Consider the following 125,268-nt stretch of genomic DNA (forward strand, 5'->3'; position numbering starts at 1 on the left):
CTGCAGAGACTAGGATCTCTGTTGTTATTTCCCCAGATGAACGGCCAGGCAAGAGCATAAAGAGTTGTTATTCTTTCTGTGCCCTCTTCTTGCCTGGAAGAATCTGGACCTATACATGTTACGTTCCAGCTTCAGCAGAAGGTGTGGGTAGTATCCCACTCAGGCTAGTCTGTAACCTGATAATTAGAGTAATCTAAAAAGTGAGACGCTGGTTTGAATCCTGTGGGGAAGAAACTGAATTCAGGGCCTCCCGTTTTGTGAGACGGTGCTGGAAGTCTTAGGCTGTTGGATGAAAGGAGCGCAACATCACATTTTCTTTCAGGCACTTTCAAAGGAAGGAGCTGTACCTGCTTTTTGTGGGGGTTGCTATCCCGTTGCTGCGTTTTCTAGGGCAGCTGAAAGGATGCAGCCCAGGCTTCTTAGGGGGCTTAGGTGAAGTGGAGCCTAATTTCTGCACGTTGGTTGGGCTTGGGTGGGCTAGGCACCGAGCCTGCTGTACTGGAGTAGTTCTGTTCAAGTGCAGAGAAAAGGAGAGAGAAGCCAGGGAGGAGTCTGGTGAGTTAGGGAGCAGCTGAGAGGATATCTTTTGAGAACAGGACACAGAGGAGGTCGGGTCAAAGTTTTTGTTTGTGCCTACAGTTGCCATAACCCCTTTTTAGATACCCTGTTTAGATTTAGTTCTTGATACCTCTGCTATACACCACAGTAAGTCCTGAGTTTTCTATACGGGAGTTTTATCACAAGTCACTGCATTTACAAGAAGTTACATTTTGGGGATTAACTTACATTGCAGAGCGTGCTGGAAAAATATAGCATGTACAGTAACTGTGTGTCACTTCAGCATTCAGCACATGAAACTTAATGCAGCTTTTCCATACAGTATCCATACAGCTGGCTGCTTTCAGCGACAGGGTTATTTATTCCTTCTTGTTTACACCAACCTGGGCCTGAAAAGAGGGGATTTGAGAGCGATGGATTTTTTTTGTTCCTTTCCTTCCAAACCAGTGTGAATTATTTTGGCATGCTTTCCATGTATGGTATTTAGTGACAGACTGTTTTCTGGCAGTGTTTTGTATTTCCAAGTGGGAATTACGGGTTTGTAAGCAAATGAGGTTTCAGTGTGCTGCAGATGTGGCTTTCTCTGTCTCTTGGGGGAAGGACATTGACAGACTGGCAACCATGCTATGTAATGGTATTCTAGAGAGAGCACTGCCCTCATTAAAGCAGAGTTAGGTGTCAGAATGCTACTTAAAAAAAAATAAATCAGTAATTGACTTGTAAACCAAATGTTTTTAATACGAACTGACAACATATTCTGTATTGTAATCTAACTTTTATCCTGTTGACATTTTTCCTAGGACTGCTGTTTGATAGTATATCATCCTTATAGACCTTTGCTCCAATATGTGCAAGATATGGGTCAAGAAGATATGCTGCTACCTCTTGCATGGTAATGACGGCTGTGGTTAACAAGAGTGCCTCCTTTCAGCACGAAAGTGTGTATTGAACAGTTATGCTTCCAAAGTGGTTAAGCAAAAGTGGGCTTAGCCATATTTGAATACAAAGGGTGCCCTAGTTAACCTGTGCAGGTATACATCCCTGACTTAGCTTATTCTGTCTTTAACCCTGTAATGATTTTACTTTGCAGTGGTCAAATTTTTATTTTTAGACCAGCTCTAATAGCACAGTTTTTGTACTACTGAGTGGTGACTATGAGTAGAGGTAATCTTCTATCAGCTTCGGCTTTCTGCTGTATCTCGTCGTAGAGGCAGAAGCAGGATATAGGGTTTTTTAGGTGTGTTAGCAGAACCCTTATTCATGAACTGTTTCTCAAATACAGAAAGACAGTAAAATACTACTTTTATGCTTGCCCTTACTTATTTTTGAAACAGGGATAATTATTTTGTGGTATGCGTCAACACCCTCTGCAGAAGGACGTTTATGGTACTATAATAGCTCTTCCAAATAAACTTCTGCTGTGACTACAAGGAAAAACATGAAAGGCTTTTAAGAGATTTTTACTAGGGAAGAGATTTCTTCCCTTGCTGTTTTGCCCTGCAGCCTCACTGCTTCTCCTGTCTGGAAAACTGACAAAATACTTATAAGCCAACAGCAGGTTTTGAAGTCATACAGTCTAAAGGTGAATAGGATAATACTTACAAGTTCTTTTTTGCACAGGAGGATAGTGAATGACACATATAGAACTGATCTTTGTCTGCTGTACCCTCCTTTCATGATAGCTCTAGGTAAGTAACACAAGTAATGCCTCTTGTCATGTTTAAACAGATGTATTCTGTGCGCTGTCCATCAACGGCCATTGCTTAGAGTGCCCTCACAAGGTGCTTCGGTTTGCGTTTCACACAGTACTGGCAGTGTAACCTTGCAGCTTAAAAAGCCTGGAAGAAAAATCAGATGATTAATTCCGAATTTTCTCTGTTGAACTGTATAGTGTTTATAAAAATCAGAATATTTCTAACTGTATCACGAGGGGATCTTTGTTCAGTATCACCTGATCTTTGCAGCTTGCCTACACGTGGCCTGTGTTGTCCAGCAGAAGGATGCAAGGCAGTGGTTTGCTGAGCTATCAGTCGATATGGAAAAGGTACGCTGGCTTTAATTCCTGCCACCTGTTACGGGCTGACCAGAAACGGCAGTTGTGGTTATAAAACTGCTGTATTGCATGTCTGCATTACGGATTTGACCTTCATTCAGTGATCATATGTTAGGCGCTGTTGAAATTGGGTAGAGCTCTCGGAGAGGGAGACAGTGTCAGGTCGTTCGGTTATCACCCTGCTCTGAAAGTCAAGACAGAACCATTGCATAGCAGCAGAGTGTTGCTGGCATTGCCATTTTTCAGGTAGAGATGTAAACCCAATATTCTTTGCATTTTTTGCCAGAAAAAGAATTCCCAGTGTTTTTTCATCATTCAAGATCACCAGCACGAGTTTGACTTTTAAATTCTAGTGCATGTGATTTTCTGATTCACCTTTCAGCATCGTGCCTACATACTGTTCTCATTTTCTCTCTATAAATACATGTAGTATAGCAGAGTGTAAAACATTTTTGACACTTTCAGATGACCAGGACTGTGACTTCAGTCAGTGTTAAACAGGGGCACACCAAGATCAGTCAGTTGAGTTCCCTGCTATTGCAAATTCCGTGTCAAATAACCCCCTTTATATATTTATCAAGTTCCAAGGTGCATTTCTTCTCATACCAATAACGTTCTTCATCTTCACTAGTTCTTTTTACTTTTTAGGTTGACTTCTTTAACCTTTGTTAAGCTCCAGCAAGCAGGTCAAACTAGTACTTATACTCCTTACCACACTGTTTGACTCTGCATGTATTTTTTTAGTCCATCTTTTTTGAGACTGAATGTCTGGAATTAAATAGCATATTATGGATGAGACGTACCATTGCCCTCTGTGCCCTCAGTATTACCCTTTATCCCACTGATGATATCCTGGCATTGTATTTGTATTCCAGGATTTGTCTTCACATTCAAGCACAGTGTGAATGCTGTGCTCTGCGCAGCAAGAGCTCTGTGAATTATGCTGTCATGCATGTAAAAGCAGAGTGATAATAAATTGGCAGCAGAGGAGAACCAACCCATATTTGACAGATAAGCTTGACCATAAGCTTGGTACTGAACATATCTGAGGGTTTACGTGTCTTGGTTCTCATGCCGGTGATACAATCTAAGCTTGATTTTTTTTAATTTTTTTTTTTTTTTTACATTAACACCATGGACCTCTTAGCCAACTATGACTTTTGTTTCAAGGATGGATGTTGTGCTTGTACTTAATCAAAGTCCATGCATTAAAAAGAAGAAAGAAGTCTACTCTATTAATTTAGAGAATGATGAAACAAATTATGAACCAAACATCATCCACCTTTTATATAGAATATTGTACTAGAAATTTAATAGGAAATGAAGGTAGTTGAGGTGCAGTAGATAGAAAGTGTCCAGACTGGTAGAGAATGCTTACACTTCCAGAAGTGGAATATGAACGTTCAACAGTTCTTACTCTATGTATATAAGAATACATAAGAACAAAATAAAAAAATGAGAAGAATATAATAAGAATAAGAAGTATTTAGAAACTCCTTGGCTCTTTATTTCTTGGAAGGAAGGAATTCAGACCAATGTTGTGTGGTTTTGGGCTTTTTTTTTTTCCTACACTGTGCCTCTGATGTGTATAGAGCGTTGATAATCATCAGCTACTGTGTCAGTTATCCATGGTCATCTGGCTGCAGTCAGGCTGCCAGGTGTCCGTACTGTCCCAGTAGCGTAGTTTTAAGCTGTGGCAGTAGTTATAAATAAATAAAAAGCTGTTTGGCTTGCAGGGGAGGAGAAGTGGTATATGCAGTTGAATGGGAGGGAAAGTATTCTGTTCAGGTGTCCATTCACAATTAAATAAAAAAACTAATTGTAGAAATGGTTGATTGCCAGACCAGATTAAATGTGAGACAGCTCTGTTTATAACATGAAAATCATGCTGCGTAATTTCTGTTTGGTGCATGTTTAATTAGTTACATGCTTAAACTAACTATGACAAAGATAAAATCAGTATTGGGTCTGACCTTAGGATCTCTTTTCTTTCTAATCAGATTTTAGAAATAATCAGGGTTATTCTGAAGCTGTATGAGCAGTGGAAGAACTTTGATGAGAGGAAAGAGATGGCTACTATTCTTAGTAAAATGCCTAAACCAAAACCACCTCCAAACAGGTACTGTACTTCCTTAATATACCTTTCATATGGAAAAACAGGACTACTATTTTAAGAATAAGTAAATGTTTCATTTAAGGTATAGCTTATGTTTTTACAGTGCAGACCTTTCCAGTATAAACAGCCAGTCTGCTCAGGAGCTCGTTGTTTTATGGAGAGCATTAATGTAGTCAGAATATGATCAGTACAGCTCAGCAAACATAAAAAACCGCGGTGTGAGGCTCCGTGGCTGGGCCAGATTCATTGGAACTGGGCCTGCTTGATGTCGTATTTAATTACAGTGATTAAATATCACTGTTGGGAATCTGCACATGCAAATTCCTGTGCACATGCTCATGTAATGTGAACTTTGAAATGTTGACTTCAGAAATAGGTTCAGCAGGCAGCTGCATGGGGCTATGTTGAAATTATTATTCAAATAAATACAGTGAAGTTATTTATGCATGCTGAGAATAGTCTTTGCATTTTTTATGGAACCGAGCAGAGTATCTTCACCTATTTGTGTATATGTTGAAGTATTTTCCTTCAAAAGGTTTTTACTACTTTCAGAATAGTCTTTTTTAATGAAAAAAAAAAGAGAAAAATGCAATATGATGCTTCTTTTTGAAGACACGTGTTGTTTTTTTTTTCTTCCAAACAGTGAAGGAGAACAGGGTCCAAATGGTAGCCAGAACTCTAGTTATAGCCAATCTTAAGACATTCCAAAGAATTTCTTTATGGACCACTTTGACTCAAGACATCCTGGGATCTTTCCTGTGTTCATGAAATGGACAGAAGGTTTTAGTAACATCTGACAAAGAACTTGAAGAACAAGTAGCTTGCTTGTGTCAAGCATTTGGAAAGCTTTTTTTTCTCTAAAACTGCATCATTTTCTCTGACGCTGGAGCAAATGTACTAAGATTTTTTTCAGTGTAAGGAATCAAATGTTAAAACAAGCTGCGAAAGATTAACACTATCCACTCGAAATAAATAGTTCATTACTGGTTTTGTTTGCTTTGAGAAAATTGTAACTTGCCATTGACATGAACTATTTTTAAAGCAACAGTAACCTGAAGCCTAAGTGTAACTGTATTAATGACTTGTGTTGTCTTCATTTTGTTTGTGACTGAAGGAAGATAGTGCACTGTGTGTTAAATCTATTCATTACATTGAGTTTTGTTGATTTTTTTTTTTTTTTAATAAATATGGATTCTGTAACAAGGAACAGAGCAATCCTTCAGAAACAAAGCCCAGAAGAGCCTGAAAAGAACATTGTTACAGTTTTAATGAAAGCTGCAGGAACGAAATTCGGTTCCTTTTTTGGATTAGAAAAATGCTGTTTTACTCAGTAGGTGTACTTGGGTGTTTTTGCCATGAAGCGTAGTAGCCCAGCTTACCAGAGAAGTGCAATATGTATAGTGATTCTGCAGTTTTCTTAAACATTTCAAGTGTTAGGAATTAAAAAAACCCAACATACTATGATTTTTTGTTTTGCAAGTAAATGTACTGTATAGTACAATAGTTCACATCAAGTACAAATCTGGATATGATTGCTATTTTTTAAGGTGGATTTTTTTGTACAAAAGATATACACTGTTAGTCTGCCTCCACTGTTAGTGTGAATTTGTGTGGTTCATTAGAGAGTTTATTTAAGAGGCTCAAGCTTTCAGTGAGCTCCATACTGGCTAATTTAAATTGTGATGTTAGGAGCAACTGTTTAGAATAAATGAAATGGGATTCCTTGGTGAACTGTGTGCTGGAGAAAATGAGATTCCTTTAAACAGCAGGCCATATCCTGTGTTCCTTACTCAGGCAGATATCCCACTGAAGTCAGGAATTGGCCTAAATAGAATTTCTTGATTTTTAGATATCTTTGTTTCTAATTAAATTCTGTACAACATAATTTTGTATTGATAATACTGACTTGCCCAAGTATAAAAATTGAATGATAAAATAAAGTGCAGTAACATTGTTCTCTTTTTTTTTTTCCCTGAAGCAACACATTTCACTGTCTGAAATATTGGAGGGAAATTCTTGAAGACTCTTGCTCTCTGATGTGTCTTGGTTCAAAAAACCTGGCCCCTTAAAAAAGCCCCTGTTTTTGCAAATGCCTGTCTTTGTAGTTGGCTGGTCATTCAGTCAAATGTAACTGCAGCGCGTTTGTATGTTGCCCATTAGGCTGCTGGCATTTATTTCTGTTCAGGTTATTTTCGTAAAACCTTAGGTAAACAAGCCCAAACCACTTTGGTGAGATAGACAATGTATACATTTTGGTCTTTGCAACTTTTGTTGCCATTTGATCCATACCTTTTATAGACACTTGATTGATGAAGTGGAATTTGGCTATTTGCCTTTGTTTCTTGAAGTCTGAAATGTGCTATTTGTAACGTGGACTTGGGGAGTAGAAATAAATCAATGCAACTTGACCACTGTGTGTAGTTCTTAAGCAGCAACTGCTCTTTAGGTAAACATCAGTCTTCTCACATAGACCACATTATCTGCTAAGAAAGCTAATGTTTTGAAATCAGGAATTTCACCCTGTTAATGAAGAATTCTGGCTGGAGTGAATGAAAGTTTTCCTGCTGCTCGGGAGCCTTTGCAGACTTTATTTCACACCTAAATTAGCTATCTGATCTAAACCTCAGAGCTAAAATATCAGGCACTTCTTGATGGTAAATAGAAGTATCTTAACTCATCTCCCTGCTGGGGAGGTGAGGATGGCTTTACCAGCTCCAATTCCATTGTAAATTAGTGAAAGGCAATAAAGTGCAGTCAAAGGAATTGGATTCACTGACGACAGTTATAAAAAGGAAGATGTAAATTGGAACAACAGGAAATGGAACATAAAGTGAATTCCACAGTTTTGATACCAACCAGATAGAAAAAAAAAATTACCTTTACTGTGCTTCATTTCAAAGGAGAGAAATGTGTAAAAATGAGGTATCTCATTAAAAGAGAGGTAGCGGAAAGTCTTCTCAGATGTGGTTACAGGTGACAGCAGAGTGTCAAAGCAAACACGGGCCATCTGTGCCAAAAGACTGAAGGAAAAATCTACAACGAAGCAAACTGAACTGGATCAGACGAGTTACTTAACTCGAAAAGCAAATTATGTCCACATAAGGAAGACACAGAGGAAGACACAGAAAGGATCATCAACTTTGACAGGCTACAAATAGTTCGAGAAACACCTTGCAAAAAACTACTAAGACTAATAAAAACTACTGAAAAATAAAAGTGAGGTATACAGTGGCTTTCCTATTTAAAAAAAAAGCAAAACCAAAAACTCTTCAACTCAAAAAAGACAGCAAAGGTCGAGAAAAATCCTGAGTGGTGTGAAGACTGATAGGTGACAACTGTTCATAATTTCTGACAGAAGAGCAGGAGCATCCAATGAAAACAGTACATGGCAAGTTGCAAAGCAGCAAAGGGCAAGACTTCTTGCGGTGCATTGTTAAACCCAGCGCAGCCTGCTGGGACTGTTGGGAGTTTGTGTTGGAGCTCTGCAAATACACCAAGGCATGCAAAGCCTGAAGGAAGTATCAAAGCACACTGAGTTGTAAATGAGAATCATCTGGGGGTTGTATCAGTACATACTTAGCTATCGCTACATACTTACCCTGTTTTATGCTCTTCCTCCGATGTTTATTACCAGTTGCTGCCAAACAGAAAATAATGGGCTAGACAGATTTTGTTGTGACCCAACATACCTGTTGTTCATTTTTTGTGGCTATGTAGCATTAGGTGTTCCCAGCAAACTTTAATGTAGCTACAAAAGGAAGCATTGGCCATGTGTGACTAAATTGTGACAAAGTTCAGTTGATTAGATCTCCTTGCTTTGTTCATCTATATACTGAAGTTCGGTGGCATGGTCGGTACAGCTAGGCGTGATTAATTACGTGTTTAGCTAAATATTTTCAGTGTGTCTCACATTTTCTATACAATCTGACCTTCATAATCTAGGTCAAAAGGCATCGTTAGCCCTGGTGAGGCCTCGCACAATGCAGCCAACAGCGGGCTTCAGTTCCCCCTCTGACTATGAGCCCACAGCACTGTGAAGCTGACGGTCTAGGGCATGTTAAACAGGCAGAATTAACAGGTCGTAGGATTTGGCTAAATCCAGCAGAACTGTTGGCATCTGTTACGCCTCTTCATCCAGTCTGAAAAAGACCTTTCAAGAGCAAGATGGTGAGAATTGCAGAGTAATTGACCACAACAAGATAACACCCATACTCATCTTGGCATTTTAATTTCATGTTACTCCTATTAATTCATCAGTTAAACTAAACTAGTATTTTGGAAAATAGTCTAAATTCTGGTTCTTAAGTTGGTTGGGGTTTTTTTTTATGGATTGGAAATGAAGCATAGCAATAAGACCGCTAAAAAGTCAATGATACTTTGAGGGAAAGTGCACTCATTACTCACTATTATGACAGCTACACTGCAGGGTCTGTCATTATTAGCAAAGACGAGAGGACAGAAGCGCCTGCAAGATACACGGTCAGGGCAGCACTGCTAACACAGCTGGCTGTGCCAGCTACCGGCGTTCTCTAGAAACAAACCGCTGCGGAGAGACTCTGGGACTTGCCAGAAATAAAATTCTAGTAAGATTAGTTACTCTTCTCTGTTCTCTAAATTTGAGAGGGCCTATTTTTTTAGGTCCTCTTCTCACCATGCAGACTGCACTGTCAGAATGGAAGAGCTGTCGGGTAAGTGCATGTTGCCTGCAATACCGATTAGAGCAGAACCAGAGATTTTAATTCCTTTTTCCAGACATTCTGCAGGGTCCTGAACTTCTGTGCTAGGACTTAAATTTTCTAGAGGTCAAAGCAGTTCACCTTTCCTAGCTCCCCTGAACTGCTAACAGCATTAAAAAACAAACAAACCAACCCTTAAAATGATGACTATGCAAACGTATAGGTGGGGATGGGATGGGTTGGTTTGTTTTTTTAAAGTTTAAGACACGCAAATTAACGTACATAAAAGAAGGGAGTTTATTTGGACACCTCAAATTTTCCAGCCTAAAAATAACATCTCTGTAATAATGACTTCAAATACAGGCAAGTTCTTACTTGATACTAAGCTGCTCAGCGAACAGAAGCTGCTGACTGAATGCTATCGCATTTTGTGCTCAGCAGCAGATCTGTGTATAAAAAAGGATGTACTTTTAAAATAAGGACTCGCACAGCAATTTGAACAGCGAGTATTCTAGCATCAGGTCAGATTCCCTTTGCATTTTCTGACCAGTAGTGAAGTTGTGGCCTTAGAATCACAGAGTACAAACCTAAAAATTTGTACTCTACTTGGACTCTTTCATAACACAGCAACTATTTTAAAACTCCAGCTACACATGAAGTATAATAAATCTGTGCCTAGGGCAGTTACCCCAATTCCACTAGAATATCTGCAGTTTAACTATTCTAAACAAACTACCCAACACAGTTATTTGGGAAAGGATAATTTTATTTCTCCCATAATCATTAGCTGAAACAGTCACAAACTACGCCATACAAAAATCTTAGTAAACATAATAAGCACTTAGTTTCTCTTCACATACTTTCACAAAAAAACAGCCCAAAGTAAAGGCTGAACAACTTTAACATCCTCTGTTCATGTCATACTCTTCAGATACAATTTAAACCAAGCTGTTGACATGTATGGCTATTTAAAGGTGAATGCCTGTTTACATGAGAAAACAGGACTGGACTGTATTCTGGAAGTGGAATGCACATAGTTTGAATGCTAAAACCTACAAATCATCCTGAAGCCTTGGTGGGGCAAGGGCTGGCGTAGTCATCTTCCTTTTTTCTCTGGAGGTTCATGTTTTACCCAATCCTCAAAGCCACCAGCATATTGCTGAACTCTGAAAATATGCAGAAGATACAATGTTAAGAACGACTCTCCTTGAAAAAGTTATCTAAGAGGGCATGGAAAAAAACAATGCAAAAAAAAACCTGAGAAAAAAACCATACAGAAATTCTCCGAAATAAAATACACTTGTACCTGGCTTCAATGAGCCAGATCGACGTTCCTTGTACTCTAATACTGCCTGCTTCCTTGCAGTGTGTTCTGTAACTCACTTCTTCCAAATGACACAATGCTGGAGGTCAGACATCACGGGAGCAGTAGCAGCCGGATCAATGAAAGTTTGCCACTTTCTTTTTTTAAAAAGATGGAACTGACTCACTGCAGTGGGAGATTCACACGTTGTTATGTCTGATACTTCAGATGTCATCAAATAAATGCAGCACACTGATCTTTACTTCCTTGCAAACCTATATGCTCTCTAGAGCTGACATAAGCCTGCACAAAACTAAACTCTGGAAAACAAGAACCCACCAACTCCTTCAATCAGGCAGCACGAAAAACAGGTAATGGAGGATATTTTGCACTTATTAAAACAATATATTTATAAAACAAGGACATGGTTCCATAGTTTTGACTAGAATTAGCAGGGATATTCTAGATAATGAATAGCAGTTCAGCGAAAACAACACCAAACCACCAATTTTTTAGATTCTATCTGCAGTCTTCAAGCCAGCGAGGCACCTTCTGGCACAGGCCTAACAAGTCTGCCAACCAAATGCTGCTTTTGTGTTCACTCTATTGATCTCATTGTCTTTTCAGCTATTGCCTTCTCTGCTTTACTCCTGGCAAACAATCTAATGCCTTATTGAAAGCCATGGCGTACTTTGTCAACAGAGAACTGTGCAGGTATAACTGCAGTTTAACAAGGGGTGTGGTTTCATAAACTGTTTGATCTAATTTAAGACTGTACTTCTACCACAGTGAGCAGTTCTCCCACCTTTCCAATCACCTTGTGCCTCAGGACTGGCGCTTACGAAGCTGTACAAGGAAGCAACGTCCCGGCAAGGGAGCCCTAAGAGGCGGCAGGACCCTTCAGTGGCAGCACGGCCTTGCCGCAGACGGTGTCACCTGCGGCACAGGCGCAGAGCTGCTGAGGGGTTGTTTCACAGGGCGACACACCTCACTTTACTGGAACACCCAAAGGTGTTTTTCAAGGTTCACTGGAGACACAGGATGTATCTAACTCAAATACCAGTCATTTTGTTCGTATTCCACGTTTAAATTTTTACCCTTGCCCACAAGAAGCCGCGTGAGAGTTCTGCTTCATGGTGGAAGGCTGCATTAATCCCACCCTTACGCACGCAAGTCGTACCTGCTGAAACCCAAGGATGTGGCAAAACCAAGCGCCTGTTTACTTCTTTTTCCCGCCAAACAGGAGAAAACCACAGGGTCCGACTTGGCCGGCATCTTTTGATTGTACCGCTCCTTGAACTCCGCCGGGTCCATCTGCAGAGCTTCCACCAACTCACCCACTGGGAAATACACACAAAAAAAGCCTCATTTATTCTCCATCCACAGACAGGCCAACACCGCCAGGCTTCCGTTTCCCCCGGGGGAACGGTTTAGCCCCCGACCATGCTAGCGGCTGCTCAGCACGGCTCCTCTTCGCCCGGTCACCGCCACTTGCCCCCAGACCTGGCCACCGAGCAGAGGGCAGCACCCAAGGTCTCCCCCGGAGCAGCGTCAGTCACTTACGGGGTATGTTGATGGACGCCGGGATTTTGCCGGAGCTCTCGACCTCCCACCTCTCCCGCACGTCTATGTGGAGGACGTCGGTCTTCTTCAGGTCTTTGAGCTCCTGGTAGGACAGGCCGGGCGCCCCCCCGCTGCACAGCCGGCGGCCGGCGGCACCCGCCGCTCCGGGGCCTGCCGCAGGGGCACAGCCCGTGAGCCCGCCGCCGGCCCCGGCCCTCCCGGCCTCCGGGGGGTGGCCATCGCTCCGGATGACGCCTAAAAGTCACTCGGGGCCCCCCCCGGGCGCCGGCAACCCTGCACCCCCCCCCCCCCCCCCGCCACCCCGACCCCCGCCTCACCGGGCGCCGCCGCCCGCCGCCAGCCGCCGCTCGCCGCCCGCAGCGCCAGCGCCGCCCGCCACCAGCCCGCGCCGCCGGCCCCCATCAGCCCGCCTCCGGAGACTGCGTCCGGTGTGCCGCGCCGAGCCGTGCCGCTCCCGCCGCCAGCCGCCCGCCCCGCCGGCAGGGGAGGAGACGGCTCCCCGGGCGGCACCGCCCTCCCCTCAGAGGCGGGGGTTCCCCTCAGAGGCGGCGGCCCGCGGGCCTTGGGCTGGGTTAAAAACGATCATTTTTTTTCTTGTTTTTTTGTTTTTTTTTTCCTCCTTGTGACTCCCCTCAGAGCAGTTCCGGAGAAGCCCCTCGGTGTCACCCCTGAGGAGAGACGGCAGTGTGAGCACCGGCCTGTGCCGCCGTCCCCTCACAGCTGGCCCCAGGGTCTCCACCGAGCACAGCCCGGGTCGGGACACGGTCTGCGCTTGAAAGCCGCCAGTCCGCGGCCCCGAGGGCTGACGGAGGGTCCCTGATCCAGTACGGCGTAGCTGCTGCAGGCACTATGGACACACGTCACGTACCAGCAGTCCAGGCTGGGTCTGCTCTCTTCGTGAAAGGCGCGTTCCGAGGAGCATCTAATTGATCTTTGCTAACGAGAGCGTTCCTTCTCGAAACGAGAACAAAACACTTCTCAGTCCCGTAAAGCGTGACAGATTGACCCTGGCGCACACAGCAGGTTCACTGGCTGCCCTCCCGCCAGCCCCCCACGGCCTCCTTGGCGGGCACTCGCAAGCCGTCCCTTCGAAGCAGTCCATCTGCACACGAGTCGAAGTCTTACGCGTTTTCCACTTTCAACAAGGTACGGGTGGAATGCGCTACATCTGGAAATTCTCTTTTGAAGTATAACTTGCTGTGCCTTCTACCCGTAGTAAAATTACCACCGCGCTCTCCATTCATTGTGTATATTGCTGTAAGGACCACCACGTGTGAGATGTGGAGCACCAGGATACTTGTCGCATGAAACGCATCTTCACATGACGCTGCGTTTTCATCAATTGCTTTACGGTTTTATTTTGACCCTGGATCATACATATATATACAGAGAGAGAGAGAACACGCTGGCTTGCTTGCAGAAACAGGAATGACCCACCAGCCATTTTGTGAAGGACCTGGAGTTCGAAGGCAGCGGAGATCAAGCCAGTTCTCCTCTCGCCTTCCTGGCACTCCCACCCAGCACTCACGCAACCCCTCCTCGGCAGCTTTCTTCACTTCACCTCTTGGGACTCTCTCTCCCTTTCACTTCTCTCCATTTCTGCGCAGCCTCCCACACTCGTCCCCGGCGGCGTCATTTCCCAGCCGACTGCCCAGCCGCATTCACCCTCGCACGTGCTTTATCCCTGTCTTCTCCTCTGACTGATGCCTTCGTCGATCGAAGAAACGGTTCACTGACCCGGGCTTTCATCGTCTTACCGCCTTTCTGATTTTTCTGTTATTGCATCTTCTTCTATCACGTGTTTTTTTTGAGCCCACAAACTTTTCAGCCTTCCCATAGTACTCTGCACCACGCTTTACTATTTGCTTTTGGCCTTCCCTCTCTGCTTTCTCTTTTCTTTCTGTCATGGCCTCTGATTGCTGATACTCTTCGTGCTTTTTTCTTCTTTGCCCTTGACCCTTTGTTTTCTCTCACTACCAAAACCCGGCCATGATTCAGTCTCTGCACTGGCTTTCTTTGCCTCTGCTTTTGCGCTGTTGAGTGCTTCTGGAAGAAAGCTGGGGACCTGGCTGATTTCTGTGACAAATCTGTTCTCCTAACATGCAACTCTAATTTATATCCCATTTTTCCCAACACAACAGGAACCTATGCATAAAGCCTGCTGTCTGCACTCTCTGCACAGAATTCAAACCACTTCCTTTGGGAAACATTTTCTCACCTCATCTTTTCCACCTCCTTCGCTTGCCTTCCCCTTCTGCCAGCGCCCCGATGTTTCACCTCTTCCAGGTATTTCTGTTCTCCTCTCCTGTGCTAGACGAGCACAGTCCCCTTCATGTCACACTATCCCCCTTTCACACACGTTCGCCTTTCCTTCCTTTTCTTTAACTCTTTAACCTAGTCATTGCTCTTATAGTACAAGAATTCTCTAATCTCGCCTGTGTGGAGGAGGAAGAACCCACTTCTCGATCCGATTTGTTTCCGATTGTTGTCCCATACTCCTTCTCCCTTCCACGTGTAGCCTCCACAAACCACGCCTGGGGCTCCTGCGTCACGCTACGCAGCCCGCAGGTCTTTGTGCTCAGCTGCCACTGCTGTCGTTGAAGTGCCTGAAGAATTCCCCCTACCTACATCAAATCACGCTTAATCCCTCAGCGTCTCCAACAATACTCTTCCTGACATCTTGGTCTTTCTTTGGACTTCCACGCGCTTCCCTAACCATCCTTTCAGCCTGATCCTCTACAGGTTCTCCACCCTCGGTTTTCGAGGGGTGCCCCAGCAACACCTTGCGCCCCAACCTCCCCCTCGTCCCTCCCGCGGCGGCTGCCTCGAAGACCTTCCTCGGGCGCAGACCCTTCCCCGCCACCCCTGCCCGCGGGCAGACCCAGGAGCACGAACGCCGGGCGGCACCTCCAGGCCTTTCGGCACGGCCTCTCCTCCGCCGCGCCCCTTCCCCTCGGGGGCGCCCCGCAGCCGGGCCTCCCAGCGGGCCCACCCACCCGGGACGCGCACTTCGCCCTCGAACCGGCCCCACCTGCCCCCGCCCCGGCCGGCTCGCACGGCACCCGCGGGGAGCCGCCCGGGCTGGGGCGGGGAGCGGCGCGGCGAGGCCGGGGGCGGGCCGCGCCGGGCGGAGCGGAGCGGCCCTGGCTGCGGCCCAGCTTCCTCCGCCGCTTCCTGCCGCCGCGCCTGCCCGCCCGTCCGCCTGCCGCCCGCCGCCGCTCCGTGAGTACGGGGCGGGGGGGGGCCGCGGTGGGCTTCTGCCAGGCCGGGTGCCGCGGAGCCCTGGAGCCGACGCGCGGCGGGAGGGCCGGGCCGGGCCGGGCCGGGCCGGGGCCGGGGCGAGCCGGGCCGATCCGCCCCGCCATGGCGGCAGGCGGGCCCGCGGCCTGAGGAGCCGCGTCCCGCGGGTCGCCGCGCCCCGCGGGTCGCCGCGCAGGTGCAGCCGGGCGGGGCGCGGGGAGGGGGCGCTGCCCCGCCGTGGGCCCGGGCCGGGCGGGCCGCCCTCCCCCCTGCCGGGCCGCCCTCCCCGCTCCTCCCGCCTGCGGCGAGTCCCTCGGCCTGTGGCGTCGGGGAGGGTCGGCGGCGTCGCCTTCGGGCACCGGCTCCGTTCACGTGGCCCTGGGCGAGGCAGCAAGCGAGCGCAGTCGCGACATGGTCGCCCTGTGTCGCCAGGCTGGCGCGGTGGTTGCTGGCGCGGCTCTGAGGGGGTCGTTAGGCCACAGCCTGGCGACGGCCCTCGCGATTAATCGCGATATCCGAGACCCGTGAGCACCGCGTGGTTTGAGTGGCTGTTTTGATTCCCCGATTCCTGGGTTATTTTTAGAACTTCGTCCTTCCCCGGCTCTGCTCGCGCCGTGACGCAGGGTGCGGGGGCAGCACTCCCCGAGCACAGCGAGGCGTCGAGAGGGTGGAAGCAGGTGGCGGTAACTCCAGGTGTGTTCTTGCGGCGCGTCGGCTGAAGCTGCAGCTGATTCCCAGTTCCATTAAACAACCCGCTTGTACAAGGTAGAAAGCGGAGTCATCTGTAAAGGATTCTTTCTGCTCTCGTTTTCCCGCTTTTTAAGCAGAAGCGTAGTAGTGCCGTGAGCATGGGCCAGACTGATGGCAGGGAGTTGTGAACTTGCCTTTGTGAAGTTGCTCTGCCGCTTACTACGGTCGTAAATATATTGGCAGGTTGCTTGGTGAAATACTGAAGAGCTGGTGCTCTGTGGTTTTGTTTCTGCGAGATTCACGGAGTGTCGAAGTGAGTGTCGCTGTGAGTGTCAGTCGTTGATCAAAGACGAGTTGTTCCGCTGTAGACGTGCCACCAAAACAAACTGGGGCAGTTGGCATGGAGGAAGAAAATGGAATGAAATTTTTTGCTCTCGGTGGCAAGACTTTGACTTTCAAAGAGCTCTAACTAGTCTTCTGTAGTCATTTACAGTTAGATCTGTTTTACCCCTGTTAATTAGGTGGCTCCCACAACAGAGCAGATGGAAAGTTACGCGTAGCCACTGTCTTCCTTCGTCTGCTCCGACTCAGCCCTGTAGGCAGGGGTACAGCGTGGCTCTCCCCTTAAGGTACTACCTCGTGTAGGCTTCAGCCTGCTGTCTCACACACTGTGCTGCAACCACTGCTCCTTTTCATTACTTGCTGTTACTTTACTATTTCTTCTTTTTTTTTTTTTAGACTTCACAGAATTAGTGTTTCTCTGAAGTTTGTCCTTTGCTCATATTACCCTTCATGTTCTTCTTATGACATCCTGAACCACTTTTTTCCCAGTTTTTGTCTGCATGGTTATCCTGCTGAGATACTGTGAGTTCACTGGTTGTTCTCCAGCTCTTCCAGTTGTTACGCCCTCAGATTTTATGTGATGGTGGCGCTGCTTACGTCGGTGTTCATGTCACGCAGGTCCATGGTCTGTTAGCTCTGTCATCTGACTGCCTTTTCATATACAGAGTTTTCACTTGCGGGCCAACATCTTTAGTTGCAAGCCATGGCTCTTCTTACGGTGCTTACGTGTTTTGCTTTTTAAAGGATATCCATGAATATGTAGGAAAACCCATGTCAGACCATCCACCCAGATGTATTTGCCTCTTGGCTTGTTCATATTTTTTCAAATGCATTTAAAGTGGAATAGAGAGCCTAAGGAAAAGTTACCATTTGCTTTGTGAGTTTGGATATTGACCAGGATCCCTGAAATTTTCCGTAAGACACACATAAGATACCACCAAAAATATGTCATCAAAATACTTCTCTTTTACCCACGCAGTCCTTTTATTTACTTTAGTCATAAACCCAGTTACAAGGTCTTTTCATTCTTGTTTCTGGACATACCAGGTTGCTGTTCATCCTTAAAGGTAGGTTTTTTGTGGTGGGTAGGTATCAATGGGAAATCCGAGGGGGATTGTGCAGGAAGCAAACACGAATGATGACAGACCATGTTTAGTAGGGCCGGCTGGACAAAAAGGATTAATAAAAGTGAGAAATGCTGTGGGATTTTTGCTGTCACTTGGAAAGTTGTATCTAGTGGTCCGAAGGCTCTGTCTCGCTCCTTGCACAAACAGTACGTCAGCGTCTCGCCCTTTTAGGGCTGTGGTATAATGTCAGGATTTGTGTTTGAGCTCCAATGATGGTGTAGGATGTGTGATGTGCCTTTGGGCTAGGAAATCTTGGAGATGACACTTCCAGAATTTCAGCTGACATTTTCCAGGGGAAGAAGTGTTGCTGCCACTACCAGTCAGCAGTTCTGGTCCTTTTACTGCTCTAGCAGGCGTCGCGGGCTTGTTTGCTGCGAAGGTTTTTGTGGCTGTCAGAGCGCTGAGCCTCCTGGCCCGCTGATGAGTGACCCTGCCCGGTTGCTAACCATGATGGATGTGGTTCTTGCTCTGATTGGGTGACATTTGATCTAGCGGCAAGCAAGCCAAAATGCCACAGGTAACGCTCAGAACAGGCATCCAAAATATATCAACTTGCAGCTTACATCAAAACATGTAGCAATTCTGCAGATCTGGCATAACTGACCCGTACAAGGCCCTTCTTTCTGTACTGACAGTTACGTGGAAGCTCGTGAAGCCCCTTCACAGATGTGCTATGGAGCATCTCGGCCTTTGGACTTAATTTGCTTATCTGTGCTGTTCCTCCGCCCCTTGCTTTGGTGCTAGGCTGCTGTTGACAGCTGCGCAGTTCTGTTAAGTTACGTGAAAGTGCTAATTTTTCACTGTGTTCAGTGCATGCTATGCCTTTTCAGTGTGATCACAGAACGGCAGGGGTTGGAAGGGACCTCTGGGGATCATCTAGTCCAACCCCTCTGCCAAAGCAGGTTCACCCAGAGCAGGCTGCACAGGACCATGTCCAGGCAGGTTTTGAGTATCTCCAGAGAAGGAGACTCCACAAACCCACTGGGCAGCCTGTTCCAGTGCTCTGTCACCCTCAAAGTAAAGAAGTTCTTCCTCATGTTCAGCTGGAACTTGCTATGCTTCAGTTTGTGCCCATTGCCCCTTGTCCTATTGCTGGGCACCACTGAAAAGAGTCTGGCCCCATCCTCCTGACACCCACCCTTCAGATATTTGTAAGCATTTATTAGGTCCCCTCACAGCCTTCTCTTCTTCAGGCTGAACAAGCCCAGCTCCCTCAGCCTTTTCTCATAGGACAGATGCCCCAGTCCCCTCATCATTCTCATAGCCTTCCGCTGGACTCTATCCAGAAGCTCCTCATAATGGTGATACAGGGTTTTTTTTTTGCATTAGCAACGTAAAATGGTATTATTTTAACTTGAAAGTTTGACAAGCGGTGAGAAAGCTGGAATTTAGGATACCTCAGATGAATTAAGGGATTGAGGTGAATGTATTTGCCCCTGCTTCTTTGAATTCAGATGCTCACTTATGAAATAATTAACAGTGCAGGTTTTACAGTTAATGGGCAGTCCTGCGGGGAGAGTCTTACCCATATCCGAAATAGTACCTGTAGACTCACTTGGCTATATTTCGTAGGGTAAGTATGCTTAGATGAGCTGGTGGTTATTACACCATTTTCATCTCATTGTTTGCATTTTGGTAATGCAAGTGTAATCCTCCTAGTTAATCAAGAAGCAGGAAAAATGTTGTGATAGGTGTCACACAGATAAGGACAAAAGTGTGGCGCTTACGTGAAAGAGTTGGCACCCTAATTCAAGAGGAGGGGAAAGTGGATCTTGGAAGATGGAGTGGAAGCAGCGATGTGGTAGTAGGCGGCGCAGCAGGTTGTTCCTTTAACATACTGGTGATCTGGTTCAGGTTTCTTACAAGCATCGTAGTGAAGGTACAGCATGGGAACACTCAGTAAGGTGGCACGTTTCAAAATTTAGCAAGTGAGCTGTAGATGTTGTAGGAGGAGGGACTCAACCTCTAAGTAAGGAGTGCAAGCTGGTAAGATGGGCATCGGTTTTGGGAAGTCTCGACAGTGAAGACGGAGTTTGCTTCTCTACCTCTCTTGCATAAAGATGCTGTGAAGAGGAGCGACCTGTTTGGGTTTCGGGTCATTCTCTGCCCCTCCCTCTGCCCCAGAAAAGTGAATTTTGGTTCACACTAGCCTTCGGTCTTTTCTTGGTCCTAGTTCTGCTGAGTTCCAGTAAAATATAAAACTTTAAAAAGTAACAGTTATTTATTTTAGGAACTACATCCAGCTCTGTTTAATTTCTAAATACATACTTTATGAAGAGGGTGCATTTCTAAATATAGAAACATTAATGCTGTTAAATGTAGACTGTTTCAGGCATACCTTACATTTAAAATAGTCTAGGCATACCTTAGATTTAACTTAACAAATTTAGCACTTAGATTTTTGGCACTTTGTCAAATTTGAAGCTTTAAAATTAGGTAGGCAGATCATTCTGCTGCTTTTGAAGTGGTTTGTTCTTTCTAGAAAGGTGGAAACGAGCAGTTGCAGTGAGGAGCTTTTGATCTTAATGAGCTTTTTGTAGGCAGACTGCCATTAGGAGTCTTTTAAGAAGTAAAAAGTACACCAGGAATAGCAAGTGATGATGATTACACTTCAAACTCTTGTACGCTGAGCTCAAAGAATCTGAACATGTTTGGCAAGGGCTAGTTCTTAGTTTTGTGTGAAATGATTGCTTAAAAAGAAAGAGATTTAGCTCTTTCTATTTTTAGTTTCTTCCCCTTGAAACTGCATAATTTCTACTTAAGATTTTTACTGTGTGCCAAATAGAGATCAGGGTGGAGCCAACATACCCTCTGAAATCAGCTTTTTCTAACACAAAATTCAGGAGGTTTTCATTTGTCAGATTTATTAGTCAAATGTAATTTGCACTGTGACTTTATTTTATGTACACAAAATGAAAAACTTACCCTATTTTTTTCTGTCACACAAAGGGACTTCCAGGCAAGGATTCATGGAGAATTCCTTCTGCATAGGGAAAGAGAGAGAGTCTGTCTCCTTTAGGCCACTCCACAGCTGATGGCTGTAGCCACAAATTACTCGTTGAACATATTAAAAAAAATAGGAGAATAGGTTGGAAAGAGGCAGATCATGGGAATACTGCCGAGGTTTTTAGTCTTCATTGCATCAAGTTCATTTTGTGCAAATTGTTCAGTTTTCGGTCTCCAAATATACTGGAAAAGGGCAGAGAGAACTGCGTATACACTGTGCTGCTTGCATCGTGGGTGCTTGCTGAATAGTTTGTTGCTCTTACCCTTTTATCCCGCTTACATGCTTTTTGAAATCAAGCACAAACCCCGGCTGGTGAGGTCCTTGATATGCTGTGGCTTTTCCAAGAGCTCACAGGTCAGTAAACATTGTCTGATGGATGCCTGTCTATATGTGTGTTCATGAAAACTGATGAATCTAATGGTCCGTGTTATTTTTTGTTCTGCATGCTCTTACTGAAAGAAGACTGAAAAGTCTCCGGATTGCTCGGTGGGTTCCCTAACCTGCAGTGCGAACGCAGGCTTCCTTGATGCTGCATTGACTGTGTTGGGCTAGAAAGGCCGCGCATTCAGTCGCTGCGGGTACCAGCTGACACTCTGTCTTTTCCACGTGTCGTGAAGGACCCCAGAGAGGGGGTTGAGCGGTGGGCTGTGCATGCCCCGATCCGGGCCGTGTCACCTGGCCTGCTGGCCATGGGATTTCACGGGTGGTAAAGACTTGCTTGCATTTCAGCTGATTGAGTCCATAATTGCTCTTTTATGAAGTTATCTGAGCTCTCCAGATGTACTGATATGAACATGACTTTTGTTTGGATGAACTCGGTGATTTGGACAGTCTTACATAATCTGTCCAAAGAGATAAAAATTGTTACCCTGAAATGAACTCGTAGATCATTTATGTCAATGCTGAGTAACCTAAACACAACTGCGTTCCTTTAGGGAGGACATTTTTGCTGTCTTTGCTATTGACTCTTTACATAATTTAGTGTAAAATATTGGGTTTTCTAACAGTAGCTGTACTGGCCTTACTGTTCCGTGAATGTCTCAAGGAATCTTGTGCTCTGTTAAGTGGCAGGGCGACAAGCGGTGATGGGTAGTTTCGTATGAACCTCGGATATGTATGATAAGATGCCAAGGCAGAAATACACAGTTAGAAGTTGTTTGGGTCTGAAGCACCTTTTCCTGTTCTAGGGGTGCTGTGATGTGTGACTGTTGATGTACGTTAGGCAAGCTAAAATCTGTTGAATATAAATAGTCAAGAGATGGACTATTCAGATCTTTCTTACTGTATGAATATGAATTATGAACCTAGAAAATCAGAAAAGATGAATTCAGTGGCATTGTTCACTTGCATGTCTAAGCACTTGAAGCTTTATACACTTAAGGAAGTTTTGAAATCTGTAATTTAAGAACATCATGGTATTTAGTATAGTATAAACTGATTGCTGTGTAAGTGTAGCATTCTGAAAGAAATTAAGTGCATCTCAAAAGGCTGAGGAGACATGAAGCCGGTGGTGCAAGGAAGCAGAGAGTAAAGGTTTCTTTCCTACTCTGCAGAAATTTGACTTGTCCGCAGTAAATCTCTGATTGATACATTCATGCAGAAAACCTCTGGCACTAACAGTACGCGTGGCAGATGCAGACGTCTGTCCAAATCCATAGGAACCCGGGACGGCAGCTCTGAGGTACGGGTTGCCTGCCTCGCGTCAGTGAGGGCTGTTAGGGTACCAGCAGTGGTGGCGCTCTGGATCGATACGGGTGGCTGTTCTGCCGCTCGGCTTCGTGGATAATGGAAGGAGAGGGAATACTGGGTTCAATGTACAGGTCAATTCCTGCGTCCCTATGAGCTTCAGTAGTACAAAGGTCTGAATGCATATACAGAGAAGATTTAAAAACTGAAGTAGACAAGCTGTTTAAACTTTGTCAGACTTATCTGCTTGATCTGTAGCAGGAATATATCTTTTGCTGTTCCCAAATGTAGGGCGTTTTAGAGGTTTCGTGTACATAAATGAGGTAGCACACTTGAAAATGTTCGGTACTGGTGCTCAGGTGACATTATTGACTTGCACGTGGTATGCAACAAGATGTCATTCTTTTTCTAAACAGAATGGCTCACAGGTTTGCAATGTATGAATATTTTACTATCTTAGATTCATATGCTTTGTATATGAAAACATGAATTTATTATTATGAAGCACAACATTAAAAGACAACGTGTAGAGTAAGCCTCAGAAGCTGTTGGCGTGATGTGCAGCTGCAGTCCTTCAGTGAATTCACATTTGGATTTTGATTAAAATGACCGGTGTGCTTAAATCTCAGAGGATTTTTTTTTGAAGTTTAGTGGCAAATATTTATCCTTTAATTCTGTTCCTCACAGGTCTCCTTGATTAATGACCCAGATTTCCTGTGAGAGGCTTCATACATATGGATTCTCTGATGTTTAATGGAGGGGTCAGCTTGCACTCCAGTCTGTTCTCACTCATAGGAGAGGACGCTTGCATGAGATTTGGAATACTTTTATATTTTATTAAAATGTTTGGAATTGCTCAAATGCTTTTAGGGAATGTGCAGGGGTAAATGGTGGCAGAAACCTTTCCTAAGGGAGATGTGTTAAGGAGGAGAAGCTTTTATTTTAATGAAGTTTTTCTGCTAAGGTATGGCTGGAGCTCTGTAGTAGTTTACAGTAACAGAAGTAAAGAAAATCTTGGTATCTCAAATGTTTAACACCGCTGCCTGGCAGTGTGTGTCCCTTGTAGCTACAGATACGATTTATAATGTCGTGTAGTATAACAAATCGATCCTAAGGGTTCATCCCTGACGCTTTCGTACTGCTTGTTAGACAAAGGCTGACATTAGTCGAAGCCTAAAAATGTGTTCGTGGGGTTTGAATGCGTGATTTGGTCTCATGCTTTTAGTGTTGAAACTCGCTACATTTGATGAAGTGTTCAGATATTAAAGCAACCTGTGTTTCTATTTCCCAGTCAGTAACAGATGCGGGTGAAAGACCCATCGAGAGCCAACCCTGAGAAGCCAAAGAGAAGCAAGAGGCCTAACAGGCCGCAGGATGAGGACTCTTCAGATGATATTTCAGGTAAGCACATTATGTGATGTCTGGCCCTGAAGTTGAGGGCTTATGACTTCTGTGTTGACTGATGAATACCACAAAATACTTTTCTTGTTTGAATTTATAGCAGAAATATCCCCAGTTAGGTGTTTGCAACGGGACTGGCTGTTACACCATGTGACTGCCCTGAAGGGCTGGAGAGCTGGTTGATGGTCAGTGACAACCCCTTCGAAGCAGGAGAACGGTCCTTCCCAGTGCGTGGAAGGTCAAGGACGCGTGACAGGAGGCTGCTTGGCTGAGCGGGGAGCTGCTGACTGAGCTCAAGAGGTGAAAGCAAGGGCAGAGAGGGCTGGGGCAGGTTTGGGCTGCCCTTGCAGCAGCCCTGAGTGCGCAGGGATGGCATTAGATAAGCCAGCCTTGGTTAGAGTTGAATCTGTGAGGGGTGTGAAGAGTAAGATGGGCTTGTGTGGATGCTGTGACAGTGAAGTGAAGGCTAAGGCAAGTGTAGCCTCCTGCTGCTTGAGGGGGCAGGAGACGTGGGAAAAATCCGAGGAGCTCAATGCTGCCTTTGCCTCTGTCTTCATGAACAAGCTCTGCCCTCGGTCCTCTCTTGTCCCTAAGCCTGGTGGCAGGCTCTGGGGTTAAACGTTGTCCAGAGTAGAAGAAGATTGAGAGCTGTTAAGCAAACTGGAAGTGCGCAAGTCCATGCGATCAGATGGGATGCATCTGCAGGTGCTGAGAGCTGATTGATGTTGTCATGAGGCTATGCTCTGTCGTCTTCATGACAACAGATTGAGGAGAGCAGTTGATACGCTGGAGGGTAGGTCTGCCGTTCAGAGTGACCCAGACCGGCTGGAGAAATGGGCTGGCAGGAACTTCACAGAGTTCAGCAAATGCGAGCAGAGGGTTCGGCACCTAGGCCAAAATAACCATGTGCAGTTACATGATGGGAATCAGTGGCTTGAAAGCAGCTTGGCAGAAGAGGTTCTGGGGGGTCCCAGTGCACACGCTGCATAAAAGCAAGCTTGTTGGAATGGGTCCAGCAGTGGGTCGTGCCTTCCACATGGTTGAGGAGATGGAGAGCATGATGTGTGCACAGGGTCCGAAGGGGATGTATTTCTTTAGCCGAAGGAGTGGCGGTGTAGTTTCTTTCATTGACTACCTGATGGGTGGTTATAGAGAAGGCAGAGCCAGACTCTTGTAGGAGGTTTGGAATGAAAGGACTAAAGGCGACAAAGGGCAAGGAAAATGTGGCTAGGTACCAGGAAATTTATTTTATTTTCACCATGAAGATGGTCAAACAGAAAGCTGATTTTCTAGTGAGGTGGTGAAACCTCTGTCCTTGAAGATATTCAACGCTCAGCTGAACAAAGCGATCAGCAACCAGATGTAAAGTTGTATTTGATCCTGCTTTGAATGAGGGCTTGGACAAGATGGCCTTCAGAGGTCCCTTCAAACCTAGATTATTCTGTGATATTGCAGTGGACTTTGTACAAATAATATGACAGAGAAGAACAGTGATGGGGTGATTAGTGTTCATGTTCAGAATGGGCAGTTGTTTTAAGGACGCATGGGTATTTGGAAATCTGTCTTTATAGATGGGAAAGGAGGTCAGCTGCCTGTGTTGTTACATGCAAAAAATAGATTCATGTAGTATTTTCTGTTGACAAACACTCCCCTTCAAAAAGAAAACAGAAGAATGAATTGTGTACAACAGTAATCCTTGTACTTTTGTACAAAATAATTTATCTGTTTTTAAGAGGTAGTGTTTATTCACTTGAAAAGGATTTTCATTATAGAAAGACTGAAATAGATCATCATAAAATTCAGTATATGGGGAGCAGCTGGCTGATTTTTCCTGTTTCAGTTCTTTGCCCCTTTTTTTTCCTAATGGTGAATTCGTTGAAGACTCTGCTCCTTTAGTGTACACATGCTCTCTTTCATAGATATTATTTTTAAAGGGCGAAAGTGAATATGTGTAATTTTCTCTAGGCTTAACCTGCCAGCACGTGAGCCAAGCAGTGGATGTGCACCATGTGAAGAGGGCAGTAGCTCAGAGCATTTGGTCCATATGTGCAGAATGTCTGAAGGAGAGGCGGATGAGTGATGGTGAGCCCGTGGCACCTTCGGACATATGGCTGTGTCTCAAATGTGGCTTTCAGGTAAGCATACTTTGGAAATCTACGGAGGTGAATAGGCCCTCGTGTTCTAAAGGATATGATTGGTAGAGATCCTTATCTGTATGACATCTCATTGCCTGCATTGAAGCAGTGTAACATAAGTGCTTAGTTGTGAGAGTCCCTGCTTCATCTTCTTCAGTGCAGTGGGGCATGGCCCTGTGTTCTTCTTGTCTGGTTTTTGACAGTGTTTTGGGTTAGCCTTAGGTGTTATGGTGTGGTTCAACATCGCAAATAGTAAGTGACGGTCCTGCCTGTTCTCTGTTGCTCATCTGCATGCTCTTGCCACTTATGGAGAATTGGCTCCAGGAACTGTGGTTGCAAAATGCATCTGTTCATCTGGCTTATCTGGCAGAAGATGCTGCAAATACAAATGAATGAAAAAATGGATATGTATATTGCTGAATCGACTTATATTATGGACACTCAATTGCTAGATTTAATTGAAACTGGGGAGAAAGGACTGTGCAGGAGTGAGAATGCCGCTTTTTGTGGCAGCTAGCCATTAGATTGGGTTGGTTATAATGTCAGATCGTGGCCTCGGAGTTTAAAATGGCAGGTCCTAACCTGAAGGTTTTTGTCCTGTGAGTGAGGTAAAGCCTGATACAGAAAAATTCAGTTTACAGGCAATGCCATGCTTAGTTCAGCTAATAGTTGCCTGAACAGAGCATTTCACACTTTTCTTAGACTTTTGGTAGGTCTTGCTATAGTAAGGACAGAAGCCAGCTCCTACCAGTATTATCTGAACAGATTTAATTTTGCAAAGGAACATGCTATTAGCAGGCTTCAGAAGATAGTTAACTGGACCTGAGGAGGACTTATATAGCTTGTCTCTGAAAATTTGTAGTTAAGGTGGGCTTTTAAAAGGACTTAAATCTATGTGCTTTTTCATGTTTGTGCTATTAATAGCCTTCAAAACTCATGCCTCATTCAGAGAGCGGTCCTGAATCTTCTAAGTCCCACTCTGTAGATACTTGAAAAATTGCATATGCTTTCTTTCGAAGTTACTGTACATAAATAGTGAGTTATGAGTGGCTTTTTAGTACAAAACCAATTTATGTGCCTTTTGTATTTGCTGTCTGGAATGCATTTGGCATTCTTGAGCAGTGAGGTTTATTTTTGGCATTCTTGAACAGTGATGCTGTCCTTTCCTTAATATTCTGTGGACTAAATATGCTATATAGTAATTTAATTCACTTTTTAAAAAGAAAATTCTTACTTTTGTGAATGGCATAATTTGCCATTTGTTGATACTTATTCAATACTTATTCAAAAGCTAGGAATTATTTCTATTAAGTTAAAACAAACTTAATAATTTTTTATACTTCTGATTTTTCCAAGTAGAAAAGATGAGATTTTGGGTTTGTGTTGTCATTGATTTTCCTTTACTAGTAAAAAGAAAATGTGTTCTTTTTTTTTTTTTTTTAAAGTTAATTGGTATCTTTATAATGCTGGATTGTAAAGAATGTTAAACCCGCTCAATCCTTGAGAATGCTAAATGAGTATTTAGGGCACTATGACTTTCTATCTAATTTTGAGAAGTAAAGTTTTTGCAGTTTAGATACTACTAACACAGTCTTTTTCTACTTCCTTTTTTTCCCCTTACTGTGTTGATGGTTCCATTTTAGGGATGTAGTAAGAACTCGGAAGGCCAGCATTCTCTGAAACACTTCCAGACAGCGCGCGGAGAACCTCATTGCATTGTTATCAACCTCAGCACATGGATCATATGGTGAGAATGAGCATGCAGGTGTTCGTGTGTGCTTGCATATAAGGACCACTTAGAGCTTTGTCTTCTCATGATAGAGAATGATTCTTGCAGATAAAATGAATACTTTATACAGAGGAAAGGCAGGCTTTCTGGAGAGAAAAGGAGTTTGTCCTTAGACTCTCAAAGGGGTCACAAATCAATACTAAGATAGAAGTTTGAGTCCATTGTGTTCTGTAGAGAGTTGGCTGGTTACAGGAGTTTGTCCTTCCTGCTTGTTTCTATATGATTATTTGCAGGCCTGTAAACTGAGATTGTTTAAATCTGTAAGTATCACAGTGAATTGGGGCTGGTCTATAGAAAGGCATATATGGGATGAGAGAATTCAATTTTATTCCTCTTTTTAGAATGAAAAATTGTAACCTAGAGCTTTAGTAATTTGCATAAGGTTGTTAGAGGGGTTTGTTAGAGCTGGGAGGTGCATCCAGATATCCTGAATTCCAGTTCATTTCTTCTTTTGTTTAGGTGTTATGAATGTGATGAAGAGCTGTCAACACATTGCAACAAAAAGGTTTTGGCTCAGATAGTTGACTTTCTTCAGAAACATGGTTCCAGGGCTGAACCAAGTAAGTTTACACAAATAGTTTTATCTGGAGACATCTGTAATGTGCTGTCTCTAAAAATGAGTATTTCAGATTTTGAGTTGTTAAACATACAGTTGAGAAATTATATATGATGCAAGTATAATACAGTTTGTAATTGCACAATTACTTGTGCAAGTGATGCCTGTTGAAACATAATTTTTTTTTTTTTCTATGGTATGATTACAGTTTAAGAATATTTTGGGCACTGTAAGACAGTTTTTCCAAATTTTGTCTTCAGTGAAGAAAACTTGTTGTAGAGAAGATGTTACCTTAAATAAGATGCCACATAAATTTATGCACAAAAACTATATAGAAGCATAAATGAACTGAATTTTCCTGGTGTGGATGTGTCGCATCTTATTTTTTTTTCTGATTTAAATTTGTTTTCCACAGTTAAATTTGTTTAAGTGGATATTGTAGTACTCTGTTGTTGAGTGTAATGCTTTCTGTTCGTTTATGTTACTGGGTTTTAATTGATAGAACACTGATTTCTATTAATAGAAAATAGTATTAAATTGTTTTCTTATGTTAGGAGCCTACTATATCTTCTCAATATATGTAATAATTAGGTAGAACTTTGTATGTGTGGCACTCAGCTGTCTGCTCTTGATAATGTTGTTATTCATCCCTACGGTAACATTTCTGGCTTGTGGCTTAGAGAGTGCGTCGGATTCCAGATTTTCTTCACAAAAGCTAGCTTAAGTAAACTTTTAAAACAATTAGTTGCAGTTTTTAGCAGAGATAATCAACTGGTTAGAAGTAAGAATGGAAAAGAATTGCTTTACTGAATTAGACTAGGTATTCCTCTAGCTGCATGCTGCTTACTTTTCGAGGGGAACAACATGAAGAAAAGATGTTTCAGGTTTTGATCTAGTCACAAGCTGTATGTTAAATTATTCAGTTGTAATAAATTGATAAATTGCTACTTTTTGCATCTTTTCCCTTGGAGCAATGAAAATACAGTATGTGATTTCACTTTTGTTCACAGCTTCAGTTTCAAGTTCACGTGCAATAAATGGGTGTTGCAGCTTCCTTGCGGATGGAAGTGCTGTAGTGTTTGTTTCAGGTAGTTTAAAGGAAACGATTTCATTCTGGTTTTGCGCTGCTGGAGAAGACTTCCAGAGTGAGACGACTCTTGTGTGCTTCCTGGTTTAGATTCTTAATTTATGAATTTTCAAAATATCGAAAGTTTTCACAATGTGGTGCTGAGAAGCACCTTTGGGAGGTGCAGGACAGTCTGAAACCAACAGCAGACTGCGGAGCCTCGGGCCGTGTGTTGCCGGTCTGCGTGGTCGCGCCTTGTCCGTCAAGCTCATGCAGGTGCCTGGCTTTGAGCGTGCGAACAGTGATGCTGGCGTCCCCCAAAGCTGAGGCAGTCGTGTGCGAGCCGTGCAGGGTGGCCCTGTGGACAGCAAGAGGTCTGGGTGCGCGGAGGAGGTTGCCCCTGCCAGGCAAAGGTGCTCTGCACCGGCAAAGGGCGAAGGCTCACGCGCCAGCCTGTGCCCACGTAAAAACCAAGTGTGCGTGTGTGTGCTTCCAGGTTTTTTTTTTTAAAGGCAGAGGTCAGCGACCCTCTCTGCGAGGCCAAGGGTATGGCTGCGCTGAGCAGTTCGGGTCCTGTCCGTGGGAGCTCTGGGAGTGTTGGCCCAGAGACGGTTTGCTGGGTTTTCTTAAGTGACAAGGAAAAGAGGAAAAAGGTGTTTGCCTGGCGTGGTGTGTTGCTTTGGGCCAGGCTGCTGGCTGGAAGGGGCTGGGAGACAGCCGAGCGTTGGTGAGCAAGGGGTATGCCTGAGAGGCAGATTCCCGGGCAGAGCTGGCATGCTTGTTTCTCTTCAATAAATGTTAACAGCAGTGCGTTTTCTCTTTTGTATCAAGTACTGGGGCTGGTACACTTGGTACTTCCCCTAAAGAAATGTAACTTAAGTATGTTTTTTTCTTTTCTTGAAATTAGACTGCCTTTAAGGATTTTTAATAAATAAAATCTGAAATCAAAATGTAGTTCATACTGTTGTCCAGAACACAAAGGACACAAAGTGTAACAGTGAAAATTAACTCTACTATCGACAACCTATCTTTTGGGGTTTTTTTTAAGTGTAGTATTTTATTTCATGTTACAGTGATATTTGCAGTAGAACTGTCATCCTTTACTAGTTGGCTTACATTTTTAAAACTTATTTTGCATCTCCAGCCGTTATAAAAATAAACTGATTTTAAATAAATGAAAAATAACTTGTGAGGAAACAAGTAGTATAAAACTGACAATTAATAATTCATATTTCCCACTTAAAAATCAGTCTTGTGCTTTTCCCCATTGCTTTTCTGTGTCTTCCCAAAAAAGCAGCCAAAGTGAAGACAATTTTCATATCAGAATGTGGCACTGTAACCACAATTCATCTTATGTCTGGATTTCTTTCTGTTATAACAACTGGTTGGCATGGTGCATCATTAAAATTCAAATGGCATTGTGTAGAAATTTCTGCATAAATGCAGTATGAACATGGATATAAGTAACAGATGAGGGCTGCTAGGTTTTTTTTTTTTAGTTCTGGAAAGTGTAGGACTCATTTAAAGGTAAAATAATCAGCTTAAACATGTAAGGGAGGGTTATATAGATTTCCTAATTAATGCATCTTGGAAAATAAACAAAAGCAAAATGCTTGTCATTTGGTACTAATGTGGTGGAATAGTGTGGCAGCAGGATCCCTGCTTTTCACTCGGCCTCTCATAAAGATTCAACTTCACTTCAGCTGTAAAAATGTGCAAATTACATTACTACTACATGACTGACTTTTGTAATTACATTAAGCGATTGAGATAAATCCCAGTGCTGGGTTCCCAAAAGAATGCTTGCAGCTGTGTGATTTTCGCATCTGATCCTATGGTTTGTTGTACCCAGCAATGCCTGCCCTTTTTTTTTTTTTTTTTTTCCTTTTTTTTTTTTCCAGAGGAGTCTGTTTGGTTAAGAGGTCATGTTGGGCACAAGATAGAAGAATAAAGCAAGATTGGCTTGTAGGGTGTACCACCCAGAAATTTGTTTTGTGGACAAGGTTAGCAGGCCATGATGATTTTCACAGGAAGGCAGGTGCAGTATTGTCCGTGTGGCACACTTGTGAGCTTCACATGGACATAATGCACATGTAGTACACAGAAACCATGCTGAGACATTGCGAGCTGTGTGTCTGCTCATTTGCTGGAGAAAATAAATTGTTTTGCATTCTTAAAAGTGAATGTTACACGTATCTTCCTGTACAAAAGCCAAATTAGACATCAGTGGAGACATAAGATAACATACTCTTTTTTTTGATAGAACAGTTAATTAAATTTGTTTGTATGGCAATAGAATGTGAAGGAAGAATATTTATTCTCAACTTTTGTAGTTACATTTATTGTTGGGACGGTCAAGCAGAGGAAGGAGATTTTGCTAGTAAGTTCAGCTGCAAAAGTTAGACTTGGTTTCTTTTTTAATGGATGTAACTGATGTAAAACAAAGATTAAAAAATACATAATTTTACAGTACAAGTAACTGGTGTTAACTTGTATGGAAAAATAAATAGTATGTTGAATAACTTTTCAGATTTGCATTAGTCTGGGTATTAGCAGTTGACAAAGGATCGCACTGAAAAAAAATAGTTGTGTTCTTTCATAACTGATTTTTACTGTGTGCAGTTTGGAGCTTGCAGTCATGTAAGCCCATTCTATCTACTTAAAAAGAAAATTGACTAGCAAAATAAAGCAGAATACGTTGATTCTCTAAATCTGAGATACACTTCAGCAAGAAGATATTTCTGTTGTCAGTCATAAATTTGTCTTTCAGGTTTGCTTCCTTGTTAGGGGCTACTGTTAATTATACACATTGCAAAGAAATGAAAACTGAAGCATTGGCAAAAAAATTTTTAGACATCCTGTCATTTTTATCCACAGATTCTTCCCTTTCCTATCCATGTACTTCTTTATTTGTGAGGTGTAGCACAAGTTATCTGAGCATAGAAGATCAAAATTGGTCCCAGAACAGCTTGCTCTTTCACCCTGGGCCGAGGTGTTTTTTGGTTTGTAACATTCTGGCAGAACAGAAGGAAGAATTTATTCCATTCTATTCTAAAGGAATAAAATTGTGGTTGTAATCTTTAATTTGGTAGGATTTTAACACTGCAAGAGAAACTGGGCTTTTAAAACGTAAGCTAGTGGCCATTTCAGGAGAGAACTGTGCTGTTTTGCTAAGGTTAGATTCTCATTGTTCTGCAGTGTTGAAAAAAAAAATTTAATTTTTTTAAATAAAAAAGGAGTGCCAGACAGTTTAGTAGCATTTCATAATACAGCACGATGAGAACTTGGTAAAAGAAAGGCCATCTATTATCTTGTGTTTACTGTGAAGACCTTCAACTGAAGTACCAGAGTCGTATTCAATAGAGAAGGCTTGACCTTGGAATAAAAGTGCATATTCCTGGAACCCTCATTTTTAATTAAAAAAAAAAAAAGTTGCATTGAAAAGATGAGCAAAAATGCTTACTCCCCCGTCTGAAAGAAAAATTGGATGTCATTTATCTTTTTGCTTGCATACCATCTGCACCCCCGGGCACAGCTCAGTTTCAGCAAGGGTGGTACAGAAGTCCATGTGCGCTGCAAATGTTTGAAAGACTGGCAAAACAAAGGGCTAGGGAACACGCAGTAAGTTTTCTGAGCATCTTTTGCAAGTCAGTGCGTAGGCACTGTGTGTGTTCGTACACGTGGTCCGGTGGCTTGCTCTCATTCAAGGGCCAAATCATAGCCGATGTTAACGATGGGCTTAGAAACCTCAGTCTCGTACCCATGAGGTCAGTGCTGTGCAGCTGTGGGACAAAACGATGTTCCCTGCCTCTGGAGAGCTTACAAGACAAAATGGCCTCAAGTTGTGTCAGGGGAGGTTTAGATTGGATATTGGGAAAAATTTCTTTACTGAAAGAGTGGTCAGGTGCTGGAACAGGCTGCCCAGGGAAGTGGTGGAGTCACCATCCCTGGAGGTGTTCAAAAACCATGTAGATGTGGCACTTCAGGACATGGTTTAGCAGGCATGGTGGTGTTGGGTTGGCGGTTGGCCTTGATGATCTTAGAGGTCTTTTCCAACCTTAATGATTCTATGATTCTAAGACTACAGGCGAGCAGAAGCAGGTTAAAAAGAAAGCTGGAGAAAAGAGTGGCAAGACAAGAGTGCATTGCAAGCGAGAGCTGTGGCAGAAGAGCAGTCTCTGACCGCTGTCCTCCTTCCTCTGGGTCTGGTGGAAAGGGGCTTGCCAGCATGGGGGAGAGCAGGGTGGCGTCGGGAGGCTTTGCTGACCACAAAGGCTGTGCCCAAGCACAAAGGCCACTGTCAGAGAGCCGAAGGAGCAAGGGCTGGGGTGAACTTCGTGGTGGGACCAGAGGCATGCTGACCCAGTGTCAGGGGCTGGATGGAGAGCTGGGGTGGATGTCATGGTGGGACTGGAGGCACACTGACCCAGTGTGCTGGGCAGTGGGCCTTGGCAGGGCATCGCTGTGGCCAGGCATGCTTTGCTGAGGGAAAAGGAGGTGGTGGCCATCATGGCACAACCTGGATGGGAGTTTTCCCTGGGTGACTGGATGAGGAAAGGCCACCTCTGCAGCGGAGCCGCAGCAGGAGCCTGGCAGAGAGGCGTAGTCTGGCTGTGTGAGCCCTGAAACCATTGCGGCCGGGTGCCCGGTCCCTGCTGCGGGGGACAGCCCTGCCTGGCGCTGATGTCCATCCGCCCTGCCTGAGGAGGGCAGAGAGGCCGAGGGGCACCGCCTCAGCTCTCTAAAGGGTGTAATAGTGAACTACGGACAGAAATCAATCTGTGAATTTAATTACTTTTGTGCTTTTCATCTGCCTTGCTCTGGTTAACGTTAACGAGGCCCTTCACAACAGGTACGGCTGCAGGCAGCCGGATAGCTTGGAGTACTTCTTTTCTCCAAACGCTGTTTGGCCAGGAGCTGGAGGCCCTTGTGGGCAGCAGCGGACGACAGCTGTGTTGATGGAATCCTTATGCTGGGGTCCTTGTTGTGACTGTACTGGTGTAAAAGTCACTTTTCATATCCAGAAGGATGCCTGTTAAAACATTACAGAATTGCAAGATTGTGTCAGCGAGAGTCTGTGGAACAGTTCAGTGCAAATTCACTTTAAAAAAATTATGTATTACGCTTTTGATTAATAACATGCTTGTAGCCTTGGGTTAATCTTGCAGAAGGCCCCTGCAGCCCCGATCTGTAGAAGTATTAGCTATCACAGTCATTACCAGCGTCTTCTATTAAGACTGACCAACTCTTCACATGTCAGCTAAACATTGAGCTTCAGGCCTGTCTGTCATTTATCGCTGAGCTGGGGACACTGAGCAGAGTTAAATTAAAAACTGCTGTCCCTCCCCTGGCTCTGTGTATGTCCTTAGAAATATCTGCATGGAATAAGCGAGGCGGCAGATAATGTTTGTAATGGCAAAGCAATGCTTTTCTGTCAAGACTTTTTCACAGATACAAAAAACTAGTACAATGTGATGTGGATTGTGTTTGTAAAATGTATTAAAAAATCAAGAGGCAGTGATTAAAACCTTCTGAAGGAGAGGAGGTTCCTAGACTTCAGTAACAACATACAGGCTTTTTCTTAATTTACTACTACTTCTCCTTATCCCTATACTAATTATCCAGCTTTGTGGCAATTGGATGTCTGGTTCTTATTTATTGTGTTTTATAATTGCGTATTCATCCAGCTCCTATTGCAAAGCTGGATGCTTCGGCTTTGTTTTCCCCCTTAAATAATTTATATGTAAGGTTCAGCAAATGGAACCTTGCTACTTGTGTGAAGCTGCCATTTAACCATGAAGTGAAATGCTTTTATCGAGTTTGCCCTGCAGATATGGTCCGCTGTGGCAATGCTGTCCATATTTGGTGGCTGTGCAAGGAGAGCCAGGTGGTGCTGCAAAGCATAGCACAGTGAAGCGTGGACAGATCTAGGTTTGACATTTGTCATCCTGTACTGCTAAAGGGAAGAGAAAAATCTGCTTTTCCATATGCTTATGCTTTAATTTTTGCCTGCAGTTTTGTCCAGATGGCCTTGTGAACATTGTTTACTTTAAGATGCTGTCCCAGATGTTTTCGAATGCCGATGGATAAATGCAACAACTGTGGTATACTAATACACAAATTATTTACACAATTTTGGCTTTTTTTTTCCCCTCCTTTTTTTTTTTTTTTTAACCATCTCTTCTCCCCAGCACTTTTCTGTATGGCACACTTTTCTGAGGGGAAAAAGTCTCCGCTTACATTCTGAAATTTCTGAGAGTGAGCAGTGCCTTCGAGCTGCAGACGCGTGGAGTGCTCATTCTCCTGCTGCGATTATTTTGAAGCTCTGTGTGGGTGGACAAGTCTCAGACACTGTAGCATGCCCCTTTTAAGCATGTCAATTAAAAGGCGCTGCTGCGTGTGGCCCATCAAACAGTGACTGTTTCAGGGTGTGAGCAGCTCCCAAGCCGTTTGTCATTCGTTGTATTCAAAAACACTTTGTCTGCTTTTTCGAGGAGAATTTGGTGCCTTGCTTTGCCCTTCTACTGTCTTAATTTTCCACATGAGTGGAAAGGAGAATACTTTAAAGCTGTGTAAGCAGTATTACCAAGAACATTTAAAAATGTTTTTAAACAGCAAAGCACATCTGACTGCGTTTTGACAAATTGGGATACAGTTTGAAAAAAAAATTATGCCTCGATGGCACTATAGGGTGCAGACAAACTGTGTCGGAAGCTTGTTGCCAGATACAATAGATACTTTAAGGACTTATTTTTTTACTGAATTATGTTTTCTCATCTTCTAAGCAAGAAACTACCTAGGAGTGTACAAAAAATAACCTTTTGGCATGAGCATTTCATTAACGTAAATGGGCCTGTTAGTTATTTCTCAAGAACACTTTAATGAGACTTCAATGTGAAACTCATTAGAACAAATATATGAATTCATATGTCAAGACAGAGATTGCAGCATCACGGCTCTTGGCATCTATTAAGTCCATAACTCGTTTACATTGACATGCATTGTTAATCAATATTTAAGACACTGCAAATGTCAGTAATGTTCATATTTAGTCCTGCAACCACGACAATATGAAAGTTGCTAGTAGAATTTGAGGCTAAATATCATTATCTCGAGTCCTTTCCATTACCTCTAGGCTACAAGTTAATGACTGTCTAACTTTACTGCCTCTCCTGTGTTTAAATAATAAGGAAAATAGGGAAATACATGGACGTAATACTGGTAGCATATTCCATTGCAGTTTTATCAAATTTTTGTTGTTTAAAATTAAAACAGCAGCACTGTATGCATTAGGGTTGTATTAGCCAGTCCTCAGGCTGTGAGAAAGGGGGGCGGGTGGAGGAGCAAATGTAGTGTTTGGGGAAACTGTTAGCAACTCTGGTTTGGCTGTTGGCCGAGTCCTACAAGGCAACTCAACCAGAGCGCAATAATTGATGAAGACTGGCAGCATTCAGGTGGTAACTTTTGGTTACCTCTCTTCAAATGCACCGAAAAGCAGCCTTTGTGTTTAGTGTGTCTAATGAGCGTACATCTTAACTGCCTATTGTTAATAAACTAACAGAGCCCATTTTACTTTGTTGCTTGGGTAGTTGAAGAAGTTACAGTCTTACAGGACAGTATAGTTCTTGTGGAAGGTTTTGTTGGATATATGTAGTTGTTGGGGGGGTTATGTTTTCCTAGGCATTTAACTGCTGATGTATCTTTTTTTTTTCTAAAGATTACGTAAAGCAGCTTCGAGTACCATCAAGGTATCTTTCAGCATATGTTAAAAATTATAAATGTAATCCATGGAAGGACTGACTTGATTAAACTATGCAATTATATAGTGATATTAATCTATAGTTTAATTATAGGTTCATCAAAAATCATACGACTCCGTGAAGAAAACAGTGAAACAAGTGAAATATTGAAAGGAAAAAGTTCTGGTAATGGTGCATCTGTTCCCATCAAAGGAATAAATAATTTAGGAAATACATGCTTTTTTAACGCTGTCATGCAGGTAAGATGGAAAGATCATACAGCTTTCTCTTAATACATTTAAGAAATAATTAGTCTGTACAAACTGTGGACTTCAGAAAAGGTTCTGGCTGTTATCAGTCTTCATTCTGCTTTCTGAAGGTCCTTTTCCAATTCTTTTTACTCTGCTATCCAAGCAAGATTTCCTGTTACAACAAAAAAAGAATTCCCAAATCAGTAGCATTTTTCAGAGTAATGAGACAAATGAAAATGTCAAGTGTTTTACACACTGCATATGTGTGTGGGTTGTACTGTAGCGTATGGTTTTATTTGTAGTTCAGCATTAGGCAGTCGTGAGTAATGCACAGTATTTACCATACTGGTGGGTGTGAAAAGTGGTACTTTATGCATAATGTAAATGTCTGCACAGTGCATTGTGATGATTTTAAGCCCCTACAATGGATGCAGTTATAAAAGTACTTAAAAGTACTTTTGTTGATTAGGGTTTTTTTCTGACCGGAAGAGGAGGAATGAGCTATACTAATACACTTTCATTGATGTTGAGCATACAGCTACTCCAACATCCTCAAAAAAGCAGCAGGCTTAGCGGGTTTTATATTGGACCATCCTATTGCTTGTCAGTTGAGCGGAGACGTCTGTATATCTGCAGACAGGAGTGAACAAATGAGAGAAAACTGCTACAGAGATGTTCTGAACTGGCACTCTTTACCTTGCGTTTATGGTGGTGATTACAGAACTCAATAAACAAATAGTAAATTTGTAAGGAGCAGAATTACTGGAAATTGTTCTTGGTCCATACTTTGAGCATTTTAGAAACCTAAGTGATCTGTAGTCAAAGTTAACCAAAAATAAAGAAACAGGGCTGAGATATGTTGGGTTGGGTTGGTTTCTCTCTTAAATTCAGGGAGGTAATGCTTTTCAGTGTGCCAAAGCCTTCACGCTTCTTGGGGCACGATGAAGGGGACTCTAGATTTTAAAAGAAATAAATGATTTCTGATACTAATGTCCTCACCATAAAAACAAGAAAAAAAGAAAATAATCTTGTTCTTCAACAAAAAATAAAAAAAAATATTACTAGGAAACTATTTTGTAATTACAGAAACAGAAGTTGGTACAATTCTAAAACCAGTTGGAAATCAATGATCTTGGCTCTTATAAGGGTGATAGCCAGACCACTAGAAAAAGTGGTTTAAACCTCGGTTGTGCATTATGAAATATATCTGGTTTTGTCTATCCCTGAAGCTAGAATTTATAACTAAAGAAAAATGTGTAGTTGAAAGTTAAGTGTATGTTTCTTGGGTTTATATTTTTTTTCTTTAAGAACTTGGCACAGACTCACATACTAAATGAACTGATGTATGAGATGAAGGAAAAAGGAACAAAGTTAAAAATCTGTCATACTTCAGACTCCCAATTGGTAAGTACGCAGTGAGAAACGCAAATTTAGGGAAATATGGGAAGAAGCTGGAGGATGGGAAATCACATCTCCGTTAAAGATACAGTCTTACTCTCCCGTTTCTTTTGCCTTTTAATTGTTTAGCTGGTTTATGGTATTTGTGAACTGCTTTTACAAAATTAATTATTCAACCCTGGAGGAGGAGGAATAATTAATTCCTTTCACGTTTTGTGACACTGAAGTAGCAAATAATGCCTGACCTTAAGAAAGAGTGGCTGGCTTATTTTTGTTTCCCCATTGAATTTCTACAGGAGGAATGTATGATACAGGAAATAGTATATTTGGCTGTAAAAGTGCTCATGGAATATTTTATTCCAGTCTGTCCCAGCCCTTCATTGATAAGGCTTGTAAAATTTATGATGTGCTTCACGGACCAGAGGATTAAACTGGGAGAACCAAAATTTGAGTGAGGACCAAATTTCTTGTCCTCAAGCTCATTGCAGGCATATGGGAAAGAGACTCCTGTGGTTATAATGAAAAGAGTATGCTGCTGTTCCTGGCCGTGTCTTAGAGAGACTTGGGTTTTCATAGTATGTTGTTGGCAATAAAGGTATTAACCCTTTCCCTCTGCTAGCTAAAGAAAGCAATTTACAGAGGATTTTTTCTTTTTTTCTTTTTTTTCCTTTTCTTTTTCTGCTGTTTGCTGGGAGCTCACTGGTGGCAGGGAGGGTTGAAGGGTGGGATTCTGTTTCAGATACCTCTGATACGATGGAGATTTCTGTATGTTGCTGTCGGTGACGTTCATAGCTTCTCCAGGCAAGAACAGTGTGAAATCAGTGCATGGCTGTCTGCGTTACCTCCAGTGGCAATTCTGAGCAGCAACACGTTTCACTAAGTTATCCTGAGCCATGGTGGAGGCCTGGAGCTTGTTTGTGCCCGGAGGCTTAGAAAGCCAGTGGTACCCTGGCTTATGCTTGATGTGAAACTTGCACAGCCGTAAGGTTGAAAGATTTATTTTTTGTTTAATGGCAATGCTCACAATGTGAAATAAGATCTTCAGAGCAAAGACTGTGTTTTCTGGTCTTTGTATGTCAACACAGGATTAGAAGGCTGCAGTAGTGTAACTAATAGTAATGTAGAAACTCCCAACTTCCCACTTGGTAAAGGGTATTTTTCTGCCTTTTGACAGTGTGTATAATGCAAATACTTTATCTTTGTGTGTATCCATAGTGCTTATGTTTTTTGTAGATCTGCTTTCTGGACAAGGCAGCCTCTCTAGTTGTTTGTCCGGGAGTTGTACTCTCTTTTTGTGAGTCTGGCGAGCTGGCAGGAAGCATTGTGGTCACGTATGGTGAACCTGGGAGCGCATTAGGGAGAGCTGGCCATCTGTGGCCATTGAGGTGCCTGTGGCACGCAGGCAGCGCCGGCTGGCTCGGGTGGCTGCTGGCCGGCTTCTTCCAGCCCTGGGACCAGCCGGCTGGGGTGAGCCTCGCACCAGGAGGGGCTGTGCGGGGTGCACCCTGTGCCTGGGGGTGCCTTCGGGATGCCGGGTTCCTGGAGGAACGCGGTGTGTTTCTATGGCTCTTGGACATGCGGAAATTCCAGTGTGGGGCTCACGCGTCAGAGAAGCTGGCCACCCTGTCCCTAAGGTTGTGCAGACAGAGTGCTGCTGAGCTCCGTCTTACGCTGGCTGACGGAGGAGTACGCCCGTGCTGTCGCTCCAACAGACTTTTAGTGCGCGTGGGCGTAAGAGTGAAGCAGGTCATACAGGAGGCCGTCTGTTTGTGTGAGAATCAGACTGGCTCGTTGACATGCCTGTTTCCAACACTGTTGGTTACCAACCAATTTGCTCGATGAGAATTGTTTGGTTTTGCAGCTATTACTGCTTAAATAATAAGCTTTCTCTTAACTATTTCAGTCATGTAGGTGACATCAGCATTTTTTAAAAAAACCCAAAACACTCTCAGACTGAAAGTTACATTGTTCTTTGTCATAAATGTACTGACTTGAGTTAAGTCTTGCATGTCATTGACTTTGAAATCTGATGTGCAATTTACCTTTGCTTTGAAGGATCCTTTGGTGGTAAACCTCTCCAGCCCCGGACCCTTGACTTCAGCGATGTTCTTGTTCCTTCACAGCATGAGGGAGGCTGGAAAAGGTCCTCTTTCTCCCAAAGTGCTGTTCAGCCAGCTTTGTCAAAAGTACGTGTTGTCAGTATCTTTTACTGATTCATTTATTTGTAGTTTCCAGTAATACGTTTCTAAGCATACCGTGTCTGTTGTCCTTTCTAAGGTGCCATTAGAGTTTTACTGGGCAGTCCAGAGAATGTTTTCATTGCGTTTTAAAGTTGCAGGGCTCCTTGTTGTGCTCCAGGGTTGTACCTGCTCTTTGTGAAATGTGTGACCCGGTCCGTAACCGGTAACTTTCAATGGGCTTTGAACTGCCTGTGAGGGGGCAGAAGAGAGCATGGTGAAAATGAAAAAAATAGAATTACATTTCAGGTTTTGTTGTATGTTAGCATAAAACTGTGCTAATACTGCAGAGAGTATGGAAGTATTTTGAAAAAAAGGGTAAGCTTTTAAATGGGAAACCTCTGCTATGATGTCTGACCTTGGCATCAATTCAAAATTAAAAACAGTCTAACGAGTAAGGACTTGAAGCAGCACTGAAATGGCATATGGCTCCAGATTGCAAAGAGCTCACAAGCCCTAAAGAAACTCCTGTTTCTTGGCATGGAAAATGTTTACAGTCTTGCTTTGTAGGTGCCTTCGATTATGCCTTGCTTTTTAAAGCACCTGTAGAAGACTTGTTTAAAAGTTGATACAAATATTTAAATATTGACTTTACAAGTAAAAGAAGCTGTAGAAGCAGAATAACTGGAGGATGATACAGCTGAATCTCACAATTAAAAATATAAATTATGCATGGTAATTTATTTGCTGTAGTATTATTGTATGGAATTTTAAGCGTTCTGTAGCTAGAGAGTTAGGAGGAAAGTTGCACCCTCCTACCATGGCATTCCAGCGCAACCTCGCTGTGCAAACATGGGTTTAAAATATGATATAAAGAAATAAAAGCTTTTAAACTAAAGTAGGGACAATTTGATTTTGATAAAGAAATCAGTTATTGCTTTTTCTTTATCCTCAAAATTCAACTTCAGAAACTTACTATTATATTTTTCCTATTGTACTTGATTTCCTTTTCATTCTTTTGAGCTGTAAAAGGAAATGTGTATACAGTGTCCTTATAGTGATTTTGAGTCAAACAGCAGTGTTCTCTGTTTATCATTATCTACCTGGAAGAAAAATATATAGGAAAGAAAAATATGTCGTTTCCTCACTCCTCCTCCTGTTTCGCAGCTGAATCAAAAAAGTGATTATAAGAACGAAGTTGGGTTGAGCAAAGGAAGGTAAATGATTAAATAGGAATAGTAGTTTTTTTCTCTGTAAGTATCAAGGATAGAAGGGAAAAGAGGATGTAAGACATGTTTTGAGGCCCACCTTAGCAAACTAAAAAAAAAATTGTAAAATAATCACGATGCAGTGCACTTCAGATGGCATTATATTTTTGAAGTGATAGCTGTTTTGTATCTGCTCAGTGTGTGTGTGTGTGTTTGTGCAGTCATCAAGTGATGGCTACACAATATACCAGTGTGAAATCTCAGATAGCTAGTTGTTCTTTTTCTTGTGGTTGTTTTTTGATCTTTAAGATGGGCTTATACTTTTAACTGCTAGCTAAAATTGAAACTTATTTTAATGTGGGCTGCAGACTTCTGCTGTTTAGACATGTATCTGTCAGCTTCTGCCATTTCTTGCCTTCATCCCTACTTCTTAACTTTTGTCAGCCTTGCAGAACACAACTTAGAAGTCCCTCACTAGCTCTAGTATCAGTAACAGAAGTGTCAGCCACATCCTATTAGCAAGAAATTAGTTGTTCAAGGGCACTAAGTAGCTGCATAGGTATGACAGAAGGTTTTGGTCTTTTGATTATTTTGTCATTGATGGTGACATAAGCAAGAAAGAAGAAAGGGAGGATTTCATAAATTCAGAGGTCTGCAGTGGTGGAAGTAGGAGAACGGGAAATCTTTATATTTACAAACAGAATACGTTTACTATATATTACCTTAAACAGTATGAATGCAGTGTTCTGTCATGCCATTTTTACAAAGCCTTTTTTCGCCTTTTAAAGTTGGCTTTCCGCTCCTTAGCAAAGCTGAAATGAAAGAGGGACCATGGCAAGACTGCAGGAGTCCTAGCTAGGAAGAAGTCTGTGTGTCTGCCGCATTCTCTGTAAACTGCTTTTTGAATCCTGCCAAGAAGTTGTGTTAATAAAGTAATCTTAAAAGGCATGCACTGCCTGTGGTCCTTCACATGCATTAGCATAGTCTCTTTTAATTTAACAAGTAAAGTGCAAACAGCGTCTTTCCTAATGACATGACAGGATGAATGTGTAAAAGAAAGAACTACAATGAGAAAAAATGTTTGTATTTCAGAGAGATACGTCAGAGAAAGATAAGTTGGTTAACTGCTGGCGGAGAAGGGCATGGGGAGGGACTTATAATAATAAAGTTTTGGTTTTGTATATTTTATGTAAAAGTTTGTTGACTCCAGCTAAAACCTCTTTTTTTTTTTTTTAATTTATTGTTTCCCCATTACAGATCTTGCTGTCTTAGTCCCAGTCTACAGTATATGACCATACCTTTCTTCAGTGAAGAATGTGTGATGCAGGTGGTACAGATAGGATAGGATGTACTTGTCTGTGATACCGAGAGTTGGACTCAGTGGTCCAGGCATTGTCTTCCCAGTCTTTACCATAACATTATTTTGAGTAGCTGCTTGTAGCTTGCGAAACAGGGACATGCACACTGAGTGGCTGTGCAGATTATAGATGTTTTACTTAGCATACTGACTCCCAAATCCTGCTAGGCTTCTTGAATGATTGAAACGCTGAAGCTGTGAGCATGTGATGGTATGCTGATGTTCTTTATATAGTTGGATTTACTTACTTGTCTGGACTGTTACAGTATGCTATCCAGTCAAAAAGTAACACAACAATTTCGTAATAATGTTTTTCTCGTGTAGTAGAAGGCTGATCCTTTAAAAATGGTTACTTCTCCCTGATGACACAATTGGCTTATATGTATAAAAATACACATAAATTTTGATTAAATTTATATTGATGAGTTTGGGTGTTTTTTTTAATGTCCTAGCTGAAGGTGACATATTTTCATGTTGGATAAGTTGATGCAAGATATAGTAAAGGTATAATTTAACACCTGACACTTGCCCTCATTTCCAGTTCAGTGCTGGAATAACACTTATGATGTCTGGAGTTGCTTTTTTTGATGTCCTTGTAGGAGTTCAGGACTCCACCTGCTTCAGCATGAGTTTGAATGCTCACGTTTGAACTGGGCATCCTTCCTCAAAAATGGAAAAGTGCTCATTGGAAGAAGACCTGAGAAGGCAGGCAGGAAGGCAGGAAGGGCTAAAAAGGAGTGGGCGAAGGCACGTAGGAATGCGGTTAGGTGTGGGCAGAGAGCCTGTGAAGGAGGGGAGCCAGCGCTGCCTTGTTCAGCTGCAGCTCTGTCTGGGCAGTGGGTGGGATCCCAAAACCTGCAAGCAAGAAACTCTGCAAGCGGATGCACGTTTGCTGCTCAAAAGCAGTGAGAGAACTGGGACAGTCCTTTCAACTGCGAGCTGCGTCTTTAAGAGTCGAGGGAGATCACGGCGTGAAGTTCATCGTCTTGTGTGTGAAAGGGTATTTGTGGTGCTTCTTTTATTAAATAACAAAAGAAAAAAATGATACTGAGTGTTAATTTTATCAAGTGGTGGGGTAGCCAGGTTGAAGAAGGGGAGAACAAGAAAAGAAATGGATGAGTCTTTCTATAGCAACTGTTTAGCGTCTGGTACTAATTCATCCACTGTTAATTTTGTTAGTGTTGCAGCTGTCAGATGTTTTGCGAGGACAGATTGCAAGCATAGCTAAGGGGCCCTTCTGTTGGTTTTCCACTATGCTGAATATCAGGACTGTAGACTTCTGACTTATCTGGAGACTTAGTGACTAATTCAACACTGATGTATTAAGAGGACATAAATTTTATTTGTTATGATTGAATAATTTTATTGGCGGAAGAAAGCTTAGATTTGTGTAGCAAGTAAATGTTGCAACATAGAAGTGATGAGTCCAGAAAGTAGTTACAGAACTTAGCTGCTTCAAACCTCCACTAAATAATTATTTGTGGGGGTGCTACATTGCTACATTACCACGCAGGAAAAAATACTTGCCTAACAAAGATTTTATTGGTGGTCACAAAATATACATAGGTCTTCCCTCCCCAGGAAGTACTCATCCTTCCTCCTCAGGTGCCGAAAGCAGAACTCGAAACAGAGGTGGGACTGACAGAACCGAGGCCGTGCACAGTTCAGGCTGTTGATTAGTTTTGGAGAGAAACCTTGACAATGCTTGGAGCATTCTGCATTTATCACTTCTGAGAGGAAATGCTAAGGGAAACTGAGGTAACAGTTGTACGAGATTTAAGGGGTGAAGGAAACAGGATTTTTCTCATTAATTGGAAGTTTGAGCCTTTTCTTTTTAAATAATATTGCTGTAGAGAAAAGTCTCTTCTTTGAAAAGGTTTCCATCTTGCTTATTTTTCCCATTTGACTTTTACTATTTAAAGATAGTAGCAGCAGAACACACAGTTGATGTTTCTTTGACCAGTTGTGAAGAATTATTCTGGGTCCCTGTCGTGCCTTGCTGACGGTGCTGTGTCATGGTCAGGAGCTCTCTAACGGAGGAGATGGAGTCGTCTTCTCCGTGCAGCAGCAGCTGAGTGATTGCACGTCTCTATTTCGGTTGACTTTGTCAGAGTTTTCTTAATTTGGGGAACAAGTTAACAAAGCTCAATAGATGAGGTTTATGAATGCAAAGGAGATTAATTGCACGTGTAAGTAGTGTGCATTGGCAGGAATCATCTGCACTTGTTCCTGAGTTTTGTGTTCACTTCTTCCACTCAGGAGGAAGACCTGTGCAGCGTTTTGGACAACACAAGTATTTGCAATGTGTGTGGTATTGGTGAGCTACATAAGCAATGCTTGTAGATACAATGAAGGAGAAAACCAATAATATCATTAGGTACGTTGAAGGTCCATCCTCAGTAGCAATGTTTGTGTTAACCAGAATAGTGTTACAAGATAAAGCCAGTTTAGAGCTTTAGGGAGAAGTAACAAAAATAGGAAGCCTTCACATCATGAGTGACTTGAATATTGGGAGTATAGGCAGGAGAGGATGTGAAAAGGAGGCATGACAGCAAGAGAAGACAATAAATGATAGAAGATACATCAGCTGTGCTTGTTTAACTGCCCTCGGAAGAGTTGAAGGAGCTGTCTGTGAAACTGAAAGGCAACAGATTTAGAGCCAGGGGACAAAAAAATGTTTTTTTAAAACGTTTTATAGAGCTAACCTGTGGAACTTGCTGTCCCAGAGCACTGCTGAAAATCTTAGCAGGACTTAAAGGAAGACAGAATTAGTTGTCCATATAAAGAGAAGACTTTTTTTGATAGGGATGCCAGACATCATGAATAAAGGCCTTCACTTGGCTACCAGCTGGTAGGAAGAAATTTCCCCAGACAGGTATTTCCATTACTCGGTACAAAGAGCTGTATGTTCCCTCTGATGGTCAAGTGGGAATTGGCTCTGTTGTACCAAATCAACTATTAGTCCATTCAGAGCTACTTATAACAAGTGCTTTTTGCTCAGGTGCCAGAGATCTGGTGCGTCGCAAGAAAGTGATGGTGCCTCATTTTTTCTTTTGGGGGAAGGTGAGAGAAAAAGATGAGAGAGAAAGATGAAAGAAATCAGCCAGCACATCCAAAGGAGCACTAAGTGCTGCCTGTCCATGTCATCGAGATAGGGCAGGCATGTCTGGTGTTATTTGTTAGTTACCTGTGGGGGCAAGCCCGTGTTTGGTTGGGTTCTTTCCTACCAAGCACCTTGTGGTAGCAAAACTCTTATGTCTGTGGGGAAGGTTTGAGATAAGATTAATCGTGGGGTTTAATCATGCTGTAGGATTCTGCTCTTTTCTGTCATAGTGTTTGCATATAATTTGGGTTCACTAATGAGAAAGATTGCTTTACGTTATTTTTCATACTAGCTATTCTGTAAGGACAGTGAATAGGTACTCGATGGTGTTACTGGGAAAGGTAAGTCCTGTGAATTGTAACTTTTATAAACTGGCCCTTGGCGTGCTTTTTTCGTAACTTTCATTGGTAACCGATCAGTCTTGAAAGATGAACATCTTCATCTGCAGATAAGCAATATTTCTTCTCTCAGGCTAACAGGAAGTAAACATTTTACTTTGTTTTTCTATAATGTACTGCAGTACTAAAGGGGTTTCTCTGCATTTTGCAGTACTGGAAAAAAAATCAGATAGTATGTTCTGTTTTGTTTCCAAGCATTTATTATGGTTTCTAAAGCTTTCCAAAGCATTAGGCTAGCTTCTGCTCAAATACAATAATTATTGAAAGGATGATTTTAGAGAGAGGATTTTTATTAGGGACAGTAAAGGTATGGCAGTTCTGTGCGATATGGTTGAATGTAATTGTATCCCAATTTTGCTTTTGAAGCATAGCTTAATTTCCCTCAATGTAAAATAGGAATTAAAAGTATTTTCCTTTTAAGAATTATGATATTATGTAGTTTTTGTTACTAAAAGATTTGAAGTAGATCATCATGAAAAGTATTTCTTTAACTGACAGTCGAGCAATTATAACTGGTCTGCAGATGAGTAACGAGAGGCTAGAGAAGTAGTACGCATGTAGATGTCACAGTTGTCCTTCACCACTTCTGGCCATTAGCAGGAGTTCAACCTGTTCTGTCATTATCCTGCTGACACTGTACAACAGGTTGTATCGCATTGGCACTGGCTTCCATATGTCAGCACATCTGTGAGCGGTCAACTCAACCAACCATCTTCACGTCCCCCACTTTTGCCACGGATCTTGCTTGGAGCATATTTTCAAGGAGACGAGACCGCACATCTTTTAGTTGTCAGATTTCTGTGTGATCAGCATGGATTAATTCCTTTTTTTTTTCTTCCCCTAGTACTGGTTTATAAGCATAGGAAGTTTCCAGTAAATGCATTGTGTGGTGTGAAATTCCCTCCCTCCCTCTTCTTTTTCTATTGTTGTGTTTTGGTTTTCTTTTGTGTCTTCCCCCCCCCACCCCAGAAAACAAATGCACTAATCTGAAATGTTTTTCCACAGAACACTAGGTATTTAGAGTTATATACAACATTACATAGCATGCTGTGTACGTGAGTGGCAGATTAACTACACATTGAGCAGTGTTAACTGACATCACTTGTCAGTCCAAGTAAATGACTCAGACCTTACATAGCATCTTCACAAGTCACTTTCCCTGCCACTTCACTTTTAAAGTGGTAGCTGTTACGTTCCTATCATCCTTGTTACCATTTAAATTCAAGCATTTAGATATATGTGAGGTTTGAAGAGCATTTATGACAAGCCTAATCTTGTCCTCGTAGATGCACTATGTGCTAGTAAAATGAAAGACTAAGGGAAATGAAAAACTGCCACGGCTGAGTTAATTTTTCCCCCCCTTTCATTTAAGCTAATAAAGCTGTGTGGAACATACGGGTAAACTATTTCCCCTTGAAATATCATTTAGTAAATTAATGTTCATCTGAAATTGTTATTGTTCATCAGTGGGAGGTTACACTGCAAACCGTAAACAGTAATGAAAGGTATGCGTGGGGCTGTTTTCTGGATTGCGTTGAAGATCTAGCTCTGTGAGCTGTGCATACAACGAAGAAACCCTCCTGCAAGTGACAGAGTTGTTGCTTGCTTCTTTGTCAAGTAATGATTCATTTTTCTTCCTTTTTACTATAATGTCTCTTGCAGTGGCCCTGCTTCTGTGGCCAAACAACAACAAAAAAATTCCTGTTAGTACCAGGCTCCAGGCTGTGTAATGCAAGATTTCGCTTTCTCGCTATACTCTGGAGCTATTAATTTGTGTATATTGGAGGAGATAGGCTGAATATACCCATTGATTCTCACTGTCTCAGGAAAACAAGAAATTTCTCATAAATTAACGATACCACTGTGGCTACCTAACTAGGTTTCTCAGATTTGAACTGATTTTGGCATCTGGATTTAAAAAAAAAAAAAGATTCTTTCAGATTCCTGGCCATTCAGTGAAAGAAACAAGGAGAAAACTGGTTTAGCAAATTGAAAAGTGAAACTGTGCATGCATGTAAACGTGTGCATGCAGGTACATATGTTTTCTATTATTTTTAATGTATATTGAGTGTTTTATTGGATCCAAAGTAAAAGTTCAGTGCTTTTCAGAATGTATTTGAGTTTTATGTTCAAATTAATTGGAAATAAAATGTTTTATTTTAATAGAAGGAAAAAACTGTATTTTAATAATATTAAACCAAAATATTTGATTTTTAAGAGAAGTATTTCAAGTTTGAATTAATAGATTTTTTTTTTTTTTAATTGGAAATTTTTTTTTTAGGTTGTCCTGCACGTGCGAAAAAAAACCACTTTGAAAAGAATGTGTAAAAAAATCACCCACTCTGCTGATTACAGATTTTATAGGAAGCCTCGTAGCAGAGCAGCATCATGAAATCATTAAATTAAAAAGTAGATATGAAGTACAAATGTGAAAGTCTCATATTTGTAAATATGAACGTGTTGTTTTCCATATCCAGGTCCAGATTTATTCCACTTAATTTTAGGCACTGACCTTAGCTGCCTTGTCACCTTAGATCCTTCTCCAGTTACACCCCAGAGTGCCTCCAGTGAGGAGTTCAAAGCCGAGACCCTGGTGTCACTGCCCTGCCTGTAGCCCAGGGCTGCTGTGCCCCGACCTGGTGTCTCGACATCTTTCCCGGCTTGAAGCTGTGCTGTTGTAGCCACGTTGCACCTCCGGTGCATTTTCTGATCGCCTTTAATTTCTCCTATCAGTGAGCACAAATTTCTGAAGCGAACCTGAGCAGCTTTAGTGTATGGGTGGGAAAGAAACCTCACCTTGAGGAACCCTAGAACGGCTGAAGAGCCTGTCTGGGCAAGTAAGATCGTTGTGCCTTGAGAAAATACTGATCAGTGTTTACAGCTCCATGCACCGGTTAGCCAGAGCATGCAGTCCGAGGCTGAAAATGAAAACTGGCTCAACATGCGCTTAATAAAATTGAGTGACCGTGTAAGTGGTTGGTTCTTCTGGCTGCTCTGACTGTTTGACAAAATTCCTGTTTGAGCCCTGCTCAGTCAGGCGTCTCCTGTGCTAGATTTTGGAAGGGGTGCACATGGTTATGCCTGCGTCTGCTCTTCCCAGTGTGCAGCGAGAGCCACAGCTGCCGTGTGGTGGCGTTGCTGGAAATGCAAAAAACCTACCCTTTCAAATCCCATTTTAGATTAATTGGTCCAAGAATGTAAAGATCTAAAGGGTAACTTGCCTGGAAAGACAGGTATGGTTTGGTATCGTATAGTTAATGTGAACAGAGAGATGTTAATAGTGAATATTTATGCAGTCTCATTTGGGATTGCAAGAAGCTGGAGACCCAAACTGTTTATGAGAAACCTTCTAGCTATGATTATCTTAGTAAGACGAATGCCTTAAGGATCTGTCCACGTATTCATAAATGTATTTTGTAATTTCTGTGTAATGTATGCCTGCAAAATGTGATATTTAGAGTATATTTAGATGCTGTGAGTAGTAAAAAAAGGAATCTACAGTTTTTGAACAGCAGTGGATGACACTACTGAATGGCTGTCTTATGAACAGAATGCAGTGTTACCCCTGTACAGGTGGCTAAAACACCACTGGTGTGAGTGGTCGCGTAGCCTGAAACAGAGGGTTTTCCTCTTTTGGTTTGTGAGGCTCGTGTGGGTGCTGCTGGTGGCCTTCTGACAAGAATTGCCATTCCTGTGGTGCCTTTGGTTTTTGTTTGCCCTGCCTAGTAAAGCGTTAACGGTACCAACTCAGCCCGTACCGGCGTCCCTGCTGCGTCGTGGGTCTGCCTGGCAGGCTGGCTCTTCTCTGCTGGGGCTGTGGCCAGACACCGCGCAGAAGGACAGCTTGGACGGTGCAGTGGGAGGGGGGGACAAGGGCAGCACCAGGTGTGTATTTTCCAAGGCAGGTAGACCCTTTCCTTCAAGACTTTGAGTTTCCAGAGATGAAAAGTTGGAAGTACGCAGATTTCTTCTTTTAAGAAACGGTTGCAGTCTTTGGTGACTTAGATCTCTGTTTAACCAGAGTAGCCAGTATATATTATTCTAGAAGGCGGGTTTGCAATTTGGGGATTTGACAGTCATTTGATATCACACATCCAAAAGGCAGTGATGTAATTATTTATGCCAAAGCAGTATCTTTCTCACTTGCCATTCTAATGCTGTTTGGCTCATGAGGATCTCAAAAAAAACCCCACATACCCCCCTCCCCCTTCATCCCTTCATTCAACTTTGTTGTAAAAAGGAGGGCTGTGGCACACGGTTCTACAAGAAGTGCTGATCACTCGCCTCAGGAACAAAATCAGAGGAGAGCCGGAGAGCTGCAGCCCCGTGGCTTTCTGCTGCAGGCCGCCTCGCATGCTCAGCTTGAGGTGCTGCTCGCAGCCGGTTTGGGGACGCCCAGGGAAATCCCCACGGGGGGCTGCCGTGCAGGAGCTGGTGCTGGTGGGCTGGGGGCTGGCGTATCTGCCACCTGGGCTTATGGGTGTGGCATGGAAATGATGCTTTGAAAGATTCACCAAGGGTTATAAAGCTCTGGTGAGATGGACCATGCTATCCCTCGTCTTCTAAACTCAGACAGCATGAGAAGAGAGTATTGGATCAGGATTTTCTTTTCAGTGCTGGCTGTCCAGATTAGTAAAGTACGCTAATGGTGACAGGAAATGTAGCGATATTAAGTCATAGTGACAGTGTGGACACTTTATGATCTTCATGGGTGGTCCCGATAACTTGTTTTGATGCACTCAGAAACTGCAAAAAAAGAGCTAAAATTTGTAATGGTTTTGTATTCAATATGCAGTGGGAGCAAAATACTTGATATACTTGGCTGTTATGATGAGTGAGTGAGTCAGGAAGGTTTCTCTGAATTAGTGCAGAAGACTTGTGAAATTTCAGCCTCTGTCCTCTCAGATTTTGTGGTGGTGTTTTGTTTTTGTTTTTTATTTCTCTCAGGACCAGTTGGGTATACAATTCCCATAGCCAGCTTCGGGTGAAAAAAAATCAGATCATATGTAGCAAATTTATTACCTGCTTTTGCAGACCTGATAGTTTTTTGGAAAATCTGGATTCAGACGTATTATCTGAATCAAAATAACTGTGAAGAGATTGTCTGATCAGTTTTGGACTCGTTCCATTTTAGATATGAAGCTGCGTTTCGTTTGCTTCTGGTAATACTACATGATTTATTATGAATTTCAGATGTGAAGTATTGCAGTTTATATTAGAGTGTAGAACAGGAGGTTGGATGTGGATGTGGTGTAAGTTGATAATTCACAATGCTAAAAGGTCCTTTTAAAACTTCTGTGAAGCGAGTACAGGAGTAACTCTTACCTGGTAACGAAGCCTACTAAAAAAACCCACCTCCAAACCCTGGCGTTTCTCATTAGCATTAGTTTTAGAATGGAAATCCTACATGTAGAGCATTTAAATCCAATATCTGTAATACTAATTGAAGAAATTTAGCATAAATAAAAGACTAATTGACTACAGTGTAAATTACATATATCCGGATATCATATTATTGCATTTTTTTCTTATGTTTTCCTAATAGCATTTGAAATTCATATGCTTATGTGATGCTACTTATTTTTAGCGTATTTACCATCTTACTCATTGGCTGTTCACTCAGTTCTGTAAGCTGCAGATTACTGAATTGATTGACTGTGGAGCCATTTGGAAGAGATGGTTTTACATAATTTTGTTTAAGAAGTTAAATTCTCATTTGGATTAAGACCCTCAGTTTTTGTTTGTTTGATGCACAACCTTGTGACTTCCCTTCGTTTCAAGATCATCTTCTTCCAGTTGAGACTATAGTGCTGTTTCTGTTTGACTATGTACAGACTGTTTTGTGCACATTTGAGATTCTTCCTTTGTAGAGAGAAGGGTGAGTTAGCAGGGCAGGTTAAGCACTTTGAAAATGTTCTTTCTGTCTCCTCCATGACATTGGCAGTGTTTGGTGAGACAGAGGTATTGGTGTAGTCTGTCAGCAAAGTGCTGCTAGCATGGATGAAACCCCACTGGTAAAGCTGTATTTTAGTCAAGTCATCCACAATAGGGTCAAAATGCTACCTAGATGGAAGTGCAGCCTTGTTGGTGTGATTACAGCCACGCCAGGAGCTTCCCAAAGCCCCATTATGTCCAGCAGGAATTGCACCGAACTTACCCCTGGCATCCAACACGAGTCTGATGTAGACCCTGTCTCAGTAAGAACCTCCCAAGGTACATTTAATTTCCTAAAGTACATTTAAATTCCTTACCGCTTCTTTTGTAGGGCTCCCCGGTTTAAGGGGTTCCAGCAGCAGGACAGCCAGGAGCTTCTGCACTATCTGTTAGATGCAATGAGGATTGAAGAAACAAAGGTAACATCTTTGTGTGTGTTTTTGAAGAACTTTGTTTGTTTGACTGTATGGTAAACTACTACTCATTGCTTCAATGTTCTTCACGTTCCCAGTGTTTTAAAGATGCACTTAATGGAGTAGGAGTGGCTATTTCTGTTATCTTGAGAAGAATAATGACTTTTTTTGAAAGAAGATTTAATTATGTTCATGTTGATATGTTAAAATTGCTAATTGGAATAGAAGTTTCAGTCAGCAGTCAAAAGAGTATGGCAAGTAGATTATGATAACTTTAGGAATCTGAATTGTTAAAATAAAAGGGAAAAAAAAGGGCTTCTGAGGAGTCAGGAAAGTAAAAGCAGAACCTTTGATCTAGCTGGCAAAGTGAACTTTAAAGCTTTGGGACAGAAATTAGCAGCTCCTAGCTGTGGGCCTGCCCATAATTTTTGCAGAAATCTAGTTAAATGAAAAAAAAAAAAGGACAACCCCAAAATCTTGCAGTTTCTTGTGTCTCTTGAAAGTGTGAAGAACTACTTGTTTTATCAGTAAGGTGCTGCTTTTCATTATTTAAAATCTACATTGAAGTATGCTAACTATTTAACCAATTACATTGTATTAGAAATATCCCTGTGTGGTTTTTTGTTGTGTTTCTTCTCCTTTGTTATTTCTGCCTCCTGCATTGTTGAATACAGGACAGTGTGCGTTGGCTTGCTCAAACTATTTTGACCCTACCTGATTTCATCTGCCTGACTTAGTCTTGGAACCTTCTTTTCAGATGATATGTTGGTAAATAGCCTTTTCTGAGTCTTGTTTTGTCAAAAGGACATCCCTAAATCTCGCACTGACCAGTGTACTTCCGCTTCCTCTCATTTAGTAAGCTGATGACTGTCATGATCCTGAGCTGAATTATCTTGGAGACGAGAATTGTCCTGGAGATGAGATAGAAAGCTGTCTCTGACCCCAGTTCCTGGCACTAGAGTAGCGCTGAACGAATCCCCATCCTACCAGAATATTAATTTATATTGGTCTTGTCAGCAGTACACTTGATCATAAGTAGAACTGAACAACAGAAGCAGCTAAACCTTGACTTTGTCACGCTGACAAAATTAGGTGTTGAACAGGGCACGCTGCCCTTGGTTAAAAAACAGTTGTCATGTTTTTTAGTAGAGGGAAACTTTATTTTGTTGTTTGCTGATTTTGATGTAGTAAAACGTGGAAACTATATTTGCTTCACAAATGAGGATTCACCAAAAGCAGGATTATTACAGCAACAAAGCAGCTTCTCCAGTGGGTGACAGCAGTTGCCCTGCAAGTCAGTCTCCTGTTCCACCAGTGAACGTGCCATCATTACCGTAACCTGTGCCTGTGTTTGCGTTTTGAATTGTTTGTTATTAGAGAGGGGTGACGGCTACAGCAGCTACCACAAAAGAGCAATGGGAGATGGTGGGAATTTCAGGTGACCTTTCGGGCAGCGGCGTGTTTCTGCGGCCCCATCACCAGGCAGCAGAGGTTGGTCCCCCCTGCCCTGCAGTTACACCCCTCCGCTGCCCACGTGGCGTCTTGACCGCCTTAGGCTGCTCTGCCAGCGACAGTGCTGATAAAAGCACTCTCTTTGGTTTTTAACTCATTTTATTTTATTTAATTACACTGTGTTTCGAGTCTGTAGATGGCGTGACAAACAGAGAACGTCAGCTGCGCGGTGGCCTCCCCAGCACGTGGGCTGCGGCTGGGTCAGCCTGCCTGCAGCAGCTCCCCACCACCAGCGCCCCGCTGCTTTGCCATCCACCTGCAGGAGGGCCGAACACTGCTGTCCCTGCTTCCATATCCCTACCGGGATTAGTTTTTTTGAAACCCTAATTTTGATGATAAATACATATGATACACGACATGGCACTGGTTATAGGAACTAACAAAAAAAACGCATTCCACTTTTGCCTCTTCTCCGTGGTTCTGTATCTCGTAAAAAGGCTTTCCAGCACCAGCGTTGAACTTCTTCCTATTCACGTTAAAAAAAGTTAGACAGTGCGTATGTAGACAAGTGGATTTTTTTAAGATAAAAGCTTGTCGATACTGGAATACAGATGACATACTGTCTGCACTTTCCAGCAATGTGGGCCGGAGATGGTTTCACACCAGGGCCTGAAGTGGCTGAGCCCTGCTGCTAATTGATTAATGTCTGCTGCCATTGTCGGCAGCACCCTGCCCATTCAAAGACTGTGTCTTTCTTTGACCTAAATAAATGGTTCAACGCGCTAATCCCGACAAAAGGGTTGCTTATGGCCCTAAACCCATTTATGGTGCTCAACTTCATGAATTACCTATTGATTAGTCCTTTTAGTATATTGTTGGCTTTAAGATGAACAAAGCTGAGCTCGGGGCAGCGGGAGTTAATTCACAAGCCAGGTCACATACTCACAAGGTAGGAGTATGACGTGGTCTGATGGGTGCCTGAGCTGGAAACCGAACCTCTGATGCTGTCTGTCGTCCTAACGCTTTTGTAATATGTGGCTTGACAGTGTTATTTGCTGCCTGCAAGCAAGAGTTACTTATTCTTTTCCTGTTAGGACGTGGGGTTGGAGTTACTTGCAGAAGGTTTCGTATTGCCATTTGTCTCTAGAATGGTGCTTTGCTTTGAGCGTGAGTTCAGTGACACATGTAATTATAAATGTCGTTTGCACACCGACATGGGAGACTCTTCCCTGTGACTAGAGTTGGTGGATTAGGGAGCCCATACCTTTGCCAGGAAAAAAGGAAACACAGGTCATGCACACTGCAGCGTTCTCTCGCCACAGACCTGCTGCAGCCTCCGGCTTCCCTCTCCGCGGGTGTCGGAGCCGGGGCTGAGCCCCGTGCAGTTCTGCTGCCCGGGTACGGCTCTCAGGAGCACGACGTCTCCTTATCCCGGGCAGCTGAGAAATACGGGGGGAAGCAGCTGCAGCTCACCTGTCTGAATTTGCTTCTTTCTGAGTCTTCTTTCAAAAATGGAATTTTTAGGATTGTTTGAGCAAATATTGGTGACGTTTATATGGGTTCATAAAAAGTTTTGTATCTCTCCTAAGGTTTTTGAAAATGACTTTGAAATGTGCAGTGTTTTTTAGAAAGTAAACAGAAGTAATAAAAAGCCTGCCCAACACAGTCATTGAAGCCTGGCTATTGAAAGATACTTAGCTGCCTTCAAGTATTTTGTAGCCTTGTCAATCAGTAATAATCCATTTTTCTTCAGCATTTCCGCACCTCCCCCGCCCCCCGCAGTGGAAGAAACGGAAAGTATTTGTTTATTTGTTCACTGAAAATCTTACAGTTTCTTCATGACCTCTCAAGTGCTCTACAGCAGCTCCCTTTTTAAGGGGTGGAAATTTTTGGATGATTACCTACTAAAGTTAAGCCCATGTAACTTTGACGCTGTTAGTGAATAACAACAGTAATTTTAAAATATTCAATTATGCTTGTTTTATAGAAATAAGAGCAGATAAAATCTATCATACTAATAGTTTTTTAGAATGTCTACACTTAAAATACTTGCTAAATGTTTTGTTGGTTTGTTTTTTACTTATAGCGTATACAAACTGGTATCTTAAAAGCATTTAATAATCCAACTACTAAGACGGCAGATGAAGAAACTAGAAGAAAAGTCAAAGGTATGCAACTCTTTATTGAATGCTTTTAAAAATGCACAAGTTTTAAATACCATTTTCTTCAACACTGACAATTGCAAACAGCAATCCTGAAGTACTGTAACTTTTATTATGTATTCTAGTGCCACCTAGTGCGTATCTTAAGGATAGAGAGCTTAGTATGTGCTGACTTGCATCTTTGTAGCCAGGATAAAGTCTTCCCTGTATTAATAATGCCTCTTGTTACGATAAGTAGAATTTAATTTTATTTTCTAAAGTAGTTTGCTGCATCTTCAGGTTTGCTATATAGCCACAATTATTGTATCACTCAGGCCACTGTCCGTAAATAAAACTGATTTCTGTCAGCTGACTGATACCGCAAGCACTCTAAATATGATTACAAAGCCAAGATAGGGAGCTGTTTCAAGAGAAGACATGTTTTTTCAAAACAAGAGTTTTGAAATTGATTTTTGTGTCTGTGTGTTTACGCAAAAGTTCTAATTTGGGGGATTTTGTTTTAATTAAAGTCTTAATAATGATTAAGCTCTTTTGAAAGTCACCCTTCCCAAATCTGCAACAGTTAGGGCACAGAGGCATGTACTGGAACGGGCTTTTGTCTCATTTCTCAGTTTTATACTTTCAAAAACCATTTAGAAAGGGTGACAACCTATCTGCTACCCTAGTCACTATACCAAGGCAATACAATATTATGTATTCAAAAGAAAACTGAAATTTCATTTAAAAGGCTTCTTCCTGAGAGATACAGTGTTATTACTCTGTTACAGTAGGTGGGGAAGGGAGGGATAAAAGGGAATTGTATCACTAAAATATTTCTAAATGCTGAGAGAATACAGTATATGATGTATTAGTTATTGTGTTCAAAACATTTTTGAATATGTTTAAAATTGTGCTTTCACAATAAATCTTAGAATTATGTTGTACTTATAGTGTGGCATTGGATCTGTTATTTTTCACATTTAAAAAAGGCAATGTTTTTTCAGCATATGGAAGAGAGGGTGTGAAGATGAACTTCATAGATAGGATCTTTGTTGGTGAATTGACTAGCACTGTCATGTGTGAGGAATGTGAAAATGTAGGTATTCTGGAATTTGGTTTGATGTGGAATAGATCACATACTGGTTTGATTAAATTGTCTTGAAAGTATAAAATTGTATTACCAATTTTATACTTGTTCGTTTGTAGAAACAAGACTTGATTGAAAGTTTCTCATTTAAAATGATTTATTCCTTCTTTTAAAGCATTATCCTCCCAAACCTAAGAAGATGGGTTCTTTGAATTCAAAAAGGATTCAAGTACTGGGCTTGATTTTACATCTGACTTAAGGCTGGAGGTTCCAAATTGTACAATCATCCGTGTTACACTCCAATTTTATGTGATATTTTAAAAACATCTAACTATCTTAAAATGTAAATCCTCCTGCCTACTCTTCTGGGATATACCTGAAAATTGGGAATTACTTATTTTGAATTAGTATGAGTGGGGAAATGCTAAAATTGCTTTTTTTTTTTCCCTTGAAGTATTTTTGATAATTAATGTAATAACTCTAATAAACAGCATATTCCTTTCATAATTAATATTACTGACATTTCATCATAAATGCTCTCCATGATCCTTGTAATTTTCTTTAACTTTGGAAGAGAAAAATCTCATTTGCATGGCTTTTCTAATTGAATGTGACATTCGTGTTTGCTTTAAAACATTATATTTCGTATTATAGAGATTAAGTAAATCAGTCAGTCTGAATAATTAAGCACAGCCCTGCAGTGCCAGGTAAACTTCCCTCTGTGTGATGTGCAGCTTCCACTTCAGTGTGCTACTGGTATCAATGAAGAACTTTGAGTTTTTATATATTTTGTGTGTCTCATTAATTTTTGCTGGATTCTTACATTCTGCCTGCTGAGGACTCAGGAATTTGCCAGCTGTAGCTCTCTGAGGAAGTGTTTAGCGTTTGCTTTCCTTTGCCTGCATTGGCAAAGATACTTTTGACTAATGTTTGTTCATGCAAACTCACTCTTTAGAGGAACCCCTGTTTGAACATCGCTCATCAGGCAGTCAGTCGTCGTAGTTAACAGTAGTTGTGATCTCATTGATTGCTTTACTGGAACCTAAACCCTGCCGAGTCCCTCACACAACAGGTAAAAATAAGCCTTCAGTCTGTACCTAATGTCGCAGGTGGAAGATAGGGTCACAAATGTAAGAGAAGGGCAATGACGACAGCAGTTGAGGGCATGAGTGTGTTCAGTAACTTACAGGTACGATGTGATTTTTATTTTTTTTTTAAGGCCTTGTTTTTCACAGTCTTTCCAGAGATAAGACAAGACAGTTTTGGAAGGAAATGGGTAACGGTAAGGGAGAGAGCTTAAGGAACAGGCTTGGATGAGATGTTCTCGTCATAAAGGCAGATGAAAGGTGGTGAGAGAGAATGTGTTTAGGTATGATTTGCTGGATATTTGAGTTTCATCTTAGATTTTTATGTGGCTTATAGATGGCAAAATAAAACTTCAGGACAGAAAAGAAGGTTGGGTTTTTTTCAGTCTCCTTTTCCCCAGGAATTGGATTTATTTTAACAATTACTAGTCTATGTTATGGTGTGAAATTTTCTAATAAAGCTTTTGGCTGTAACCAGTAAGCCTGACTTAATCTTTTCTGAGAGCGTCAGGTTAGAGCCTGTCATTTAACTGTCATTAACCAGTCCTTGTTGCTTAACAGTGTACGAGGTCAAACGCCTGCACAGAAGTGTCCAGGCTCAGGAAACTCTACGAGTTAGCTTTCTGCAGAATTGTACCATCTCGATGGCCCACATGACTTGAAAATCTGTCTGGAGCTCAGGGAAACTGAGCACCGCACTGCTTCTGGGTCCAGTTCATGCCCAGATGGGTGGCCTCGCCCTTCATGTCTGAAGGCTGAAATTTTGTGCAGTGTTAGAAAGAAAATGAGAGCTAACTTAAAATAAAAAAAAAAGTTTGTGGGAAGTTCTTCATTGTAGTTTGATACATCTTGTAACTAACTAGCTTTTTGTATAGTTTCTGGTAATAATTTGATTTAAAAAGGGGAGCTATGTGCTAAACCCGCATGTTGTTGTTTGCATTTAATATGCATTTTCTCTTTTTCTTCAAGATTTCAACAGTAAAAGAACCTTTCATTGATCTTTCACTTCCTATAATAGAGGAGAGGGTAAGAAACAGAATATGTAATAACTATTACTTCCAGCGCATATTTTTATATACCTTTATGAAGACGTTTATGGATATACACAGTTTTGATTTCAAGGCAAGAAATGTATGCTTGTCCATAAATACATGTACTGTCATATGTCTGTTCATTATATGATTGTATATATATACACATACAATCTCATAAGTGCATATATTTTTAAATTAGTCCAAACTTGGAACCAATGACCATTTTAATTCACAATACATGTAGGTCTGAGATTAGCTTAAGTTAGTAGCATTTTTAGTATATACTTCTACGAATAGAATGATTATCAACTTTTTTTTTTTTTTGAAGGTCCAGAAAGTTAGATTCTAGCTATTGGTTTGCTTTTGGAGACCCTGCGTCCCTTGGGCTGAAGTGTACCTATGGGATGAGACAGTGTAAAAATGGATAGACTTTGAATATATTTATTCTGGTGTTTTTGGCATTTCACAGAACGCCTCCATTCATTCTGTGATCTCCATCCAGCTGCGGAGGAACTGTGTTCCCTTGAAGGCATATGCTCTGGTTTTGCAGGGCTTGGGGTTTTCATCTGAGAGTAGCAGGGGTGGGTCGGGATCGGTTCTTCCCCCATCATGCATATATTCATCTGTATTTAAGGGAGAGTATTTAATGTAATATTTAATCCTGTATAAAACATACTTGTCTCCAAACACCAGTTTTGCTCGTAATAAATTCTTCGTCGTCGTTGCTGCGTGGAGTGCAGATGTCTGTGGGAGTTAAAGTTTTAAGAACATTTTGAGTATCTGGGCCCCTGTGCTTTCTGGCTCCTGTGTCTAACGTGGGAACTACATGGGTTCTGTTTGGGAGAGAGATCTGCTGCCTTTTAGCAATCGCTGCAGTTACCTGAGGACACGCATTACTTGATGGTGGTCCCTTTCCTTTATAGTTTGGATACGCTGCTGCCATTAATGTGACGGCAGCAGCTCCTTCGTCACGCCATGAGGTGGTAGGCTGCACCAGAGACTGACTTGTGGGGACCTGTGTCCCCTTTGATAAATCGGTATCTCACACAGCTACGCATGTGCTTACACAGTACTAGATTATTTGGTATGTATTCTGCGCAGGAATTTTCCGTCATTCCTGTTTCTTGTGGCTCTCAGTTGATCCTTCAACGATGTTGGCAATGTGTCTACGATAAATAAAATCAGAAAGTAGCCTTAAACCAAATTTCATGGGCCAGTTAACTGGATTTATGTAGGTTATTATTTTGTGAAGTAAGGGAAAAAAACCCCACCTAAATTAATCTTTTCTGTAGGTTGCGAAGGAATACAAAATTGGCGTATTTCCTTTCCTGATTTCCTGTCTAATTTCTTAGGTTGCAAAACCTGTGCCTTTGGGAAGAACAGGTAAAGGTAAAAGTGTACAAGAGGCCGATCTTAGTCAGTATAACTGTTCTTCTATAACTACGCTGAATAATCAACCCAAAATGGTCAAGAAACACGCTTTAACAAAAGATAAGGTAAGAACTTACTCGCACGCACCAATCTTCTTGAGTTTCTTCGGAAGTTTCTAGGGCTACAGGGGTGGGAATTTTGGCACCTGTCAGTGGGGGTGTTTTGGTATACAGATAGCTGGCGGACTTGTTATAAAATATTTAGGTCATTATTAGAAGTGTGAGAAATGACGGTCGTTGGGAACCATTCAGTTTTCAGTTACAGGGTTTTGTTTGTAAGGAGAAAAATAATCTGCAGGTTACTTTCAACTCATGTTGCCTTTGGTCTTGTTGAGTGCTTTTTTTTTGGTGTGCTTGTCATTTGTTTCTGGTCATAGTCCCAAGCACTGTAATGCTGGGTCGGAGAGCGGGCAGGTCTGCGTTAGTGCCATCCGAGGGATGAGTTGGCAGCGGGTCCAACAAAAACAGCACAGCCAGCCGAGGCTCTGGGAGACTGTGAGCCCAGCTTCCCTGATCCCCCTGGCCTTCAGCAGCCCGAGGGCTGGGGGGCTCGGTTCAGACCATCGCCAGCGCAGCTCCGGATGCCGTTCTTTCTGATGGTAGCAATAAGGGTTCTGCGAATACATCAGCCTAACAGAACTGGTTATTTATATGTATTAGTGTTGACAGATTAAAAGAAATATGTAATAACTGCTGTGCACATATATTATTGTTAATGAAATGTGCCAAAGGCTCTCATTGTCATTATTCTCATATAAGGTCATTATATGTCATCTACTGCCATTATTAACATTCCTTTTTTTATATAAGCCTTGTCATCCTTATAGGGCCATGTGGCCAATTAGAATCTTAATAATAGTGTTAATACTGATAGATAAAACAGGATTACTGAAACGTTTTCAAAATAAAGAAAATAAAACATAGCATGGATTCAGTAAACTAGACAGACTAAAATAAAGGAAGCAACAACTCTGCTTTCAGTAAGAATGGATGAAGTGACCTATGAAGTATGTCTGTCTCACTGGGAAGGCTTTGTGATTCTCTACTCCCCCTCCATCTTTTCAGATGTGTATTTATTGTTATTTTAGTCTTTTTTAAAAATATATTTTCAGTGTAACGCACCTGTTCTGCAGTAAAACTTCTAATCCAGAACAAACAGTTATTGAACTGAGTCAGTGTTTGTTGATGTTCTGACTTCAGTTCATCAGTTTGTAAGTTTGCTGAACATGGGGGGTGTTGCGTGGGGGGGTTTGTAGGCAGCAGAGTACCTGAACACTCCCTGTTAGGCTGTTCTTCTGAATCGGGGAGCTTCACAATTTTAAGAGTTTTTTGACTGCTGTTTGCATAATACCCCTGATTTCAGACAAATTCCTCTCCCTCTTCTCTATTTATAAGGTAAAAAGCTTAACAAAGACAAGAAACGGTCCTAACGGAAAACAGTGTTTGGGTTTCTAATGTGTTTTATTGGGATTTTATTCTTTTTTTTTGCTAAACTGTTCATTTGGTTGTAAGTTTAAGGACTTGAATTATGAAGTTGTACATTTAGTGTAAATTTAAACCCTGTTTAAGAAAATATTCAGGAATATTTTTTTGTCTTTCACATGAACTTCATTTGGACTTAAAGTTCTTGCTTGAAGTTTAAAACTATGCATTTGAGGATTGAATTGAGTCTATGGTGTACATTTAAGGAGCAGACAGAACAAAGTTCAGTGCCTGCAAGTTAGGCAGTTACCTGTAGTGCCCACCATTTTGGTACCCATGACCTGGAGTGGGATCCAGAACAAAAACTGTCCAGAAACCCTCTCTACCAAATGAGAAGCTACCTAACGATAGTCAGTAGGAAATACTAAATCCACAGCCATGTGTAAAGTCACACCCTCGCTGCAGCTTAGGCACATGATCAGGTGTGCAGAAGGGTATTTCCCTCCACTTACATTCCCTGTGACGGCAGCAACCCATGAGAGTTGGCTTCTGGAGCTTGTTCTGTGAAAGCAGTGGTGTGAGCGTAACTCATGCTCTGGGTCACTTTGTTTACAGGTACTTTAGTAATGCTGGGAAGTGGAAGATGCAAGCACAGGGCTCCTGACGCTTAGAGGGAATGATGAGCCTTATTTTGGGAACATGCCTAGATTACGGGTTATGAGGTCATGGCAATTTTAGATTCTTGTACCTGGTATCTGAGTGCGTCCTACATAAGGGGTCTGTGCCCTGTCAGGGACCACAAAAACTCTCCTGAATCAGATCCTAACATACTAAATACACATGAAGAAAAAAAATAACAGAATAATCACATAAAAGACTGACAGGAGAAGAGAATGAGGCAGAAGTAGAAAAAGGACATACGGTAGAATCAAAGGAAAGGATGGTAAGGAGAAGGTGCAGACACTGATTGTTACGGGCCTAAAACTCAAACTGTTGAGGTGAATGGAAGGATTCCCACTGGTGTGACTGGAATTTGATCCAGCTCAGATAAAGGAAAAAGCAAAGGGAAAGGAAAGTTGCTCACTTCTTCTGGAAGGAAGCCAAATGAAAGAAAGAAAGAAAAGAATCATAAACATTTATAAATCACCTAAAATTATGGCAACTTTGGGTTTTTTTACATCTATAGTAGTTTTCTGTGGCAGCCAAGTTTTTTTTTTCTTCTTGCAAACTTGATTAAAAAAATCAACTTCAGATAACATACAAATTAGCAAACATACTACTAGGGATGCTTTACTTAATTCTAAGACAAGTGCCTACAAGGCAAGTTAAATTTTCTTCTGGAGCTGCTCATCAGCTGAGGCCTCTGATGGAGGCTAGGGGAGGGCTTAAACTTGAGAACCTTTTAGAAGCTTAAGTTAGATTAAGTGAATACCACTTCAGACGTGCCATCCGCAGCTGTCACAAAGTGAACGTAATTAGTTGTGGGAAGTATTGATCTCACAGTAAGTATAATGCTCTTAGCTGACTGGGGTGTAGCTTTCTAATCCTAAATTGGTTTAAAAAGATCTTAAGGAAATCAACTAGCTTAAACATGTGAGAGGTGGATAGTATAAAATAATTGGTTTAATTTGCTTTGAATTTTTCATGTTTCAAAAGCTATGTTAGATCACAGATCTGTTTTCTGTTTCTACCCCATATTACTGAAATAATAATGCCATAACTTACAGAATCAACTGAACCAGGAGAGACGGCTTGCCAGAAAAGCTTCCTCGAATGAAGAAGAAAGAAGTCCTGTTATCATGCAGGAAAAAACCAAAAAGCTTGAGCTGGAAGGCAGCTCTGGCATCCTGTACGCCAAAGACGCGAGTGCTGACTCCGCTGTAAATGGAAGTCAGACGGACGGCAGTGAGAAGGAAGCCAGCCGCTCTGAGAGCAGCTTTGATGCAGACAGTGAAGCCTCAGAAAGCGAAAGTGCATCTAAGCAAACAGCTTTCAGCCCGTCCAGCAACACGTCTGGTTTGCACGTCAACCACGTAGATGTTAGAATGCCGCCCAGCAAACCAAGCGGCAGTAATGATGAGATGATTTCCAGTGCTATGTCCAAACTCAGCTTCTGTGATACTATAAACGAAGATAAAAAATTGAGCCGCGGGGATCCAGCATTAGGTTTATCTAATAATTCCATGTTTTCAGTAGACAAATCCCTGCTATCCCAAAACCCTCAAAATGCCTTTCAGACACTTTCCCAAAGCTACATAACGAGCTCAAAGGAATGTTCTGTGCAGTCCTGCCTTTACCAGTTCACCTCTGTAGAGCTCCTCATGGGGAACAACAAGCTTTTATGCGAGAGCTGCACAGAAAGGAAACAGAAGTATCAGAAGAAAACCAACTCCACAGGTGAAGTGCTTGTATCTGCGTGGACACTACAAAACTGTCCCACAAAACCTGTGCGCTCGCTGCTGTCTCAGTGCTCCAGCATGGGCCTCCCTCTTGTGCTGAAATAGAAAATGTCTCCCCAAGCAGAACTCGCTTGTCACAACTTAAAACTTCATCCTGCAAAGGCAACAATGCTAAATTTTATATTAGAACGTAATCGTAGATGTAACTTAGAATTTACTTTGCATCTTTCCTTTATTTTATCCAAGATAAGTAATTTAAAGATGACCATAAACTGAATAGGCTCATCATTCGATATTAATCTTTGCTGCTGTTTCTCTTCTTTACAGTCCTAGAAGCTTTGAAATAAATGCTCTAATATTCAGCTTTAACAACTTATATACTCGGGGAAGTAATATAGAGGGGCACGAAAAGACACTTGTAATGAAGAGGGAAAAAAACCCTCAGAAAGCTTTGTAAGAATGGAGATGAGAACTACGTTCTTGTCCCACTGTTTTCCTCGAAGTTTGTGTAGCCCAAGCAGACCATTAGGGTTCACTGAGTAAGAAAAACAATTTAATGAAAAATAAACTTTCAAAAAGGACGGGGATTTTTTTCATGTATAGATATTCAGGATGATAAAAAAATTAAGCTCTTCTGATTATTTGTAAATAAAACATAAAGGGAGATCTTACAGTAAAAAAGAAATTTCCTGTTTCCTGTGCATTTATAGATTTCTGGAAACGTACAAGTTAAGCATGAGTAAATTCTGAAAAAAATAAAATAGTATTTTATAATCATTCATTTATCATTATTGGACTGAGAGTAAGTGCTATATAAATAATATTTTGGTTCCATGGGCGCAGTGAAAAATGGAAAAGGAAAATCAGTTCACAACTGATCATTATTAATTGTTTTCCTTCTAAAACAAGATTTAAGAAGTCACCTGCTTTTACATTAAATGCTCCATTCTACCTCAAATGAAATATTTTCCTTTGGACGTGTGTAAAACCAGTAGTTAATTTTTTCAGAAAAAAAAATGCTGGTGGCGTGTTCCCTTTTGCTGTGTAGCTAACCACTGAGCTACTTTCGGTAAGAGCCCTGCGTTGAATTCCCTCTGCGCCGTACGGGGATTGGAGACCACATTTCCCAACCCTGTGTGCCCAGGCCAGCAGGTTATGGGGCATCCTGAAGCAGGCACCCCTCCTTAGACCCTTCTCTTTAATAAGCATAAAGTGTGTGCTCATTCAGAAAGAACTGAATAGTGGAAAATTAATCTCTGTCTTAGTGGTTAGGACATTAGCGTAGGTAAGGAGACCTGTGCCTTCCATTTCTTGTTCCAGTGATCATCCATTTATTTCCGATGAAATGGTTTTAACAGGAAAGTTGGGTGCTATGGTAACAGACAACATAGGTATCTCAGTGTGCAGGCTGACCTATGTGGTGTACATGCTTCCAACTTTTGATCTGATTTGTACAGGATGGGCTAAAATAATGCTCAGATTTGGCAGACTATTAAAAACCAGGAAAATGAGGAAAAAAAAAGTGAAACTCCACGAAGTTTCCCTTGCATTTTATATAACACGTACAAAATCATTGCAACATAGATCTATTCTGTCAGATGTTTAATACTTAAATTCTGTGTGACTGCCTTCACTTTACAAATTATTTTGATATCCATAAATACAGAAAAGAAAATGGAAGGTGTCTACACAAATGCTCGGAAACAGCTGCTGATTTCTTCAGTTCCTGCTATTCTTATTCTCCATCTGAAAAGATTCCACCAGGTAAAAGGCCAAAACCCTCCTGCGTATTCCTCTGCCTCACTGGTGGACAAGCAGGTCTTTAAATGTCGTTGTGCAGACTGATATTTGCTTTTTATATGGAGAACTGGTAGGACCACTATTTGAAATGTGCTTATGGTTTTTTGGCTGTCTAATACCTTCAGAGTGCGTTTAGCCACTCAGATGTATCCAGGGAAACCTCTTACGTGTCCATCATGCCTATATCTAGCAGGCACTGCACTGAAAACATAACAAAGAATGTCGAAATCGGTTACAATCTTATTCTTGGTTTTGGTTTATTTTGATAACGTAGTAATAAACCTTAGCTTTAAAAAGCTCCCTAGTAAAAATACTTTTTTTACAGTCTTTTTTTGTTCTTCTCTTTTGAAGGCTGGTTTGAGTCTACGGAAAGTAAATAGACATGTGGATTTCCCCCTCATTTTAGACTTAGCACCATTTTGTTCTGCAGCTTGCAAGGTACCCATTTCAAATCTTTATTTTTATTGTACTTCAACAGTTACTGTCCTGAGCACACGTTAAACTGGATTGATGATGATGACGATGTTTATTATTCCTTCCTTTCCTACAGAAATTATAGAATGAATGTTTTCAAATAGTGTCCCGAAATCAGAATTGTAACTAATCGAGATTACATTCATATCAAGAATATCATGGATGTTAACTAGTATTAGTTAAGCTGTGGTGCCCTGATGGTGTTAGCGTATCTAACAGCATTAAGGACAAGTATTGCTGCTTCCATGGTAACTAAATTCAGTGAATAGACTATTCAGTATTTTTGGTAGATGTATTTCACCACTGGAAATGCCGTAGATATCTGTTTGCTTCTTTTAAAGTAGTACCGTTGACAGCTCTTTAAGAGATCTGTAAAATTCATCGTGAAATAATTTGTCGTTGTTTCCTGTGTTTCTGGGAATGCAGAACGTGACGGATGGTGCAAGAGTGCTGTATAGTCTTTACGGAATAGTGGAGCACAGTGGGTCAATGCGAGGTGGTCATTACGCGGCCTATGTGAAAGTCAGGACACCTTCCAAGAAATTACTAGAGCATCTTTCTACCACTAAAAATGTTCTAGGTATGTACAAACAGAGCCTCCTTTCTCTGAGTAAACCCAAGAGCAACCACTGGCTACAGCTCCTTATCCTTAAGAGGATTTTTAGCAAATAATTGTTTTAGCTCAGAATATTCTGTTATTTTTAGGGCTACACAAATCAGTCGGAGTTTTTTGCTGTTACACCCAGTACATGACCTAATTCTGTATTAAGCCCACATAGAGCTGAGTGAATAATGGAATTTTGGTTCAGTTATTAAGCAGAATTGATGGAAAACTCTCCTCTCTTTCCTAGTCAAAATAGTATGTCCAGATTAATAGGTGTGCCTGGTAAAATGTAATTATTTGGCATATTTGGTATATGAAAATGTTCTAGTACAAGAGCCAAATCCATAGCAATTTAAATTAATTTTTCTCTGTATTTGAGCATTTTACCTGTTTTAGGATTGGAAATGTTTTAATGATTAAAAATCTTGAATACTCTGGTTTAATGTGAACAGCAAGAAACTTTTTCATGGAGGATATGAGGTTTGCTGTAGGCTTCTGCTAGTATTTGGAGAATAGCACACTAGTTCTTATTAATATGTTTTGGATATGCAGAATAAAATAAGATTCTAGGATAGAATCTGTTAGTGAACGATGGGTGGAGGCAAGAATGGTGAGCTGTCAGTGTAAGGTAAATATATTCACTGTTTCCCTTCATGGGGGTGAAGTGAGAACCAAGCGCTATCCTGTCTATCCTGTGTGGCGTCACTTTGCATTTGAAGCTCATTACCCAGAAAGACAATTTTTTATATTATTTTTGAAACGGAAGTCTCCCTCAGTCTTACACTTCCCTTGCAATGACTGTTAGAACAGATTAGGTCTTTTTCTGTTCTTAATTTCACACTGGCCAGCTTTTGAAATATGATTTTTTTCTATGTCAGAACTGGTTGTGTGCAAGTATAACTTACTGTTGGAACTCAGTAAGCTGTACTTGAACTGTCTGAGGCTTTTTGAAAAAAATACAGAAAAAGCAATGGCAGCGTACATTTGTAAGCATTGTCTTCCACCAGTTTCTCTTATAGTGCTCTTTGACATCTAAATTTAAAACTACAAATTCTGGACTGCATCTAAGTGATGAGTTATTCTTGTGGGTTAGAAGCTTCTCTTGCTTTTTTGAAATATCCATTGTATTTGCTTGATGATGATGTGAAAGACAAGAAACAACTTCTTTTGCTTTTGCATTTCAGGTTTAAAAGAAGCCATGGGTGCATCAGGAGGACAGTGGGTGTATGTTAGTGATGCCCACGTTCAGATGGTTCCAGAATCAAGAGTACTAAATGCACAAGCTTATCTACTTTTTTATGAAAGATTATTACTATAATTCTCAACAGTTTAATTTAAAAGATGGTAGGGGTTATTTAGTGTATCTTATTTAAAGCTGCAGTGGTAAGAGTACCTGTAAATATTGTGCCTTTATCTTGTAGAGAATTTATCATATGTTGATTCTGAAGTTCAGTCATGCTATTATAAATATCTGAATGGTTCTGTTAAAGTATGCACTTTGCCAAACATTTAAAATTCCTGGATTCATTAAAATACAGTACCGTTAGAATGTAAGATGATGTCCTGTCCTACTGAGGTCTACGGAAAGTTTGTTCTTGATTTGAATAAAGATAAGCTTTCCCCCATAGTTCTAGAACAGTTGAGAATAAAAATACTGATAGCATTAAGTGCCTGGATTTGCTGGTGTATAGAGTATTTCGACTTCTTGTGATCTAGTCCAGATCCTTCCCGTCATTGGGTTGGATGTCAGCTGTTCAGATTTCTGCAAACAAGAACCTGTCAAGTCGCGTTGCTTCCACGTGTAGTAATTGGAAGGCACAGTGCTTCCCGAACTGAGCAACGACAGCGGTCTCTGGGTGGTGCTGCAGTGCACCTTCCTGCTACAGCTGGGAATAGACTGGGAAAATACAGCTTCTGCAAAGTGACAGCGAACCCTCAGATACCCAGTACCCTTTCAGCTGTCTCCAGCTGGCACTGGTATAGCAATGTACTCCTGCTTTAATAGAAAATCTGTACTTGGTGTGCACGTGTATATCCTCCCATACATAGACACACATGTGTGTGTGTGTGTGTGTATATGCACACCATAAATCCATCAATATATATATTGTCATTTTACCTACTAGGAAAGAGAATTGGGAATACTTCTGTATTTAGTAAATTTTCAACTTCATATATGACAATGTACAGCATATAAGCTTGTGTATGAATGTGTATGGGGTTTAAGTGTAACTGGGTAATTCTGTTACTTTTGGTTCTAAACATGGATTTGTTTATCTGTTCCTGAATACTTTTCTCACAGGAGTAATAAACTATAAATTATTTTTGCACTGTGTGTGTGAGTTGGACAGTAAATGATGACTTTTGCCCTGATACACGTCTGGACTTCTTCCCTTTGTCAGCAGCGGCGGACAGCGGCTGTCCTAGTGGCAGAACTTGTTTCTCTATCCTGTTTGACTGCATGGGTTTGGATTGTTACTTCTTCCGGTAATTTCTCATTTCCAACCCAGAGAGTTATATAGATACATTTTAAGGTCAAAATCTGATGACTGCTTTGAAGCTATGTGGTCATTCATTTATTTAATAAGCAGTTGCTTAAATACAAATTAATACTGCTGTAACAGTTCCATCCTGTCGAACTTGCTCTTTGGTAGAGGAAAGACTATGTTGATTTCTGCTTCCTGTTTTCATTTATGGAAATGTTTTTTGGTGAAAAAACATGCTGTCCCTATTACTGTCTCTGCCATACCTACTTGCGCAACTTTCTATTCTCTAGTTCTGTTTCAGAGCTCCACCCCACCTGCATTCGCTTTCTTGTGTAGGAAAAACAGCAAAACCTGCCATAGTTGCATTTGCCCAAACCGCTGAGGTACAGTTTACAGCCACATCACTTGTACGTACTTGTACAGGCACTAAGAACTGTTACACCATACAACTGATTGTCATAAGAGTGAGCCCCTGGTCACACAGGATTTTATTTTCCAAAGGAAAACTCCTCTGTTTAGGTCAAAATTAGGCTATGCATTTTGGACAATGCAATCATTTTTTCCCTCCACAAATTAAAATTGGCTCAGTCAATCCAAAAGTAATAAAACTCAGAGAAACTGAGCAGTCAGCTTTAGCCATCTGTATTCCAACTAAACACATCTCCACTTGAGTCTACACTAAGAAAGGCTAGAGTTGGTTAAAATATGCTAATTCTCTTTTACCTCCTTATCTTCCCATACCCTTCATCTACCTACATGCAGCTTCCACCTCAAAACTCAGAATTAGTTCTGGGCAAGAATCACAGCAAATAACAACTCAGTTTCACTTTGGTGACACGAGACCACCGGTGGAGTCTATTTCATCCACCTTAAAGCAAAGAGACTGCCTCGATGAGGCCAGGCGTTCCTCACTTTGCTTTCTTCTTTGAAACTACAGAACTTTAATAACTGTATTGATCTCCTATTTTTTAGCCTAGGACTACCTCCCTAGAGTACATACCTAGAGGAGAAACTGAACAAGGTTCTTAACCTGTATTTTCTTAATTTTAATGCAATTTTCAGGAAACTCTTGAGGTGCTCTTCGCTTCTCTCTAACCGGAGTTCACACGCTGTTTGGACTGCTGAAATCTTTCCAAGTGGAGACTCTGACTGGGATGCCGTGAAAGATGCTAGCAGGGTTGTTTCCTCATTAACAGCCGGGCTATTTAGGTATTTTATAGAACATGGAGACAAAATAGCATGAAAAAAAGCTAACGCCTGCATCCGAGATAGCCATCACTGTTGCTCCTGGGTGGGGCTTCTCGAGTTGAAATAAAAAGCAGCGTTAGCAGCAACTCCAATAAGTTCAGAGTCGGGAACAGGCATGAAGATATTACAGAAGGAAACACGCTGTAAAAATGAGGGCAACAGGGGAAGTTATGGCTTTGGAATAAAGAACTGATGACTAAAGAGAGAATGTCATACACAGCCTTACTTGCAAGTCACACATCGTGTGTCCATCGAGACATCGGCTGGGGGATTTGTGGCAACATTTGGCTCCAAAGCAAGTGATTGTACATAAATATGCATACTGAAGACCTCTGTTATGCTTCCTTACCAGGAATTGCAAGAGAAAGTCGGAGTGTTCCAGGATAATAAGGGTGTACATCCTATATCTGCTAAAACATTAAACATGATTCTAGAGGCTGTTGGCAAAGTCTAAAAACTTGTCGTTTCCTGCAACTGCCAGATGCGTTCACACTATTGAAAAGCTTCGTGCTTTCAGAACTTAACTGCAGGGCTCTAAAGTTTAAGACTCTCCTTAAAATATCTTGTTGCCAGACCAAAAATCTTTTCAGACCTACAGCATCTACTCTTCACAGAGCTACACCGTAGCTTTGCGGTCCCACGCGCCCCGCGAAGTGCAGTAGCCTGCCTCTCCACATGGAAGCTCAGGAGCGTCTTTCTCTTTGTCCCACCCTCCTCACAAGGGCACCACTGTTCTCCTCATCAGCCTTGTATGTTCTTCATGTTTTCGGGGTCTCCATCAGCCTGTGTGTCTATGCCTTTTCTTTCATCAACCCTTAAGCTTAACATCATGCTTCCCAGTCCCCTCACGTGCGTTCCATGAACCGGCAGAACTCTTCCTGGGAGCGCTGCTGTAACTATGGTCTTGCCTCTCTCTCCCTGCCACCACACTGGCTCTGCCTGGAGATGGCAACACGGGGATCCGAGAAAAGCTGTGACTCCTGAGCAGCTCTCTGCTGACCAGTTGCAAGACAGCACCTTTAAAACAACGAGAAAGAAAGCAAAGTAAATAGTTCCTCACTTTTCACTAAGTAAACCTAATTTATGAGAAGTAGTTCATTTGCATATGGACAACTGGAACCCCTACAAAAGTTTCTCCAGAGCGGAAGAATCCGCAAAGACGGCTGTATCAGCTAAGGAGTTAGTCCAGGTTATAGAGTCTTTCTCCTCTGAAAGAATTTTGTTATCTTTGGATTTATATACCATTTATGCTTAATAAGGCAAAAAGCGATGGGGAAATTTATGGTACTAACCCATCTACACCAATACGTGCACAGACATCACTTTTGTGTGTCTGTTCTGCTGAGAGAGGGCTACAAATACTTAGTGGTGAAAGAAAAACAAACCAACCCGAAACTTCTCTGCCCAAAATGTATGCACTGTAATCCTCTTTGTTTAGAAAATGAAATCCATGCAGTCTGCCAAACCTGCCTCGCCTGTTCCCATCTGCACCCTCTGTGTGTATCGATGAAGTGCTCTTGCCCCTGGATTTCAAGTGGTAGCAGGTGAGAGTAGTTCATAAATTCATTAAAAGGCTGAAATGTCTTAACTTCACCATTTGCTGCTCTTTGGACTTATTGTTTATAGTAACACAAACTGAATCATAAAGGGACATGAAATTAATGCATCTATGTTCTCAACCCATTACAAAAATCTTCTTTGAACATACTAGTAACAAACTAAGATTTGGAAAGGAACAATCTCTTGAGGAGAAGCTTTAAGATGAAACTTTAAATGGGAAGAAAGAAATAATTTGAACACAATTCTGATGTTAGCAAAAATTATCAAATCCCATTTTAATTAAAAAGTGGTAGCATACTTCACAAAACAGCTTCACCTGATTAAACAAACATTTGATATTCCTCAGTTTTCATCAGCTGGAAACCATTTTGCTGTGCCCTGTGCACATTTATGCATTTGTACAACGATTTCTGTATCTATGTGAAAGAGATGTCACTAATTTTCAGTAGAACCATTTCAGTCTCATTATTTTAGAATGGATTATTTTTGCTTCTGTATCTATTTACTGTGTCTTAGGATGTCATTTTGCCAGCTGTTTGTACCTCTCCTGTTGGTGTATCAATAAACTGCAGAAACAGTGGGAAAGTGGTTATTAAAAAATGATTAGAAATTCATTTTTTTTTAACTGATATTACAAAATATATTTTCAGACAGAAGTCTGTTAGCGCAAGTCAAAACACTTCCTTTGCACAACATTATATAAAAAGTGAATTTATTTGTTATAATAAAACAATTGCAATGCATTGTGGCCACTTTAAAGCTACTTGGTATATATTCAACTTATATAAAGTTATAAATACTTCTGTCTTCACTGATACTAGTAGAAAAACTATTTTTTAATGTCAAGAATGTTTCTTACATCTGTTGCAGCTTCCAGTATTTTTCTAGTACAGAATATAAAGGTGCTGTACTACTTTTAAAAGAGAAAAGAAAAGCATTTACTTTGAGTAGTTTTATGACTTCTTAACACTTACTGCTTTGCTAGGTTAATTTTTTAGTTTTGAGCAGTATAACCTGGGGATCCACCATGAAACCACCATGTCAACAGCAGCAATTCCCTATTTAGTCATTTTACAAAGTTAGGTTCCGATTCTACTGTCATTTATGCACGGGGATAATCCCCAGTATGTTCACATGTCCTTGCACTTCTACAAAAGACAATCCAAGTAATCAAAAAAACTGTTGCTAAGTCCGAAATATTTGTAAGCAATAAATCAAGCATGTTAAAAGTTTCATCTTGTTTTCATTCATTTACTTCTTTCATCTGTTTGAACTCATAGTCTAACTCTTTACTCTGCAGGTATTTAAATAACAAATAATATTTTTAGAATTTTTCTACAGTGCTGATATATCGTACACTTTATTTGCAGATTTCTAATTCCAGAATTTACTCTGTAAACAGGGCCTTCAACACAGACTGTATTTAAAAACAAACAAAAGTCTAACTGGTTTTCCAATCTAGCCTAAGTGCTTTCACAAGTTTCTCAGAATAAAGCTGCCATTTGCCTTCTATTCATTTTGTCTTTACATTTATAGTATATATTATTTGACAAATGTATAAATAAAATATCTAACCATTTAGAAAGCTATATTGTTTAAATACAAACTGTACATTGTACAATCAAGTTCACAAAGCCTCTATTTCTTTCCAGCTGAGAGTATTTTTTCCTTTCATCTTGTGTCCCAACTTCACCGCAGTTGGAAGAGCTACCCTGAGGTGAGTCCATATCCTTGCACGCTTAAGTTACACCACTTGTTTCCCCCTGCCTTACCGTCTGTGGCACAGGCACAGATTAAGAGACAGAGTTTGTTCCCTTTACAAGAACAGAGTTTCGTAATGCCGCGATAAGACCAGGACCACGAGTGGGTCTCCCTCACATCCCCAGTTTCAGTAGCAGCTTAAAGCTTTCGCATCCAGAAGCACCTCTCCAGGGATCCAGCTGTGCATCAGTCCACACTGGACAGACTAAGAACTTCCAGAACACTTCTGCCCATGGAAAGCATTCTCTGCCCAGCCATTCCTTGTGACAGAAAAAGAGAAGTCTAGAACACTTTCAGCTAACAGTAACATGTCAGCAAGTGGCATCAACAAATCTTACAATGAAATCATTACATGGAATAAAGCACAAGTTTCTTGAAGCTTTCAGTTTTCTACAGATTTATAAAAGTTAATTTATTCTGTTATTCCATGTGGGTATTAACGTGACTTTATCCAGTGATCCAAGAGATGATGGATGCTTCAAGCATTTACATCAGATGAGGCTAAAGGAAGGCAAGGCAGTGATGCCAGCGGTAAGTAATGTGCTAGCTACGGAAAAATCTTTGTTCTGCAAAAAGCAGCACAACCACGAAGTGCTTGCCTATGGAATCCACCCCAGTGTCGTCACAAGAAGAGCTATTTACAAAGGGTGGGGTTCGGTTTATCTGCGCGCATGGAAATACGACGATGATTTCAAGGTAAATCTCTTGGTAACTTCAAAGCTCTTTGGATATTCTGCATAAGCTACTCAAAGAACTGCCCTGCTCCAGGAATGCTCCAGCCACGGACACACGGACCTGCCCGCCCGCCAGCGCCGACACCCTCCAGCCGCGCCGGTCGCGAGCTCCTCGTAGGGACCCAGCCACCCGCGCTCCCTGGCGCGCCGACGGCCCCCGGGGCCTCCTCACCCGAAGGCCCGCAGGCAGGAAGGGCGGGGCCGGGCTGAGCACCCGACGCGGGGCCGAGGGCGGTGGGGCGGCCGCCGGCCGCGGCCTCTCCCCCCGCGCAGGGAGCGCGGCCCCACCTCCCTCCCCCGCCGCGGCTGCCATGGAGAGCGGCGAGCGACAGGAACCGGTATGGCTGCCCACAGCAAAGATGGCGGCTGCGGGGCGCTGCCCGCGGCCGGCCGCTTCCCGCCGAGGGAGGGGGATGGGAGGCGCCTCCCGCCCGCCCGCCGGCCCTTAGCAAAGATGGCGGCGAGCGGCGCTGGCCTGTTGCAGGCAAGGGTCACCACTGTGACGCGTTTTACTTCCGGGTGAGCGTCAGCAGGCGCCATATTGTCTTGTTCGTGAAGACGAGGAGCGAAAGAGGGGAGAAAGCGGCCGCGGAGCGGTGGCGGCGGCAGCCCCTGCGGCGGGAGGCGGGGGAGAGTGTAAGTAGCGGAGCAGGCTGCGCTCACCAGCGCTCCCGGGGGCCGGCGGGGGTCGAGCTGGCCCGGTCTTCCCCTCCGCCGCTGCTCCTCCCCCAGCCGCTCCGCGCCGGGCCGGGCCGGGCCGGGCCGGGAGGCGTTGGAGGGTGGCGCGAGGAGCCGGCGCGAGGAGTCCCGAGCGGAAACCGCTGTCCTGCACGCGAAGGGAAGCCTCGAGCGCTTTCGCCCTCCCCCGCCGCCCCGGAGGCGCGCTGCGCATGCGCGGAGGGGGCGCGGGGCAGCCGGCACCGGGGGGCCCTGGGGACCCCGTCCCGCCCGGCGCGCATGCGCCGCCGCCCTGCCGGGGTAAGGGGGGGTTGTCCCGGCGGCCGACGGGGACGGTTCCCGTTACCCGCCAGTGCGCATGCCCCGTGGCCGCGCGCGGGGCGCGGCGCCGCCGCTGCCGGGGGTGAGCGGGAGGGGCCCGGGGGGAGCGCGCGTCACCTGGCCCTGGGGCTGCCGGCTGGGCGCCGGTGGAGGAGCGGCCTGGCAGCGCAGATCCTGCCCCGGCCGGTAGCCCGGTGAGGGAGCGGCGCCGCGGCTTGATGGCGGCCCGGCTCCCGCGGGTGAGGCGTCTTCGTGGCACATCAGTTGTCGTGAGCCCGTCCCACTATGAAGTCAGGCCGCGCTGAGAGCTGATGCCTCCGGCGGAGGTGACAGAGGCTGCAGCTCGCCCTGATCGTAGAGCACAGGAGGGACTGGGAGCAGCGGCGTTGTCCACGGGCAAGTTGCCGGTGTTGCTGGCAATTCAGTGACAAGTCAGAAGACAATCTAGGGGTTTTTATTTTGGCTGGGGCAGCAGCAAACCTTGTGTCATCTCTGCCGTTATGAGGCTTCCTGATTTGTCTTTGTCACATCTGACATGCAGAGTCCCGCTCTGAAAGAGCAGTGGCTCTACTTCTGGGCTCAGAGGTGTTGCAGGGCATAAGAGTCCACAAACTTAGCACAGTTCCACAATTTCTTAATGGACAACTCGCCATATAACCTGCACTGGTAGAGAGGAGTTGTAACCACATTTGGTTTTCAGTTAGGTGCAGGATCATGCAAAGGTGGTACGGAGACAGGAATGTCCAGTCTCCCTTCTTTTCATGACTGAGGTGCATAATGATCATAAGTCTGCCTTTGGCAACAAATAATACTGTATGGAGGTTTTATTAGATGTTCTTACTTTCCTCACTAGCTGATCTCTTTTCTTTAAGTGATATGTGTATTATCTTCGAGGGTAATATCTGCTCATGAGCAGTGAGGAATAGTTGTTTGTTTATTTAGTTATTGGTACTATTTTTTTTTTGCACAGGGTGTGTTCATCAAGGAAGAAGTCACAGATGGACAGTTCAGGGAAAAAAATAATGCTGTGTCACATGGCTCATTGAAAAACTAGATTGTGTCTTCTTGTGGAATGAGATGTGCAAAAAGTCATCAGATCAGACTTCCCTCCCAATAGAGTCTTGACTCAGACTAGTGAAGTTACTGTGATGTTTCTGTGATAGTGAATGTTTCAGCGGTGATTTTGGTGCTTTATGATAGTCAAAGCATGGGTTTATCCTTGTGTCTTCAAAATACAAAAAATAGCCGAGTTGCCAATATCTAGTCCTTTTGTCCTTTTAAAAGGGTTGGCTTCAGCTTGGTGGCTATGTGGATTTAAGTTTAAAATAACAGACCTTGGAAGCTGCACTGCTTGAATGACTCACTGAAGAAGTTTTTGTAGTACTTTTTTTTTGTAAATTTGGCCTTTGTTCAGCCTACTTCATCTTGGTAGCACTGTAAACATTAGTCAGACATGCTGACGTGTGAACCAGGTTCTGGAAAACTTTGTAGATACAACTGTGTAGAAACAAGCTGCTTTCTTTAGTTCTTTTTCTGGTTCTGTGTTTTAGATCTTGGTTATGCGTTTGGAAAGCCTCTGTTCTGCAATGTGAGAAAGAATAGTTCTGATGTTAAAAAAAATGGAGGAACTGAAGTTGACTTCCAGCTTTTTAGTGATAGACAACTGTAAATGGGCTGGAAGAATTTTTTTCCGTTTTTTGACTGGACATCTTGCTAACAGATCCTAGCAGGCACATTGTTGTAGCTTCTGGCTCTCAGGAGGAGGAAAGATGCATAGTATCTGGGCATTAAATACCTACAACAACTTAGGGTGATGGCCTAGGTGATGTAGAGAAGTCTTTGGCCAACTAAAGGTGGGATGGGTGAAACAGAGTACCAGTCCAGATAGTTATTTTAACTGTTTTTTCTGATTTATTGCAAACTTAACTCACCCCATGAATGTTTAATTTTCTAATCAGTACCTCAGTATAATATAGTAGTAAATATTTGTTTTCCCAGATAATATGGAAGCCAGCATGTTTTTTGCCTGAGCGCTGGTATGCATTTATTCTGACTCTGAGTGAATGTGTGTCTGCAGCCCTTCTGCAGTAACCCCTAGAGCTCGTTCCCACGCCGGTGCATAGGGTGCAGCGCTTTTCCATACTCCCAGCTCTTTTCAGCTGCAGAGGTGTTCTGGCTTACCTGGGTCTCCCACGTTAAGACCACCAGCTGATGCTTCTTGTGGTACCCTTTCTGCATTAGATTTTGCTTCTTGGTAGAGGGGCTCCTCCAGGTATGCAAGGCCATTTTTCCTTTGCATCTCTCTTTTAATTCACACCCGTTGTGTACAGATTCTTAAAGCATTCGGTATTCCAGTGGCGTGGTCATGGAAGAAGTACCCGATTTATGTTTCCTTCCAGTTTGGCACACATAGAGATAGATATTCTTGGAGTTTATACAGTCTGTGTTGTTTATTGACTTTGGACTCCAGCTTGGTTGGATGTTGATAATACCATGGATGAGCTGCTCTGTGTGATTCCTTGGGGGGAAACGTGAACTGTTGGGGTTGTATCTCTGGAGTATTTATGCATTAGTCCTTCCAGCCTCATCAGTGATGTCTATGCTGTCATGGCCCTGACGAAGCAATAGCGTAGTGGGGGGGGATGACACAGCTCTCAAGCAGCACTGTTCAGCTTGAACTCTTGGTGGCATTGGTCTGATTCCAGTCCTTCCAGTAACTGCTTTGCTCCAGCTGTTGTGAATGTATGGTTAGATTTATCCTGTTTGCAGCTGAACGGTTCCACAAAATTCATAATGCAAATTCACTGTAAACCTTTAGTCACTGTGCTAAAACTTCACAGAGTCAACATCAACTACCCTGAATGAAAGGAAAAGACCTTATATTAGGACAAGGCGCTCGCACGGAAGATCAAGAAATCAGGCTGTTGATTTCAAGGACCTCTGCTTCTGAGGCCTCTCCGTTTTCCTTCAGGTCCATCTCCAGAGCCTAAGCCTACATGGGACGGAGAAGCTCTGCCTGCAGAGCATGTGGTACTTTTGAGATCCTTCTCAAGGTGTGGATGACTCCCTGCAGTCCCCAAAGAGCATCAGAGACTGATGTACTTTTGCTGCTTGTGTTGTCTTGAGCTCATGCCAAAAGATTACCTAGATAACCACACTGATATAAAATAATATTGTTTCAAAAACAGTACGTGCAGTTTATTATAAACCAGGACTCCTACCTCTTGGGGTCCTTCCCTTCAGCTACTCTGTAGACCTAAAGGTAGTAAAACGATCATGGCTGCGATGGCAGGTTGTCTTAGAGGAGATAAAACATCTTGGTTTTTACCTAGACATCTGACTAACGAATGGAATATCAAAAAGAATGTGTTGCCTTTAAACCCTGGGGTCCAAAGACTAGCTACATAGGGGTTCTCAAAGTATGCATCACAGCCCGCGGTTTCGGCTTCTTTGTTCAGTTAGATAATGGATACTTCTTTGCTAAAATGCAATGCCTGTTTGGAAGGCCTGCAAGACAAGATCTTTAGTCACCAGAAGAACTTCTGCAAATATATATTAAAGCTCAAATTGCAAGTAAAACTTGTTAAGCCATCTCGCATTGCATATGGACCTGCCGTTCAAGGATGATGAGTAACATTATCAGAAAGGTGATGCAACAGCCTCTCTTGTGCATCAGAAAGCACTTGATTATTGTCTCTGGTTCTGTAGGCTCCAGAATCTTTGTCATTAGTCTGCCTGTCTACAGGGCTGAATAAACCAGACTGCCAGATAGTTTCCTGGAGATCTGGTCAAATGATGTTGATGCCTGGTGTAGGAGCTCCTAACCTTGATCTCTTCAGCTTGTGACACAGCAGAAGGTGCCTGCTACTTTCCACCTAGGGACAGCCTGAGTCCAAGGCTGTCTTCTGACTTCTTGAAGTTGAGGTAATCTTGCTTCTAACAAGTATCTTATTTAATTTCATCTTCTTAAGAGTACTTGTTTTTCACTGCCAAGATATTTCGCTTTCATGGATTTCCTGGGACAAGCTGTTAAGAATCTCCAGATCTCTTCTTTTGAAGAAGCTTCTGATGTGTAAGGTGTTCCATGTAGTTTTGTTGCTGTGTAACATTCATACTGGGGAGAAGCATGCTGTCAGAATGACGGGAGGTTCTTAGGAGGAGGAGGAAAGACTTTGCTAGATGTAGTCATCTGGCCAACTAGGTATGGTTAGTTTTCTTCCTGATGCTCTGCTGGAGCTGAGCTAACTTCGTAAGACTCTGTGCTTCTTGTCTTGGACTGTCTGCCTGAATTGGAGCAATTTGGATTATCCGTTAGCTTTATTGATTTTTATTTAGGGGCAGGTCTTGCTTATGTTTCCAGGCAAAATTTCATGATATTTTTCAGTTCTGCTGCAGCCAGTGTCTTAAGGCACATAAGGAAGATAGCATCTCCAGGGTGAAAAGTGGGCTTTGTCTTTTGACATTCGCAGGACGGAGCCTCACTCCCCAAGATTGCTCCTTTCTGTTGTTGAGAGGTCCGAGCATGGTTACCTCTGCACAGGCGCTGTTGAACTGGGTAACAGATTTTATGCACTTACACTATGAAACGGCTGAGCTACCTCCGAGGAAGCTGAGCGAGTCTGTTAGAGCTCAAGTTCTCACGGTGACCTTGTCTAAAAAATGGGCACATATTTGACATCAGTGGGCAGCTAACTATGGGGACCTTCACCAAGCACTGTGCCACTGGGAAATCATCAGGAAACCATGCTCTGCTTGCCAGGGTGGCATTCCCGTGGGTGTGAGTGTCTGTAATTTGCTTCAAGGTAACTGTGTTTTGTGGAGAGTGCTGGGGGAGTCTCCCAGAGTTAAAGGTGAACATATGAATTATCACTGAAAACTCTGGTTACTGGTAAGTAGCTTCTAATTGTGTACTTTTCACAGTGTGTGTGGTGTCTGAACACATGGTACAACTGCATCGGAAAATACCATATTTTGCAGAGAAATAGGCAGGTAGAAGGAGATGCCTTTTTTCTAAAAGAACAGATAAGCACTGAGATGTGATCTGTAGCCGAGATGTACATAACAATAGAGTAAAGGAGTGGAAAGGTGCCTTTTGAAATATCTCTTCTTTCTCTGCCTTAACCTAGCTTTTTGTTGGGTAGAATACTAAAGTATAGTAGAGATGTTGTCACCAACTTTGAATTTTTCTGGGTGCTGTTGACTCTTGGAGGTTGCTGTTTGCTGGGGATCAAGGTAAGTCCTGTCTATGCCACTATGTCAGCTTTTATTGCTAGCAGGGGAGTTTTTGCCAGCAGTCCTTTCAAAGGTGGCATGTTTTAGTACCAGTAATTTGCTATAATAAAACTTCAGCAGATCCTGCCTTTGAATAAAGTTCCAGTAGGTCCAGCCTTTGAATAGGAATATGTTTTTTTTTAAACATACAGCAGGACTTTTTTCAGAACATGTCTGCTCTTAAAAACTGTAGCAAAATTTTGAGATGTCACATTGACTTTTCATAATCTATTAAGTACATGTAACTGAAATTAGATGTGATTTGACGGGGATTTTTCCCCCATGTGATTGTGTTTCTGTATAAAATAAAAAGAATCCTGAATTGGCTTCTGTTTCCTCATTGGTAAACAGATTTTTAATAGATTCAGGATCCTGTTCTGTGATCTGACATAGGGGAATTACTCTTGAAGCACCGATAAATGTTCTTTTGTTTACTTGTGTTTGCTAGAGAGAGAGAAAGCAGAAAGGCGATATCCGATTGAATTGGAGGGTAGAACAGCTAAGTAAAATAAACCGTCATCATAAGGCAGGGTAGTATCTGCATTTGCCTTTACAAGTAGGTGCCTGTAAAATGGATCTTGAACCTGTTTGCTTTTCAAAACCTGTTGTACGCACTGGTGACATCAGAACCAGAGTGTCTTAATGACTTCTCAGTTAATGCACCCCTCTCTTAATCAGTAAATGTCTTGCTAATGTTTGAATTTAGTAGATTTTAGCCAGTATTCACCTTCCCCACTTTCAGTGGAAAATAAAGCTTGTTTCATAGTGATCTGGATGCTCTGCTGTGTAGTTGGCCTTGTGTCGCTAGTGTGGAAGCGGGCTTAGAGCTGCCCGTTGTGGTGAATGAAGCCTCTTTCTTTCAGTTAATGCTGATTTGGGAACTTTGTAAGAAATTAAAAACTTGTTTATAACTTGTGTGGCAGCATGCTAAGTTAGTTTTGGCCATGCAGATTTTAATTAGGTGGGAGAGGACTTTAGTTCTCTTTTCTCCATTACTACTATTCGATGTTTCTCAGGAAAGTAATGTTTGCTTCTTGTCACATACATTAGTACAAGAGGTTTCAGCTTTTTCAAGCCTCTCAGTTACTGGTTTGGTGAGGGAAAGGCCTTGTTTGTTGGTTTTGTTTTTTGGGGTTTTTTCCCCTCAGTATTTGGGGTGAATCCCTTGCAGTAAATTTAAAATTACTAAGAACAGGCTACATTTTCTTCACTGTGTTTTATGAGTTCTTTTAGAAGTAGTTTGTGCCCTTTCCAGTTTATGGCACTGAGGTTCAAAAGTGTTATTTTGGTAACTCTCACATCTGGTTTGTTCATTATGGTAAGACTTGCCTCAGTCTGCTTTCATTTTGGACACCTTTGAAACAGCGTCGCTAGCAAATAAAAATGTAGTGATGTCTGATGGGTCAATACTGAGCTTCTGTTGAAAAGTTGTTATAGTCTTCTCAGTAAAGTTTCACAAGCAGTATACAAAGTTGCATTTTATGTAAAAAGAGTAACATCAAATAGCCTACGTGCATATAATTTAATAGATGTGTGTGTATATAAGATTTATTTAGTTATCTTTTAGAATATGATAACTTAAAGAGCGAATGTTTGTAGTTTCCCTGTAATAAGCGAGAAGACTTTTCATCAAGTACCTTTTTCATGTTCACTGTATACTGATTAGTGAAAATGTGGAAAGGGAGTAAAAAAGCAGGGAAATCTTTTTCTTGGCAAGTGATGGTGTCCTGCTGTTGCAGGTCACCATATAGAAGGAGGCCTTAGAACAAACCTATTCTGTTCACTAGCTTTGAATAGTGCACATTAAAAGACATTGTTTAGTTTTCAGTACTAAAAGAATTTGAATACGTGTGGTCTTGTGTTTTAGCCAGTGTATCTTAATGTTAGTTTTATAAACATTTTAAGATGCTAATTTTGTTCCTTATTTATGCAGTTCCTGTTTCTGTCCAAAAAATAGACCAATGAAGATGTCGAAATAAATAGAAAATTTGAAATTGTTTTGGCCAGTGTTCAGATGCTATTTGAGAAAGGGCTGCTGTGTGTACATATACAAATGCATAAAGAAGGCGGTGTAATTGCTTAAGTATTTGTGTAGTACATATTTCTGATTAGTAAAGGAAGTTTTTACACTAAATTTGGTAATAAATCTGTGTACTTGAAAGCCAGCTTGTTTTATAGTTGCCAACCTATGAGCATCAACATTTCTTCAGGAAAACAGTGAAAGTACAAATGCAGTACAGAATTAAAAGCTTCCAAAAACAGTTCATGAACTAAAATTAGCAGTTTCAAATGGCAGTGATTTTAAATCAGTCTGCTATGGATAGCATAAATTGAATTAACCGAATGCTGAAGTTCTTCAGGGTTTTACACAGTTGTTGCTGTCTTGTCATGCTGTTGTGCATAGAAATAGAAATCAGCTCTGTGTCTTGACCTCTTGCTTTGCACTTCCCCACCTGATTTCTCTTCCCAAAATAGCAAGAATAAGGTGGAATAATCTCTCTGGGGAAAGTTGAAGGCTCTAGGCCATATTACATTGCAGAGTGATGGAGAAACAGATATGTATGCTAACAACTAAAACCCGTCTGGGTTTTTTTCTCTGGCCCTGAAGCCAGCTGGCACTGCACGAAAGCCTCTGACCTTCCAAAACAGAGCGGACACGTCCCAGCTGCCAGCTGGGTCCCAGGTCCTGCTGGCCCCTGAAACGTGCCTGGGAGCAGCCCAGAGGAGTGCTGGGTGGCCTGGGTCAGTGCTGCTTTCTCACAGGGAGATGCTGGAGTCCTTTGGCACCGCGAGCACAGGCTTGGCCTTGGCGGCCAAGGGCATGATGGCTTGCTGAGAGGGAAGTCAGGAGGGGAACGAATGCTGCTGCTGCCTTGAAGTCCCTGTCTGTCTTCTCTGTCTCTTGATCACCTTTTCAGATGCCAAAGGATAAAGCTGCAGTATAATTTTTCGCCCACAAAAAAAGCTGGATTAATTTCATTGAACACCTCGTAAAATAGTGAGGTAGTTGCTGTCTTGGGAGCAAGTTACGCAGAGGAGATCTGGAGGCATTTGTTACCTTAGACCTTCTTACGCTCCAAACTAGTGCTTCAGTTTGTCCATAGTGAGGATCAAGGCCTGAGAATAAAGAAAAAAAGGCTAGAATACTAAGCATGCTATTCAGCACGGAACCCATGAGAAACACATAACTGGTAAGCATTCTAACAGGTACAAAAGTTCATTACAAGCTAACTCCATTAGCTGGAGCATGCAAAAAAAAAATCTGGAACTTCCAGGATTTTAGGACAGAAACATAGCCAGTCCAGTAGAAATGAATCTCGTCTGATCATATCAAGTAGAAACCACGTGTAGGAGGTTCCAGTTCAGTTGAGTTTGTAAAGATTCTCTTAATACTGCTACACTTCGGTAAGACAAATTGATACTACTTTAACTGTTTGAAAATTTGATTTTTTTTGGCATTTGGTTATATGTAAACCTGCCTCTTACATTGTTGGTGGAACAATTTAGTGTTCTAAATCTTTTGCTGAGTTTATTTTGATGAAATTTCGCAAACTTTTTCCAAGGTATTATGTATTTAGGTAAAAAAGTGATACCAAAATTACTGAAATACATTTTTATTATTTCTAGTGTGATTTAACAGCTGGAACCAAAGGGAGCAGCACCGTGAGGCTGTGCAGTGCTTGGAAGGCTAGTGGTTGTCTTGAACCAAAGTTGTCACAACTTTAAGATGTAAACAAGTTTATTTCTAACAATTGAGAGAACGTAGAATCTGGATGGAAAGATGAATTGAGGGGAGAAAGAAACAGTTGTTTACTTTTTTCTTATCTTAGACTGAGAATAGTATGAGAAATTACTTTTTCATACTTTGTGTATGAAATATGTATATATGAGTACTCAGAGAGTGAGTGGTGGCAGTGCCAGCTTCAAAGTTGGATTAAGCGCGTATTAGCCAATTTTTCTCTCAACTGGTGTAAGAAAGTTGACTTCCTAGGTACAGATCAGAATGTTGAAGAAAACAAAAAAACCCCTCCCCAGAAAACCCACAAAAAAGGACACTGTCTTCACCCACTGAAAGTTTGAATATCAGAAAGATTTCGTGGAAAAGGAAAAAACCTAAATACTTAATTTGGCAAGAGAAGACTGTGAAAGTAGAAAAGTAGGTTTCACCCAGTACTCCCCTCCATTCCCAAAGTTGATCTGGGCTTGTTGAAAGCCCCAGAAATGCATTTGAAGATGAATTTTTCTGGGCCATACATGTGTAGTTTCTGTACTGGCTTGGATGTGATCTACAGTTTTTCGGATTAAAAATAAGTTTGACAGAAGTCTGTAAAATAGGAGCTTGCATTCATCTCTGCGCGACCCAACACCCCACAAAGTTACGTGCAGCTTTTTGTTGTGTCGCATTTTTGTAGCGTGACGCTCTGGTCCTCGCGGTCGCGCAGTTATTTCTGTGCACGTGTGAGCAGTGAGCACGCCGTCCCTGTGCAGGCAGGGGCTGTCCGGGTTGCTCCTCGCCTGCGCGCCGAGGGCCGGCTCCGGCTGCGGGGCTGCAGCTGGGGTTGCTTTCCGGGCTGGCCGCCCGCGTGCGTGGAGTCGCTTTCCTGGGGAGCAGGCCAGCCGTGTTCACCGCTTCTGTGTTGCGCTTGGCTGGGGCTTGTCTGCTGCTCCTCTGGCCTCAGGGAGAGAAATTCTCTCCTTTCCTTTGGAGGGTTTGGAACAGCCTGCATGGGTGATGCTTTTACAGCGTGGAATCAAGGACTGTGTGTTGAGCGGCGTGAGGACGTAATCGGTGAGAGTAGAAAGCCTGCTGAGAAGTTGTGGACAGACTGGGAAGGGCAGAGGGAGTGGCGCTTGGTGTGGTCTTGTCCATACTGGCACTGGGAGCAGTTCCTGGAGTGAAGCGTTCCCAGAACTGGGCCCAGGCTTTGCCTTTGGAGACGCTGTTGGGAGTGGTGTGGGTGGCCGCTCTGTCATCCTCTGCGTGTAGCAGGCTGGGTGTGCGCAGGCAGCACGAATGGCCGGGAGGAACTGCTGTGCCGTGGTCGACGTACCTGCCTGGTAGGCTGCTGTGCCTCGTCGAATTCCTGCAAAGCTGGTCCTGGAGCTTCACTTAAAGCAGGTTGTGGAGCTCCCGCACCAGCAGGTCCTCGGGCTGCTGCAGCCTGCTCTGTGAGGCTATACAGCACGGCACCAAAAAGTGTTTCTCGTGATTTGAAGGGACCGTGTGGTAAATGTGCAGTTATGCAGTGATTTTTTTTTATTTTTTTTTTTTTACTTCTCAGACTTGAAGGCATATTTTATTTAGAAATTATAATGAGCCTGTACAGTGCATAAAATGTGTGTGGACACCGTCTTGTACCTGTGCAGTTCTCCAGTGCAATTGTTAACAATGTGTTTTACCATTCGGTGACTCTCCTATGTCTCGCTTTACAGCCCTGCATGACACTTGTATAGAAAAACACACATCTTTTCCCTAAGAAACAGGCAAGGATATAATTTAAGTAATGTCTTTTGTATTTTGACTTACTTTAAATTGCATTTATTGTCAGATGAGTTCTTGTCTTACAAATGTGTCGTATCTCTCCTTGAACGTCATTTTGTAGTTAATTTCTTTGCGAAAATACTCAGAAAGCATATTAGGCTTCTGAAATCTTACAGTAATATTCTCAGATATTACTCTAAAGGATGAACCATTTCCTCCAGCTTAAAATATTAAGCCAGCATTGCTTCAGCTTGCTTTGCAAGGCTTAACTGTATCTGCAGTTATGTAAGTTTCAGTTATGTGATATTTCATGGGCATCTATTTAAACATACAACTATTATTTTTAGTTGAAATATAGACTATATAAAGACTTAAAAGATGTGGGATCAAGGTGGACAACCTTGGCAGCAATGGCCTTTGAACCAACAGCAGTGGATGCAGTCATTTCAGCACCAGCAAGATCCAAGTAAGTATATAGAAAGCTTTGTGGATTGATTTTTTTTTTTATTTTTTTTATTTTTAATCTGTTGTCATTTTTATTTTTGAATCTTTGTGACAGAGCATGACCACTAGTTGCTTTTTTGTAGCTGCTCTCAAGACAATACATTTATGATGCTTTTCTGAACAACTAGAAAAAACAGAAAACATATATCAATTCCAAATGTTTTGACATACTTAATATTTAATATGCAAAATACGTGCAAGCAACCTGAGTTACCAACATTTTACCAGGCAGATTACCATTTTATCATACAGATCAACATTTAGACCTCATGTGCTTTTACAGAATCTGTATCCCTGTCAGTTCTTTAGCCAAGCTGAATCATTTATTTGAGAAAATCTGCTTTTTATTCAGTACCTGTGTGGCAGAAGTACTAATGCAGATGTATACACAGAAGAACTCTTCCTGGAAGATTAGTGTGATATTTGTTTTAGGTTACAGCAGTGATGATCGTCATCTCTTGTTTGGATCTTTTTCCCCCCACCAAAAAAACCCACATTTTAGACAAAAGAACATAATATACCTTAAACTGAGAGTGAGGTGACAACAATTCAAAGCATCAAGAGAAATACAGAAATGGATAAGAGCGTGGAGGCGTGTTATTACTCGGGCAGAGTGATCAGGCACACTGTTTTTACATTGCTTTCTGTCACTTCAATTTCTGTAACTTCACTAGAGATATTTTTTGACTTGAGAATGAGCAGAAGACATACTAGTGTCCTTATCTTTTGCTTACTGGTAGGAACGGTAGTAAAGAAAAAAAGGAGGGAGAGAACTGTAACATACAATAGCATTCCAGAAATCAGGGGTCATACAAAGAGTATACATTGCAAAATGTAGTTTTCTAACTATGTATCTTTCTTACATTTGAATCTTGGTGAATTTAGAACTTACACTATATGTATTTTTTTTTGGATATCAGAAGTAGTTCACTTATGAAAAAAGTGTATTACTACCACCCATTCAGTGCTAATGTGAACCTAATATAATTTCCCTTATGGCATTTTGAAAATATTCAGAGAAACTCTACTTCAGCAACTATGTAGACTGACATTTGCTTTCAGTTTGTTTTACTGTACACTGTGAATAAGTTTTAATGGTGCTCGTGGTACTTGCTGAAGGTAAACGTTGCCTGTTTCTCTTGAGCAATGAGACATGTAGTTGAGAAACAGTGTTAAACTTCTGAGGTGAATGCTAACGTTTTAAATTTCCTCCATTTATTTTAGGCCAGATTGACTGGGCTGCATTAGCTCAAGCATGGATTGCTCAGCGAGAAGCCTCAGGGCAACAGAGTGTAGTGGAACAACAAGGAATGATGCCAAACGGACAGGATATTTCGGGAATAGAGTCTGGTCCAAACAACCATAATAATTTTCAGGGGGATCCCAACTTCAACAGAATGTGGCAGTCAGGTTTGTTTTTCTTCCTATTCATTCCCTTTTGTCATGTAATGAGATTTTATTTTTGTCAGACATTTTTGGATGTGATTATGCCCTGTCCCTCAGGTTTCAAGATGCAAAACTACAAGTAGCACCAACTAATTGAGTATCATAGCTGCTACTTCCCAGTCAGGTGTTCCACGAAATGGGTAACAGTACAGACACAAAGGTCTGATAACACAACTCAGTAGTCTCTATACAAAGTAAATAAATTGGTTTTATAATATGCATATGCGAAAGATCTGTCCCAGAATGTTGTAGAAAGATAAAGTGTGAATTACAGTTACATATTTATTTCCCTGGATCTTATTTTATGTGTTTTGATGCTTATCCCACTACACTAGGAACAGCAGCACTGAAGGCAACAGGATGCCTCAGAATTAAAGAATATCTGTCACCCTGTCCTGTAGTGTAATACCTGCTTCTGTCATGATGTTGACATGTAGAATGAGTTCATAATGTAACTGGCGGGTGCTGGCTTTAGGTGTCTTAAAATCTTGAAAAAGGAGATGAGCAAAATTCTGCGTGCAAAATGTTTTTATTACATGTTTCATGTACTTAGTATTTGCCCTTTTGACTTAAGTATCTGATTGTCACAATAATTATTTGTGCTGTTAAAATAATATGTAATGATATTACAATAATATAATAATAATCTGTAATAATAACATTTTTTGAGTTATTGTAAGTTAAAAGTTGGTTGAATGCTTCTGCTAGTATTGATTATTTTCAGTTCTTTGTAGCTTCCTCAAAACTTCAGTTTTGGCCAAAAATTCATTTTCTTTTTAAAACTTCATAAAATGACACTGGTAATAAGCATGGGGTAGAGATTGAGTATTTTCTGCTAAGAATTTTTCTGAAGTTGTTTTCTGGAAGGTTTGTTAGGTCACCACACTAAAATGCAATTTGAAATGTGTGGAGCAAGGTAGTTAGTAAGCCTGCATGCATGCCTTCTGTTGTCTCAGTGAAAAGTGCACTTCATGCTTGATTCTGTTAATGATTGAAAGAGCAACACCTCCAATTTTCACTGTGGCTATTCAAATTTGTTTAAGTGCAGTGTTTAATAAGAGTGGGCTTAGCATGTTGCTGGCGGTTCTTACATGTGCATGAGGAAAGGGAGGTAGCCATCAGGTTTCACCTGCCTGCCCTGGGTTGTAAGTTACTGTAGCCACATGGAAGAATTTCACCTTTACTGTGTGGCAGTACATAGAGTGTGTTCTAGCTGTATGGCTGCGCAGTGAGTAGAGGTTTTCACAGAAATCCTGTGTCATTATTGGACAACTTTGGTTTTCATCTGATCCTGTGGTGGTGAGTTCTTCCTCCTATGCTTTTTCATCTGTGACGTGAAAGAAAATAATACCTTAAGTGGTATTTTTTGCAAATAGTCACAGAATGGTAAAAGTGAGGAAGACATTTTGCTGATAATTGTAAATGTTTGGTGCCCAAGCTCACCCAGAAAATGTAGAACAGAAAAACATCTTAGATTGAGGAATGAGAATAGTGTACCACCTTTTGTTAACGGGAAACAATGTGCTAATGTGTTTTGTTGTCATTGGGTGTGTCATTCAACGAGTGTGCTGTTTTCCCAGTTTTTTGGGGCACTGATAAAGACCATGTGGATGCAGATATGATCAAGCTTCCCTTAGTTTGGGCAATGTCATTCTTAACGTGTAAAAGTAGTCATAGCAGACAAGCTAAATCATAGCATGCATGGCTAGCCAAAGTTCTTTTCACATATTTACTCTGCTTCTGCAAAGCTTCATCTTTCTCCATATCCTTTCTTTTTCGATTCAAAAGTTCTGTACGTGCTATGAATCGAAAAGCACACTGGCAATCAGAAAACCAACTGTGTAAATAGCATACAATTCATTTTCAAGGGATTCACTTTCCACAAGTGAAAAGAGCATCTGTTGTATGTGACTTGCAAGCTTTTAAGTCAGTTGATTTGACGTAAACTGGGCGTTTAAATAGTGTCAAACGTTAACACGTTACATTTATGAACAGTAACTCTTGTAAGCTGTACTTGAAGGATAAAGGATTATGTCCCTTAGAATATATTAGGAGTATTGACTCTTGGAAAAGATTCGATTAATCAGCTAAACATGAGCTACCAGGATGACAGGAGCGATACAATCTTTGAACACAGAAAAAAAAAAGAACAAACAAGTAGAAAAACTATGTTAACCCTTTTTAATTGCTACAGTCATGGATCCAGTTATGGTGTGGATGGGAAGGACAGTAAAAATTTAAAAAATGGAAAGAATTATTAAAGGACTGCATGGAAGGTAGGATGTAACCTGAGAGGCTAGGTATTAATTCTGCTAGTGTGAAAGTTACAAGGTAGTTCTGTCAACAGTCCATAAGTGTCTGTATAGTGGACATAATTTTTAGACTGATTTCCTAAGAAGACAAAGCTTGTGGCCACATGAGTTATTAATTCATTCCTTAAACCCTTTTCACTCTGTTGGCCAACTGTAACTTACATGTGAGGTCTTATGACTGTAGCTTATGCTGGGACCTTTACTATCCGTAATCAAGATAGAAGTCTTTGGAAAGCAGGTTTCAGTGGTTCTGCTGCTCGCAAAACCATTTGCTTTCCATAACAGATCTTTTTAAGTCTGTTATGCAAAGAAATAAAATAGCTCGTTACTTTGAAAGTTGAAGCAACATAGAAATAGAGAAGTAGGAGCAGTTCTTTAACAGTTTACACGATTTGTAAGTGCTATGGTGGACTTGGTATCACTGGAAACTTATAAAAACAAATTTACACCATCTCTGTGTCCAGCCAGTTCTGCCCGCCTGCCATGTTCTAGTTCAGGTACAGCTATTTGTATTTCCTTCATTTGGTTGAAGAAATTATCGAGACATAATAGATTGATGATTCTTCGTAACTTTATCATCTGTGTTTCTGTGAGGAACCGCGTCATAAATATAAGAACATTGAGTGATTGATGACTCGTATAAATCGTACTAACTTGGTATTGAATTGTATTCTGAATCCTAAACAGAATGGGGAATGCCTCACCAGCCCCCTCACCCACCTCCAGATCAGCAGTGGATGGCTCCAACCTCAGGTCAAATGGAAATTGTTCCTCCATCGGAAGACAGCAACAGTCAGGATAGTGGGGAATTTGCTCCTGACAACAGGCACATATTTAACCAGAACAATCACAACTTTGGGGGACCTCCCGATAACTTTGCAATGGGGCCAGTGAACCAGTTTGACTATCAGGTGAAACATATTTGTTGCTTTAATATTGTAGGCGCGCAGAATCCCTTCCATGGATGTGTTCCTCTAATATCATCTAGCGGCGACTTTCATTCTTCAGTTCTACAAACATCTACAGAATCTGTTATCTGCTAAGATACACTTTTACCAAATACTTTACAGAAGAGACTTTTAGAGTTTTCAGTTCTGTTCTGAGGCCAAGGGGTTTTTTTTTCTTTACTAGTAATGAGAAATGGCTGTTGTCTGCAATATTAAAATGATCACTGTGTTCCAGTATATAAATTAACAGTATGTAGTTCTATGTTTAACAAAAAAAAGCAGGGAAGAAAGAGAAATATATACTTAAATACACCAAATAATGTACCATAGGGAGCAGCCCTGTATTTGCAGGGAGATAGACTGGATGATCCATTGATCTTTTCCATATCTATCTACTGTGAATCTTTGAATAAACAATGATATTTCTAAAAAACCCACATCCAATTTTTTTCTTCACTCTGGCATATAAGTTGCATAGCATAATAAATCCCTAGGTGGTTTTAACACAAATAATAGCAGGAGGCATTGCACGAATCCTTAAAAACTAAGAAGTTTTGGATCTTTCCCCTGTTTTCAGTATTTTTCTTTCAAAACTCTTGATATAAGTGACAAACTGTGCCTGTTAAAACACCTAACTCCTGTTCATAAACAAACTCAGGGGAAGACGGGCAGCAATGTGTTTCTATCTTCTGGCCTACTGTTACGTGTTATTAAATTTTCTTGTTCAGCAGTAGTGTTAGGAAGTGAACCAAAATTTTGAAGTCACTAGTTTATTATAATTTCCTTTTTTTACTATTGTGGGACCAACTCTTCAAATTAATTTCACGAAGTACTACAGAAAACTTGGTTTGCAGTGAATAACAAAGGGATGCTTGGCCTGAAATGGTAGTGGAAGAATGCTTCTACCACTAGTGAGTTAAATAGATAGTCAGTAGAACATAATAAAAAATATTTGATGCTATAACTTTCTTCGTAAACACTCTCTTCTTAAATAGTTCTATTAGGCATTTCTGGGCAGCAAATATTAAAATAAAAAAACCTCATGTATACCTCAAGACTTGTGACTTTTGGATTGTATACAGCTTGCTCAGAACTTGCATATTTTTGCATTTAATATTTTAATCAGCCATACTAATTACATCCATGAATGATTACTGGAAAGTGCACAGTGCAAAATTCTTCTGTAATAAAAGCTTGAACTTTTCATTTTTGTCTTCATGTTGTAGTTGCAAGGAAAGACTGCTAACATAGCTAGACTTTCAAACCTTGATTTTGTATACTCTTAACTGCATGCTCTGATGATAAGCTGGCAAGGAACTGCTGGAGATAGATGGTGATTATAGGGCTTCATGTTGAGCACAGTATGAAAGGAGATTGGTTGAAACCCTTTCAGCTTTGTTAGTATCCCTGGTTAAATCTAAGTTTACTCATTAAATATTTAAGGAAAACTTGTTTCTTTGGGATCACAGAAAAAGAGATTGAGAGATCTCAGTAGCCTAGAAATCGTGGATTCCTACTTGCATGGATTTCTGTAGACCAACTTGCGCACATGCTGTATTTAGTGTTACATGTGAAGAAAAATAAACTGCATTACTCTTTCAGCATGGGGCTGCCTTTGGTCCACCTCAAGGTGGATTTCATCCACCTTATTGGCAGCCAGGACCACCAGGGCCGCCAGGTCCACCAGCACCTACCGCACCACCTCAAAATCGAAGGGAAAGACCCTCCTCATTCAGAGACCGACAGCGTTCGCCTATTGCCATGCCTGTGAAGCAGGAGCCTCCACAGATTGGTACATGTTAACCACTCCTTAATGAAAAAACATAAAAGCAGCTGTGTTTTGAAAAGAATTGCAACATTTGAAGACTTTTTAATATAAAGTAAAAAAGAAGGGAAAGAAAAAGCTATTGTAAATGGTTTTATCCCCACAATCAGATGTGTGGCTTGTTTGGATTAGGGTGGAGGGTTTGCTGCTTTGTTCTTGTGGTGGTTTATTTTTTTTCTTTTTTGGAGGGAAGGTTTTTTTCATCATTCAAAACTGTAAACCTTGCTTATGTAGATGCTGTGAAGCGTAGAACTCTGCCTGCCTGGATTCGTGAGGGCCTGGAAAAGATGGAACGAGAAAAACAGAAAAAATTGGAAAAAGAGAGGATGGAGCAGCAACGTTCACAGATGTCTAAAAAAGAAAAAAAGGAAAGCGAGGAGGCTGAAGAAGGGGATGGCCCACGGTTACCTCAGAAAAGTAAATTTGTAAGTAGAAGGGTTTGCTTTTTGCTCAGGTTTGTATTTCCTGTAAGGCATCAACTTTTTGGTCTCTTCAAAAGAGAGACTGTATACTCCTGCTAATCTCTGTTTCTGTTGCTTAAAGTAAAGTTAAGCTGCTGCTTTGTTGATATTTACTTGGTGTTTTGAAGTTGTTAATGTCTGAGAGGTAAAAGTATATTATTTGATCTGCAATAGCAAAGAAACAACGTTGAAATTGGGCTTTTTTCTTTTCTGTATTTTTGGAACGTGCATGGTCGTTGAATTCTAAATCAGTAGCTGAACAAATTCAGATACTTGTATTTGCTAAAGTGAGCCCATTTAGGAAGCCTTGAGTTGCCTTCACTTTAGCAGTTAACCTCATTTGCTTGCAGTTCTGAGTACCTGTCTGGCAGTGACTGACAACTAACTATGTATTTGCTTACTTCGTGTGGGTAGAGAAGTACCTGTATATTTATTAGGAGTGGAGAAAAGAAACAGATGTTTATGATAACTGTAATACAGAGTTCAGTACAAAGTAAATCGAGTTGACTGTCATAAGTAGAAACTAATGAGATTTTCATCTAAGCTTTTCCTGAGATGTATGATGCTGTTCTTGTAGGACAGCGATGAGGAAGATGAAGATGCTGAAAACACGGAAGCTGTAAGCGTTGGGAAAATCAGCAGGAGTCCATCCCCAGCTCCTCAAGAGGAGCAAAGTGAACCAGAAATGACAGAAGAAGAAAAGGAGTATCAAATGGTATTAATAATGTAGTTTTCACTAAGTATTTCTGTCTATTTGCTCATGTTTTTCAGGCATAGCAAAGTAAAACACTTTTTCTGTGCCTGATACTGTCAATAGAGGTATAGTATATACTATATAGTAAAGCAGGGTTATATTTGCATGTCTATAATGCTGTCTTTCTCATGTAGACGAGGATACAGGTTATATAACTCACATTTAGCGTAATAGTGAAAGAATGTAGTGCCTGTAATCTTTACATTGATCATTATTAATTCTGTAGTTTGGCTTAACTTGTGAAATTCCTGAAAGCTTTTAATGATTAAATGCACCCATCTGAAATCTGTGCTTCAGCCTGAGTTCCTGTGAAAGGAAATTTAAGAAATGTGTTCTTGCAAGGAAGTGCTAGGCCTAGACCAGCAACAATTTCACTGTGTCTGCAGCAGCTTTGTACTTTGAAGTCATAGTTATATGCTAACTGGACAACTGAAACCTTGTTAAGGAAGACCCTGAATACTAAAAAGTTTGATGAATGTATTTTTGTAAAGCACATGGCCAGAGTGAGCAGCTTGGAGAACGAGCTACCAACATTTCAATTTTTGTAGTAAATTTGTAATAAGAAAATCCTGTGTAAGTAACCTCTGATGATTTTTGCAGGATTGGGGTCAGTGAGGCAGCATACCAGGCAGAAATGCGCTCTTAATTTTTTAAAAGAATAAATGGGATCAGTCCAAGTACATTTCTGATTTGCATATTCATTTGTTGTATCATCTGACATTAGGAATCAGTGCCCTGGATAGCTGTGTGTAATACATGTGGATACAGTTCACATTCAAAATGCAAACAAACTGTGTTGAAAGTTTTGAAATCAAGTCAAGTTTAAACAATTTCAGACTTAGGTTTTCAAGTCATGTCTGTTGAGAGAAGTCATTAAATAAAATGTGCAGGAGAGTACTTTCGTAGCTGTCAAAATAAGTGAAGCTCTATGGGTATAATTTGAATGCACCATTTATTCAAGAGGTTTTAACCTTTAATTGTATATTCAATTTTATTGAGATGATGCTGACAAAAATGCTGCTGACAGAGATTCTCTTAGATGTCACAAATGAAGAAATTTATTACGTAGCCAAAGATGTTCACCGTAAAGCAACTAAAGGTATGCCGGGTTGTTTTGGGGGTTTTTTTAGGTTATTCTGTGAATATTCTATATTTGCATGTCTCTAGAACATTTAACCTCCATAGTTGTCCCTCAAGAACAATTCCAGTATAATGCATCCAAATTGGTAGAGTTCAAATCCAGTAATCATGTACTGTTGTCCTGTGCAGTGTATTGTGAGTTACTTCAGTTATTCCATTTCTTTCACACAATTCATTTATTTAGTTAAAATGGTACCCGTGTGTCAGTGGCTCTTGAGTTGTAGCTGTTTCTTAATGCTATCATCTTTATCTCAAGTTCTTAGCTGTTCAGAAGTGAAAAGAGACAAACTTTGAGTCCTCAATTAGTAATTCATTTGCTTTCACTATTAACATGTCTTGTACTTAAAGAACAGATTTCTTTTAACATAACTGAGTTAATTTAAATATGTAACTACTGAAACTTGAAAATTATGTGCAGATGCTGTAACTTGGAAAGTGATTTATGAGCATATGTTTGTTTTTTTTCTGTTCACTGTTAATTTGCAGTTAAATTCTAAATCTTCGTGGTCAGAAAATCTAGAATTGGTTTTAAATGGATGATGCGTTTTTAATGTTTCTTCTCTCCCTCCAAAGAACAGCAATAGTAGTAGATTTAACAATACCATAGACTCATGACTATGAAATCGTGGCTATTTGTGTTAACATGTTGTTCCTGTTGTTGATGTGATACAAAGCTCCTGCAAAACAGCTGGCACAGTCCAGTGCACTGGCTTCTCTCACTGGACTCGGTAAGTATGTTCCTTATTTCTCAGAGGGCTTAAAGGGGGACTTTCACTCTTGCCTTGCGTTTCTAGAAATTGCATTTTGAAACTAGATCTGAATTGCCCAGGAGTATGGGTCACTTTCCAATAACTTTATCAGCACCTTTGTTTGTTCCACAGGTGATGCTACTGATATAAGTGGGATGGTTTTTGGAGTAAAGGACTAGTCAGTGTGAGTTAGTGTATGAGAATCTTGCCCTAATTTTGAAAACACCTAAAAACTTTGGATAAATTTACTTTTCAAAGTATGATTGTTTCAGAAGCACACTGCAGTCTTCAGAGAATACTGTTTTATGGTTTTGTCCTGTTTTGAACATACAAACAAGAAGGGAAAGTTGATAGAAGAGTAATGTGAAAGTCTATAAATAAAAATATTATAATCTTTGGAACTATTATTTTATTGGAAAGCTACATAAGCACAGAGGGTCCCATATCATGTATTACCAGAAACAACACAGGAAAAAGAGATTGAAGTTCCAGCTTGAGACACAGCAGCAAAAGATCTTTCCCAACATGCTTTTTCTCATCTAAAACATACTACAGCAGTGTCAGTGATCAGTTACGTGTTCATTACGTGGAATTCTGATTCATTCAATTGAACGTTATCATCACAAGTACTCACATGTTTTAAAGCTAACTCAATAAAGATCATAAAAACCTCAGACTGAAAGAAAGTAAAATATCTCTGTCAGATGTTTAAATTGACTTTATCTTTCTTCGCAGTCCAGTAGTTATTAATATCTCTAGGGGAGAAGAAAGTCCATTTCTGTTCCATCTCCGTACCTGTCAAAGTGCAGTGTTTTCTAAATCAATCTAGAAAAAATGATATGGCATTCAGAATTTCTGTAGCGTTGGACTATGGAGGCGGCTGAAGTCGTTTCAGAGATGTCTTCTGGGAAAGGTCCCAGGCATTTTCTGTCCGGTTGCCTATACAGAGGCAGGCACTGTTACGAACTCCGCAGGGAGCTTTTTTGCCCTTCCATACAATGGAAAAAGTACCGTGATCGCAGTGGTCGCTTGCTGAAAATAGACGAGCTGTTCCAGAAGGAGTAGAACCAGACAGTGAGCATCAATGCAGATTTGGGGGCCTTGATCACACCAGTCAAACCACATTGGCACTTACCAGAATAAAGTGACTTCTGCAGAGAAGAGGAAGTGAAGGAAGGGCAATGTTACTCTCCTGTTTGCCCCACAGAAATATTAAGAGCAAAGCTTAATCTTCCCTCGTGATAGACTGGGCTTTATGCACGCAGGTGGACTGGGTGGTTATGGATCAGGAGACAGTGAAGATGAGAGGAGTGACAGAGGCTCTGAATCATCTGATACTGATGATGAGGAATTACGACACAGAATCAGGCAAAAACAGGAAGCGTTTTGGAGAAAAGAAAGAGAACAGCAACTACTGCTAGAAAAACAGCTAGAAGGTAAATCATATAATGTCTTCTTACTATGCTGCTATATATGGAATTTACTCCTTTGGATATGTAAATTGGTGAGAGCGAAAATGAATTTTAAACCAGAAAATATGAAGTCAGATTTAGAAATAATGTTATTTTTAATTAAGAAGTTTCAACAAAAAAGATGTCTGATCAAAATGAGATTTGCTTCTTTTCTTTCTGATCAGAAGAAAATCCATATAATGTTTTCCATGAACTATTCTACTGCAGAGTGAAAAGAGCAGACATGGTGCTTATATATATAGCTGTATGCTATAGATATTGTACTATATAAATAATAGTATTGCTTTATAAAAGTGCATGTGTGTGTATAATGTATTTTTAAAAAATTTTTACTATCTCAGTTGTAACTGGGGGATAAATTTCACCTTTCTGCACCAGACCGGAGTTTATATAAACTTGATTCCTTAAAGCTGTGTCATTTAAGTATATGAAGCACATTTTACGTCATCTTAAAAACATGTTTTGCTGTTACACAGTCCTGTGCAGTGCACCTTTCAGAAGGTACAGTGGGAGGCTGCAGTTTCTTTGAACTCGCTGTTCTCAGTTGTAGTTGAGGTTTGTTTCCATACGCTGCATCTTCGTGACTGGGTTTTTATACCTAATACTGGGGAAGGATTATCGAACCCAGTCAGTTCACACTTAGCCGCCAAGAAGGTGGCAGTCTTGATTTTTAAAAAAACTAGAAATAAATCTGTGATTTAATTCTGCTTCTCCATACAAGGTAAGGGTTCTCCTTTTGTACCGATAATGTAGGTCAAAAGGGTGTCACAGTCGCACTGCTGAAGAGCAGTCTAGACCAACAGGTAAATACAACAGTAAGAAGTTGTGATGTAAGTTCATAAAGCTGGAGGAGAAAGAAAGTGATAGCGTACTTTTTTCTTATTTTAAGATGGGTGATTCCCTCCTTTTACTTTTTATTTTAAAGGCCTAGAAATAAGACACATGGATCCCTTAATAAAAGGCTGAACTAGCTAAACTTTTGGGTTAATATCCCTGTCTCTCTCTGAGTGTTTTAAGATGTATGCATAAAAAAGATAGTTGTATGGAAAGTGACAGAGTGGTGGCCTATGACCTCTTGTCTTCCCAGTGCTGGAAGCCAGATGTCAGTTAGGGGACGTCTCCATGGGGCTATTTACAGAAATACAAATCTCAGTAAAGAAGCTGATTCTGTGCATCCAAAATACTAAAGAATACTAAACGCAGGGTCTCGTTTGTAGCAGAGTGTAGGAAAGGCAGAAGATTTCTAATATATAGTACAGGGTCTTCTGACATACACTGGCTTCTGCCTGTATTGCCTCATAACTCAGGAACCAGATGGAATTGTTTTCCGAGTTAAATTTGACCACCGGTCACCATCTGGATTACTCTGGGTTTCCGGATGCAGTTTTATTCCCTAAGTTAATTCAGGAACTGATGGCCCACATCAGAAGGCCGTTTTCTGGCTAAAAATGGTGTATGTCAGTTGTTTTTTCTGGGTTCAATTTAAAATGGGAAGGGGAAATAAACTTGGCCAGTGATGCAAAGGATCCTAGGTGGAATAGAAGTAAGTAAAACTTTTTTGAAGTTGGAAGCCTCTGGAAGATGCTCTGAGGGTCTGAATTTTCTTTATTTTGCTATGTGAAAATCTTGGCCTGATACTCATTCTTACTTTCAAGAAATGTATTTTTAATTCTTTTGTTGTCTCCTTACCTTGTTTGTAGTATTTGCTGACTGCCAAGCTTACATATAATCTCAACTGACATTAACTTTTTTTTTTTTTGTAAGAGCTTCACCATCTATCAGTACTAAATGCTATGGTCTTAACTTTTGAGCCGAATCTTAAGCAAAGAATTATCTCCAAGTCTCCTTTTTATGCTATTCCTCCCGTCCTTGGAATTCCTTGGCAATAAACACTGTTAAAAGTAAAGAAACATGTAAACTGCTTGTACTAGTTAGCTTAGCTTAGTCCCAAATGCTATTCTTCGAAAATAACATAAACCCAGTATTTTCTTTCAAAAAGCAAACATGCGTCGCTGCAGCAGAAGGTGCTCCTCTGAGACTTTTTTGGGTAGTAAGGCCTACAGAGCATACAGGTACAGCTAACGTTGTTCTGAGGTTGAGAGACCAGCCAGCGATGAACGAAACGCAGACGAACGGGGCTGGAAGGAAGGCAGGGAGCGTAGGTACAGCTAGAGGAGTGCTGCAGGGAGGAGGAGGGGAGAATCAGCTGTGTCAGAAGGTCGCGGGAGGGGAAGGTGTGTGTGTGTGCAGATGAATTGGGGAGTTCTGATGCTGTGCCGTATTTGTCTGAGGACTTTGTCTTAACACTGAAACATTAAATGACATCAAGGACTTCTGAAAGTGTCTGGGTTGTACACTTTTTCTAAACCAGGAGGACAACTTTTCTAGAATTACAAAAAAAGAAAAATGACGAGTTGTTTGGTAGGTGGTTGGTATGGTGGCAGACAACGTAAGCATTGTGAAAAGCGCTTGGAAATTTGGTTTTGCCAAGAGTAACAATATGGAAATTACTGACTTATTACTCCAAATTAACTGCATTTTTCTTTTGTATACCTTTTTTTTCAGAAGAAAAGCTACAAAGTGAAAAAGTTTCAAAAGAGATGAATGAATTTATCAACAAAGAACAAAACAGTAACTCAGCATCACAGGAGGCAAAAGAAATTGAAGCCGATATGGTTCATGAAAAGAAAAGATCTCCAAATGCAATCGCACCTGATCTAGAACTCAAAAAAGAGGGTAAAGAGAGGGCAGGAAGGAGTGGGTCAGGAAGCTCTAGCAGTGGTAGCACCAGCAGCAACAGCCGAAGCAGCAGCAGCAGCAGCTCTGTATCTAGCTCATCCTACAGCAGTAGCTCAGGCAGCAGTCACAGCTCTTCGCGTTCTTCCTCTCCTAAAAGGAAGAAGAGACACAGTCGCAGTAGGACGCCTTCACATAAAGCTAGGCGCAGCAGGAGCAGGAGTTACTCCCACAGAAACAGGAGAGACATGAGTAGGAGCAGGGAGAAGATCAGGGAAAGGAGAAGATCTAGTAGAAATCGCAGTGCTGAAAGAGGGGAGAGGCGAAGAAATCGGAGTCCTTCGAGGGAGAGGAGCTGGGACAGACGTAGAAGTAGCAGCCGCTCGAGAGACAGGCGAGCTAACCGGGCGAGCCGCAGCCGAAGCAGGGATAGGCGTAAACCTGAAGACCAGCGTAGAAGCCCTACTGGAAATAGGCACAAACACAAAAGTGAGGGTAAAGATCAAGAAAGGAAGAAGGAGCAGGGTGGAGGTGTCGATAAAGACAGGAAAAAGAACAGAGAGAGGGAGCGAGATCAGGAAAAAAGAAAAGATAAGCCCAAAAAAGAGGAAAAAGAAAGTAAGGCTGGCAATCTTGATGACAGTAGATTAAAGAGAAAAAGAGACAGTGAAAGAACTTTCTCTCGCGGTGAATCAATATGCGTGAAAATAATTAGGCAGGATTCCAGACAAGAAAGCAAAAAAATTTGTACCAAAGATAGCAAAAAACGGTCAGGCTCCGAATCTAGTGCGAGGAGTAGTTCAGAATCGCCAGGAAGCAGTAAAGAAAAGAAGGCTAAGAAAGCGAAGCATATTCGGTCATGCTCCATGGAGAAATCTCAAAGGTCTGGTAAGAAGGCAAGCCGCAAACACAAGTCTAAGTCACGATCAAGGTAGTATACTTTTTAAGTATTTTGTCTGACTTGTTTTATTTTTTGATATTCGTCTTCATGTGTACGGCATATGAACTTTTTTTTAAAAAAGTATGGTATTTATTAAATTTTTTGTGTTGGGCGAAAGTAACTTTGGAAAATCTTTTAATAAAACTATTAATTACTAAGCCTAAAGTGTGTGTGGGTTTGGGGCTCTTTTATTTTTTCCAATTAACTTTTCCCCCCCTTTTCCTTTATTTTTCAGATCAACGACTCCTCTTCGTCGTAAACGCTGAGGAATTTATGGCACCAGTGCTATGACGTTTAAAAATTCCATGAGTTATAAAAGGCTTGTCTCATTATAGAGGCACATTGTGGCTATGTAGGTGAAACCAGAATCCTTTTTTTATCTGTAAATAGGTGTATTTTTTCCAAATGCTGCTCAGAATTAAATACCTAATAGGATTTCTTTGTATTACATTTTTTCAAGAACGGTAGTGCTTATTAAGAATATAAAACAGGCCATTCTCTTTCAGCTGTAATGTTCTTAAAATTACTATTGAATGTACCGTGATGTCAATAAAGCTCTTTAGTTCATTTTTTGTTTAAAATTGTTGCACATGAATTTTGTGTTAAATTGTAGAAAGTACTTTTTTTTTTTTTCTTTTTTAAGAAAAAGGCAGCTTTTTTTTTGGTATGACATATTTTTAAAGTACTTGAAAAACATTTTAACATAAAACACTTGTCAAAATATGTAATTCATGGGCATGATGAGATTATGGGGGGGTGTGGAAGAACAAAGAAAAGGCATTTTATTTTTTCTTTAGATATGTGTAATGGATTTTTAATAACCTTTTTATTTGGACTAGCAAGTAATTTATGCCGTGTGTGTAAAATATGGGTCACTGTAATACAAGCTATACTTGAGCAGACTGAACCCCATGAGGAATACGTGTGACTAACTGATCTTGTGCGACAGTGTTAAGCTCTGGAACTATATTCCTCACCCAGTTTTCAGAGAGAAATTTCTGGATGTTCAGGGAGATTACAGGAACAAGACTCAGTATTTTAGATGCTTTTGTGGAATATATTTATAAATGGCACTCAGTACACATTAGAAAACTGACAATAGGTTAAGGTTACATTTTGGCACATGCATTAAATGTGTAGTAAACATTAAAGCTGGTTATTTTCGTTAGTGTTAGGAGAATTGCAATTCCTGTAAAGCTGCTACATTGATTAGAGAGCAATGTAACTAATTTTTTTTGTTTTAATATCACTGTAAAGTGAAAGAGGTCACTGATTACCTCCTCCTTCAGGAAATGCACTATTGCTGTTAGTAACAAGAGTGTGAAATAGTACTTGTTTAAAAAGCAAAAACAAAAAAACCCCAATGATACACGATCCTAGGCCAGTGACTGTTACAGAAGAACATTAATTGAGGAGAAGATTGGAGATTTGTGCCTAGAAGGTCTGGTATGGTACCAACTGTGAAAAAGATAAAAGGCTTAACAACATACTAAGATCTTTTTGATGGCTGTAGCTTCTAGGAGGAAAAAAAAATACACTAGTAGAGGTGACTTGCAAAGCATGTCCTCATGAGCAGATTAATCCATTTTACTAAAACTAGAATTCAACTATGCACCATTTTTGCCAGTGTAATTTTTTTCATAAATTAGATGCAGAAGTAAACTGCTTCAGTGCAAAGGATCACATTTTAACTATGTGTTTATTAAGCAAGCTCATGGCTGGTGAATACATGCATGTTTATCAAAATAGTTGCAGATGAATAATTAGTTAATCAGTTATAAATAACATACCCCCCCAATTAAGTCCTTTTACGTAGAGTAAGCAGTCATACCTACTAGCAAAACAAGACATAATTTGCAACACGCTACTTTTGCTTGCGTTGCTGTGGGTATAAATAAACGATGCGTTGGTCCAGTCTCGGTACGCGCTTGGTAAAGGTGAGGACGTTTTGAAAAGTACGTAGCGCAGCCGTTCAGGTGTTGTGGAAGGATGCCTTTCGAGAGAAAGAAGCTAGAAACAAGTTTAAGAAAAGCTATTGAGGAATACAGTTTCCATGATGCATTGAATTTGACTTTCAGTTCAGACTTACCATTTTTCTGTCTAATAATAAAAAAGATTGTGTATGAACAGCTTTATATACTCTGCCAACAACTGGAATTCTGTCACTTCCTGTAAATATGAAAATTATTTTTTTGACACAAATGCACTTATATGGGTAGTGACTGTATGCCAATAAAAAGAGCATACGATCTCTGTATTTAACTGTTTCAGAAATCTTACTAAACAGCACACTCAGCGTACCAGTAGTTAAAGATACGTCGGTACCATGTCAGCTTCGCATACATTGCACTTCCTTGTGTTTTAGTAACTCCTTTCTGAATGGTTTTCAGTGGTAAAGGCCAAAATAACACCCAGTCTTTAATTCCATACAACTGAAGTGATCTGAAAACATACGCACAGATGCACAAAAATGGGAATGCATCATTTTGAAAAAGTCTAAATGGAGTTGTTGCTCTATTCTTTTACATTTTAAAATAAACATTGCAAAAATATTTCAGTGCCCTGCAGGAGAGCAAGACATGCAGTTTTCAGTGTCGTGCAGCAGCATGACAAGCGGAGGCAGTGCCCTTGAAAAATTTTTTTAACAAGTAAGGGATGGTGTGGAATCAAGTGAGAAATGGTTTCCATGCAAATTGCTCTGAAGGTGAATGCAACAAAGCCAGTGCGAGTACGTAGCCCGAGGTACCCATCGCGCCACCTAAGAACAGCAACCGGCGGTGGCCAGGGAGAGGCCGAAAAAGAGTAGTTGGGTAAAATATTACAACTTTAACACTTTTTTAAATACGGTGTGATAACTGGTTTGGAAAAAAATCTGTTCTTTGTGTCTTTGAGGCCCTGCCTTCTGGGAGAGGTGAGAGTCTCGGCTGCTGCTGCTTTTAGCTGCTGTTCTCTTCAAGTCCGTGTTTAGTAACAGAAAAGTGGAACAGCTACCTCTAGTTTAAAACCAGCTGATCCTGTTAAGTAAAATACTCCACAGAATCACAGAATGGTTTGAGTTGGAAGGGACCTTAAAGACCATCTGGTTCCAACCCCCTTGCCATGAGCAGGGACACCTTCCACCAGACCAGGTCGCTCAGAGCCCCATCCAACCTGGCCTTGAACACTGCCAGGGAAGGGGCAGCCACAGCTGCTCTGGGCTACGGATGCCCCCCCCCCCTTGGGCACGCTTGCCGGTGTGCATGTATTTAATTGCCTGTTCCTACATTTTTTAAAATCGCAGCTGTAAAAGCAATGCCAAGGTAAGGGCTGGCTCGCTCTCTCGGCGCGTCTCAGCGTGCAGGGTTTCTGCGCGCGGTGCGTGCAGCAGCGCTGAGGTGCGGTGAAGGCCGGCGACCCGCGGCACGAAGCGCCGTGCCGGGCGGAGGTAGGCGAGGAGCGCGGCGCGCACGCACGGAGCGGGTTCGACCTATGTTTAACTGCTGCCCGGAGAAGCGGCTTTGAGACCTTTCCATAGTCCTCGTGTAGCCTTTGTTAGAAAAATAATTCAGACTTTGGCTGCTTAGATGAATTCCGCTGCGGTCCTGTGCAGCCTGCTGTAGGTGACCCTGCTTCGGCAGGGGCCTTGGACTAGATGACCCACAGAGATCCCTTCCAACCTCTACCATTCTGTGATTCTGTGAGACCCATAAATGGGCAGATCCCAAGCAGCGAGGGCTACAGCGCCCAGCTCGGTCGGCGAGTGAAGCAGGCTGGCGTTACCCGGGGGGAGGGAGCGCGCTGAGCTGTCCCCGCTGGGCCGCGGCCCGGCCCCGGCTTGCCCAGCGCGGCACGGCAGCGGCTCCCGGGGGTCTGCCCGCCCGCCTCGGGGCCCCGGAGCCCGGGGGTGCGGCCCGCTGGCCCTCGCCTCGCCACCGCTGAAGCGAGAGCTCTCGGAACCCGAGCCCTGTCCGCGCGGTAGCGGCGGGGGCCGGCGGTGCCGCCCCGGCGAGCCTCTGCCGCGGGGCCGCGTTCCGGCCCCCTCCCTCGCAGGGGCGGCCCCGCACGGCGCGCGTTTGACGCGGAGCCACCGCGCTGCCAGCTTCCCGGCGGAGCCACGGCCGCACGCGTGTCACTGTGTTAACAACGAAGAGTACAAACTCCCATAAACAGGCGTTATAAAGTGTTCTCCGGTGCGGCGCCGCGCCCCGCGGCGAGCCCTCACAGCGCCCTCAGCGCGGCCGCGGCGCGGGCCCCAGGCCGGCCCCGGCGCCGGGCGGAACCAACCTTCCCGGCGCCTGCCCCAGCGGCACCCGGCGCGCTGTCGCCGCCGCACGCCCGGTGCTGGGGCAGCGGGGCGGGGCGAGCGCGGCGCTTCGGCGGCGGCCGCGGCGATGTGGGGCGGCGGCGGCGGGGTGGCCCGCGCTGTCACCCGCACCCTCGGGCGGCGGCGGGCGGCGGCCGCCCTGCCGGGGGCGGCGGGCGGTGAGCGGGCGGGCGCCGGGGCGAGGCGGTGCCTGCGGGCGGCGGGGCGAGGCGGGTCGCGGCGGCCTAGCGGGGCGTCGCCTCGCCGGCCCCCTCGCAGGGCCCCAGAGGGGTCCGCAGACCCTCGGTTGTGTTCCCGGGGGGGGGGGGGCGGGGGGGTCCGTAGATTCCCCCATCGCCCGCTGTGGCCTAAACCCGCACGTTAATCCAGGGTTTCTGCCTTTGGCCTCTCATAAAGCTGATCTTCTCCGTTCGGCTGCCTTGCCTTTATTTGCGCAGGTGACCGCGCCGGTGTGTCCTTCCGGACAGGCCTGGGGGGTGCCCTGCAGGGCCACGGCCCGGAGGTGCGCCTGAAACCCAGCACTGCTGTGCCTGTCTCTCTGCCTGGAGCAACGAGCAGCGTGTAAGCATCGCAGCTAAAATCATTCGGTGTGACGAGGACCATCACTTTCTGTAGCAGTTTGATTTTACTTTGTGACGGCGTCACGTGAAGTCACTTTTAAATCTCAGAAATATTTTAATGTTTGCTGTGGCCTGTTTTTTACTAATTAATACCTTAAAAACTACAGGTGTGCAGCCATCTGTTTTGGAAGATACGCTCTACATACAGGGCATAAAATCAGCTTGTTCTGTTTAAGCGTAACTAGAATCTCTAAAGGATCGTGAGGTTTATCTTTTTTGTTGTTCATTTTCTGATCTTGCGGAATTTCTTTTCCCCCATGTTTCAGCTGACGTGAAATGCCGGTATTTATTGGTTTCATGACATTCAGCTTTCGTTATTTAGGTTCACCATGAAGAGACTTTTCAGCGCTTCTCGCTCATCAGTGGATTCAAAGGAGATGAAAAAATTCCAGCTCCTCGCGCATAAGTGGTGGGATGAAGAAGGAGAATATTCAGCCCTTCATTCTATGAATGATATTAGAGTGCCGTTTATTAGGTATGCTTTTGGAGACAGACTTTTTTGTAGGTACTGTTTCTGCACAACCTCAGAAAACATTGGGGAAGAAAAACGCTTACCAGTACTTAGGATAACTGCACGGTGCGTCTCTTCAGCCGCTGTGTGTGCTTGCCCTTAGTCGCATCCCTTTTCTTCCAGAGACACTCTGCTGAACAGGAGTGGCAGTTATCATCCGGGAAACCCGCTTTCTGGAGTAAAGATTCTCGACGTTGGCTGTGGTGGTGGACTGCTGAGTGAAGTAAGAAATGGTGTGCTCTGGTTTCCTGTGTTAAAAAGCGTACAAAATGTTTGAATCTGTTGTACTGTTACACTGCCTAATACCTAATCCTCGAAGGAGGAGCTTTTCTCTTATGAGGTACATCAGTTACCGAATGTTTTGGAGTGCAGTGCGTTCTACTAACCCCGTAGAGTATTTGGATGGCACAGTGGTGGTGGTTTACAGAAAAGTATGGAATTGGTAATGGGAAATGCCAAAATTCTGAGGTTCATCAGAAAAATAAGGTTTCAAACACTGTAAAGAAAAGGAGAAGGGAAGAATGATGTAAAAGCCTTTGAGTATTCCTTTTCCAGCCTATGATTCTATGAAATAATAGTGGTTATGGTTTAGTAGGCGTGGTGGTGTTGGGGTGACGGTTGAACCTGATGATCTTAGAGGTCTTTTCCAACCTCTGATTCTCTGATTCTGTGATTCCTCTGGGCAGTCACAGTATGACAACTCGTTTTCCTCTTTTTTTTTTTTTCTTTTTTTTAATTTACGAGCCTAGGCAAGAATACTTTAATCGTGAGAATCCTCATTGCCAAAGAAGTGTTTTCTGTTATGAACTTGTTCTTACACGTTCGTTTCTTGGAGTGGCTTATCTTCACTGTTGTATGTTGGGGGTGGGGATTCTCGCCTTTGCTTTGATCTCATGGGAAAAGCACGGAATAATGTCAAACACCGGAGACATACCTCCCCTCTGTCAGGAGAGATTCTCCTGGTGTGGGGGCTGGCGTTCCAGCTGCTTCCCGAGGAGTCTGCGCACCCTTGGGACTGGGAAGTAGCTGTTTGTGGTGGAACCCCTTGGTTGCCCAGGCTCTGAACAGCACTGTGTCCGATCGATAGGCTGGGGATGGTTTGTGAATCTAGGGTTGCAGATCTGGCTGACTTACTCTGGGAACTTCACCAGCATCTGAAACGAGGTGTTGCAAAGGGACCTGAATCTCTCCCCATGTTTTTGTTTTGTTTTGTTTTTTCTTTTATTCTGAGCAAAATCCTGTAGTCTTGTGAGAGCCTGCTCTCCGACGAGGCTGGCAGGACTGGTGTGCTGTGTCACCTTCTCAGGCTGAGCCACCGGTGAATTTCAGGTTGGAATAACATACATGTGGTCATGTTCTGCAGCCTGTTTCAGTTTCAAAAGAGGTGATGGCTGAGGTGTTAACCTATGAGTAAGAAGACACTGGAGAAATTTGAGTGACAGCCAAGCCTGATGCTATCCTAGTAAACATCAGTGTTTAGTTCTCAGCAGTGAGAAAGTCCCAGAGATACTCATATATTAAGTAACCATTAAAAAGATATGAGGATTTACCATTACAGGTGGATGTCGAAGAAAGTAATGACAGTAATTAAATACGGCATTGTTTTTCCCCCTTTAAGTACTGTGTTGATTTTCCCCTTTTGTTTTTCCTCTATCAGAGAGTAATAGCAGAGGAATTCTTTATTTGGTGTAACAAAATGGATTCAGAACAATTTATTCTAAAAGACGATTTAAATATGTCTATTCCAGTATATAATTTTCTAAGCAAATTAACACCACCTCCCCCAAATCTAAGGGTTTTCTTGCTTTAATAAATATTTATAATAAAATTGCTGGATCAGAGCTCATAATTTGCTGGCGTTTGTCTTGTTCTCTGATGGATGTTTTCAGCTTCGTGTATGTATGTTGTAAAGTGGCAGACACCTTTAAGTAAATTGTTTTTATGCAGAGAATAAATTATGCTCTGTATTATTAGCCTTTAGGTAGATTGGGAGCTTTGGTTACTGGAATTGATCCTCTGGAGGACAACATCAGAACAGCAGATCAGCACAAGTCATTTGATCCCATCCTGGCCAAGAGAATACAGTACAAGTCCAGTTCACTGGAGGAGATTGTGGAGGAGTCTGTGGAAACCTTCGATGTAATCGTAGCTTCTGAAGTAGTGGAGCATGTGGCTGACCTTGAAGTGTTTATCAAGTGTTGCTCTCAGGTGTTAAAGGTAAGAGAGCTTTTGCTTTCATTACTGGGAATATTTGTTCTTTATTATCAAGGCTTTCATCTGAAGGCACGTGAAAACATCTAAATCTGCATTCATCCTTCCACCTCGAAGTGCTTGAGGTCTGAGGCTCGCTCCAGAGGTGCCCTCCATTCTCCTCCATGATGCAAGTACATCTTCCTGGCTTCAGTAACTAAAGAGGAAGTGTATTTCCCCAACCCTGCCTTAGAGAAGTGCTAATGGCATCACCTAGCATTGCAGCGTTGCTTTGCATCACCCCCCTTAAGAAATTGGGCTGTGTCTGATTTCACCTGGTGAGAGAAAACATGGCAGTGCTGCTATTGATGGAGGCTGTGGGCTCCCTGTGTGGGCATGGACTGTCACAATGTTTCTGACTCGCAAGACTCTATTCCAGCTCTAGCATCACATCAGATGTGCTCCTGGATTGCTTTTAAGGGGTCATCGTTACGCTTGGAGACAATCGCGTGTGGTTTTACTCCTCTTGGTATTATTTCACTGGTAAAGAAGGATGGTGGGCGCAGTACAGAGGCAGCGGCTTTCTCGTAATCTCTTCATTTGTCTTTCTGGTCATCAGAAGGAATATAGATTATTTGAATGGAACGCTTAACTAATTTTCAGCCTGCTGGAGACATAGGAATTATCCTTTGTTTCTACCAAACAGTCTCTTAAGTACTTGGAATTCACTTCTGGTTTTGTTTTTTGACCCTGTGATCAGTAAAACAAGCACGGCATTCAGCAGCCTCAAAAATCAGGCAGTATTGCACATTTTGCTTTGGTTTTAATTTATAAAATAAAATTTAATTAATTAACTTAAATTTGCAATAGGCATTGTATATGCCTTAATACCTTTTATTTATCTGTTTCCTGGGCAATGTTACGTTATCAGTGACTTTGTTAGATGTTTTTTGGGTGAGGAAATGGTTATCAGACCATCCAAGACTTTGATTATGTTGACTATTCGAGGACTACTGAGTCATACTGTTAGAACATTATATTCTTTATTGTATTTAAGCGGTATACTTGTAAATACCTACCCTGATATGAAATTAGTTCATATCATACATATCTTGCAGTATGTAGACTTATAGATAGACAGATTTTGTGTTTTAATGCAATTAAATTTACAATTTTTAAAAAACATTAAATATTCTTCTAATTGAACGCTTTAATCTTTTAATTAGCCTGAAGGTTCTTTATTCATTACTACAATCAATAAAACGCAGTTGTCCTATATCCTGGGAATTGTGGTCGCAGAAAAAATAATGGGCATTGTACCAGAAGGAACACATGAGTGGGAGAAGTTTGTTTCCCCCGAAGAGCTGGAGCGCCTCCTGGAATCAAGTAAGTCCCAGGCCAGATAGTGGGAATGCAGAGAGATACCCAAGTGGTCCCATGTGGAGATGGCAAGGGGATAAGCTAGGTGGCCTGAGTGCTAGCAACAATACATGGCTTTTCCTGTGGGAGTTGCCAGTCATATCTTACGAGTATCGTTTGTGATTTAAAGACACTGCTGCTTACTGGATTTTGCATAATACGTGGAGTCCTAAGAATGCAGAGATTACTCAGACAAAATCACTGTTAGAGCTGCCCTCTGTTTGATAGGCTACATGAAAATTCCGAGGTTTTCCGTCCTCTTGTGGTGACACAGTGAACGCTCTGAAATGGTCCATACGCTCTAGGCTGGGTTTGCGAGGATAACTGTGCTGGCACTCCAGAGCTGCACTGCTGCCCCTGCACTGCTTGTCGTCTTCCCCTTGGGAGAAGGCATTTGTGTTTTTGGTTTCTGCTCCATGTTCTTTATTCATATTATCTTACTAAAAGATTTCTTCAAAAATGTGAAGATGAAACCCACCACAAATTCATTAGGCAGTTCTTGAAAATCGGTATGATACTGATTTGAAGAAATAATCGAATTGCCCTGGTTTGTTTGATTTTTAAAATAGACAAAGCACTGAGCTGGGAAGAGTTCTGCCCATTGTTCTCCTTCCCTGTGGATGATTTAAAACTCTCACCGAGTATTTCACTTTGCTTTAGTTTGCTGTGAAGAAGCTGAAGTTTGAGTTGAGCTGTTCTCTTGGCAAGGTCTCCTGGCACTTTGCAGTGATGCCATAAGGAACATGACTAATACCAGTGCACATGCTGGTGGTTCTTTATGTTCTCCCTTCGAAAGGAGAAGAGGGTGCAGTGGAGTGATTTGTTTTGGTAGGGTGCTTGTTTTCTGCCTTCCCTTGTGTATCCCGCTGGGACACAGCAGAGCCATGCAGCGAACCGAGAGCTGCGCAGCAGGGAGTGTTAAATCGCGCTCTGCTTGCACTGAGCTCTCGGTGGTGTTCTTCTGCCTCTCTCTTGTGTTTTCCATTCCTAAGGGGAATCTGCAGAACCCTTCCAAAGACACACTCAGATTTTGATTTTGAAGTGTGTGATGTCCATCTGAATAACGTCTCCACCTACAGAAAACGTTATCCATCACCCAGCTCTGGTGGTGTGAAATTGGGGTTTCTAGTGCACCGCTTTTTGGTGGCTACTGTATAGCGTGCTGACGGTGCATGGCCTGGCACGGAGCTGTTGCTGCTGCTGCCAGTAGCAGGACCCATTGTCTGATGATGGTGGTGTCTGAGGAAGGCTGGCTCTGTGAAGCGCTGCACCCCAGCTCGGGGGAAGGAGCGTGTTTCAGACTGGCTGTTCTAAAGGGTTTGATGTCACAGTGACTTACAGTGTTTTAAGAACATCAGTTGATTTATGGCTCCTTTCTTTTCTAGATGGCTTTTCAGTTGAGACTGTGAATGGGATGCTGTATAATCCCCTCTTGGGGTCGTGGAGCTGGGTGGAAAGCAGGAGCATTAACTATGCGATACACGCTGTGAAATCGGGGGCCGGGGGACAGCCAAGCCCACCTGACACCCCGTTGGAGACAGGAGGTGAGCAGCACCCAGCCACAGCTGGCACCACTGCGTGACTGCCTGGGACATGTGGCGATGGACTGCCGCCAGGGACAGGAAAGAAAGTTTTGCCCAGATGGACATAATAAAACCTTTTTTAACAACAGCTTTGCTGTTTGCATTAATAATGTTTATGCTATTTTTGGACAAATATTTTAGGGCAGTCTCAGAAAAAAATAAGCGCCCATTATCTCAGGAGTCATTTAAGATTGAAATAAGCAAAGGTTTTAAAGAGTAAGTATTTTTGTAAGAAAGTAGTTTCAAATTGTTGGACGGGGAAATGCAAGTGATTCTGTCAGTAGCTTGGAGGAAGCTCCTATATGTGATGGCATTTTCAGTCCTCGTAGGAAAACTCAGATCTCTGTAGAATAGTAGCTTGAATGTAGAAGGAGTTTAAAGACACAATAGTGTATGACAAATAAAATAACATTTAAGTTATTGAACTGAGTCTGTTAAAATACACAAAACACTAAGACACAAGTGTTTGTGGTTTTTATATTATGCCTTCTCCCTGAGAGGAGAGAAAATGGAGAGCAGCAAACCTTTGCTGTTGGGTCATGCTGTTTCTGCAGCTGACGTGAGCTAACTGCAGTGGTGGCAGAGGAGTCTCCTAGACCAGAGTGCCTCAGCTGTCGGAAGCCTCTTCACCATAAAGGTACTTGTATGTGTGCCTGTTATTTCAACTTTCTCCCTCTACCCAAATAAAGGTAACATTTTACTAAGCTACCAGAACTTTGTGCTAGAAAAATGGTACATTAGCAGTCTGTGCTAGAATTGAAGTGCGATACCTACTCAGTCTGAAAGTCCTAGTGCCAGGTTAAGGAAAAGTGTTGACCTGCAGTGAAAGAGGACTTTCTAAATAAAATGTCTTGTGATTATCCACGGTTGTATCTCTGCCCTTCTCTCTCTGCCTCTTTTTCTCTGTGCTTGTACACAGGTAGCGAGGTGGGTTGGCTGTGTTTTTCTGACTTTTAGTTTGCAGAGATTAAGATGAAACTTTTTTGCTGGTGGTGGTCATTCTGGAGTTCTTTAGATAAGCAGTCTTTTTGCTACTACTGCGTTTTTCCTGCTGCAGAGGTTTGGTGGACTAAATTATTGTGTTACACATTTGCATTGCTGCTTTGCTGCATCTGTGTGATGCCTAGGGATCCAAGTTTCATGATGGATCTGATGATGCACAGAGGAATATAGTTAATTATGATAGAAATAATAGTAATTTATAGCTATTAAGACTGAAAAGGGTTATCTAGTGTGATCATTTCCATGACAGCAAATTCTGCTTTAGAAATATCTGTTCGGGATGTGGCTTGGCTTTGGGAAGAAGATTCATCTTCATGTAAAGAGTTCAGTGATAGAGAAGCCACTATGTTGATAAGTAAATTGTTCCAAAAGATCATCAGATCCCAGCCAGTGATGTCTGAACATCTTTGTTTTCTGCGTGAAGGACCTCCCTGCTATCGGCTGTCTCTGTCTAGTAAACGTAGTTGGTGTAGTTTTGAGCCAAGTTGCCCCTTAATTTTCTCATAGATAAATGGACTGACATTCTCTCTACAGCTGTTTACTGCTACAGCGTTAGTTTCTGAGTTCATATAAAATCTTGTGGTAAACATCCTTTCTGAAGCATGACGGTGGAAATGGATGCAATGTTTCAGCGATGGTCTCGCTAATGCTGTCCACAGGAGGAGCACAGTCATTCTGCTTCTGCCTGATGTTCTCCTTTTGCCCGGGAGTCCCTGCTCTGTTGGTCATCCATGCGAAGCAGCACGTAGCGTTTGGGAGAGGAATGACACTGGGAAAAAGATGGAGCCAGAGCAGGTAGCCAGCAGTCTTTGTTCCTAACGGTGTGTTCAGGCATGTGAGTGAGTTCCCCTAGCTCAGTAATCAACTTTGATCTAAGTTATTTACAACTATACAACTGAGTGTTTCAAATTTTACCAACAGTGAACTGAAAGAAACAGCATCTGAAAAGCGGTGAGACCTGGACAGATTCCTGGGGTAGCTCACTGGAAACAACCGTCCCTCGTTCACCTGTTTCCTAAATCCAGGTGTTTGTGTGACCAGCTGTTAATCCTGGCTTTCTCATCCTTTCCTTTCTTCCCACTTGCTTGTATTTTTTCATTAAACTGTGAGCTGCCTGGGGAAGGAACTGTTTTTTTCACTGCTACTTCTATTGCACCTAGCACAAAAAGCCTTTGGTGCTGCTTGGGTTCTTTGGCCAGGCTCACAAGAGGGCTTGCGTACCAAATAAACAATAGCTGGCATTTGAGCAGCAAGCACATGGACCTGTTTGTCTGTCCATGGATACCTCTGTTTTTGACAAAAACCTGATCACAAGCACCTGACCTTCTGCTCTTTTGCGTGTGTGTAGGGGCCCTGTCAACCTGGGAGAGTGTAATGAGTAGGTACTGCTTGAGCAGGTCCTTGTACCCATGGCGTGTCTGCAGATGTCCCGATGTGCTCCATCCTCAGTCTCTAGTCCTCAGTTTTCCTCTCCTGGTGGAGTATCCTAGCTTTTCTGGCTGTATTTCATCCCTCTGGTTAAAACATCCTCTTTTTAAGCTAGAAACTAAATGATTGCAGTAGGGGTGATGTTAGTGAGGTATCAAACATTGCAAGGATATCCTACACATTGGATTTTAGCTTTTTTTTTTTTTTAATCCTTGCATTATTCATTAATGTGCATCTGACACAGTGTAATCAAATTCAGTGCTGTGCACTGAATACGTACTATGTATTCATCCTGCAGAAACTTTTTTCTTAAAAATCTGTACATAGGAAACTGATAGATATTTCATGCTTCTCTTAGTCGAGCTGCTGTGGAAATTTAATAGGTGCGATTGAAACGCACAGAATATAAGTCAGATAAATTTGCAAACCTTTTGGCTTTCCCATTGCAAGTTGTTCATGAGTATGGAGACATAGCTTCAATGCTTACAGGAACAGTGGTGGTAGGAGGTAAAAAAAGTAATGTTATAGCACCGGGCACGCAGCTGGGACTAGTGGTGAGGCAAGAGGCGATGCTTGCCTTGAGACGGGGGAAGGCCATGTTTGGGGCTTACTCTTTTTCAGTCTCCGTTTTCTTTCTGGTTGTGGACCCTTGACTCTCCCATTCCCAGCCATTTGTTTCTGCAACACAACAAACCAGAGCAAGGAGCTGATCTGGCCAACAAAAATCCAAACTACATTGTTCTGGGTGGTCTCTGATGATTCGGCTCTGATGTGGCTCATCGTGTTGTCTCATCTCTTCCCCCATCGGTCCACAGGGTCCCAGCCCCAGCCCGTTGCTGAGACTGATGCTTGTCCGAGTTGTAAACATTTTTCTTTTTTTTTTTTCTTTATTTTTTTTCCTTGGGGTGCTGGTGGTGGTTGTGCTGCTCAGGGAGCTGAATTTTGCCACTGTCGAGGACGAGTGCCAGCCAGGAGGAAAGCAGTGGGAGCATGTGGACAGGGAGAGGGTAGGGGCCGAACGGCCCCCTGAGGGACAGTAGGCTTTTAGGTTGGCTCATCCTGTCTTGTGGAACGACACCTTGAGATCATAACTGAAACATCAATTGCACTCAAGCCCAATTTGAGCAGTATGAGCATCTCAGAGGAGATTTGCATTTCATTTCCTTTCTAAATAAAACCGGAACTTGCAGTTTCCATGATGTCCCATTACGCTGTCACATTGCCCATTGTTCCTTGGTGCCACGTGGCCATTTTGGCAGAACTTTACGATTTCTTTACATACATTGCCACAGATGCCCTGTGTCAGATTCCTAGGGAATGGAAAAAAGGAGGGAGAAAGTAGTGGGAAAGGAAGTGTGTAGTGGCTGTGAGTAGAGGTAAGAATAAAGACTGTCCTGTAGGAGGTTTTTCTGAAAATGGCTTCTCAAGTTCTTTCATTATGTTGAAATCTCAGCTTTAATTAAAAGAAAAAAAAAAACACGAAACAGCGGCTTATTTTCCACACACTTCTAAGAAATGCTTGAGAGGAATAATCACATGCAGTCTAGAGGTTCAGAAGGCAAAAGGCTCAGCTTCTGTAATTAGCCAGCCTGATGAAGCAGGCTGGAGAAGTGAGACAGGACATGAATCATCAGTCAGTGTTGATGCTGTAGTTGCAGGGATTTGAGAGGCACCCAGGAGTACCTGGAACAGGGACAGCATTGAAAATCCAGAAGGTGTGGAAGGAAGAAGAGCAATGCCTGGAAGATAAATATAATTCCAATGGAGACAAGAAATGGGAAGCAAAGGTGTAGAGGGTGCTTGGGTTTGAGTGTGCCTTGGCAGAGGAACTGCTGATGGTTGGGAGAGTGCCTTGGTGTCAGCCTGAAGCGTAACAGGTTGGGTACTCACAGCCTCCCTCTTGTTTTTGCATGTTACCCTCCAGTACCTTCTTCCAAATGCCTGCACCCTTGCTGAGCACCTGGAAAGGAAAGGTGGGCTCCTTGCTGCAGACTGAATATTGGTCACTTCGTAGTCACGAGCAGCTGCCCGCTCCCTCATTCATGGTGCTCCCCATGTGCGTGCAGGGGATCTCTTGCCCTGCCGCACGCAGATGTCTTCCCACTGTACTGCTTTGCCTTTAATTCCCTTTTATCAGGAGCGTAAGCTATAGCAAAACTTCACTTCCCGCAGGCATGAACAACTTGTATCCTAAAACTGCAACACTGTTCGCTCCAGGCCGCGTTTATTTAATAAAATTACTAACGTTAACTTCTTAGAGGGGGAAAAACGCGTAAGCCGCATGCGTGATTTCTCTTCCCCATCACCTCCCCTTTGCAGCCCCCGCGCTGCTCCCTTCCTGCCGGCGCTGGGCTCTGCTGAGCCTGCCACGGCGTGTGCGGTCAGCCTTCAGTACCTCTAAAGCAGGCTTTGTGGTTCGTTCGGGTTTGTGCTGTCTCGGAAAGCTCTCTGGTTTTCCAGCTCAGGGTGAATTCTGTTGCCTTGTCTCCTGCTCTGTGACGAGTGGCCAAAAAGTAGTTCTTTTTATGTAAATGCACTGTCTTGCCATCGTAACCGCGTATTTTCCCCAGCCCCTTCTTCAACGGAAAGCAGAACGCTGCTTTTATAACCCTTTCAAAATCATTTGATTCTGCTTAGGCTGGACAGTACCATACATTTGAATAGAAATAACTTTATTTTCAGATGATGTTTTCACGATAAAAGTCAGCCTGTGTTTCCCTTGGTTCCTCCAGGTTGTAGGACAAAATTCTAATCATTTAAAGATTGTGCTAACAGTAGACTTTATTTGTATTGACACCTGTCCCATTTTCTTGAAGCGATATAAAATGATGTCATGTTTTATTCTAGCCAGCAGGGCTGGGATGTCACCTAGGATGTAAAATCACCTGACCTGTCTTGACTTACACGTGCATTAACTGCACAGCCACCTCTCAGTGCATTAGGAATTCGGGATATACACTTTGATCCGCATTTTACTGTGCTTTTATTCCCGCATGGAGTCACTCCAGCAATATAATCAATATTCACTTTTTCTAAAATATAATATTTTTTTCTGCTTAAAAGGATTGTGAAGACCATTAGTGTTCCATTAATAAGTCTTAAACCTCTGTTGCATCCTCATGAGTTGTGTTAATTAAAAAAAAAAACAAACCCTGAAACAACTTAGAGATTAAAATGCTAATGTTGCCTTGTACAATAGCTGTATTATGAAAACTTGCAATGACAGAAGGTAGAGAAAAAGATCTGTTTATTTTCCTGCATTGAAGGAAGCACATACAACCTGAATACAAATAAAAATGGAAGTGAACAAAAAATAGAACACACCAGAGACCTCAGAAGAATGTATCCAGCTCAGATAAATACCTGTAACTGCTGGCAGATGTACCCTGAACGACGAAGCACAGCCCCAGCATGAAGCTCGGGATTTAGTTCCCAGCTCTGCCTTCCTGCTGTCAGAGAAGTGGCAGCTCGGTGCCTTGCCTCCCTCGACCCACCTTGACGTTACGCTTTACGAAAGGAATGGGACCTGGCCACCGCAGAGCCCCGTACGGGTGCTGCCTGCCCCACTCCCCAGCTATCACGGAGCGGGTCCCAACCCGATGGGCACACCGGCAGCCAGCGAGCGCCTGCCGTTCCCGCAGGAACGCAGAGCACTCTGTGTCTGCCACACCCTGGGGTGTTGAAAACCAGTACAGCCCAATGCTGGTCTTTCTGAACAAAGCAGTACCAGGCTTCCTCCCAACCTCAGAGAGAGGTGTCCCCATGTTCATTATCTCCCCTCCCAATCCTCACAGCGAGACCATCCAGCTCCTCGAGAGCACAAAGCTTTTGAGCACTAGGGCCCAGAGGCCTCTGCTTAGCAGCCAGGAAACACACAACCCTTTGGATTTTGAATTGCCAGAACAGCGTTTCGCAGCACGCCACAGTAAGAAAAGTCCTGGCGAAGCTGCCAACAAGAGGTGTCCGCTAAGGAGAAATGGGGAGGATGAGATCTGGCTCACCCTGCTACGGCTGCTGACAAAGAACTCTGGAGACACCTTGTTTTTTCCTTCTGCAGCGGAAGCGTGAGACCCCAGATGAACCCAGATGCCCAAGTTTCTGAAGCTGTAGTCAGGTGAGATTGTTACCCGAACGGAGCTGTCCTGAGACACTGCTGCTAGAGATGTGCATTGCATAGCCCTACCCTTGCTGGTTTAAAGCCAGACAAGAAATTAGTCTAAACATCTGAACAATGCGCCTTTGTCTAATAAGCAGGAGATGGTTGTGGAGAGCAGGAGTTTAACTGATGCATGACTAGCCCAGCTAGTAAACCATGAAGAAATGCTCAGACTTCCCAAAAGAAACAGGTAGCTAGGGGAACGGTAATTCTGGCAGTGGGAGATTGCGACCACCAACTCACGGACCAGGCACCCCAGTTATACCCCAGACTCAAAAGACGAAGAAAATGAGCACGAGTACTAATTTACATGCTGAACAACAAGACTTTTACCAATCATTTAACAGAATAATAATGCATATGTATTAGGAAGTTGAATATGTTAATGCTTTGTGTATAAATAATTGTTGATTTGGAAGCCTGGTGTGCTGTCTTAGACAGACACCCATATTTGTGCAAATATGCAATAAAGCACCTCTGCTCTGTGTGTATATTGGCATACTGCACATCAGGTAAGCGAACCCCAGGTTTGGGGACAACAAGATGATGTCCCATGAAAGGACGGGAAGGGGAGGAAGCTACACGGGCTGCAGGACTTCACAGGGGGCAATGGAAGAAACTTCAAACGGCCTGTCTAGGCAGGACAGCATGCCCATGCGGGTCGTGCGGCATCTCTCCCTTACTGAATCCTACCTGTAGGTAAGAAAAAAGCTTCTGTCTACAGGACTACTTGACAAGCACCTGTTTCCAGAACCAAATTAACAATAAACCAAAATCCTGCTGTGGTGCTCATCAGTCCGCTTTCCCGGAGGCTCTGCCGCTGTCTCTCCCATCCCTCTCTACTTCCAGAGCTCTCAAGAGATGAAAGCACCGCCTTGGCCTCAGGAACATGTCCTCTGGAAGGGGCTCTCCTCCTCCATGTTTCCATTCCTTCTTGTTCTTCTCCCACTGCCTTCAGCTGGGAGTCGATCTGCAGACAACTGCGCTGGAATGATCCCCTCTTCACATTTTGTGGTCCTACTGCCCAGCACTGACAGGGTTTGTGCTCGCTAGTGGCACATCGCCCCGTTTTGCAGGGTCTGCAGCAGCTAGTCTTTTATCTCTGTTGTTACTACCTTAGGCTAGTTGCTAGCTCATCTAAGGCAGATGCATTAAACAACTTGTTTTCCCAGAGAAAACACCTCTTATTTAACAGGGTTATATCTGAAGACTGCATGCATCTTTTGAAAAAACTAAATATGGTAAGGAAAAGAAATCTGTTTAAGGAAATCTGCAAAAACTTCATATATCACTTACTATTAATCAAATATGAACTGAGATGCCAACCAGGTCACAGCAGTACGTAGTGCAAATCTTTCTTCTTCTCATCAGAGGATGCTGTAAATGTGAGAGGGAGAGCACTTACAAATGGGCAAAGACTGGAGCCACTGCACCAGGCTATGGCGAGCAATCTGTAGGTGGTTCCTGACGCCATTCTGCTACCGAGTGAGTTTTACACGAAAGATCTCCAGAAGAGTGTGTAACCACCCCCCTGACATTATGAGGATTGTCAGTCAGCCAAAAAGCTCGTAATAAAATAAAAACAACTAAAGGATCATGACACTGTAGGTCTGTCGGCTGAATATCTTTTTCTGTTTATCTGGCTCTGTATTAATAACTTATGGATGTGACCAACTTAGCAGCAAGCTGCGAGCCTGAGTACTTCCACCTGCAGAACGCAGGAGGTTTCATGCAAAGCCTTTTTTTTTTTGGCAAAAGCAAGAACGCTGAGTTATTACATCATTTGGGGCAGACTCCGGGTACGCGTCACCTCAGCAAGTGGCTTTGTTTACCAGAAAGTGCACGGTAAACTCTGGGGAACTGCTGGACTTGCATTTAATGTGGATTTAGATATAGGTACTTCTGTATAGAAAAGAAGAAGTAGTTTGGACTCTGGATGTTTTGCATTTCCTGTATATTTGTACCTTTGTATGTCATTAAAATTATCATTAACCCATTTTCTAAATCCCAGTCGAAATGCAGCATGACCATTTTTCAGCTTTCTGTTGGCTATTTTTATCTGAATAATTAAAAATACATGCATATGAAACTCAAGCTGTCCAGAGAGCTCATTAATATTACAACAAAACCAATCCTGGCAGTAGTCAGCAATTATTTCAGAAAGATCTTGGAGAGCCTGCCGGCGATGAAAAAGCCTCTTTTCACCCTCTTATAAACTCGGCCCTCGCCACAAAAACCTATTAAAATATGCTTCTGCAGACAAGGGCTCAGTAAGCTTGGGCTATTTCAAAGAGAAGGAAAGTGTTTCTGTCGCACCCTGCGGGCACACAAAGCGAGAGCCCTTCCCGAGCAGGTGTCACTTCAGCTGGGGACAGCCCGTCACCACTCACCGGCACGGTGCGGCGCTTTCCATGCAGGCAGAGCAACCCACAAAACTCACCTGTACCGACTAACGGGAGTTGTTAAAAGCTTTGTGCTGCCCAAACTCTGGGCGCTTGGAAGAGAGAGGGCAGGGAGGAGAAGCCATGGGTGATACCAGCATGGGAGGCAAGTGGAAAATGGGTGACCCTATCTGCTGAAGCCCCGGGGAAGATCTGGCGAGTGAAGCTCTGCTGTTCAAACCCAGTTAGCACCACTATGGGAAAGCAAAACCCAGGGCGCCGCACTGGGCACTAGGCATGAGCCCTGATTTTAGTTAGTTTTCAGCCAAAATACGGACAGGACAGCTTCTGCGGTGGGACTCCGCGAAGACCCATCGCAACTGCTGGGCTTAGACTGCGGTTTCAGTGCCCGCCGCCAGCCCCGTGAGCAGCCCGCCGTGCTAACCACAGGCTTTTTCAAAGAGGTGCAAAGACATCACAGAAAAAAAAAAAAAAAGGATTAATGTAATGAGGAACAAGAGTTTTTATACCAACATACAAAATCCAGTAATGTTAATGAGTTTATTAGTGCCTCCCTGCCCCCAAATCAAACTGCAGACTTCAGCAGAAAAATTTGACTTGCTATATACAAAGTAGGCTTAGATTTATGTTCACTGGAAAAGTCTACTTATTTTATTCTGTTATTCTCTCTTCCTTTAGGCAGCTGCACTAGAACAGATCACAGATAAAAGTGTAATTTAATGTATTTAGAACTTGTTGTGCTCTGCACAATGTATCTGAGGGATCATGGTTCCAGACCGTGCTGCGCTCGCTGTGTGTTTGCAGCCAGACAGGCATGTGGGCGTAGCACTGTTAGCTCTTATTTTCCCCTCTCCAAAAAAGGAAAAGTGGTTAATTTAGCAAAGATGCAGAGGCGGATTCCCACCTGCCGTGAGAGAGACAGAGAGGTGGCTGTCAGTCCGGTGGGCATCACCTGCGAGCTTGAAGAATCGAGCGAATGTGGGAAAACCGGAACGCATGCCAGGAAGCAGCCCGGGCCTGCAGCATCTGCGACGCGCAGAAGCAGAGAGCAATACTCACCGCTGGACAAAGCGCTGCTGCTTGGGTTCCTGGGCTCTCTGATACAAGTCACTGGTCACAGGCAGCAGTGCTGCCTCATGAGTCTTGGCACCTTCCCCAGGGGAATGCTCACTGCCTTCTTCCACAGCCACAGAAAAGGCGGCCTGAGGACACGCTCTTTGCTGTTTTTCCAGCAGGTAAGCTTGGCTACCAGACTGCCAGGCCAAATGGATTCAGTACCTGCTGGCAGGAGACTCTGAAAGTGTGAGGAAGAGAGGCTGGCATAGCACCGCCAGTGAGTCAAGTGTGTGGGACAGGTATCAGGGTACAGAACTTATGTTTCATCCACATTCTTTATTTGCTGGTGTTCAACTCTGTCTGCAAAGAAGTGACATTCTGAGCTGCAGCTTTTAAATGCTCAAGTCCAGTCTGTGCCACGCAGGTCATAACCAACCTCTTAAAATCTGGTTTATGAGCAGGACGACAAGGCTGCCGGGGTGTCTGTGGGAATCTGTATCCGACACACCATGAGGCACACGGGCTCTGCTGCTGAGGCTCCCTATGCCGTGTCCTGGGAGGCACTGCTGCGTGCCAGACCCTTGCAGCCTCTGGGCAACACTGCACCCAGAACAGGAATAACGCGGCATGAGGTCCTTCTCCAAAAGGAGGGTGGCAGTCTCCTTACCAAACAAATGTTAAACACCTGCCTAGAGCGGTGCTCTAATAGTCCTGGTGCAACCCGTTTGCCTTACAGTCTCCCTTGCATCTGTACAGCATCTCAACGCCAGCAAAAGGCACAAGCCGGACAACCAAAACACAGCATCGACTTTTGGAGCATAAATTGCAGTAAAGCTTCCTTAAAACACCAGGTTTGCTTACCTTGTCCGGGGCAGCACTGGGAGGTGAATGATTTACTCCTTCCTTCCCTCTCTCTTCTCCCTCACAGGTCTTCCCTGCTTGTGCTGGGCACTGATTCAAAACGCAGGTTTTAGGATAGCTCATTTGCCTCTGAAAGTCAAGCAGTGGCAGCAGCTGGGATGTGGATGCCCAGGACCTTTCTCTGCCCTCACAGAAGCTTAGATCCCATCTGTAACTGGATCCCTCTTATCTGTAACACAGCAAGCAATTCCCTTGTGGTAGCAAAAGCTGAGACCCGCTACCAGGCTGTGACCGTTCAGATTTATTAGGCTGTCTGCCACTTGACACTAATCTTCAGCCTGAGATTTGCAGGTGCTGTAGCATAGAAAAAGTGCTTTTCTATGTCTCTTCACTGCCCTGTCATAGGGATTTAGCAAAGCCTCATGCTGCAAATGATCAGCTGTGGCACGAAGCGGCTGCTGCTCTCACTTTCCACTCTTACTCCATTACCTGTGCATCGTCTGTAGCGTGTAGTGACCCACAAGCTGTGAAGAAGGTGCTTAGCCAGCACGTCGCTAAGGGTGAGGGCGAAGGAGGGCAGCAGGTTCTGGAGGGAGAAATCTGTGGAACAAGATTTGCTGGGTCCCTGGGACCTCTCTGATCCCATTAATTCCTGAGAGCAGGGTGTCAGGACAG

The 125,268-nt window shown here is 42.3% G+C and overlaps 5 protein-coding genes across 9 annotated transcripts in view; 4 read left to right on the forward strand and 1 right to left on the reverse strand.

Annotated features, from left to right (window-relative positions):
- CCNC (cyclin C) overlaps window positions 1-7,135 on the forward strand; it is an 18,348-nt gene extending 11,213 nt beyond the window's left edge. The window contains exons 8-12 of the mRNA XM_075414317.1: window positions 1,359-1,450; window positions 2,179-2,246; window positions 2,523-2,602; window positions 4,612-4,730; window positions 5,371-7,135. Of these exons, the coding sequence (XP_075270432.1) occupies window positions 1,359-1,450; window positions 2,179-2,246; window positions 2,523-2,602; window positions 4,612-4,730; window positions 5,371-5,425 (414 nt within the window). The 3' untranslated portion in view covers window positions 5,426-7,135. The remainder of the gene's footprint in view (window positions 1-1,358; window positions 1,451-2,178; window positions 2,247-2,522; window positions 2,603-4,611; window positions 4,731-5,370) is intronic.
- A 3,013-nt stretch (window positions 7,136-10,148) lies between these two features.
- On the reverse strand, window positions 10,149-12,766 carry TSTD1 (thiosulfate sulfurtransferase like domain containing 1). Its single transcript, XM_075447242.1, has 4 exons — window positions 12,608-12,766; window positions 12,270-12,440; window positions 11,887-12,046; window positions 10,149-10,569 (listed from the first exon to the last, which is right to left on the reverse strand). The coding sequence occupies exons 1-4, from the start codon at window positions 12,690-12,692 to the stop codon at window positions 10,500-10,502; spliced, it is 486 nt and encodes a 161-aa protein (XP_075303357.1). The 5' UTR covers window positions 12,693-12,766; the 3' UTR covers window positions 10,149-10,499.
- Window positions 12,767-15,415: 2,649 nt separating this feature from the next.
- USP45 (ubiquitin specific peptidase 45) lies at window positions 15,416-70,565 on the forward strand. 5 transcript variants are annotated; one of them, XM_075414319.1, is made up of 18 exons: window positions 15,416-15,512; window positions 23,674-23,783; window positions 25,749-25,918; window positions 27,562-27,665; window positions 28,167-28,267; window positions 37,183-37,328; window positions 38,628-38,723; window positions 40,773-40,903; window positions 53,226-53,313; window positions 56,846-56,927; window positions 57,905-57,996; window positions 60,042-60,098; window positions 61,459-61,602; window positions 64,686-65,355; window positions 67,024-67,121; window positions 67,509-67,595; window positions 68,058-68,211; window positions 69,420-70,565. In XM_075414319.1, exons 2-18 carry the CDS (start codon window positions 23,684-23,686, stop codon window positions 69,551-69,553), a joined length of 2,454 nt encoding a protein of 817 aa, XP_075270434.1. In that variant the 5' UTR covers window positions 15,416-15,512; window positions 23,674-23,683; the 3' UTR covers window positions 69,554-70,565. The 5 variants fall into 5 exon arrangements, with proteins under 5 accessions (XP_075270434.1, XP_075270438.1, XP_075270436.1 ...); XM_075414321.1 differs by lacking the exon at window positions 15,416-15,512 and adding an exon at window positions 15,869-16,223; XM_075414320.1 differs by lacking the exon at window positions 15,416-15,512 and adding an exon at window positions 16,755-16,849.
- A 5,987-nt stretch (window positions 70,566-76,552) lies between these two features.
- Window positions 76,553-103,643, forward strand: PNISR (PNN interacting serine and arginine rich protein). The gene is made up of 12 exons (XM_075414324.1): window positions 76,553-76,660; window positions 88,124-88,242; window positions 89,505-89,690; window positions 92,726-92,949; window positions 94,588-94,777; window positions 95,045-95,235; window positions 95,849-95,986; window positions 97,025-97,124; window positions 97,840-97,893; window positions 99,180-99,350; window positions 101,952-103,053; window positions 103,298-103,643. The coding sequence occupies exons 2-12, from the start codon at window positions 88,155-88,157 to the stop codon at window positions 103,326-103,328; spliced, it is 2,475 nt and encodes an 824-aa protein (XP_075270439.1). The 5' UTR covers window positions 76,553-76,660; window positions 88,124-88,154; the 3' UTR covers window positions 103,329-103,643.
- Window positions 103,644-107,432: 3,789 nt separating this feature from the next.
- COQ3 (coenzyme Q3, methyltransferase) lies at window positions 107,433-114,548 on the forward strand. Its single transcript, XM_075414325.1, has 7 exons — window positions 107,433-107,523; window positions 107,803-107,926; window positions 108,308-108,460; window positions 108,620-108,719; window positions 110,471-110,713; window positions 111,913-112,072; window positions 113,491-114,548. Exons 1-7 carry the CDS (start codon window positions 107,433-107,435, stop codon window positions 113,685-113,687), a joined length of 1,068 nt encoding a protein of 355 aa, XP_075270440.1. The 3' UTR covers window positions 113,688-114,548.
- The last annotated feature ends 10,720 nt before the right edge of the window (window positions 114,549-125,268 follow it).

This window comes from Opisthocomus hoazin, chromosome 2 (assembly GCF_030867145.1).
Source record: "Opisthocomus hoazin isolate bOpiHoa1 chromosome 2, bOpiHoa1.hap1, whole genome shotgun sequence".
NCBI classification, from domain to species: Eukaryota; Metazoa; Chordata; class Aves; order Opisthocomiformes; family Opisthocomidae; genus Opisthocomus; species Opisthocomus hoazin.

Bases quoted from the DNA above. Each gene is read 5' to 3' on its own strand.
- TSTD1 (XM_075447242.1), bottom strand. From the start codon at position 12,692: ATGGGGGCCGGCGGCGCGGGCTGGTGGCGGGCGGCGCTGGCGCTGCGG. The intron at 12,441-12,607 runs GTGAGGCGGGGG...CCCCTGCGGCAG, and splicing joins GCGGCGGGCGGCGGCGCCCG to GCCCCGGAGCGGCGGGTGCC. The intron at 12,047-12,269 runs GTAAGTGACTGA...TGTATTTCCCAG, and splicing joins GGCGTCCATCAACATACCCC to TGGGTGAGTTGGTGGAAGCT.
- USP45 (XM_075414319.1), top strand. From the start codon at position 23,684: ATGCGGGTGAAAGACCCATCGAGAGCCAACCCTGAGAAGCCAAAGAGA. The intron at 40,904-53,225 runs GTACGTGTTGTC...CTTCTTTTGTAG, and splicing joins TTCAGCCAGCTTTGTCAAAA to GGCTCCCCGGTTTAAGGGGT. The intron at 57,997-60,041 runs GTAGGTATTCTG...TTTTTCTTCAAG, and splicing joins TGTGTGAGGAATGTGAAAAT to ATTTCAACAGTAAAAGAACC.
- PNISR (XM_075414324.1), top strand. From the start codon at position 88,155: ATGTGGGATCAAGGTGGACAACCTTGGCAGCAATGGCCTTTGAACCAA. The intron at 89,691-92,725 runs GTTTGTTTTTCT...AATCCTAAACAG, and splicing joins CAACAGAATGTGGCAGTCAG to AATGGGGAATGCCTCACCAG. The intron at 97,894-99,179 runs GTAAGTATGTTC...TTATGCACGCAG, and splicing joins GGCTTCTCTCACTGGACTCG to GTGGACTGGGTGGTTATGGA.
- COQ3 (XM_075414325.1), top strand. From the start codon at position 107,433: ATGTGGGGCGGCGGCGGCGGGGTGGCCCGCGCTGTCACCCGCACCCTC. The intron at 107,927-108,307 runs GTAAGCATCGCA...TTCGTTATTTAG, and splicing joins CCTGGAGCAACGAGCAGCGT to GTTCACCATGAAGAGACTTT. The intron at 110,714-111,912 runs GTAAGAGAGCTT...TCTTTTAATTAG, and splicing joins GTTGCTCTCAGGTGTTAAAG to CCTGAAGGTTCTTTATTCAT.